The sequence below is a fragment of the Pinus tabuliformis genome, chromosome 3_1 (assembly GCF_031772625.1).
Source record: "Pinus tabuliformis cultivar Carrire ecotype Pingquan chromosome 3_1, CPIR1, whole genome shotgun sequence".
NCBI lineage: Eukaryota > Viridiplantae > Streptophyta > Pinopsida > Pinales > Pinaceae > Pinus > Pinus tabuliformis.
This window is the reverse complement of record NC_142301.1, coordinates 834,618,920-834,763,098: the sequence shown is the minus strand read 5'-3', so window position 1 is coordinate 834,763,098 and position 144,179 is coordinate 834,618,920. Positions and strand designations below refer to the sequence as shown.

Below are 144,179 nucleotides of genomic sequence, written 5' to 3'. Positions count from 1 at the left end.
AACTTTGAAAGAATAACCTAGATCTAAGTAAGCTTACCTACAAGCACATACTTCTGTAAAATATCCCAACTCTCAAACACATCCATCTTCTATTGAATACAGAAAGAAGTCAATACACAACAATAGCTCAAAACCAAAACTGAACTAAACTTAAAGCCTACACAACATATTTACTCCACAAAGATCATAAAGAGTTACAATTGGAACTACTGGACTCTTTGAAGTCATTTTCTTCATTTTTGAAGTAATTATTATTTAAATTTGTTGAAGAAAACCTGAAACACTGAGATAATAAGACACAGAGCTGCAAATAAATTCTCAACCATAAATAAGTAAATAAATCCAACAAATCTGATTTTAATATAATCAAATATGTAGTCATATATAGTTCTAAAATAATTGAGCTAAGTATTTTTCCAAGGAAACGAACAAAATGCATGTGATAGACAAAATTGAATGGCATAGGCAAACATGGGAGATAGTCTTTAGGAACCTAACCCAAACTACTGCAAGCACTATATCGGTATTCATCAGATTAGTCCCATGGAAGTGAGAAGCTAACACAATGCTTGAATAAGAGTACTCATTGTAATCAATTCAATGGGAATCAGAGCCATATGTGTGAAATAGTTATAGGTATAAATGTATTACAGCTTCTACTAATATGGAGTTTAAGCTTAGTCAATTATATATGGTACATCAATTGATCCCGTGTAAGTGATTAGACTATACGCTTCATATTCCATATCCTTACATTGAGCTTATATCAGTAATATGTAAGAGTTATGATATCACTGTAATCAAGCTATACTAATACAGGAACAAGAGCTTATCGTAATTAAGGCATGTAGATTATGTGAACACTGTCCATAAGGTTATGCATTGTGATTACTAGTAACCAATACAGAGAAACAAGCTATCATAATATATGAATAATACGTAAGCTGCTTACACCATAGGCTCTAGTATCCTTCAAGAAGCAAACCAACATTCCGAAGAAGGACAGAGACAATCTGAAGATGGTCTGAGACATTAGCTTAGAAGGACTGAGGAAGCTAGATCTTTGGAATGAAACACTAGACCTTGAATCCTTACAATACCTGCTTAGGAAGGAATCCGCATACCTTCTTATCTGTATAACTCCCTTCAAACCCTCAGAACAAGACTAGACGCAGTAGAACCCTAGAAACAGCTTAGCCACCTTAAGACAGTCTGACAAACTTCCTACAAGCAAACAACCTTACATCTCATAGAAAACATAAGGTGGAAAAACAAAAAGAAAACATCCTAGAGCATGCGTTAAGGTCCCAAAATATTGTGAAAAAAGAATATAAGAAAGTGAAACAATCTAGTAGTCATAAGTTAGACTACTCGTAAGCTCAACCACGCTTCAAGAAGATCCATGTAATGATAGTGTAACTTTACCCACTATTTATTACTTTATGGTTCCATATAAACATCAATTCAATTCTTGTATTGCGTTATGGCCTTGGGCAACTCCTCCAAAGTCTTTGATATTTCTGTAGACTTTATCCCTATTCAACTCCTAGTAGAGTAAATGTAAGAGAAACAATGTTAGAGCTACTTGTTGTTGGAGATACTTTCCATCTAGCGATACAAACAAAATACCACAACAATCTTTATTGGACAGAACTAGCGATAAGAATAAAATACAACAACAATCATTATTGGACAGAACTAGTGGGGTACTCAATTAACACTGTTCAAAGCTTAGGTATGATAGTGTTAACACATATAAGATGTATTCAAATTAGTAGCAGTAACCTTGTTCAAATCATGATATCAAAGAACTAGTGGTTCAATTCCAATACCTGCTTAGGAAGGAATCCGCATACCATCTTATCTGTATAACTCCCTTCAAACCCTCAGAACAAGACTAGACGCAGTAGAACCCTAGAAACAGCTTAGCCACCTTAAGACAGTCTGACAAACTTCCTACAAGCAAACAACTTAGAACACCACCGGCTTAGGAGTCTTACAATTCATGAAGTATGCCTAAATTATATGGAATGGTACAGAAGCTCGAAAGGCAGTTGAAACATTCTCTGTTCATGCTCCAATATTGAAAGGCAGCCTATAATATGGCAGGGACCTGAAGCCTCACAATCTCCTGGTGGATACGCGAAGAGGTGTAGTAAAAATAGCATATCTTGGCCTCGGAAGAGCATTTACAATTCCTATTAAGAAATATACACATGAGAATCCAAAACCCTAAACCCTTCAACAAAGCAGCTAATAAATTATACCTTCAACAAAACCAGAGGGCTACCATTATATCAGAAAACCATTATATCAGAAAAAAGCACAAGACCTTAACACCGAAAAGCTACAACATCATTTCCGTATGTTCCGAGTCTCACACTAGCTGCAAGCTTTGGAGATGGCAACCAAAACCAAGCTGCCATTAGAATCCAAAACCCTAAACCCTTCAACAAAGCAGCTAATAAATTATACATTCAACAAAACCAGAGGGCTACCATTATATCAGAAAAACCAAGCTGCCATTAGAATCCAAAACCCTAAACCCTTCAACAAAGCAGCTAATAAATTATACATTCAACAAAACCAGAGGGCTACCATTATATCAGAAAAAAGCACAAGACCTTAACACCGAAAAAAGCACAAGACCTTAACACCGAAAAGCTACAACAAAACTTCCAATAAGCGAGGTGAGGTGTTGAGAAACACACGGTGAGAGGTGTTGAAAAACACTTCAGAAAATGGCTGGTAGGATAAAAATCCTACCGGATAGAAACCATCAGTCCAGAGCTCGCCACACATTCGGCGGACCTTCTCCAGTGCTCGCCGGACCTGCCACACCTGCAACAATTGGAAAAAATTAACAAATGAGCAAATGCAGAAGAAAAAAACCCAAAAAACCAGTCAAATACCACCGAAATTTGCAGTTACCTGTAAATTGGTACTGGCTCCTCCCCAAACAGCAAATAGCACGAATTAAACCACCGACGGTCCTGGCTGAACAGCAATTGGCGGACATGAGCTCAACAATGGCGGACCACCCTAAACCACCGACGGTCCTGGCTGAACAGCGATTGGCGGACATGAGCTCAACAATGGCGGACCACCCTAAACCACCGGCGGTCCTGGCTGAACAGCAATGGGCGGACAGGAGCTCAACAATGGCGGACCTCATGCACAGGTAATGGAGCCCTCCCGCGCCATCATCGGCGGAGGGCTTCGAACAACCACCAGACCCGAACAGAAAACCCACAGTCGGAGCATACATCGCGCGGTAAAGGCGGAAATGAGCCCCTCCATGCTCGTTTAATAAACCCTAAACCCTTGACACGTTCGGCAACAGGTGGCGGATTGAGTTGGCGTGGTGTCGTACGAGGCCACGTGCCTGCAACGTGCCCGTCCGCCAGGTGGAGGGGAGGGCGCACAGGTAATGGCGTCCCTCCCCTACTTGTGAGGGAAACGCGCATCTGAAATGGGTATTATCATGAAGGGAAGCGTGTACGCGATGAAGGTGTTGATTATGAAGGTGGTTGTGTGGTTGGGATGGCTATCCTATGTTGCTGTGGGGCAGCTTGAGTTGAGTGAAGCTGTGACTGGTTTCGTTAATTTCCCAGAGGTGGGAATATCTTGCATCGGCAATTTAGCGGTGTTTATTACCAGTATCTCCAAAGGAAGGCTTGATCTCGAAATGGGTGCCAGGGATGTTCTCGCCTCCCTAAGAAGCCCCAAACTGCACGACATAAATAATTCCAAGAATAGTTCGGTTGGATTGACTACATGTGAGACTGAGAAATATGGAGAGGCTTCTGTTGTAATGCTGTCATGCAACAGGCCCGATTCTACAATGAAGCAATTCATGAAATACAACTCCAATGCCCATGATGTGCAGTCCATCCTTCTGTCAGGCCGGGCGCTGGGGATCACATGTAATCATGGCGGTGTTCAGACAATATGCAAATGCATTGTATTCGATGATGTGAAAGAGACCACGGTCCTGCTTGCTCGTCGGATGCCTGGAACACTCAAGCTATTGCCTGCTTCCCTTGAGTGCCTACTACCATGTGTGGGCTGCCTAACAAATGGCTGCCATGGATGCAACGAGGGTATGTTGTATGTGGAGCGTGACCCTGAGCAGCTTGATGCCACATATACAGAGCGTAAGCCCGAGGAAGGATTTATACCTCCTCTAGTCTGTGAAATGCTTGATATGCTTGATGATTGCGAAACCCAAAAAGAGGGTACTTGTATTTGCATTCCGTTGTGTCGACCAGAGAAAGATGAGTGGACAAAGCTGCTGACCACGTCTTTCAGGACTAAAGATAACGAAGACAGAAAAGTGAGTGCCATGGCTTCGGATGCCATGGAAAATTACACAGCTCAGGAACCTAAGGATACTCGCATGGCTTGGACTAGAGGACGAAAGAATCTGAGAGAAGGATTAAAAGTAGAATTTAGGACTCCCTCCTTATTATTGCCAAGGTTGACAGAGATATTAATCAACCTTCTTCTAATTGGATGGTTCCGGGTTGATGGTTTCTCTACCTCTATGGTGGCAAGAAAGGCGGTAAAATCTTATTTGGTGAGCAGTAAAGAAAGTGGATTTGCCGCCAATGTATTTCTAACCACAGCCCTGCTGAAGTATAAGGATACCGAGTCTGATGATATCAACTCTACTGGAAATCACAACCATATTTGCCAAGTGCTAACCTTTCGAGGTCCTCTTCTAAACCTCAGAACCTTGTCACTTATAGCAGGTACCGTTAACTTGCTTTGCTCCATTTTTTGGGCCGTGTTTATGGCATTTGAAGGAAGCCATGGTAAATGGTATGATATACATTCCATCAAACCCTCTATACCTAGAGTTGCACTCATAATTGTAGCCATTGTTGTTGCTTTAGGCATGGACTGTCTGCATCTTTATTTGTGCTGGACGAAGCGTGAAGAAAAAAGAAGGGTTCCTCGCATAATCCTAGTTTGTGCAGTCATGGCTATTGAGATAATGTGCATTGCGTCAGGCAGTGTAGCACTAGGAGTTCTTGGTATAAAGCCGTTTAAGAAATGGGTATATAGTGTTGTGCAAGCCCTGGTTTGGGTGAAGTGGGGAATTGGCAGCTATCTTCTTGGCGAATTACATTCAGAAACTAATTCAGAATATAATTGGAGGAGTGGAATTCTTGTGTATTCTTCTTCCTTCTTCCTCAATTTTATGTTGGCTGCAGTTCGGTGCGATTGGCACTACTCGCCACAGACATAGTAAGTCTGTGTGAGCTTTGTAGTTAGCGTTAAGCAGGCCGATAAGTCTTTGTGAGTTTAATTTCTTTTTAAAATTTAGCAGATCCTAATTATGTACCGTAGTGAATCTGAAAGCTTTCAATGGATTATAGGTGTCCATTAATCTGAAAGCTTTCAATGGATTATAGGTGTCCATTAATCTTGTGATATTAAAGTCCATATCACATTTACTTTTCAAAAGTTTCCATCTGAATCAAGATAATTAATGTATTTTATTATCTTTCATAATGAATCTGAAATCAATCTTGCTTTCTTAATGTTTTATATTATTTTTATGATGAGTTAAATGAATCAAATAACTTCCGTAAGGATAAAAAGTGTTTCAGAAGGTATTTTATGGAAACGAATTGAATTCTAATAAAAACAAGGAGGCTGCGCGGCAGCTAGTCCCTGCCCTAAGTTGCAGTAGTTGTTTATTTTGTAGACGAAGCAGTGTAGCAGTTATTTATTCTGTAGACTAAGCAGTGTAGGTGTTTTTTATTCTGTAGACTAAGCAGTGTAGCCTAAGCAGCGACTATTGAACCAACAACGTCACTAATTTCTGAGCTTGAACTAGTTGATCCATCAGTAGAATTATCAAAGGCATAGGCATAGGCACAAGTAGCATAGAAAGCAGAAGTGTACAATTTTCAGATTAGTAATAAGCATATGGAGGTGCGAAAGGTGCAAATATTACATGCTGAGTATCATGCCATCATGATTAACTTTTGTAGATTGGATAAGAAAAAGTCCAACTTACAATTGTGAAGAGATTCTGGTATCATGACATACTGAACTGCAAGATCCCACCTTGTTGCTTGGTCCCAGAGTTCAGATTGAGGACACAGACACCAAAAGTCTTGGTTTCTTCCCTGGATAACTGTAAGAACCAGAAATGAGATCATCTCTTGCTTCCGTCAAATTTGAATCCCCATAGACTTTGGAGAAGAGGAGGAATTGAACACACAGTCATTTAGATTTATATATGATAAAAGCAGAAACAGGGGCCCTGATTGTGGTTTAGATGTCATCTCAAAAGAACGAACTGTATGCCTGTGATGTAAATGAATGCAATTACTATGTATCCCTTATTTCAAGCACAGAGGTAGAAAATACAGTCTAAAGTTCAACTATGTATTCCTTATAAACCATGGTATCATGCAAATGAAATGAAAACAAGATGAGCGGAATTTTGATTGCCTCCATCATTAGCAGGTTGATTGGGATGGGTTCCCCCAACATTTTTCTTAAAGACAAGAATACACCCTTCCACTTCTGTCCCTTCTTTAGCATCTTCTATAGTCTTCAAATCCAAAACAACATGTGTCGTACAATGTTTGACACAAGAAATCTCTAGTTTCAACTGACATAGCTTTGGAAAAGGACTCTGCAGTTTATCTACAGAGGTAACACTTGAATTTTTCTCTGAACTGTATTTCAAAGGTAGTACTGACCTCCTCAAGTTGCTACCACTCATCCTAATTCTCAAATGTCATTAAGCTCTGGAGTCAACACTGCCGAGAATAAAGGCAGTTTATCTACAGAGGTAACACTTGAATTTTTCTCTGAACTGTATTTCAAAGGTAGTACTGACCTCCTCAAGTTGCTACCACTCATCCTAATTCTCAAATGTCATTAAGCTCTGGAGTCAACACTGCCGAGAATAAAGGCAGTTTATCTACAGAGGTAACACTTGAATTTTTCTCTGAACTGTATTTCAAAGGTAGTACTGACCTCCTCTAGTTGCTACCACTCATCCTAATTCTCAAATGTCATTAAGCTCTAGAGTCAACACTGCCGAGAATAAAGGTTCGATGCGCTGATCCTAAGTGACATTTTGCTGTTTAGTCAAACTGCAGTTTAAATGCTTCTTCTGCTATAGGGAATGAAGGCAATGACATGGATATTGTAGTTGTTGCTCTTTCCTTTCCAACTATTACACAGCATATGCCAGGCATACTTTTGTTCACCGCAATATATAATGATCTAGCAATCTGTTAATAAAAGCTAAAGATTTCATCATTTAATTGACTTCTTCTACGACCAAGCTCTTTTATTTTTGGTAGTTGAAATTTCAACAACCACCCAACAATCAGCATAAGCATTTCGAAACAATTTATATATTTGTTTATATGTGAATACTTGTAAGTGATGGGTAAAACACACAGGCTTAGAGACACTCAAATGTTGGTTGTAGGTGGTTTACACAGAACTCAAGCCAATGCGGTGTATAAGTGAAGAGGGCAAGAGCCAATTTGGCTGTTGATTCCACCAAAGGCTCGAACAAATTGGAATTAAGTTGTAAAATGTGGTTTGTGCAACAGGAATTCACACTAATGAACAGAGGAATCATTGCATTTGGAATTCAGGGAATTTGAAAAAAAAACCTGTGGTATCAAAGCTTGGTTGCCCTCATACCACAAAATGACATCAATTTAATAAGAGCCTCACCCGCAGGCAAGGTGAAGAAGAGAAAACTTAACAGAAAATAAGCATAGAAACAACATTCTTCCTCCAAGCACTTATTTCATCTCCTTGGCTATTGTCAAATTTAAAATAAATAGCACAGTAGTGAAATTTATAAGTTCAAAGATTTGAAATATTTTAGAGTCAAATTGTTGCCGAAGATTTCAATTTAATCTTTTTAATTTAATCTTTTTAAGTGTCAAGGCACATCAAAGTGCAGAAACTCTCAAATATATAAACTATAGTGACACCAAAACCCAACATTTATAGTCTTCTTTCATATTTGCTTCTCTTTTTTATTAATCTCTGCTGCAAAATTTCAGAATTGAACATCTCGAATCAAGTCTCAAGAAAATTAGTACATTCTTCCAAGTCTCAAGAAAATTAGTACATTCTTCCCTGTCGGGGGTTGTCTTTCAACAGTATAAAGATGGTATTTAAGCCTTATAGGCTATAGGATATTGTCATTCTTGTGGCTTTATGGGCCCAAAGACTATTCTCAAGTTTTATTTTTCTTTATCCTAGGTCGTTTGAGAAGTTCCTTACAGAGAAACTCAATCATCAATAAATAATTTCGTAAGTCATCCCTTGCTTTTGCTCCGAACTGTTATGACACTAGTTCTGATGAAAAGAAAGAAGAATGCCTAATTAATGAATATGAAGTGAGTGTGATATTAGAGGTGATTAATGACTGTTTAATTGAGGGGAAACAAGGTAAGGCGACAGCTCCCTTTAAGGGAAGCTGCTTCACATATGAGAAGAATTAGGGATTAGCCAGCTCAACATTAGGGGCAAAAATCAGTTTAGATGGCTCAACATTAACAGGAAAAAAAATGTATGGCTGACTAGACATTAGAGATTCAAACAAGGATGTCTTGGCCATAGTCTGCCCACCTAAAGCAGATTTTGGACACCCTGACTTATGGTGTAACCAAACAATTCGCTAGTAAAGATAAACCTCCAAATTCTTCATATTATTTCATTCTCTCGCCTATTGTGCAGTTATTTTGCATTTATTCATTAATATAGAATTCTCTACATCTAGAGTTATATTAACTTATTCTCCAAGAGTGGCCATTGCAAATCATGTGTGAATTTTTGCTGGCTTTAGGCCTAATCCTGCTAAGCGTTTTCTATGAAAGGGAACCGCCGTAATTTTGCTATTTATGATCACCTATCAAAGTTGATTGCAGAAATATTACAATGCATGCAATGGTATAAAGAACATAATTCCTAGTTTGAAAGCAGGAGAAAGCCATCGGATTTCTTTCTGATCAACTTAAACTTTAAACTTTGTTAACATTGAGAAAATGTCTAAACAGATCCAAATCCATATAGTTTTTATCTATTGGTAAAGGTTAATGGCCTGATAATATTTAGTCTTTTTACTATGGATGTTTTTCATATTTAGCATCCACAACACAAATTTAACATCAATTTTCTCGTCCGTGTTATAAGCTTATGTCTTTGCTAATTCAAGCACTCACTTGATTTATGTCTTTGCTAGTTCAAGCACTCACTTGATTTATAATAGAATTTACAAAAGGAAGGACCATGAACTACCTCTGAACCAGTCATATTATCATTCATTATAACAAAATGAATGTCTAAATTTTCAAGACCATTTCCAAACTTCATTGTAAAGTCATGGAAGTATAGGTTGAGTCACTTTTGTCAAATGTCTGACAAATGGTGGGCAGTGGCATTGGGATACCAATACAATTGTAACAGCTCACCCCATCAACTCCTGACTCCTTTGGCCCAAGTAAGAAGGGCAATGGCTGGACAGTCCTTCTATTTTTCTCTTCGGATGAGCCGTATTGCTTAATAAGTTATACTGCCTGCTGCTTTTCTACAATGCCATGGTTGCTTCCTTCTTACAACCTTTAATTATTCTCGATAATTGTATGAAGCCTAAACTAGCTTACCGTTATCATTTTTGCAGCCATGGCATGTCAACCAATTCAACCAGTGACAGGTGATAAAACAGAGTGTGAAATGGTATCTCACATCTTGTTGGGTGGTGGATACTCGACACTTAAGGGCAATATGGAAGCATCTTTGATAACTTCAGTTACCGTGTTGAACAAGAAACAATTAATACACATTCATATTCAGCAATATACTTATAACAAAGCCTAGATTAGAAGCTCTTATAGCATTTCCCACATGTAAGTGTGATTCATAAAAGGTTGAAATGCTTACTCAAAAGGATGTTTTGCAATTGCCCGAACATATTTTTTGTGATACGTAAGAGTAGACATTGTTTTTCCTGTGCAGAAGTGAAAAATTAGAAATTTATAAATTTTTGAGATTTTAATTTATCACAGCGAAGAAAGGTTTACATACTATTGAAGTAAAGACTCGCCTGCAGCAAGGTCCCATAACTTGATCTGGCTATCAAACTCAGTATTCCCAGGGTAATAGAAACCGAAATACTATAAGGAGTCTCATATAGACCCATGATAGCTGGTTAAGGTAAATAACTTCCTCAAAAACACCCAGAGACATTCAGAATGGTGGCCAAATGGCAAAACAACTGAATTTCCCTACTTGACATACCAATTCGGTCTGGCATAGTTAAAGTAAAATTACCTATATTCCTTTGCATAGACAATGAAAAACTATAAGCTTTGGATAATGGTTTTATTTGCAATTCACGAATTTGGGTAACGAAGGCACAGTTGACATGAAAATATTAACTAAAATAAAATTACAGTGGCTGTGTGAAGATGCCATTACCAAAATGCAGTGCAAATTCCAAGTGACAAATAATCGAATGAAATACTAATTTAATTTATTTCAAATTATCTGGCATTTTTTTTTGACTTCTTTTAATACAATGCAAATTAAAAAATGGTGTTGCGGCCATTGCGAGCATGAAATGAATCTGAAGAAGCCATTCACCAAAAATTAATATTTCCATACACTGAGTGGAAGAGATATATTACCATTGAAGGCTCTGGTAAGAGAACACAGCTTTCTAGAAATCCTGAGGTTGCTGCTCTTCTTCCAACTTAAGGAACCTCCCCCAACTCTCTCGAGACACCAACGACTTGTTCGGTTGAAAATGAGTCCTCCACGAAATTGGAAATCCATTCTAGCTCTCCCAGATCATCGCACTGTTACATAAAGAACAAAAACCCATCTCAGCGAACATATCATCATCCATGAAAATATATTTCGAAAACATAAAACCCTCTCATTTGGTGATTTATTAGCAATTAAATATAAAATGCACTCAAGCCCATGAACTATTCTTTGTCCAATTCGTGCCCAACCTATGAACATGGTTCACAATGTGTAACAGACCTTAAACAGAAGAAACCCATTCCAAATTCCTCAAAAAGAGAACTGAATTGACAAGTTGGAATAAACCTTAAACATAAAAAACCCATTCCAAATCCCATTCCAAATTTTTCAAGAAGAGGATTCCACTGAAAAGTTGAAATGCACATTAAACAGAAGAAAGTTAAAACCCATTCCAGATTCCTCAAGAAAAGGATTGGATTGAAATACACTTTAAACACAATAAACCCAGTCCAAATTTTTCAAAAAGAGTTTTGAGAGGAAAGCAAGGCTAACATCATGCATTACCCAGAGTTAAACTGAATACTATATGCAGAAATGAAGTTAGTAATTCGTACTTACCAGAAAACAGAGATGACCATTATTGTTTGCATCAGTTTTCAGAACATTGTACCCTTTGAAGCTCTTTCCGTTCATAGAGGAATTGCCGCTAACAGTCTCCGCAAAGGTTATGGTAGAGGAATCTGCTGCTACTGCAGCTGCACCTGCCATCCATGCACACCCGCTCTCACATCTCTCATTATTAAAGGCGCCACATCCATAAAGAAATACAAGAAAAGACCTCCGTTGGAACTTCCTAGAGCTGCATGGTGTCATCGTGCACATGGAATGTCATTTTTCTCATTTTAATATTTGAAATAAAAATTATATATTTTAATAATAAAAATAAAATAGTGTTAATAATAAATAAATCTGATATCAACACGTTAAAGTTTGCATGCAGCCCACTTGTTTCTCTAACACGATTTTAAATCTCAACTTTCAACTCAACTTTCAACGCTGGAGGCTTATTTGCTTCTCACACGATTTTAAATCTCAACTTTCAAGGCTGGAGGCTTATTTGCTTCATGATTATCTGCACATCCAGCAGAGAAGCTACGGCTCTGAAGTGCTTGAGCTCTGCCATCCACAGTTATGTACAATCCTAGAACAATGCCGAACACAGTTATGTACAATCTTGGAACAATGCCGAAATGAGAATTGGTTAGCACCAATGCCGAAATGAGAACTGGTTCGCACCTTACCAATTTTGTTCAGATTAACATATGCTGCTGGAAGCTTCAAGTGCTTGTGTACATATCCTGCATCAGTTGGGTCCACAAGTGGAGCACTCTACCTTGACAAGGTCCACTTTAACCCTAACCTAGCTATTCTGATCCTACCAGTGAGGAGACTAACTACAGAGTTGACTATTGATTGAAAGGGTAGGGCGTTTTAACAAGCCACTGAATCTCAAGCTACTGACTCTGGCTGGTAGGGAACGTCTCCGGAACAATCTTTCGATCCAGAAGGGATGCTACTGGCTATGCTTTCTATGTAATTGATACCGGGTCAACCATTAAGAGAGACGATTAGCAATGCTGCAAGACGCCCACAGCTCCAAGGTAGCAGGGCATTTCCGAGTACACAAGACATTGATTCATATACAAGTCATCTATTCTCTGGGCCTGCTGCTGGTCCTTCCCCGTTCTTACGCTATGCTCCGGTATAACCTTCCCAAGGGTTTATGCTTATCTCCCTCCTTCGTTAGATAACACAAAGCTTCACTTTACGAGAGAATGAGCCTTTCCCCTTCCTTACTGCTCCCTTTCATCCTTAAAGAGCGGATAGCAGGTGACTTCAAGGAGCGGTCAATAGAGAGAGGGTTCTTAGCAGGTGAGTAGAAACCTATAAAATAGCGGATAGCAGGTGACTTCAAGGAGCGGTCAATAGAGAGAGGGGAGGGTTCTTAGCAGGTGAGTAGAAACCTATAAAATAGCCATTTTAGTGCCCTGTCTCGCGGCGACTCTCGCCTGAAGATGGAGATGGAGCATGATTTCAGCTGTTTCTTCAAAGGATCTGCATGGCTAACATATAAATCAAGGGCCTGACAGAATTCAAAAAGGTAACAAGTTTCTCCATTGAGGTGTCTTTGTTGTGTCACAGTGCATACATCTCCTGATTTGAGTCTGCTGGTCGTGCTCTCTCTTTTGGTTTCCTTGGCTCATCTTGGCAGGTTTCTTTGCAGGGAAGTGGGTTTTGGTGGCTCATCTTGGTAGGTTTCTTGCAGGGAAGTAGGATTCTGCAAAGAATTCTGAATCTGAAGATAGCACATAAGAACCGAGTTCCGAAATACAGAAGAACCAAGTTCCGAAATGCAAAAAGGTTAAGAGGAGGTGACCTGAATATTGAAGGAGCCTGACCAGGTGTTGCCAGATGTAAAACAAGAAGACCAGGTAGACCAAGTGTTGCCAGGTGTAAAACAAAAAGACCAGGTGTAAAAGAAGGTGTAAAACAAGACGACCAGGCGACCAGGTGTAAAACAAGAAGACCAGATTGCTCTAAAATTCACAGGTGTAAAACAAGAAGACCAGATTGCTCTAAAATTCACAAGGCGGTGGAAAGTAAAACAAGAAGACCAAATTGCCCTAAAATTCACAGGGCGGTGGAAAGTTAAAATTCATAAGGCATAAATTGAAGTAGATGCCATGAAAAATGATCAATAATATGATTTGATATATTCCCAGTCTTCTGCCAGCATTAGTTTGATGCTTTTGAAAATGCCACGAAAATGTGAAAATGCTAAGGTTAAAAATCAAAATAACATATGATTTTGGCGGCCAAGTAAGACTATGAAATAAGAAAGCCATATATATTTAACCACAATAAACAACTGAAAATTAATGAACAGCTGAAAATTAATGTCTAACCGCCCCTTTTCTATTACTATAGCCCAATGCCATTGGCATAGGATTATGATTTTGGCGGCCAAATAAGACTATGAAATAAGAAAGCCATACCACAATAAACATCTGAAAATTAATATCTAACAGCCCCTTTTCGATTATTATATTGATATATAATAATATCTGTTATTCGATTGCTATAGCCCCATGTCATTGCCATAGTCCTATGCCATATAGCCCCATGCCATTGCCATTGCCATTGCCATAGTCCTATGCCATTGCCAGATGGCAGGGAAGGGCAGGGACGGACTAATTGCCATAGTCTAGGGAAGGGCAGGGACGGACTAATTGCCATAGTCTATGCCATTGCCAGATGGCAGGGAAGGACAGGAACGGACTAATTGCCATAGTCTATGCCATCTGCCAGATGGCAGGGAAAGACAGGAACGGACTAATTGCCATAGTCCTATGCCATGGCAGGGAAAGACAGGAACGGACTAATTGCCATAGTCCTATGCCATTGTCAGATGGCAGGGAAGGGCAGGAACGGACTAATTGCCAGATGGCAGGGAGTGGTAGGGACGGACTAATAATGTGTGTAATATTGGAATGGAATTGAATTGTTACCGTCAAGTTAATTATCAAATTATCAAATTTGTATATTTTGTTCATGAGGTAAGGATCGTATACCAAAACATATGTAAATTATCTCTTGGATTTGAACTTAGAACTTATGTAAATTATCTCTTCGATTTGAACTTAGAACTTAGGGAAAAAGACGTAAAGTCTCCCGAGTTGCATGAGGTGCATAAAATGTTAGCCTGAACTCCATACATTAAAAGGGATTATAACAAAAATGTTGATACATTGTAAAAAAACGATTACAAGCAACAATTTTTTACAAGCAACAATGAGAAATGGCACTTAGATCACATCGGAACAGTCTATATTCAACATGGAGGGCTTTCCACATCCATTTTAAACATTTCTCTGTATGCATCAATTTTTTTGAGAAGTTGATGTTTTTTGTTGTTTTTATTTGAAGATTCTTGCCTAGTCACTGGGCATAAGCAGTGTCTTCTACGAGGAGCTTTCTACAGCTTCCCGGCTATATGGTGATATAACAAAAGTGTGATCCATAGATATGCTGAATTTTGTATATGAAATTTTTTATTCTCTGCACAGGCACTTTAAATGCTATAGGTTGTACAATGTATTCATTTTGACTCCAGGGAGTGGACTATCATTGCTTTCAGTTATGCTGCTTTCAGTCAAATCGACTCAATACCGTAACTTGCTTTATATGTATTTTATGTTGATCAAAGTGCGTCTCTGGCTAACAAGTTGCTTTTGATATCTTGAGCGCTGTTCTTACTAACTCTGTAACATGTATAAATGCATTTGGAAGATGATCTATGTAATTTTCTACTCATATAATATATACATCTGCGTTATACATCTGCGTTTTTTCTTACTGTGAATCAAAATAAATAAATATATATATATATATATATATATTTTTTTTTTTCCTTCCTATTTAAAACGATAATGATTCTAAAATTACAAGTGATAATGATTCAGAAATCAAATTATTCACGTCGTAAACCTTATTGAATGTATTTGTAAGTTTTTGTAAACTTATTAATCGGCTCGAGGCTTCTTCCTGTGCGAGTTCAACTGCATCATAAGAGGAGAAAATATTTTCCGTTAAACAATATAAAAAGAAAAGCACGAACTGGGAATGATTTTCTTTTAAACGTCATCAAAATAGAAAAGCCAAAACTTTGGATGTACGGCTGTACATTAATCGTTATGCTTTAAATTATTGCTTGAAGGTGACCATCTACATAGTTAGTATACAAATGGTTTAAGATCACTAACTTGGTTTAATTTTTTTTAAATAATTATATGTAAAATAGTATAATTTTATTAACATAACATTTTTAAACTAATATAGAAAGAGTTGTTTCAAGGAATTTAGCTATTGAATCTTTATTGCTTATTAAACTAACTCTATACTAGTGAAAAGAGGAGGATTATTCTATTGATAGTTTTAATTTCAAAATGATTTTTTTACATTATTTTTTAAAAGTAAGTTTTTTAATCTTTTGAATGGGTTTATGTATAGATTTTCTATAATTTATTAAATATAAACATTAATTTAAAAATAAAATCTATATAACCTATGTTATATTAGTGTATGATTATTTTATGAGAGTATTGAACATATAATCATTAAAATTAATTTCCAAATTGAAAAGTTATGTTACTAATAATATTTTTAATTTTTTTAATAAAAGTTACAATTTTTTGTAACAATAGTTTTTAAAGCTCATAATATAGTGAGTGATAATTTTAAAATCAACTTTTGAATCAAAAAGTAGTGCTATTATTTACTAGAGGATAAAATTACAACTTATTAGAAACTATGTCCATAATAATTAATATCATCACAATAAAAAATTTAAACCAAGTCTTGAATTAAAAAGTGGTGTTATTAAATTTCTTTCAAGTTTAAAAATCCAATATTTTTAAACCATGGTGTGAAAACTATATATTATTGCAAACAAAATCATAAAATCAATTAAAAGTGTGTTGGAAAGTAAGAAAATATTGAGGGGAGGGAGGGGGATGAATCAATATTTTATAACTTTTAACAGTTTTTAGTCAATTTCTTTAACAATGAGCATATATCCATAAGTATTCAAAAATTAACCATGAAATTAATACAAAACAATATTATCAACATCACACACATAAGCACCACATAAAAACACTATATATACATGAAAACTCATAAAAGGAGAAAATCACAAACCTTTTTTTTCATGCAAGTGCCAAATTATCTTTACATTATATTCTATAGGCACCAGTCTGGATGAGGCTCCAACCTCTTTTTTCTTTGCAAGCACTGATTGGAAACAACAACTCCTACTCTTCACAAACACACATGCTAATTTTTTAAGCACCTATATGAAAGAGAATCCAATTCCCTAATAAATTATGTCAATTATTTGTTTTTATTAGCTTATTTGATCTTGTCTTTGTTGTATCCTTTTTGTTTTTATCCTCTGTACAAGTCTTTACAACAAGACTTCTATGAATTTCACAAAATTTTCCTTTTTTCTTATATCTCCTCTCTCACTTTTTGTCTCTTATGCTATTAATTTAATTAGAATTAAAGCCAGAATCATTAATTTCAATTCCAAGAACATTGTTTATATATAACTCTTTTATTATTTTATGTATTCTTACATTCTCAAACAACAAGAGTAAAAACCCTTCAAATTAACATAAAATTATAAAATTGATATAGAATGAGTTGTTTAAAGAAATTTAGTCATCAAAATTTTTATTAATTACTAAGCTAATTATATACTAGTAAAAACTATGATTCCATTAATAGTTTTAATTAAAAAAAACCTTTATTGAGTTGGCCTCACTATCTTCTTTTCTTATTGGCTCATTATATATATATATATATATATATATATATATATATATATATGAAAGAAAATAAATGAATTAGATATTATAGATTTTTGATAATTTATTAAAAATAAACATTAATTTAAAAATAAAATATTTTTAGTGATTTTATGATAATTCTAACTTACAAAACTCATATATTTGCATAAAGCATTTAAATCAATTTTTAAATTGAAAAGTTATGTTATTAATAATACCCTTATTTTTTGAGATTAAAGTTGCAACTTTTGGTAACAATGCCTTTTAAAGCTTTTAATATTGTGAGCAATAGCTTTAATTGTTGGACACATACTCCTCTACGGATAGGTGTGGACGTTGAACAGTCAAAGGGAGTCCAAGAGACCACTTGGAATATGAAACCAAGGGTAACTCTAATGTATTATAAATATGTATCATTGTGAATCATAAGGCATTCAAAGTTTATGTTTCATATCTTTGGTCTTTACCATAGTGATGTTTAACATTGTTTCAGAGCAGGTTCCTTCTGGCCTTGCTCAAATTTGAATCATTAATTTTTTGTGGTACAGTGATTTTGGGCATTTCTCTACCTTTGTGCAAAATTGTCCCTTTATCAACTACTTCCTTACCTGGTCTCTGTGTTGTTTACAGTCTTTGAAATAGAAAAAATAGCCTCCTGGTTAACACTTCATATAACGCTCCTCGTACTGCATTGAATGTCATTTCTTCTGTCATTATTCCATGTCCAACAGTGTTGTGGTGAGTGTGGAGACCAAGCGGTGAGCATGGAATAGTTTGAAAGTTGTGGAGGATTGAATGTTGGTGGGATCATGATTGATTATTGAAGGCTCAAAATAAGGTAATATCATTCCTCCTACCAGCACAAATTACACATTGTTGGCGTGACTGTGCTTTGGCAAATCTCGTGTCTAAGTCATACACCCCCCGTGGTACAACATCGTGTTGCTATCACGATTGTGTTGAAGTGATAGTGCTATTGTGACTGTGTTTGAAGTGATGTGTTGTATGGTGCTCTCCTCCATGATTGTTTCTCTTCCCATACCAATGCTATGAATCGTCTTTTTTCTGACATCGTGGCATAAAACCACCATACCACCCATCATGGCTCTGCTGAAAATTTTCTCCCATACTATAGTTTCTCTGCATACCACGAAACTTCCATACGAACTCATTGAATGGTATTATGTTAAATCATGTTATATATTATAACTATCGACTCTGCTAAAATTCCACTCAAGACAAGCCCTCCAAAGTGCCTCCTCCATACTCCGGTTATAATACATATCGCTATCACCATACATTGAATGTTTTCATTTGTTACCTCCTCCCACTCCTAGTTTTAATATGTAACTGTGGTTTTATATATATCTTTCATACGACCCACCAAACTATTGTGCTTCGTATCTACCATACCACGGTTGGTCCTCTTGCGCACCGGTTTCACCAATACTGCGTTGTCATTACCTCATTACCTCCTTTAATAAGTTTCATATAATGTTATGTTGAACACTGTCATTAACTCCCATACGTTACGTTGAACGTTGTTGACTTGACTATGTATACAACTGAATGGTGCATGCCATAATGACCTATATATGTCGGTGAATGTTGTACTGGAGCAACAGATAATTCTTTAGCAAGGTTATCCGATCTTTCAATTGTGGTTTGAAATCCACCATTCGAACCTGCGCCAAATGAAGCAGTTGGTACGATAATATTAGAAATTGCATTTGGAATGATTGTTCCATTTGGAATAATTTGTGGAATTGTAAATGTCGAGAAGAATTCATTGAGCAGATCAAATGGATGCTTGAGAATGATGTAAGTGACATCCATTATCTCACTTTCCGTAGAGATGCAGATGAGGAAAATCACATCCTGCATGAGAAGACTGAGGTAATTAACTAACCCTGGTGGAAGAAATATACGTGTAACATAAGAAAACAAGCACAAATACGTGGATCTTGTTGTGGAGCATACATTAACCACCAACCACATTTCCATCTTTCTTCCATCAAGCCAGTGTAGAAATTTACTACCATCGAAGTAAGCAGATCGAAAAAAAATAAAAAATAAAAAATAATAATAATAATAAAATAAAATAAATAAATAAATCTAGTGGACTTGGATAGGCTGACATAGTTATTGTTGTTAATTCTTTCTTGAGGCAAGTTGATTATAGCTAATGATTTTTCTGTCGTTTCTGAGAACACACCTACGTCATTTGGATTTGTGATCTTAAATCAAGGTTGTACAAACTAGGTATCAGCATGGTTGATTATTGAAAGTGTCTGATATGGTTTCAATCAATTATTTTGGCTATTTTAAGTTTCAAGTCTTCGATTGTTCCTTAGGTTTACTATCATTTTCGACTTCTTCACTGCCTGCCTTATCTGCACTAAGCTTCGTTGTAAATAATTTGGATATTTGTTTCAATGCATCATTGTCATTCCACATGATACACCCCTACCATGCAGGCTTTTCTCCAGCACCTAGCCTTATGTCAGCTATGCAAAAGAATTATTGGAGTAGCGGGTTCGTTTCCCTCCCACACTTCCTTTTGTCCATTTAAGAATCCCCAAAATCAAAGGAAGATCTAGATCGACACCCAATTGTTGTTTAGATAGAGATAGTTGCAGATTTATAAATCGTGCCTTGTGAAGGATATTTCCTTGTAAGGTCAAGTTTTATTAACATGAAATGTTGACTTTTGAATATTTAAAGTGAAGAAAAATCAAATTAGGAGGAACACTTCTACAAGCAGTTTTGTTAAGTCCTACACTCTTTGTTTGTTTGTTAAGAAATTGGCCAAAGTTTATGAAGTATTAGATTTATTGAAAACTTTGATACAATCTAATGTTTATGACACAGTGAAAAAAAGCAAAGACTCTCTTTCAGACATTCAAACTTGTCTACAAAATGCATAAGAGAAATTTGATATTTTGCAGCTTGAATCTCAGCTTCAGCAAGATGAGTTACATAAAAGGCAACATTCTGAACCTGTTTTCATTCATAAAATTGAAATAGACACCCATAAACAACCAGCAAGTGATGAAATCAGTAAAGTTGAGGTTCATTTACATTCAGTACCTAGTGCAAAAACAAAGTTTCATACAAAAGCAGAAATTCAGCCTGCACTTCCCAAGCCAATTATCATACCTTGGGAAGAGATTATCAATAACAAAAACAGATTCAGTCTTGGATATGAAAAGGATGTGTCCTTTCATATTCTGGACTATTCCAACCCCATTCAATTTCAAAGTGCTAAGTTTCTTCACGACATTTCACCTTTAGTTGTTCCAAATTCTGGTCCTCTTCCACAACAGGCTATTAAATGCCAACATTGTGACTAAGTTGGCCATATGAAAGATCATTATTTTTATCTTCACCCATGCAAGCATTGTGGTCATCATAATCATCATTGAAACAGATGCTTCAGAAACAAGCTTCTTGCAAGAACAAGATTCATCTTGGATGGATCACTTCTTGGAAATGGGCTTCAACAACCAAGAAGATGTTTCAGTCATATGTCTAAATTTCTTCTAGAGTATTGAAAAGTCTTGCAATTGAGTTTTCTTCGTCATCTCACCTTTTATCTAACAAGGGGGGAAGTGATGGTTATCTACAAACTTCAAAGCCACATTAAGCGAGCCTGAGCCACAACCTGCCATACTAGATTTAGAGTTGTATCTAGAGACAAATATGCACCTGAGAATGCCATTGGTTGGTGGTCAGCCTTAAACCATCTATGCAGGGTGAGACCTCCCTTTTTAGGCTGATATTCTTCCTCTTCAAAGAATTGGGACATTTCCTCCAGCAAAAAAGTTCAGCTTCTTGTGAGTTTCGGAAGAGTTCCAGGAATTGCATTAAGCATTACTGAGTTGGTGGTCATCCTTAAACCACAACAGGTTGTAGAAATCCATTTTATAGGTTGAAGGTCTCCCTCTCCAAAGCATTAGGGGCACTTCCTCTAGCAGAATACTTCAGCTTCATGCCAGACTTGGAAGAGTTTCGGGAACTGCCCTAAGAATTCCAATGTTGGTGGTTATCATTAAACCACCCTCTTATACCAACATTTCAGAGAGCACATTTAACCTAGTGCTACCATACATTTTTTCACATTTTGTATTACAACTCCCTTCCTAGAATCATACATACCTGTTTGGATTAAGGAGGGGAATGTTGGACACCTAATCCTCTAAGGGTTGGTGTGGAAGTTGAACAGTCAAAGGGAGTCCAGGAGACCACTTGGAATATGAAACCAAGGGTCACTCCAATGTATTATAAATATGTATCATTGTGAATAATAAGGCATTCAAGGTTTATCTTTCATATCTTTGTTCTTTGCCATAGTGATGTTCAACATTAACATCAACTCTTTAATAAAAAAAGTGGTGCTACCATGATAAAATTATAACTTGTTAAAAACCATGACCATAATAATTGATATCTTCACAATAAGTTTTTTAAAACTAACTCTTGAATAAAAATGTGGCATTATTAATAACACCATTTCTTTCAAGTTTAAAAATCCAATATTTTAAAACCATGGTGTGAAAAAATATACTATTGCAAACAAAATCATAAAATCAATTACAAGTGTGTTGCAAACTAGGAAAATACTAAGAGGGGGTTGGGGAAGGAGGCTGAAGGGTGAATCAATATTTTATAAGTTTTAACAAATTTTAACCAATTTATTTAACAGTGAGAAGAGCTATATAAGTATTCAACAATTAAACATGAAATCAATACAAATAAATATTATCAAAATAACACACATAAGCATCACATAGAGACACTATATATACATGGAAACTCATAAAGAGATAAAATCACAAACCTTTTTATTTTGATGCAAATGCAAGCACCAACTTCTCTCTACATCATATTTTGTAGGCACCAACCTGCAGGAGGCTTCAACCTCTCTTTTTCTTTGCAAGCATCTACTTGCTAGAAGCACCAACTTTAACTATTCACAGGCACCAACTTGCTAGTTTTTTAGGCACCTACCTGAAGAAGACTCCAATCCCTTGATAAATTATATCAATTATTTGTTCTTACTGGCTTATTTGATCTTCTCTTTGTTGCATCCTCTCCACTTCTAATCCTCTGAGCATGTCTTTACAATAGTTTCAGGCTTCTGGGAATTTTTAAAAATTTTCACTTCTTATATCTCCAGTCTCACTCTTTTCCTCTTATGGTATTAATTTAATTAGAATTAGAGAGAAAATCATTATTTGTATTTGAATTACATCCATGAGTCCCCATTTAACATCAATTACCACACATTTCTCAACAAAGTGTCTGCTCCTTTTATAAGTTAATTTATCACTCAAAAAACCAAGCAATATATAGTACTCTATGATAATACCACCATATAATTTAAAATTTTTATGTTACTTTCAAGTATTTTTTATTTATTTACTAATTAAAAAATCAATACAAATTGCATCAAAATAAACACAACCTTTTTTATTATAAAAATTGTCGCATTATCCATATTGAAATAAAATAACCTAAAAAATTATATTATTGATAATCAAATCATGTAAGACAATAAACATAGAAATAAATCATAGCTTCATGGATTCAAGAACATGTGTAAGTTTAATTACTTCTTTGGAGTTAACATACGAACATCATATTATTGGAAAATAACTAGCATTTGCACCTTATGTTGCAAAGGAAATGTCGTAAGGCATAGAGTGGGGAAGAATAGCATAGAGTGGGGAAGAATAGGGACATGTGAATGGACATTGTTGAAAGCAAGGGTGGATGATAATGAGTTACAATTGCAATAGTTAGTTATGTGTATTATGAAAATGGATATTTTGTAAATAATAATAGTTTGTGGAAGAATAGCGACATGTGAATGGAGATTGTTGAAAGAAAGGGTGGATGATAATGAGTTAGAGTTGAAAGTATTAGTTATGTGTATTTTGAATATGGATATTTTGTAAATAATAGTAGTGTGTGGAAAAATAGCAACATGTGAATGGACATTGTTGAAAGGTAGGGTGGATGATAATGAGTTATACTTGAAATGATTAGTTATGTGATACGACATTGTGAACAACATCATGGTCGTCGTTCCATATTTGAAAATGCATGAAAAATTGTTGGAGCCATCATGATAATAATAAAAATTCCAGCATGATTTTGAAAAAATTTAGCTAAATTTTTTGAAAATGTGGATTATAGTTGTCACGTTTTAGAATTTTGAGTGCCTTAATTTTTCACAGAAAATGATAGAAATTACAGCATGATTTTGAAAAAATCCAGCTAATTTTTTTGAAAATTTCAATTACAGTGGTCAAGCTTCAGTGTTTTGGGTACCCAGGCATTCATGACGGATGCTAAATCCATTTCCGCCATCCAAAAACAATTTAAACACTCCCACAGTCAAATTTCGGAATTTGTCGTCCAGACAAAACGAATGCGTACACGCATAGAGGATTATTATGGAAGATTCCTTCTTCAGGGAATAGTAATATAAGCCATGAGGATATTAAATGTCCTTAAAAACTACAACACAGAACTTGGGAGCTTCAAGACCCAGGAATGGAATTTGGTAACATTTTTAAATGGAGTTTCCAATACAAACTGACAGGAATCACCCACAAGCTTTCAAGTTCATGGCCCCTAAATTTTTGCATTCTTGATAATGTTTTCTCACTGTTTCAATGTCAATTTCATGATGCTTCCAAAAAAAATTACAAAACAATTTTATAAGTTTTAATTTCTATCTATAAAATAGCTACTCCATCATGAAGAACAGAGATTATTGCTACTCCATCATGAAGAATAGAGAACTTGCGAGCTTCGAGACCCAGGAATGGAATTTGGTAACATTTTAAATCGAGTTTCCAATACAAGCTTTCTCAATCTGACAGAATCACCTACAAGCTTTCAAGTTCGTGGGCCCTAAATTTTTGCATTCTTGATGATGTTTTCTCACTGTTTCAATGTCAATTTCATGATGCTTCCAAAAAACTATAAAACAGTTTTAAAGTGTTAGTTTTTATCTATAAATTAGCTACTTCATCATGGAGAATACACATTTGTTAGGTATTATTTGGCATTTCACATCATGTTGTATTATGAGTCATTGTGTAAGTAAAGCAACATTGTGAATCTAGTGTGAGGAGGACCAAGGTGTATTTAGTAGTCACAATTGATTGAGGGATGAGGCACATTGAAGAGTCATAGATAAGAGAGATGCATTGAAGAGCATTTTGGTAGTACATCATGAGAAACTGTGTGAGGCATTTTGCCACCATTTGGTCATCTCAACATATTTGTTACTTTTTGAAACTAGCATTTCCCAGGTATGCTTGTCCACTAAAGTTTGTTATGTGATTCACTGTAGTGTTGTAAGTTACACTGCATGGTTTCTTAAATTCTGCTGTGGTTTTACTAAATTCTACTGTGGTTTTACTTTACGTGTGAAGTTTACTTTCCAGGCTTTAGATATAGAAAATAGTAGCTGAGTTTTGTTACTTGTTAACTATTGAATAGTTGGGTATACTAACATGTGAAGTTTACTTTCCAGGCTTTAGTTATAGAAAACAGTAGCTGAGTTTTGTTACTTGTAACTTGTTGAATAGTTGAGTATACTAACATAGTAAAGTCTGATATACTATAGTATATACCATATTGCATTTCCAACAGATAGGAGGCATTTGATTGAAATAAAATTTAAATACTAAAATCTGAAGCATTCCTAGGAGACAAAATAGTTCAGAAATAGCCCACATTTTGATTGAAATAAATAGTAGAATATACGCATTTATAAGAAGCATAACATTCCAATATTGGCATTATATTTCAGTCAGTTTTGAATTTAACCAAATATACGTGGATTATATTCATCTATCATGAATGTATCTGAACATTGGTAAGTAATACCTTCAAACAACGTATGAATGTAATCTGAACATTGGTAAGTAATACCTTCAAACAGAGTATGAATGTAATCTGAACATTGGTAAGTAATACCTTCAAACATTGTATGAATGTAATCTGAACATTGGTAAGTAATACCTTCAAACATTTTATAAATTGAAATATGATATATATCAATGCACTACTCACTATAAGATGTATTGTGATTTAGAATATTTTTTCATAATTATTTAATTTATAGTATTGCCACTCCCAACCTGACGTTTCTTGTAAATTTGGAAGGAACTTCATTGTTCTAAACCCTCATATCCACATTCCCAATGTCCTGCATTCTAGATACTTGTGCAATGTGAAGAAACTTTGATGTTATAAACAATCATATCCACCTTCCCAATGTTCCGGCATTCTAGATGCTTGTGCAATGTAGCTATTATTTTATAACAACAATATTTCAAAGTACCATTTGGCACTACCAAGAGTGTCTAAGAGTACAAAAATAAAAAGGCCATCACATTCCCCTTGCAAGAATGTCTAAGGAGTACAAAAATTAAAAAGCTATCGCAGCCCATACAGTGCACAAAATATTAAGCAAACGTATGACAAATTTAGATGAATATATTACTGTAAGTGCTAGTATGTGGTTGGGCACATCATCATTTAGAAAGAAGAAACAAACGACACAGCAAAAAGAGTCAGCATCCATCTTAGTTCCCAAGGTTGAAGTTCAACAAATTAGATGGGAGTACTCTACCCAAGCGGAGGAATTGCCCGGTTTCCGTCGCCGCCTGGAAAAACCTTTGGCTCCGGCCGCCGGCAATTCCTCCACCCTCCACCACCCTCTGCGGCCTCCACCCAGCTCCGCCACCCTCCGCATTAATGTCGACGACTGACAGGTTCCTGACAGACATTCTGATTTCCATCGTGTCTTGCCGCCGGGAAGTTAATTCACCATGGAATTTGAATTCGGAAATAACCCGCGGGCTGCTCCCTCACCAATTCCTCCGCCTGGGTAGACTACTCCCTGCCATTCAACTTCACACAGAAGCCAATCCCATGAATCCAGTGAACACTCCTGCCATGGTCGACCACGCATACTCTTTTACTTATGTCTCTCTCTTGCAGGCCTGCATTCGGAAAAACGATTTGTGGAGAGAGCAACCATGCTGGTGTTTACCTCTGGTCTGAACCCCTCTAAGGTCGTCTGTGTCATGGATGCATCCAGTTATGTAGGTTTGTGGATTGTTCAGGGCCTTCTGCAACGAGGCTATTTAGTGCACGCCACTGTGCAAAGAGATGATAGTATGTTTATTTATTGAAAAGAGAACAAGATTTTGTAGTTTCTTGATAAATTTCACGTTAAGATGAGTCTATGAATTTAAGATTTTAACCCAATTTTGATGCATTACCTTTTTTTTCAAACCCCTAAGAATAAATATAGGAAAATTGCGCCATCCCATCCCTATTTTGAATTCCCAGTCACCTTGAAATTGAGATGAAGGTTTTCACATTTCTTTTTTATTGAACTTATAGTATGCTGGCATTCTTCATTGATGATTTTAAATGGTGGTAGGTGAAGTTGAGTCTCTCAGAAAATTGCATGGGGATCGATTGTAGATCTTCTATGCAGACGTCTTGGATTATCACAGCATTACTGATGCGCTCAAGGGCTGTTCTGGTCTGTTCTATAGCTTTGAACACCCTCAGAGTGCTGCAGGTTATGATGTAAGTTAGTGAACCTTTGAATTAAAGATGTGGGCATTTTGGTATATGTATTGGAAGGGTTGAATATTGATAGATGTGGACTTGTGTAATACAGGAAGTGATGGCAGAACTTGAAGTACAAGTAGCCCACAATGCACTGGAAGCGTGTGCTCAGACCTAGACCATTGAGAAAGTTGTGTTCACTTCTTCTGTGGCTGCAGCAATTTGGAGAGAAGATGGAGACTACAAGGTTAATGCCCTTGATGAGAGGCATTGGAGTGATGCAAATCTTTGCAGGAAATTGAAGGTCTGTATATATAATTTTTAAATGACAAAATGTTAAGTTTAGTATACAATCTAAGTAAATTGGACTGATTTATCACTTTTTCCTTTTAACTTGTTAACGATATCTAACTGAATGGTATGTTCGATAGCGTTGGTCTGATTAGTTGCTTAATCTAGTAAGTAACTCAGAAGTTTGCATCTAAAGCTGCTTTGATCAGATTAGTTAATCTAATAAATAACTTCAACGTTTGCATCTACAGTTTTTCAAGGCCAGCTACAATAGTAGTTTTCCAAGGCGATGGAATCCATGACAGTAGTATATTTAATATGAGCTAAACATGACATTTGTAACAATTGTATCTGGGTGGGGAAAAGCATAATTTCTCCTTCCAATCTAAAGAAATAAATCCAATTGACTCTTTCATATTTTAGTTTGTCCACCATCATTTTACTGAGCTATACAATGCATCTTGCTTCAGCGTTCTCTCAGTCCATGAATCCATATCCAATTAGATTTTGGCTTTTTGAAATTGCTCAAATGATAATACATGCTACATATTCATCTTGCTTCTTTCAGTCCATGAATCCATATCCAATTAGCTTTTGGCTTTTTAAAATTGCTCAAATGATAATACATGCTACATATTGCAGATAACCTTGCAATAATCCATATCCAATTGATCTTTTGCCTCTTAAGATTGCTGAAGTGATACCACATCATAGACAACAGAGTGCATATATCTTCTCTATATGCAACAATCCATATCCAATTCATTTTTGTCTTTGAAGTTGCCCAGGTTATAAATTCATCAAATAATGAGAAAGTCTAGATATGTAACCTTTGTCTAAATCTTTGGTGCATACTGAATCAGGGCTAAAATGGCTTTGAGATAAGTATATATATTTTTACAGAGAGAACCTAAATACATTGTGGTGCGGTATTCATCATTTTTTTGAAGGGGTATATGTATAAAATTTGGGTGTTTCTCAAAGATTGTGGAGTTCAAAGCTGTACAGTTTAATAACAGTATTCTGAACCTTGCAGTGATCTGTGGTATTATGTTCTAATTACACAATATTTCATGTTCACAATTGTGGTACGCATTAGCCAAGACACCATCAGAGAAGGCTGCATGGGCGATGGCCATGGACAGGGGCTGAATATGGTGACAATCAACTCATCTCTGATTGTGGGACCTGGTATCACATACAAAAGCTCAGGATCTACCATTGCATATCTTAAAGGTGAGGGTGAGAGATCTGCATATCAAATAGACTCTGCTCTAGAACGTACAAATATGGTATAGTAATCCCTTGGAGAGGATCTAATCTATGGAAGTGCAAAATATTAGCTAGTTTATTTACAGTGGCTAGTCTTTGTGATTGCAGGGGCTGCACAAATGTACAAGAAGGGAACTTTAGCTAGTGTAGACATAAGGTTTCTAGTGGATGCACATATATGTGCTTATGAAGATCCATCTGCCTATGGGAGATATATATGTTTCAATCAAATAGTCAGTAATGCAGAAGATGCTGTCAATTTAGCACATAGTTTGCAACACCTGATACCGTTCCCTGATAGGTACAGAGCAATTAATTATTCTTCAGATATTAAAATCACTGAAGATTCTGTATCTTCAAGATTTAAATTGGGTTGCTTACCTAATGATATTTTATCTTAGCTATTATGTCACAATGAATTTAATCATACATAGATACCGTCCAAAGATAGTCATGAATTCATTATTTATTTGATTTTTTTCATAATTTGGTAACAGATTTGAAGACTCGACGGTTTTCCAAGAGCGTCTGAGTAATAAGAAGCTGACTGGATTAATGGTTGGATATGGAAACCGTGCAACCCTAAGCAGCGAACTGTAAGGGAAGGGGGGAGCTTTTCCCCATGTTATAGCTTAACAGCAGCCATCAATGAGGGGCACAAGAAAACTTGGGGAGTTTACATGTTCAAACTATATCCATTTTTGTACATAATGTAATGTAATTTTCACTTCAAGGTTTGTTGGATAGTTGGCAATAAGTCGATTTTCTTCACTATGAGCACCAGCATTCATTTGATAGTTGGCAATAGCCCTAAGTCGATTTCCATAACGACCAACATTGAAGTTTAAGGATGTGACTAAGGCTCTCTACCATATGCATTTTTTTTGGTTAATTTCTGAAGTAAAATCAAATTCATGATTCCTTGCAAGGAAAAGTGAAAGCAAGCTTTGTTGATGGGCTGTTTTGTGTGTGAATAAAAAGTGGATACCTCACACTCTGGAATTGTTTTATCATTATGAAAGTTCTTCCTGTTTGTTTTACCATTATGGGAAGTTACACTTTTTAAGCATCAGCTGTGTTATGAATGGAATGGGAAGTTACACTTTTTCTGTTTTATGGAGTGTGTAATGTTCGCTTATATGTGGCAATTTTGTTACAGAAGGGATTTTTTTTTTGTCTGTCTCTATATTTTCTTATAAATTGATAGCATCTTTATATATTGGGATGGTAAATCCTTCAATTACAAGATAAAAAATAGAATACTGCTCTGCCTTGGAAGATCAAACTTTTATTTTTATTATTTAAAGTATGGAACGGATTCGGTTTTTGGAGCTAATGGAAGGTAAATTTCCATTTCTTTTTCTAATATATTTGGGTTTTGGTTCATTAATATATTTTATAACATGAAAGAAAAGCTTCTTAATTAAATAAAAAACAAACTATTTATATATCTTATGAATATTTTTTTGGGATTAAAACAAACTCTACAAACATTCTCACCTTTTTTTTTATAATTTTAAAGTTATTAATTTTTATTTTATATTTGTCAATATTTTAAATAATTTATTATTAATAAAAATATGTTTTTAAATATATAAATAAATTCACTTTTTTAAAAACTAATTGAGTTTACTTGCTTTTTGTAAGTAGTTTTTACTTTCAAATATTTCTCCATAAATTTGAACTTTTAAATTTCAAGAATATTAAATTTACATAAAGTAACTAATTCACATCTCAACTATATAAGAAAATATTGCTTTGTTAAATTTTTTTTATAGGATTGATTAATTTTTTCACATATATCTTGAAAATAAACTAAGGGAAAGATAAGCACTAGTTTTTATTTTTTAGAAGGGTCCCCATTTATTTAGCTTATTTTCTAAAACTAAATAAAAAGGGGGGTTGTTGCTGGCCACAACAGGGCCATAACTCTTACTTCCTTTTACTTGCATCAATTTCCATTCAAAGATAGAGATACCATTGATACAATTTCAACATTTTCCATTTATTAATAGAATTTTAATTTCACTATATCTCTATGTTTTGGTTATAAATATGTATCGTTCCCTTCATAAATTAGAATCATTACAATCAAGTGAAATCTCTTAATACTCAATGACTAATTTAATCTTTAACTCTTTCCTAACTTGACCATCGTGTGGACATCGTTAACCTTAATTACATGTGAAAACCCTTAAGACAAGATGTATTTCTTAGGATTCTAAATAGGGTGCAAGTGATGATGGTGAATGTGGTACAAGGGAAATGATGTTTCAAGAGCTAGAGATTATTTTTCTTTTTCTCTTTTTATATGCTTAGTTCTTTCTTTCCTTCTTTTTAATCTGAGAATGGGGCTGGGAGAACCTGGGTTTTATAGCAAGGCAGCATGTCTCATGTGCATGATGTGACTTTAGTTGCTTCTACCTCGAGCATTTTTTTTAGCTCTTTGATTTTTATTTAGACATTCTTATACCTAATAATTTTCCTTTTTATTTTGAACCTTGCTACAATACATATGATAACTCAAGCATGGAAGGAGAAGTGATGATAATGCATGAAAATGTTGATGAAGTGATGGGGTGTGCAAAATGAGTAGGGAAAATGATGTAAAACACCTACCTTGGTTTCTAGTAGTTCAACTTGATTCATAAGGTGATACATTATCTAGAGGTAAATTATGAACAAACCATGGTACAACATGGTAAAAGACAAGAATTTAAAGTGTTATGAGCCAGTATAGAATATACCAATGATTACCATATATCACAACCCACATCCAAAAAGCAACATCATCATGTGTGAGAGGACGAACATAGAGTGCATCACAGTTTGGTATAATCTCTCTCTCCCAAACACCTGACATCACAAGGGTCAGCTAAGTATGTTAAAAACATCTCTGGCAAATGTCCATGGAAATTCCATAGATCTCATTTATGGAACTGTTGGTTCTGATACAAAACACAAGTGAATTGATTCTCTAGCTACCCCGGCAAGTCAAAGGATAACAGGAACAAAGCAATAAAGAAAAAAAGATGACTTGGAGAACTTGGGAGTCAGACATGGACAACAATATTAGCAGGACGATACTTGGGAGTCAAACATGGACAACAATATTAGCAGGACGATAAACATCATTGATGATATTTCAAGATTTGCCAATTATATTCAACAATGCAACCAATCATTGAATCTGGTTATTGCTGAAATGGCAATTTCTTTGAAAGTTACATTTCATTCCTCACTCATCCAAATAGGGAGACTTCTAAGTCCACCAAATAGCATGTTAGCAAGACAGGACTATTGCCAAGATGTAATATCAAGGTCACTCCTTTTCTTGTCATTCTAATCTCATCAAAGACACTAACTTTCGAGGGCTCTCCAAACTGTTCAGAATAAACAATTTATTCTAGTATAATCAACAATGTATTTGGTTTAGCTCGTAATGCTAAATGTATCATTGAGATGGATCTGAAACTCCCCAGCTTGCATGCTGGGCAGTAAATGTATTCATGTAACTTTGCCACTTCCATGATTACCATGGACAATCTTTTAAAGACCAAGGGGAGAAAACGAGTGCTAGGAAACTTCTCCAAGGTTTAACATATGTTGATTGCAGGATTGATGAATTTCTTGTTGTAGTTACCCTAGAGGAGATTCAAAGCACACTCGTAGCAAGCACCATGTGATTAGATATTTTTGGATCTATATTTATTCCTTTGCCATGACAAGGAATAGACATTTTGTCCCTCATAAGTCGGCCACCTCAGAAGTTGCATGATACAGTTAGGGCATGTAATCTCAGTGATAAGTCTGAGGCGAATTAAATAAAAGAATGGTATCTGAGCCTGGTAGCAATTTAACAAGGTATCCATGACTCGACGTCTTGTAGAGTGAATGAGAAGGCTGTTGACTGGAGTTGAATTATTTGACAGTTACGATAAAAATTTCATTGGTTTGATTAAAACACGTTGAGTGAAAATGCTTGCTCCTTGTCTTAAGAATGAAGCTTATCTTTATGTTTTGAACAATGCAAGGTGGGTAGAGGGAATTCATATCTCTAGTTTTGCAGACCACTTGGGCTTTTGATTGAGGGAAGTATGGAAGTCGTTTGCTATATAAATTAAAGTCTGCTCCTCATTTTTGCATACAGCCTTGAAAACTAGATCAGAACATACCCTGTTCACTTCATCTCTGAAAACAATCTCTATAACCTCTTTGGTCATGTATGTCACCTCTCACCCAGAAGGAAGGCATGCACCTGTTTGTTGACCTCAATCCAACTGCATCCAGGAGTTTTTTTAACTCCTCTGACTTTCATTATTTTTCTAACCTTTTCAAAGTCACGCCATCTACCAGCCATAGCATATATGTTTGAGAGAAGCACATAAGGTGCAGCATCTCTCACATCCAACTCAAAAAGGTGTTTTGCCACGGATTCTCCTAACTCTATATTGTTATGTATTCTGCAGGCTCCAAGAAAACACATCCAAACAGATGCATCGGGTTTGATTGGCATTTTATTGATAAAGCCTTCTGCTTCATCTAGCTGCCCAGCACGGCTAATCAGGTCAACCATGCAGCAGTAGTGCTCCATCGCAGGTATGATGTGATAATAGTCCCTCATGCAATTGAAGTATTGAAGGCCCTCATAGACTAGGCCTGCATGACAGCAGGCAGACAAAACACAAACCATTGTGATATGGTTTGGTTTTACATCACAGGCTTTCATTTTTTCAAAGAGTGTGATGGCCTCACTTACATAGCCATGCATGGCATATCCTGCAATCATGGTCGTCCAACAGACAACATCTCGATGTCGCATCATGTCAAACAGGTGGCGTGCATTGTCTAAGCTACCACATTTTGCATACATGTCTAATAGGGCAGTGACCACAATGACATCCAGCTGAAAGCCATTTCTAATTTTTTGTTCATGGATTTCTACACCTTGCTCCAAAGTTGCCTAGTTGCCACATGCAGTAAGAAAGCTAGCAAAGATTTTTGTAGTCAGCTTCACACCCGCCAGTTGCATATCTTTGAAAAGCTTCAGGGATTTTTCTCCCGAACCATTTTGTGCATAACCTGCAATCATTACTGTCCAATATACATCATCTCTTAATGGCATTTTATCAAATAATCTGTGTCCCTCCTCTATACTCCCGCAACTTATATACATGTCTATCAAGGCACTCTCCACAAAGATATCAGACTGCAATCCACTACTAATTATTTCCTTGTGGATCTCCATACCATGATCCAATGCTGCCAACTTTGCACATGCTGAGAGAACACCAACAAATGTTTTTGCTATCGCCTTCACATCAGCCCATTGCATTTGCTGGAAAAGCTTCAGGGATTCCTTGGCACGCCCATTCTGGGAATACCCTGCAATCATCACAATCAAGGATATGATGTCTCGAAGATTCATTTGGTAAAATACTTCACGTACCTTGTCCATTTTCCCACATTTTGTATACATGTCTAGTAGGGAATTGCCCACAGATACCTCAGACTAGAATCCCCTTCTATTTATTTCTTCATGTACCTCCATACCCTATTCCAGTGCTCCCAAATTGGCACATGCCAGGAGAATACATTGGAATGTCTTCGAGTTTGGCTTCACACCTGCCAATTTAATTTCTTGGAAAAGCTTCAGGGCCTCCTCATCCCAGCCGTTCTGCCTCACAACTGCAATCATCACTGCCCACGACACAATATCCCGTTTACGCATTTTGGCAAACAAATGGCGTGCATCTTCTACACTCCCACATCTTGCATACATACCTACAAGGGCACTTTCAACCAAGACATGAGATTGGAAACCACTTCTGATTATTTCCCCATGAATTTCCATACCCTGTTCCAGATCGGCACATCCCGGCAAAACACTGGCATATGTTTTGGAGTTTGGCATCATACCCACAAGCCACATTTTCTTGAAAAGCTCCATGGCCTCCTCTTCCTGCCCATTCTGCACATACCCTGCAATCAACGCTGTCCAGAACATGATGTCTCGTTCACACATTTTGTCAAACAAATAGCTTGCATCCTCTATGCTGCCACATTTTGCATACATATCTATCAGGGCATTCGCCACAAATACATCACTCTACAATCCACTTCTTTTGATCTCTTCATGAATGTCCAGTCCTTCTCTGATGTCTGCAGAGTCAGCGCAAGCAGGGAGTACGCTGGCGAATGTGAACTTATTGGGTTGGACGAATTCTCGCTGCATGAGGAAGAACAACGCTAAAGCCTCATGGGCTACCTTCTGCCTGACATAACCCGCGATCATCACAGTCCACAAACATATATCACGTTTGGGTATTTGATCAAAAACTCTGCGAGCATCCTCCAGGCTCCCACATCTGACATAGACCGTTTCAGTTTCATGAACCGTTTCAATTTTGGATCAACGATCAAACTTTGTTCAATCATCTAACACCAGAAATCTACGGTGAACAATAGGACACGGCGATGGCTGGGGCAATTCCTTTCAAAGGGAAATGCCTTACGGCGTAATAAACATATGACATGATTATTAAAACTAGTAAGACACCTATAAGTGTACATTATCTTTAAACAAACAATTAGATGATGATAGATACCCCATATTTTTTCTATTATTAATGAGTGGACCAACTGATTCTTTATGTTTGTCCAACGTTTGAGTTGTCAAAATACTTTTGGATTTACAACTAAAAGAACATGAAAAATATGTAGAAATATATAGCCAAGATCTATCATATCTAAAAACCTTTAGAAAATAATAAATCAATAGAGTATCTAACAAATGAGAGGAGACAAAAAAATGAAGTGGTAAAACCCCAAGTTTAGGAAACATCTACATAAGCATCTATTATATTCTTCAGAACTCTCCTAATTACAATAGTTAGTGAATTCTCAAGTATGGAGTTCATATGGGACACATACAATTTTCAAGGGAAACAAAATGACACAACAATTGAGTCTCCTTCACCTCTATTATATATATTAAAGGGATGAGAGATATATCTCATGATGAGTATGGGGTAAACTACCTTTATAAATTAGGGAGTCAAAGATAAATAATATGCCCAATAGTCTGATAATATCACTTTGGATATACAAAATACCGTATGATTATAACATACATTACAATAGTAAATGCCTCTAGACAAACATTAAAACACATCCTTACATTCCCTCTTAGTGTTAGACTAAAGGGATATAACACATTTGGAGGAAAAGGTCATTATGATTAACATTCCTCATTGATGAAAACTTATTGCATCCCCAATAAGCTGTGAACATGAAGTTCAACTACACCTATATTATTATCTTCATAAAGATATTAGTAGCTTATTGTTTATGAGGAAATAATCCCAATTAATAGCATTATATGTAACTAGGTCTCGAATGTAAAGGGTATAAAGGTCAATGTGTTTAGTTTCGGAGTGATAGATTGGATGATCTGCACATTGAATAGAACTTTGATTGTCACATCTCAACTCAATATGTGCATTTTGTTGAGTTCACAAAGCACCATTTTGTTTTCAAATTTTTAAGTTTTTGGTTACCACTTTTCTTTAAAATACATGGATATTCTCATATAGCTCATCTTTTCATAGATTTCATATTTTCTCCCTTTAACTATTTGATCCATTATTTCATATTAGTATAAATCCACTAAAAATGAGTTATAAGATCAAGAAAACTTTAATTAACACTTATAAGATCAAGTTTACTTCCAAGTTTTGGAAGGAGTTATTTGTAGGTTTGGGCACAAAGTTAGCCTTCAATATAGCTTATCATCCACAAACAAATGGACAGACAGAGAGGGTCAATATGATATTGGAGGATATGTTGAAGATGTATGTGATGCATCAACAAAGTGGGAAGAGTATCTTCTACTGGTAGAGTTCGCTTACAACAATAGATATCAAGAATCTTTGAAGATGAGTCTGTTTGAGGTGTTGTATGGGTGGAGTTGCAATACTCCCATCAGTTGAAGTGATCCGGTTAACAAGCTGTTGATTGGACTAGACATGTTGGCAGACATGGAGTATGAAATGTAGGTAATCAAGAAGAATTTGAAAGCAACACAGGATAGGAAGAAGAGCTATGCAGATCAGAATTGGTTTTTCAAGGAGTTCCAAGTTGGGGAACATGTGTACTTGCACATCAAACCGAAGAAGAGCTCCTTGTGGATTGGATCATGTGCTAAGATGGCACCTCGATTTTGTGGACCTTTCAGGATTATTGAGAGGATTGGGCCAGTAGCCTATCAACTTGCACTGCCTCTGATAGTGAAAGTCCATGATGTTTTCTATGTGTAATTTCTAAAGAAGTATGTTAAAGATGTTGATCATGTGACTGATTGGTTTGTATTATAGGTGGAGCCAGAAGGATAAATCTAGCTGGAACCACAGTGTATTTTGCATAGAAAGATGCTCATGCTTCGGAACCAAGAAATCATGCAATGGAAGCACTTTGTGCTTAATGAAGCTACATGGGAGATGGCAGATTAGATATGAGCTATGTATCCTTCCTTATTCGCTAGTTGAGCAGATGTTTTGTTATATGTCTTTGGTATATGTTTTGGTACATGTTTTGGTGATGTTTTGTATATGTACATATGTATATGGATGTAAATACTGCCATGAGCTATGTTATAAAGCTCCAATAAGCTCTATGGGTGTCATTTCATTATGATGCTATAATTTTTATGTTGTCATGTTGGTTTGCTTCTTAGCAAGATGATCATTGTAAATACTGCATCAAGCTAAGTTTTAAAGATCCAAGGGTAGTATGTGTTGGCTACAACAATATTGTTGTTGTAGGTGTTTTTGAACATCGATGAAGGTGTTCCCCCAAGGGGGAGGGTTCTATAATATCCCTATATAAAAATCCATTTAAAAGCAAATAATGGAAAAATAATAACCACGATTTATGGGACACTTGTTCCAAGCTGAATGTTAGGCAAATGCATAGTGATGGGGATCACTGGTGATAGATTAATGGCTAAGGAAATTGACAAAGACTTTGGAAAGGTAAAATGGCATTTTGGCAAATTTATTTATGAATATAATGGAAATTAGGAAAAAAGGGAGGTCAAAGGTCATAGGCTGCATGTGAGGAGGAAAATGAAGGAAAATAATGGAAAATGAAGAAAAATAGAGGCTTCATTAATAACAAGGCTTCTGAGGATCATTTCACAAACTTTTTTCAGTTCAGTTTTGGAGCTCTCTCTCTACTCTCTCTCCCCCTCATAGTCCTGGTCACTTAGAGTTTTCTTGAAGCACTCTTGGAGAGTGTGGCATACTTGGAGTTTTGGAACAAAAAGGAAAAGGAAGAGCAAGAAAGCGCAAGAGGACATTGAGATCAACAACTACAATGGGTTTTGCTTGCAGGTACCGAGTTACATGTATATTTTTCTCACTAGTTTTGGCATGCATGGAATATGCATGTGGTTTATTGGTTATGGTTTGTCATTAGCATGGAAGATTGTCTGGATTGATATTGTATTTGCCTAGCCTTGCCATGGTGTTGTGGGTTCATATTTTTTTATTATTATTTGATTGGTTCTCATGTTTCCTTTATCTTGGGTTGAGTTACTATTTCTTGGAAGCCCTGGTTGGACAAATGCTCTAGAAGCCCTATAAAAACTTGGGTTGAGTTACTAGTCCTAGAAGCCTTGGTTGGAAAAATGCTATGGAAGCCCTTGGTGGGTTGAGTTATTAGTCCTGATAGCCTTGGTTGGACAAACACTATCGAAGCCTGGCGACAGTTGTGGGTTGAGTTACTATTCCTAGAAGCCTTGGTTGAAACAAATACTCTGAAAAACTAGAAGGCTTGGGTAGAGACCGATCTAATGACAATTTGTGATGTCCGACCATGAGGTGGAATCAATGTTTGATGGGTTGAGGTGGTTTGGTCTCTAGAAGCCCTAGATGGTTTTGTTTTATGTGTTTTATGAGATCCCACATTCATGCTTGGAATATGGCACAGGGGTAATTGGCTGAAGAGAGATTTGGATCAACCATGTCTATGGTTGGGTGGTTCATGGGAGTCCCACAATTGGTTGGCCTTTGCATCATTAATATGAGGCTATTTCTCCTTGTTATTTCATAATTATTATATTGTATTATATGTGGATTATATGGTTTTTATTTACATTGTATTTTTGTTGCTATTATGCTAGTTATGAACATGTGTATGACAGTGGCTCTGTATGGTTGTCATCATGTTTTTACTTGTAAATGAATGAAAAATGTATCTATGGCATAATGGATGCAACTGAAACTAATGTGTTGAGGCATCAATTATTGTTAACAATTCTCAGATGAGTATGAGACCCCTATGCTCATGTTGTTTAAACCTATAAGTTACATAATTGTGACATGTTTGATGAAATGTCTGTCATGGCTAGTAGGGTTCTAGTCAAGTCCTTATTCAATTAATTACATTTGTTTCCTTATTTTGTTGTTATCTTTCAATTCTAAAAGTTTCATTGAGTTCTGGATAGTGATCAGGGCTATGGGCCTAAAAAAGTGGCTCAAATCCCAGAGATGCAGGTATGACACTGAGGAAAAAAGTCCCTAGACGCATGCATACCAATGCTATGGGAGCATATGAAGCCTCCTAAATGCATGCTTATCCATATCAAGGGATTGTCTAGGGGTTTAATGGTATCAAACCTCATTAGATCCCAAGGGTTGGTTACCTAAGTGGTTGGGATAGTTCCTAGGAGTTTTCTTGCTGATGTGGAAGGTTTGTATGGTGTGTTTCCGTCGATTCCACTTCCTTGAGGTGAATTAGGAGGTTGAATCATATCATAATAACTTCTTGTCACATGTTTACCCAGGTTGTTTGGTTACTTGGGTAGATGTGGGAGGAGGGTGTTACATTGTCACAACAGATCTGATAAGATTATATTTAAAATACGAAATTATACACTATTACAATTTTATTATATTTTCGGGACCTATAGATTACTGTTAATAATGCATGCATGTGAGTTTAAAATTATACATAAAATATATAATAGTGAAATAAAATCTCACACACACATTTGACACAAAATATGACTTGGGAAAACGTTTCGGGAGAGAAACCCAGCTGGAAGGTGAGGTCACTCTGGCTTCTTTATATAAATGGAAATATGGTTATGAGTACAATGAAGTATGTCCTATGGACGATGGGATACTACAATGAACAAATATTCTTTGTGTTCTTTATTTCCTATTCCTCCTGGCTATTTTTTCTCATATATGGAACAAATGCACTCAAAAGAATGAAACCCCTTTTCCTCCTAGTGGCACGGTTATAAGACATCCGGATAGCCTACTAGTGGTGAGGTTTGACTCCCTCAACTCTTACATAGAGTTAATATAGTCTCTTCTAGATTCTTCTACATCATAATCATGTGGCTAGCCCCTTTTCCATGAATATAGTGGTTGACATGGCATCCTCTCGAATTACAGTAATGAAAACAAGAAGGTTAATTTATGAGTAGCATAAATTTCACATGCTACCTCTGATTAGCAAAATTCTTGTTCCATTGGAAAGGTATATATGTGTAGAATAAGAAAAAAAGTTGTAGCACTAATGTGGTGAAGATTTACCCACAAAAAACATCATGTAATGGCTCAAAATGTTCTTGGAAGGTTTCATACCCCAATTTTCCAAACTGGGTACCACAAGTAAAAACGGTCTTGAAAGTTGTTTCCTCCACATTTTCCACTCTAAAATAAATGAGATGGATAATAAATGATATAATGATCCAATCTAGATCACACCTCCCCATTTTGGGAGGATTTCAGTCCCCAAAAGCTTATATTGAATGGGGTGAGGATTTTTTTCCTCCACCTTCTCTCTGGTGTACCATTTAGCTTTGCTTGGAAGTTGTCCTTTCAACCCAGTCTGTGAAAGGTCATGTTTCCCCTGTCTTGTAGTTCTGAACCTCTTCTACAAAACTGTATCTTCTATCAATTCTTCCTGAGCATTTGGTGCCAAATCTTCCACAGAAGGTAGGACCTATTCCTCTTTCTGATCTAGCATGGAAGGATCATAGATTTTATAATTCTCTACATTCACAGTTAAGTAAATGTGCATATATGGTTGTAATATGAATCGATAGCCATTATCACCCACCTTTTCTAGTATCTCGAAGGGACCATACCTTAGAGCCTTTATTTTATTTCTAGGCCCTTGCAACCTCTCCTTATTCAATTGTAGCCATACTCTATCTCCCACCTTGAATGATTTCTCTATTCTACGCAGATCATGTCTGGCCTTATACTTCTCCTATGACTTTTGTAGTGTCTCTTGTACCTATAGATATATCTTCCTTATCTTCTCTAATTTTTTCAGCCCTCGAGGAATCTCTTGTAAGATCTTCCCTCACTTCTCCTTGCTTCCCATATGAAATGTTCAAAGGTGAAGGAAAAAAATATCCAAAACAAGTTCTAAATGGGCAATTTCTTGTAGAAGTGTAGACTACTTTGTTTTAAGAATGTTGTATATATACCATATTTTCATCACAGGTCTTTGAGTTCTTCTGGTTGTATCCCCTCTGAAGCTGCACCAAAGTCCTGTTAACTACTTATGTATGCCCATCTATCTATAGATGGAATGTTGTAGATCTCTTCAACTTTGTGTCCATCTTCTCCCACAATATAGTCCAAAATGCACTCAGAAATATTTTGACCCTGTTTGAAATGATATTCCTTGGTATCCTAATGTGAACCCGGACATGTCCAAAGAATGAGTTTGCTGCTTCATATCCACTGATGATCTTCTTACAAGGCATCAAAACACACATAATGTTGAACCTTTCAACTACCATGAACAAGTATTCACGTCCCTTCCTGGTTGTTGGTAAACCTCCCACAAAGTCCATGAGAGGCTTTCCCAAGGATGAATGGGTACATGTAAGGGGTGATATAGACCATGTTTCTTATTTCTAGGCTTGTTGGTACAACAAAGCATGCATCCTCTTATGAACCTAGCTACCTATTATTGCATCTTGGGCCAATACACATAGCTATGAAAGTTGGCCATAGTCTTCCTTAGACCAAAGTTCCCTACAACCTTGGAGGTGCGAGCCTCTATAATTAGCTACAATATCTCACCTTTAGGAACACATAACTTATCTAACCTGTAGAGTAACCCATATTGGAGATGGTAGTCAACGATGCGCTTGTCACCATCATGCACATGACTATGACTCTGCAATTGTTGAAACACCACTTTGAAGTCTTCATCCTTCAAATGTGCCTCTCCGTATGAATCATGGGTGAATGGATCCATGTGCATAACATTCCCCAAAGTTATGATCTTTGATGTGGATGGCCATGATGAGATGTTGGCCAAATTGTTTTTGTTTCCCTTCTTGTACTTGATCACCAAAATAGATTGTTGTAGAAACCCCATCCACTTGTCATGCCTAGTCTGTTGTAGCTTACTCTGGGTCTACAAGTACTATAGTGGCTAGTGATATGTGTGGATTATTGTCTCCTTTCCCATCAAATAGTGCTTCTACTTCTTCACAACTTGCACTAGGGCATAGAGCTTCTTATCATAGGTAGTGTAGTTAAGAACTACCCCGTGAAAAACTTCATAATTGTAGAATGCAGGCCTTCCTCCTTGCATCAGGACCGATCCCATAGCATACCCACTCACATCTATCTCCACTTCAAAGGATTTTTGTAAGTTTCATAATGCCAAAACTAGTTCTTGATTGATCTTCTTCTTTAGCTCCTCAAAAGCCCTATGTCGAAACTTTCCCCATTAGAAACTAATTCCACTTGCTATTATGGCATGGATTGGTGATACTACCTCTAAAAATGAGGCTATGAATTTCATTAGGTATTATGCTTCCCCAATGAAACTCCTAATCTTAGAAACATTAGTAGGCACTAGCAATTTCATGATGGCCTCCATCTTGGTAGGATTTATTTTCAGTTGTCCTCCACCTATCACATACACCAAAGGCTGTTGTGAAAACCCACCCTTATTAATATTTTCTAGCATATGTTTCCTATTTAATGTCTCTAACACCTACATAAAATTTCAGATGTGCTCCTCCCACGTAGCATTGTCTACCATTATATCATCCAAATAGATAATAACAAATGAATCTATAAAAGAGTGTGATACATCATTCATTAATCTCATAAACGTAGTTGGTGCATTGCATAGGCCAAATGGCACGACTGACCATTCATATAGACCTTACCTAGTGTTATCACTCAGAATTTTCCTTAGAAGTTAACAGAAGAAGGAAGCAACCGAGGTAACCAAAAACAAATCTTTTAGGCTTAGGCTCTAGCTAACCTAAGTCCAGAGAGGGCTCTCTCTTTATAATTTAGCTTTGTTTTTATGTGATTTTAGGCTAGTTCTTAATGTTCGTTGGGGTTTTGGTTTTGAATTGAAGGTCAGTGTTGAAAAGTGTGCAATAAGAAATGCTTGTTGAGAATGCAACAAGATGATGGAGCTTAGTGAAAAGAGTCGCCTTCACTAAGTGGGCCCGCAGGAAAATTATGGCGCAAGTTCTATTTTTGATCACAGTGTGGGTGATCACAGTGTGGATGATCACAGTATGAGTGATCACAGTGTGGGTGACCACAGTGTGAGTGACCATAGTGTGAGTGATCAAAGTCTATTTTTAGACTGGCTGTCAAAAATAGAAAAGTCAAATATTATTGTCTCATAATAATATTTGGACTATAAACTTGATCTTATTCTCTTGGAGCACTTCAGGATGAGCTACGAATGTGGTACATGCAGATCCCAGAGGGAAATACATGGTTACCTATGGGATGACTAATATTTTCATGCAGGACTTCAGTTAGAACTCAAGTGAGTTGAGTTTAGTGGACTGGAGGTGCAATTGATGGAGTTGTGTTCAGTTTAGCTTTGTTAAACTAGTTGTATTTAGTCTAACTGATCAATAGACTAGAGATGAGTTGGGTGAATTAGTTATTAATTAATTCAAAAGTTATTAACTCATAATGCAACTATAGAATACATCAGTTAACTTAGTTACATGTCAGTGCATGTTCAGTTCAGCAGGGACAGGTGTTAGAGGATCAGATTGCTATCAGTTGTGACTATAGCTGTGCATGATGATTTGCACAATCAGAGGGATTGAGTATGCCAATGAATTGGCCAATATCAAGAATTGTAGCTTGTGCTCACGTCCAACAGAGTGTGAGTGATTATTTGCAGGTCAAATACGAGTTTGGTAAGCCATTCTCATCAATTCTTGAGCAGGTATTGAGCTGTGGAGGCAGGCAAGCAGCGGGGGAGATTTGGAGATCAGATCTGAGTTGTATTGTGTGTAGCATGAGGAGATAGTACTGAGTACTTGGGATGAGTATTGTACTATGTATTGTTACATGATTCAATCACTATAATATACAGACAGTGTGGGGTTTTTAGCGAGATGCTTTCCCCGGGAAAACACTGTGTTGATATGTGTGATTGATGCTTCTATGTATGCCTCTGAATGTTTCTGCTTCTGTAAATTGACGATCAACATAGAGGAGGTTATGTATTATGCATGTTCCACTTATAAGTGTATAATCAGGATAATCTCTGTGAATATGTGTCATATTATTCAAAATTTCTACATGGTATCGGAACTAGATAATTGTAGAAAAAATTTCTACATGGTATCAGAGCTGCTTGATTTGTAGAAGAGATTTTTACAGGATATCAAAGCGAGGATTGATCATCAGATCTATTATTCAGGAAGTGTTTACATTTTATTTCTTCAAGTAGAGTTTGTAATTGGGCTAGGTAGCCTCTGGATTCATCCTTCTTTTGGAAGGTGAGATATCCAGTAAAAGCCCATACAATCAATCTCTGTACGAGAAATAATTTGTTCTCATGAATTTTAGATCGGAAGCGGTTGAGTTTTGAGCTGGTGGAATTCGAATTTAATTCCAAAGCAAGGGATAAACTCAGAAACATTCAGTGTGAGAATGGAGACAGTATGCCCTAGTATCTCACGAAGTTCACCCAATGTCGGGATGAGCTGGGAAGTGTGGGGGTGACTGTCAGATGAGGATGGTAAGTCTAGCACTCCTTGACCTTCCTAAGAGTTGGCATAGCTATCGGGACTCGGTGAATGGAAGGGAGAAACTGCCAGGATGGGAGAGACTTTGGTCGGATCTTGTGCATTAGGAGATTAGACGAAGCACCAGAGACAGTTCTTCATCCATGCAGGATGAGGAGAACTGTGCCTTAGCGAGTAAGGTGAAGAAGGGGAAGGAGAAGGGTTCTCTTTCTGAATCTTGTTCTTCCAGTGATGGGAAGAAGGTTGACAAGTCGAAGGTGAGATGCTTTCGTTGTCATGAGATTGGTTCACGGGTCAAGAACCTGTATGCTCTTGAGGTTCAAGATGCATGAAAAGCCTTGAGCAGCGAGGAAATTGATGGAGACTTAGTGGTTGAGAGGGAAGGTATGTTACCTTTCAACATGCAAAGACAGAAGAAGTCTCAGACGATTGTGGAGAAGCCACGATTGGTGCAGCAACTTCAGGAGGTTTTGGAGCAGCTACAACAAGGGAAGTTGAGAGGAGATTGAGTATAGACATCTACTCATGCAGAGACCTCTAGTAGGGGGAAACTCCGAGCCAGGTGGGCTGAGGATCGCATGCAGCCATACCTCCAGGTAGGAGGTGGGGTGATGTGGATTGATTTTCCCAAGGAGGAGGGGCAGGATCCTTGAGGTACCCAACCTCTTGGATGAGACCTTGCTACGGGAGCCCCAGATGTGTAGTAGCAGGAACTGACTGATTGGGTAAAGACAGATGCGGATGGAGAGGAAGAGAGAGCGACAGTGCAGGGAATCCCAGGACATCGCATAGCTAGCAGGCTGCAGCAATGCGAGAGGCACAAGTGTTTTGCACAGTGCTAGGTGGCACAGAGAGGTGTGCAATGGTGCGAGATGCATGGAGATGTTGCAGTAGAGCAGATGTCAGAGAGGGAGCACTTGTCAGCAGCAGGTAGAGCTTCAACATCAGAGGGTGTTTCTAGCCCAACAGGGAGGTCAGTTGGGAGGTGTAGTGCGGATGCAATGCTGGGAGATAGAACCAGCAGCAGCACGGATGTAGTCAGAGATCAAAGTGACAGAGGCTAGAGCAGTCAGATACTGAAGAGCACAGAGATGCAGAGTCTTCAGTCGACAGAGGCAATAGCAGTCAAAGACTTTGATGACAGAGCAAGTGGACCAGCCAGATGTGTTGAATGGAGAACATTCCAGAGTTTCAAGATCGGGTTTGAGAGGAAGCCTCTCTTGTTGAGAGGGAGTGTTGAAAAGTGTGCAACAAGAAATGCTTGTTGAGAATGCAACAAGATGATGGAGCTTAGTGAAAAGAGTCACCTTCACTAAGTGGGCCCGCAGGAACATTATGGCGCAAGTTCTATTTTTGATCACAGTGTGGGTGATCACAGTGTGGATGATCACAGTATGAGTGATCACAGTGTGGGTGACCACAGTGTGAGTGACCACAGTGTGAGTGATCAAAATCTATTTTTAGACTGGCTGTCAAAAATAGAAAAGTCAAATATTATTGTCTCATAATAATATTTGGACTATAAGCTTGATCTTATTCTCTTGGAGCACATTAGGATGAGCTACGGATGTGGTACATGCAGATCCCAGAGGGAAATACGTGGTTACCTATGGGATGACTAATATTTGCATGCAGGACTTCAGTTAGAACTCAAGTGAGTTGAGTTTAGTGGACTGGAGGTGCAGTTGATGGAGTTGTGTTCAGTTTAGCTTTGTTAAACTAATTGTATTTAGTCTAACTGATCAATAGACTAGAGATGAGTTGGGTGAATTAGTTATTAATTAATTTACAAGTTATTAACTCATAATGCAACTATAGAATACATCATTTAACTTAGTTGCATGTCAGTGCATGTTCAGTTCAGCAGGGACAAGTGTTAGAGGATCAGATTGCTATCAGTTGTGACTATAGTTGTGCATGATGATTTGCACAATCAGAGGGATTGAGTATGCCAATGAATTGGCCAATATCAAGAATTGTAGCTTGTGATCATGTCCAACAGAGTGTGAGTGATTATTTGCAGGTCAAATACAAGTTTGGTAAGCCATTCTCATCAATTCTTGAGCAGGTATTGAGTTGTGGAGGCAGGCAAGCAGCGGGGGAGATTTGGAGATCAGATCTTAGCTGTATTGTGTGTAGCATGAGGAGATAGTACTGAGTACTTGGGATGAGTATTGTACTATGTATTATTAGATGATTCAATCACTATAATATACAGATAGTGTGGGGTTTTTAGCGAGATTCTTTCCCCGGGAAAACACTGTGTTAATATGTGTGATTGATGCTTCTATGTATGCCTGTGAATGTTTCTGCTTCTGTAAATTGATGATCAACGTAGAGGAGGTTATGTATTATGCATATTCCGCTTATAAGTGTATAATCAGGATAATCTCTGTGAATATGTGTCATATTATTCAAAATTTCTACAGTCGGGTGGTGGAATTCTTAGAGAAGATGGATAGAGCTAGGTCTTCAAGTCATTGGGCTATGGAGTCAACAAATGGATAGCATAATTGGACCAGATCATGAAAGGTAATGTTCACAAGGCAGGCTAGCAAAGAAAAATGCAAATCTTTAGGTCTAATGGGTGAAGTAATTCTCACCAGGGTGAAAGAGCACTTAAGAATCCTTGGACCAGGATCAGAATGAAGAACAGAAGATGATCATGAACAAAGGGAAATTAATAATCCTTTGCTATAGACCAGAGGAGAGACTACGAAAGCTAAGAAGTAGTTAAGAATTCCCTAGCTAAGATAGTTTTTAAGAGAAAACATTAAGAACGTAAAATAGTCAAGACATAGTGCATCTAAGCAATTTCTAAAATATCATTCCTTGCTACATATTTAGATTTTAGAAATTTACACAAAAGATTATGGAAAAAACATAAGGAAAAACAACATTGAACATGGGAGAATATTTATTTGTATTTCACTTTACACAAGAATCCTGTAAAATATCTGATCTTTATTCCTTGATCCAACAAGCCAATCTAGTCATTGAAACAATAGAATTTTGATTCGAGAGAAAACCTCTATAGAAATGTCTTGGAATCCACCCTACATACTTCGAAATATGAAGTATATATACAAAATTGTTTACAAAATATCTCAAAACAACTTGAGATTTAATTTAGGAAGAACAAATATCTTCTTGCATAAAGATAGAGACAGATGTGGAACTGCTTCATGTTGTCCCTTTTATTGTGGCGTTGTTGGTTGTTTCAGTTGAGTTGGAGCCTCTTAAGCTGGTTGATATTTGTAGAATTTCTACGCTGGAATATTCTTTACTTTCATCTTTCAACTGATACTCTTTGACCCTGCTGCTCTGCTTTTACCTTTTTCACCTGGCTGCCTTCATTTTTACTGGGCAGTAACTGTCTACTGTAAATTTATCATAGTAAATCAGTTACATTCTCCCACAATTTTGCTTCTGGTAGTTTTATCTTCATCATCCTTCTATAGATCTCATCAGCTTCAGTATACTTGGCAAAATTGGGCTTGGTGAGAAATAAATGTTTGACCTCATGCTCTAGAAAAAACAAATTTTCAAATGTATCATATAACACTTTGCCTATTGGCAATGCTTTAATGCATGAAGAGCTAGTTTGTTCCTTGGCCAACTTCCTAAGTCTATCACTATAGTCCAACTATGTCATGAGTTGGTCATTGATAACCATAGGACTGGACAAGCCTTTCCCTCTCAAAATATGGAATTTAGCCATGAACCTATCAATGGCTACTTGCATATTGTGGCATTCTTCTTCTAAATTAAGCATAAGGTTCCTCTTGGAAAGGACCTTCCTTATCTCCAAAATGGTCTCAGTCCTATCTTCGATGTTTAGCTCATGAAGCTCATATTTATTTTTTTTGTTGAGGAAGTGGATGAGTCTATTGGCATCCTCTGGTTTATCTCCCAATTCTTCCTTCACTTTCTGGATAGCTTCAGTGGCTATCTTCACTAATTTTGTTTGCTCAAATATAACTTGAATTGATGGTCAAATATCATTGACAGAGTCAATGACATTGGACCAGAGCATTTCTTTGATTTGTCCCAGTGGTTCCTGTAGTGTTAAATCCTTTTCCAGGATTTCGATTCGCTCATCCATTCTGATTAGTTGGCATAGGCTTCAATTTCAGGTATGGGATGATGAATAAAAGGTCCTAGCTTGACCTTTTGTCTCTTCTTGGTAATGAATTCCAAAGGGTCATACCTCCAAACAAAACTTCTTTGGAATTTCATGCTCTGCAATAACAAATCTGCTTCATGGCCTGCTTCCCTAGAGTTACATATGAAGGGGCCTAGTTGGTCTTTTATTTTGAAGTTGGACTTCTTCTTGGCATTGACAAAGTTTGTTTCATCTGCACTTATAATATGCCTGTAGTACTCTAAAGCAAATAACCTCATTGAGAGGTATTTTGGGAGCTTGTATGGAGTCAGCATGCAACCATGAACCCCAATTTCGGTGTGGTTTTGGTATAAATACCAATCACCTACCTTGGACCATTTTGACAATTTGACCCTTTTTATGTCTGAACTGATCCTTGGAGGAGGGATTCCTATCAACATTGTCACAATTGGATGTACAAATAGGTCAATGAAGTCAGCATATGAATATGGGGACTAATATTTATGGATCAATGGAGTCCAGAAAACTGATCTAGGCTGACCTTTTGTATCAAGCTTCTACAGGGTGAATGGAAACTTGTCTTACTGGTAATATAGAAAAAGGTAGTACAACACAGAGGAGTATTTGAAGACTCTCTCATTGCTCATTCTAAGAAATTGGTCATGCATCCTATTAGCGATAAATTTGGCATAGTCATAGATAACAACAGGAGGCTGCCCTGGAGTGTAGATGGACATGAAAGCTGGGATAATTTCATCAATATATTCACTGGTGGTATAACCTAGGACACTAGATATCATGGCTACAATGTTCTTACCCAATGGGAAAAAAATGGCAGTTACATACGAAGGAGTATCCTTTGGGATATGTTTTTCTTCTCTGATGAATGTTTGGAACATCTCAACCAATTTTGCAGTGGTAAGCTTGGGGAACTGGTCTAATAAGCTTCCAATTGAAAGAGTCGGGTTTTTCCCTGGTTGGAGTTGTAGAATTTCATTTATAGACTCAGCAGTGATGATGAAAAGTATGGTTTGGCTTGGGGACATGAATGCTCTTTGACTAGTAATATAATTGGCATGACAGTAGTGGACAATTTCTGGGAAAATGTGGACTTCTGGGAACTGGTACTTGGGAAAATTGGACTCCCAAAGACCAATTTCATCAACATGGTTCAAGTATCTATCCCTACCTTGACAGCATACTTTGAGCGAGGATTCTTGGAAAAAGGTGTCCTTTATCTGGAAATCTTTATCGGCTAAGGGAAGGTGGTCCAGCTCTAAATGGGGAGTGGTGATAGGTCTTACATCCATGGAAATTTGGGCAACCATTCTCAGTTCTTGTAGATTTGATTATGGGGGTTAATTAGTATTTTTAGGGCATTGGTGTTCAACATAGAGTAGGTTTGAGTCCTTGAGCTTCTTTGATTAATTTTTTTGCTTAACTATAAAACTCAATAACTGGTTTCTTTGAATTAGATAGGGTAGTGAGTGAATTGCGGCTTAAATACCTAGAAATGGGACGAAATGGTTCTGAACAGGGCGGTTGGTGACTGCAAATTGTCGAAAGGGATCTGTGTTGGCTAGAAAGCTAACTGGGCGCTCTATGGCATCTTTGGAGTGAAATTGGACGTGGGTTTACGGCTTCGACATTCGCAGGTGGCGTGCATGCGTACATAGGTTTACAATTGAAATTCTAGTGAAAACAAATAATTTGGGGCTTTTTGGCCTTTATGCGCGAAAAGTCAGTTTTGGTGGGTACAGGATGAACAGTGGTCATTTTGTCGTGTAGCGGGCGGGTGGTAAACGGTTTCTATCACACCGCTTTTGGGCGCTCGATGGTATTTTGGAGGGGGAGCTCTATTCCATTCATCGTTGGACACGTAGCATCGGGGCCCGGGCGAAAAACCACCTTTTTGGGTGGGTATCGTTCGACAGATGGATTGGCCCGATATGGATAAGGGTTGTCAGATGTGGAGGGAAATGATCGCACGGTGATCGGGCGGGGAAGTTGCATGAAAGGTAGCGGGGGGCCCAGTGGGCACTTAGTTACAGCGGTTTTGGGGATTAATGATGGCTTAAGGCAAGATTAAGCCCTCAGGATAATTAACGGAGGATTTAATCGAGGATATATTATAGTTTATATCTAAACCAAGGTGTAGGGTTAATTAATATGTGGGAGCTATATACATATGGGGAAATGGGTTTTTCATTGGGATTTAATATAATAAAATTAGTAATTAATATGAAAAAATGAGTAGAAAAGGGAAAAATGACTAAGTAAATGCTCTTTTTGTGAATTTGATGTTTTTCACATATTAACATTAATACTTAGGGTAGTGTGTTTTGGTGGTTTCTTTTTGGGAAAAAGGGGTTTTACATGGGGGTGATTACTTTCCCTAGGCAAATAGTGCTAAACCTTAGGAAAAGGGCTTTTATTAGGGAAATGAATGAACTAAAGGGGAGGATGAATTTTCTTGAGGGGAATTTAGTACTTGATATCCATAAATCATTGAGCCGAGGGTTCGATCCCTCCAAAAGTCAGAGAAATACTCTAAGCCTCTTTGACGTAAAGGTTTTAAGTACTTTGAACTTTATTTATGAGAAATTGGTAAAGTAAAGGGGTGAAATGAATGGGGGAAGTTAATTAATTAACTTTTTAAACCTTATACATGCTTAATTGCCCATACACATTTGAAATACATGTTGAAAGATGATAAATGTGCTTTTGTCTAATCAATCATCATACTCTTGCAACCTTTCTTCTACTTACCCATCTACTCATCCTACCATTTTTTTCTTCACTTTATTAGGGTGCATTTGAGCTAGCGAACCCCTATCAAATATTTTTTCTTTTTCTTTAAATAGTAAACTAACTAAATCTAACCTTATTACATCCAAGGGCTCAGATTAAACAGTTGAGGTCCTTTTTTTACTCTACCTATCTAATTATCTGCCAAGGTTACACTGTTTGGCCATATTTTCATTCTCTATCTATAGACATGAAATTGAAAACATGAAATAGCCAAGTTTAAACATTTTAACTATCATGGATTGTGGCAAGGATCACAAGCTGAACACAATATTTTATTTTGCATAAAAATAAATAGGAGTGGCATTTTGGCTTGCTTACTTTCATGCTCTTTTTTCTTTTCTTGGGGTTCATATTTTTTTTTATCTTTTTCGACCTTTTTGTTCTTTTTGTCCTTTGATTATTCTCTTAGGACATACCCTCTTAACATTTTTTTAATTTTTCAATATGGAAAACATTTTTAGAAAGCAAAGGTGTGTACATATTACAAGGTTTAATCTCATTCATTCAAAATTATGACTCCTATTGGTATAGGAACCTATCAGTGGCTCCACTTGGGGATGACATTTCCTGGTGAAATGTCAAGAACTTTGTAGATCAATGGCCTTCTAAATTGTTGTGATATTACCCTGCAAAATTTCCCTTTTGTGCTTCTGCATTATTACTATTTATGACAGTAAAACTTTTAAAGCTCAGGGCCTTCTCTCCGGGCTTCAACTTCAAAAATCACCATCCAATTAACTCTATACTTTTGAAAGGAAAGTATGTACAAATGATAAGTGAAATTAGTAACTAGGTTCAATATAGTGTTTGAGCATTCGAACATTCATTGGTCCTCCTTCTGCTTCTATGCCATACATTTCTCATAGGAAGAAATCATTTTTACCTCTGAAAGCATAAATGATATATGGGTCTTTCCATAGGAAATCAAATTTCCCATGTTTACCTTTATCTTCTCTCCTTGAATCCCACTTTAGAACTTTGTCCCCTATGTAAAAATCTTCAACCTTGCTCCTTTTATCAAAATTCTTCTTGATCCTTTCCTGCACAACCTAAGATCGAATGTACACTTCTTCCCTAGTTTGCTGCAAATGAATTGTTTGGTTGATTCTTCTTTGGATGTCATTTGGTTCAACCTGCAATTCTTGGAGCAGCTTCATCACTGGTGTTCACAAGGAAGATGGGAAAACAACTTCCATTCCATAAACTAATTGATAGGTGGAAGTACCAATTGAGTTCTTTGTGGTTAGCCTGTCTTCCCATAAGGCATTTACTAGCTTTTTGTTCCATGTTTTCTTGTTATCCTCTAGCAACTTTTTGATGATATTTACCAAACTTTTGTTTGAGGATTCAGCTAGTCCATTTCCTTGAGGGTAATAACTATGGAATGGCCCAGGGTTATATGATACTTATTACAAAAATCTATCATTCTCCTGGATTTGAAAGTTGCTGCGTTATCAGTGATGATCTTGGTTGAGCATCCAAATCTTGATAGGATGTTGGCCTCAAGGAAGGTTATTATAATTGTGTCAATGGCTTGCATTGAAGGTATGGCCTCTATCCATTTCGTAAAATAATATGTGGCAATAAGGATCCATTTGTGTTGGGCAGAGGAAGGTGGATGGATTTCACCAATGAAGTCTAAACCCCGTTGTTGAAAAGGTGCTTCAACAAAGATTGGTTTTAGGGGTAAAGGTAAAAGATTTTTATTTCCTTAAAAAATTTGACACTTATGACAGGAGGTTACATATTTCTTTACATAGGAAAACAATGTAGGCCAATAGAAACCTGTTCTAAGAATCTTATCAACAATGGTTTTCTAGTAAATATGTTCTCCACAGTCACCTGCATGAAACTCTTGTAACACTTTGTCAGATTCTTCTTTCAATAAAAAGTTGAGAAGAATACCTTCATGATTCCTCCAAAACAAAGCATTATATACTATGAAAATTTTAAGGATTTCATTTTTAAAAACTTGCTTTTGGTCCTGGATAATTCAGGAGGAGCTTGTAGATTTAGTAAAACATATATGATATCAACATACCATGGTGATTCAATAAAGGCCTGGCTGATTGGTAGAGTCGCCATCTCCTCTTCATTATCCATTTTTGCAATAAAATTTATATCTAAGGCCTGACAGTTCGATTCAGCCATGAGCTTGGCTAAACCTTGGCCTTTGATTAATTTTGTTGGTTTGATTTCTAGGTCATATTCCAATATAGTAGCGATCCATTTCCCTCTCTTTCCATTTGGACCTTCCTGAGTTAGTATGTCCTTGACTACTAAATTGGGGACATAGGCTACTATATGAGAATATAAAATGTAAACTCTGAAATATTTGATAGCTTTGACCAAAGCAAAGGCTTGTTTTTCCATTATGTTGTATTTTAAAGGGGCATCCCTTAGAGCTTTGCTAAAAAAGGAAATAGGTTGTTCATAACCCTGATCATTTTTCTACAGAAGAACTGCAACAATTGTATGTTCTGAAGCGAACGAAAATAAAATGAAATCTCTATCAAATTTTGGACTGATCAAAACTGGTGTTTTAGTTAAGGCTAGCTTAATGTCTTCAAAGGATTTCTTAGCCTCAATTGTCCATTTTATGGTCAAATATTTTTTCAACATATTGTTCAATGATCTAATTAATTCTACTAGGTTAGAAATAAATCTCCTACGAAAGTTAATTTTCCCTAAAAAGGCTTGTAATTCCCTAATGTTCCTAGGATGTTGTATCTGTAAGATGGCTTCTATTCTTGCAGGATCTATTGGGATATCGTCTTCTGAATGACAATCTAGACTGGTTGATCTAGTCAAAATAAGGGTCCTTTGGTGAATACACCACAAAGCTAGGTAATAAAGCTTATTTTCATAATAATCTTGTACAAACTCAGAAATGGTGGTGGTGCTTCATTTGGAAACATTATTGTATGCTTAAATAAAAAGTGCCTATTTTCTTATCCTAGAGAAACAAATTACTCATGTGGGATAATCTTTTGAAACGAGGGTGGTTTGGTCCCAACTATTATTTTATGTGCGAAATTAAATCCAAAACTATCTCTCACATATTTAGATCTTTCCCATATGTAGAAAGAATATGGAGCTCACTAGCCCACGCATTTAATCCTTCTTCAACATGCTAGAATAATATATCCCTTGAAGATTATACCAAGGGATGGAAAGAGGATGATTCTATTCAAAGCTTCAAGGCACTCCCCACTATTTTTGTGCACAACATTTGGTGGGCTCATAATCAGGCTACCTTCCACAATAAACACATTCCTCCTGAGATCACAAATGGAGTCATAAAGAAGATGGTTAGAGAATTTTGGATAAAAAAAAAAAGAAAAATAAATCTCGTGTGTTAGTCATAACAAATATGGATAAATAGATTCCTTGGGGCTTCTTCAAAGGTGCCAGCCAAGGAGACCTCTCGAGATGTGGTGTAGGGGGTATTCTTTATATCAACCAACATCATCATTATCGTCTCTAGTATGCTCCTAGACATGGTTTGACTACTAGACATCTTGGTTTGAGCAAGCTTCAAGCTCTTAGGGATTTGAAGCTAGTCATTGACTAGGAAATAATAATGCAAATATTAATGTTCCAAACACAAATCATATTTTCAAGTAGATATCTATAGAAATGTGGTCATTTGAATGGACATCTTATACCCACATATATAGAGAATTGAACCAACAAGCCAAAAAAACTTTCTAAAGAGGCATTACAAAGTTTTTTTAGTTAATATGAATTATGAATGATCGATAAATAAATGGAATGAAATTCTATTTATAGTTTTTTGAAAAAATCAATTGTTTATGACAAAACTATAAACCTATATGAGGTGAAATGTTGTTGAACTTTGTTATTAGTTTTTGTAGCTTAATTGTTGATAAAGCTTTAGTTTTTTTTTTTGAAATAGTCCTTTGGCCCCACACAATGTATATTTTAATATGAAATATAAGTTTTCTTTTGAGTAAAAATAATAATAATAATAATAAGTATGAGTTAATAATAATAATAATAATATCTATTTTTAAGGTCACAGCCAAGCAAAGTCTCTGCACTTTAGAAAAACATAGAACATTGAAAATGAATTTACTTTATTTAGCAATCGAATTAAATGCTAGCATAAACTTTTAGGAACTTTAAAAGTATATATAACATACGAAAATAGTCTCATTAAAAAATGATATTCTCTCTTCATTTCTTTATCCGAAAAAATAGCAATCACATTGGTATATTTCACAAACTTTGAAAAGTGAACCTAAGCAATTGGTATGTTAGTCGAAACACATGGAAAGTCTTATGTTTAATTTTTTTTCATGCTACTTAATGTTTGGCCAAGAAATTGGAATGTTTTATGGATTAGCTTTTAATTTTTACAGAGAGAATCCGAGGAAAGCTATCAGAACATATATCAAAAGAACAACACGGTTTTCTATGTGGAAGGAACATCCTTGAAGCTGTAGCCATAACTCAGGAAGCTATGCACTCTATGCATTCAAAAAAAATTGATGCCGCCATTCTAAAAATCGATTTAAAAAGAGCGTACGACTGTCTGGATTGGAGATTTCTCAGATGTTTACTCATAAAAATCAGGCTAAATGACAAATGCACAAAATGGATCATGTCTTGCTTGGAAGGAGTCAACTACGCGATCATTTTCAATGGGTATCCCACAACTTTTTTCCTTGCTGAAAGAGGTCTCCGGCAGGGGTGCTCTTTGTCCCCTCTTTTATTCATCTTGGTTATGGGTACACTTAGTCTACACATCAAGAAAGCAGTAAACGATGGAATTATTGGCCCCCTTGTCATTTCCAGAGGTAATTATCTTACTCACAATCTCTTTGTGGATGATGTGCTGTTGTTTGCTACATGGCGTATTATGCATGAAATTATATATTTATTTCAAAGAGCCACTGGTCTTTATGTCAATGAAGACAAATCCTCTTTTCATTATGGTAAGGATGAAAATGAAGAAATGATTTCTATCTCACAGCTTTTTAATATTCGGGCGGTATCGATAAAAGAGGGATTAAAATATTTAGGATATCATCTCAAGGCCACAAGATATAATATTTTGGACTGGTCACGGATCATTAACAGATTTTATCAGAGGATTAAAGGATGGTAATTTAAATTCTTATCACTTGCTGGCAGAATGATCTTATCTCAGGCAATTCTGGCCCAAATCAGTGTATATTGGGCGCACTTTTTTTACATCCCATCGTCTATAATTAATAAATTAAACAGCTTAATGGCTACTTTCATCTGGGGTGGAAGTAAGGATAGGAGAAAATATCACCTCTCAAGTATGGAAAACATCACTCTCCCCAAAAGACTTGGGGGTTGGGGTATCATGAATCTACGCATCTTTGGCAAAGCTCTCCTATGCAAATCATTGTGGTGGGCGATTTTTTGGAAAGAGCTTATGGAGTCATACCATTAAACTGAAATGCCTTGGGAATGAAGACATTTTCTATTGGTTCAGAAATGGAATTTCTTGGCCTTCACAAGGCTCAGTGATTTGGAGGAGCTTCCAGAAAATTCTTCCTTATTTCCGCAGGAATTTCATATGGAAATTTCAGAATGGTAACCATATCCTTATAGGTTTGGATGCCATAAATGGTGTAGATTCAGATCTTAATATTGGCCCTCAGCTTCTCTCGCTACTTCACCAAAAGGGTATCTTTTTCTGGGAACAGGTTATAGTAGGTTGGAAGAATGCCATCCTGCTATGGAAAACGGATAGAGATCTGGGCATTGATGGTGTTTTGGTTGCCCAATGGAATAGGATTATTTGGAATATGAGGAATGCGGGTTCATATAAATCTAAGGACAGAGATTGTATAGAATGGAAGGCAAAGAAAGACAGATCCAATATTCTGGTAAGAGACATATAATTCTCATTGATAGATCAGCAAAGGGACCCCTCCCGAAAGATTTTTCCTTTCTCCCTATGGAAGACCAGCTATCCGATAAAAATCACTTTGTTTTCATGGCTTGTATATCATAATAAAAATCTCATCTGGAATAATTTACAAAAACGGAGTTGGCAAGGACCATCGATTTGCATGATCTGCCTTGCCAATTCAGAAGATAACCTACACATGCTTTTAAACTGCCCTCGAACACAGTTCTTATGGATGAAATTGGCTTCATACTTTGGCTTTCTTGTTGTTTCACATCCTTCAATTATGGAAGCCTACGAATGGTGGGGCTCTCAAAAATTTAACTGGCGTCCCATTCCATTGATTACTATTTGGTTCATATGGAAGTGGTGGAACAAAAGAATCTTTCAAAACAACAGTGAGCTATTTGGAAGAATTATATACAAGATTATTCCATATTATTTCACCTACCAACAAATCATGCCTCAGCAGAAAAACCTACAAATGGCTTCCTCTGTCCTACAGTCGCTCTTATTTCCAAGAGCACATTTTGATGGTGCAGCAAAGGATGGCACATGCGCTTGTGGTGTGTTCATAGCTCTTTCAAATGATGTCCAATTCTCCATTTTCTGGAATGGTGGTAAAGGGACAAATAATAAGGTAGAGGCCATGGCCCTGCATGGTCTGCTCATCTTCTGTTCTTTCATGGATATTGGACCTATAAATGTATATGGGGACTCAAAAATTATCATTGATCATGTGAATGGTAAGCAGAAAATATCAAATGACAACCTTTCAGGATGGCTGAACAGGATTGCATCTTTATGGAAGTCTGCTACATTTCCTATTGTGCATACAAAGCGAAATCAAAATGAACATGTGGATGCTTTGTCAAAGAAAGGGATGCATGCTCCAATTGGTATATGGCATCTGGTCATCACTACGGATACCTACTCATATGAGATTCAGTCGTTCTCTATGCCCGTCATATAATGCTTGCAGTTTTCTGTTTTGTTATAAGGCCTATATTTTTGGATATATCTATCTTCTACAATCCTCCGAACATCTGGATAGTCCTAAATTTTGCTATGTTTTTTGTTGCCCCAAGTGATGATGATGCTCTGTACATCTCCCTCTGATATCGAGGGCATAATCGGGATTTATGATCCACCAATATCTGTATATATCAGTATACTATATTTTATAATACATAATATAATCCATATACTGCTTTTTCTTCTCAAAAAAAAAAAAAAGGATTATAAAGATATGTTATTATAGTCTCAAAGGAATAGGCAAATAGAAAATTCAAGATAATGTAAGAATTTTTATGGAGAATTCAAAAGGTTTTTCCAAGTTTTTTAAGTACAAGAATAAAATCTTAAATCAAATTTGTTACGGTTAGGTTAATTATCAAATTTGTGTATTTTGTTCATGAGGTAAGGATCTTATATCAAAACATATATAAATTATATCTTGGATTTGAACTTAGAACTTAGGAAAAAAACCGTAAAATCTCTCGAGTTGCATAAAATGTTAGCCTAAACTCCACATTATATTCTTCCTATTTAAAACGACAATTATTCTAAAATTAGAAGTGATTAAAAGTCAAAATGTTAGCCTGAACTCCACATTATATTCTTCCTATTTAAAACGACAATGATTCTAAAATTAGAAGTGATTAAAAGTCAAATTATTCAGGTCGTAAAGCTTATTGAATTTATTCGCAAGTTTTTGTAAACTTATTAAAAGGTGGTACGAAGATCGAGGCTTTTTCCCCCAGCAAGAATTGGGAAAAAAATTTCTTTTAAAACTTCATCAACATAGAAAAAAAAATTTGGATGTGAAATTAGATTTGAAATTTTTATAGTCTATATTGTAAATCAATATATTTCAGAATAATCACATCATTAATTAATGATTAATTATTATGCTTTAAATTATTACCTGAAAGTAATCATCTACATAGTTTAAAAATGATTGAGATAATTTCAATCCATCTGATGAGCCCCAAAAATGGATAATTATTTGGGCTCATTCAACCTCCTAATTCGACTTAATCCACCATTCTCATTAGTTTATTGCATGTTTTTAATTATATTTATGCTAATAGAGTGAATTGGATTAGTCATTATGCCAACAAGTCTAATGGGTGCTTTGTGTAGCCTTTTTGGTCAATTTGGAGACGAAATTGAAGGGTTTAATGAGCACTTGGCAGCCAAATGCGTGGGAGAACAAGGGAGAGGATTTGTAGGAAGGTGTCCCCTTCATTTATGGGCCCTTACCTCGAATTCTCCACCATCAGCTCGGAGTTCAAGGTCCACCAAATCAATTAGCACAAGGGCAGCCAAGCAAGTCAAGTAGGACTGTTGTTAACTACAAGTTTTGGGCAGCCGAGCCCCTAAAGTTTAGGAGGACTGTTGGGGTCCTCAATTTGTATAAATAAGAAGGCTTAGGGCCTCATTTGGGTTAGCTGGTAGTTAGCCAATGGTTAGTCATTTTGTAGGAAGAAGTTAGCTAGTTTGTATTTCGATTTTGAGGCAATGGATTAGCTTTGCTTTCAACTCATTTTCAAGTTCTCCTTGTGGACAGTTTTGATGTAACTCTTCTTTTCTTGCTCAATAAAGATGAATCCAGCTTTGCACCAGCTCTAAATCTCTCTTAGGAGGCTGTAGCTCTTGGGGTTGGGCCCATCTCAAGTGCCCAGTACCTCCTTTGCTTATATTTATGTGTTTTTGCTGCATTCTTAGAATAAAATCTGCTATTTAGATTTAAATATTGTGTTGTTATTTAGGTTGCTTTCGATGATTAAAAAGGTTCTTCATGTTCAGATTTACTTGATAGGTCAATCACATGGAATATATTCAGAAAAAGGCTACCAAGTACTTTGGATCTCACCTCCCCTTCAGTGGAATCATGAGCTGGGACCAATGTAACCTTGCTGCCCACAAAAACACATTCTTTGCTTCACCATGCAATTATTAGTGTTCGAATCTCATTTGCAGAACTTGATATCAGTTTTGGATGCATGTTTAGGTTTATGATTGCTTATTTGCATAGTTGTTTCACATGGTTTCCTTGCAAATAAACTTCTGTTCATTTCCTTTTGCTGTTAGGTCAGATTATAGTGAAGTAACTAGGTCATAGGTTTTATAAGTGTTTGCTTGTTCAGTTTGAAAAATCGTTTGCAGAGTACCTTTTATCCTTCCTTACCTGCCCATACTCCATCCAACCTACCTGCTTCACCCTTCACTCAGAACCCTTACCTTACATTTTCCTCATTCGCTTACTTTGCCATGATTCTCATCTTCTTGTGCAACATCGTTTCATCCCTCCTTGAACAAATCTCACCATCTACGCCACTCCTCAACTCCATCCTCCAAGTCTTGAACTCCCCTACACCCCTATTTCACCTCCATACTCATTCCTCCACCTTTTTTCCTCCATCCATGCTTCAAAACCCCATTTCTAAACATCCTGTAGAAAAATTACAGAACATCCTGTAGAAATCCTAAACATCCTGTAGAACCCCTGCAGACTTCCTGTAGAAGCTCACGAATGAGGTTTCTTGATAGCCAAACTCTGTGAAACTCTCTGGAAGGGTGTTGGGGACTCCTTAGACCCTCTCTAAACCTTCCCGACCTCTTCCAAGCATTTCTCCTCCTTGATCCACCTCTGCACAGTCAAAAATAGTTAAAAGCACATGCATGATAATTCCAACAACTTAATCAAAAATACAAAAAGATGTTTTCTTCAGATAGAGGTAGTCTAGACACATGTATTTTACCTTCATAGAAGTAATGGCATCTCTTTCAGTAGTTTGCATGCTCTCCTTTGCGTCATTAGGACTAGCTGGTAGAATTAGGGTTTGCTAGGGTTTGCGTTTCTTTTTGGCTTTCAGTTTCTTTTTGCAATTAGATTAGCTTCCTTCGAGTTAGCTTTCATCCATCAATTAAAAAGCTTCTTCTAAGAGCTCATAGAAGTTGGCTTAAGCTCCTAGTGGACTTGTGCCAACTGACCAAGTGACAGCTGCGGCAAGAGCTAGTACTTGTGCATACAACACCGTCGCTTCCAAGTTTGTTACGAACTACCGGGTTGATAAAATTAAAGAAGGGAGTTCCAGGAGTTGTAGCATTATTGCTACAATACTGGAGCCCACCATCTTTTTGGCGCCGTTGCCGGGGAAGCGTCAGAGTATTGGTGATTGCCGCTTTTCTTCTATTTTCCACTACAATCTTCTGCTAAGTAGTTTATTTCATTTCCATTATGCAATTTCGTTTATGCAAAAGTAGATTAGCCTTTCCCGCTTTCATAGATTAGCATTTCAATTCCGCAATTTCATTTCTGCAAGCGTAGATTAGAATTTCAATTTCGCAAGTGTAGACTAGCATTTCATTCCTGCAATTTCATTTGAGCAAAATAGATTAGTCCTTTCCTGCTTTCATTTCAATTCCGCATTTTCATTTTAGCAAGATAGTTAGTTGCAGTTCAATCTATTTCAATTTTGCAGGTACAAGAAGAAAAATACAAAAATCAACCAAAAATATTTCATTTCATGCCTTGTAGGAGTAGAGATAAGTTAGAAAAATGATTGCACAACACCCCCACTGCTTCACACAGCCAACATTCTCTCTTCTTCGATGGATGTGGTTAAAGAACCCTTAGGTGGACAACAAGACATATTTGAAGAACCTCAAGGGAAGAAGAAGAAGAAACCATTCCTCTGGAGCAAATGGCTACAAGCAGAAATGCTGGGAGCAGCACCTTGTCCAAAGACGAATTTGAAAATCAGATCGAAGATTTCAAGAGTGATATGAGGCAGTTTCTTGCCATGCAACTGGATACCTTGTGGATCCAAAAGAAGCAAGAAGAAGCCAAGAGGGCTTTGGCCATTTTTTGTCCTAGGTGCACTAGAAAGCATCCTAGGAATGAATGTCCATTGTACTCCATAGAAGTGTGTTTTGTATGTGAAGAATACCATCCTACAAATCAGTGCCCTTCCTTACCTAGAATCAAAGCTGCATATCAGAGAGCCAAAGGATCCACTGAATCACTCTATTATATGAACCAAAGGAGGCCACATGAACCTAGATCTTATCAGCAGGAACTACAAGGGACATCCGAGATCTATTATGACCCCTATAAAGCCACTTTCATGCCTTCTTGGGGTCCCCCTGCTCATCCTTCCTGGTTCACACCTCCTCCTTGTTCCTTCACAGATCCATATTATGCCCAACCAGTTGCTCATTCGTTTCACTCTTATGCTCAGCCACAACCTCAGTGGAATGCACCTTATCAGGGGTGGAGGCCCCAATACAACACTCCTCCCGATTCTTTTCCTCCACCACCTGCTTGTCCACAACCATCGCCTCCTGCTCCACCAAGGAAACCCCAAATGCCTGCCCAACCACAATGCCATCCACCTCCATCTCAATTACACACCTCCACTCAACTACCCGTACCACCATTTCCAAAACCATACAATGGAGCAGCTCAACCCAATTGCAAAGCTGAGGCACAACATATCCAAATGACTCCTCTTGAGCTCAATGATCTTCACCATAGCTCAGGAAAAGCATTGCAAAAAAGAGATCATCTTGAAAGCATTGAAGGATCACATCCAGTAAAAGAAGATTCAAAAGAGGAGATCAAAGAACCATGGGTTGCACTTGATGAAGAGAAGAGATCAGAATCAGAGATCGAGAAAGCTTCCTCATGGTTACCATCAAATCTTCCATGTATTCAAGAGAAAGATCAGCAAAAAGAGAAAGATGAGAAAGTCATGTTAGAAGGTGACATGAAACATGATCCAAATCAGCAGAAGAACCAAGGATATCAGAGCTATATTGAGATATGGTTTAAGACGGTCACTAAGTTGTAGCGGTACTCTCTTCCTCAGCTATGTTTGATCCCTTCAAAGTCAGATCATTTGGTCTCTAAAATCCGGATAGCTATCCAAGCATGCATTTCGAGCCTCCACATCATTTTGTCTCTAATCTCGATGTGCACATGGCTCCATTGGAAGTATTCTTATACTTGAGAACGATTTTTTTTTTCAAGTAGGGTAGGGTAGAAAAAAAAAAAAAAAAAAAAGGAAAAAAGAGAAAAAAATGAAAATAAGAGAAAAATAAAAATCTAAGGTGAAAACCTCCTCGGAGGCGCCTTAGATTGGCTCATTGATTGAAAACCTCCATGAGGCGGTCAATGGGTTGGGAAAAAAGAGAAAAGAGAATAATATCTCTGGGTGAAAACCTCCCTTGGAGGCGCCCAGGGCAGGCAATTAGGGTGAAAACCTCCATGAGGCGCCCTAGTTGTTTTTCAAAAAAAAAGAGAAAAAGAAAAATAAAAATAAACCTAATTTGCATTGAATAATTGCAGGTTGCAGCAAGGAAGTTTCAGGTCAGGAGGATCACTCAAAACAAGGTCAAAGGAATTTTTGTGCCTTCTACAGGAAGTTCTGTATTTCTACAGGAAACATCCTGTAGAACCTTCAAGCGAGCCAGATTCGATTTTGGAAGGGAATCTAAGGCTTGGAATATATTGTTTAGGCCTGCAAGCACCTCTGTGTCCATCCCTCGCCTTTCTCCATCATTTTTCCACCTCATTGTGCTTCTACAGGAAGTTCCTGTAGAAATTGTAGGAAGCTAGAAATGGATTTCAAAAAGGTGGTTTGGCGAACATGGTAGCTTCCTCAAGGGTTCAGAAGTCCTCCTGCAATCTTCAAACTCCTCCTCCATCATCTCCATACCTGCATCACAGCCCAAGTTCATTTTTCATACCATGCAACAAAATTGCAAAATGCCTTGAAGCAAAAATACTTAGAACAGAATTTGTTTCTCCCATAACTTGAAAACCATGCATCCATTTGAAAAACCGTTTTATGGGGAAGTGTACAGGGGTGATGGCAACATGCCCAAGCAGTTTTAGCCAATTCTGATGCACGGTTTCCGAGAAATTGATCTTTGAAATATTTAGCCATTTTCCATTTTTCTCGAAATCTGTGCTCCATTGATCACGATTTTGCTATGGGAGGTGCATCATGATGATAGGAACATGCTCAACAAGTTTCAGATCGATCCGATTTACCGTTTGGAAGCAATGGCGAAAACAAGTTTCTCGTCCTGTGAAATTCAGCAGCAGCAGCTTGAAGTTGCAGATTTGAACGTGGAAACAAATGCTTGTAGCTTAGATCTGGTCAGAGGACACCTGCACAAGGAAAACAACCAAAAAATCAGCAGCCAAGCCACATGCAACCGCAAAAACCAGTGCATGCAGCAAATGACAGGCCACAACACCTCACAGCAGCCATTGGACTTCCAAGTACGTGACTGAAACTCATTCCTCTGATTGCAGGAATGTAATTTAGAAACTGCATGAGAAATGAGATGGTTGGGATTAAAAAAATCAGTGGCCAGCTAACTGACCACTGTCATCTAGTTCAATAACACTCGGTGGGTGAATGAGACACGTGCGCTCAACCATCTCAAGAGGGAATTAGAAAACAGGTAGTGATGGACAGTTAAACTTCAGCGTGATTGATGGACGAAATTACAGGCAGAGAAAAAATAGTTAAGCACTGTAGGGGACCAACAGTTTGCATGGGCCAATGCATGTCTCTGCCACCTCACCACAAATCACGCCACAATTAAAAATGCTCGGCTGACTCTCACCATCCGCTAATTAATTTGCACTTGCAACATTCTTAGCTAAAGTATGCGTCCTCTGCTCCCACAATTGGTTAACCTATCGTCCTCCACTGAGCTTTGCGGCCTGGTTCGAATTTCTCTAGTGTATCAGGCTCACTCAAAGGCAGAATAACATTCTACAGGAAACGGGAGGGGTCTTCTACAGGAAGTACGTTATATCCTTCTGAAGCAGAGGAGCCTGAGTTTTTCTTCATCAAGTTTTGAGCTTGAAGAAAGGTAGGCTCAAAAACACCATTCCCATGCATGATATTTCGAAAGGTGGTGAACTAGCTTGGTTGAAATGGGGAAAATTAAAACCAGTCTGCCTGTGGGTCAAGAATGGTGGGATACACGGAATTTCTTTCAAATAGCGCTGCATCACATTCTCTTCCAAGGTTCCTGTTAACAAATGCTCCATATGATAATGATAAACCACTGTAAGGCTTACTTGTGCATAAAAAAATTTGTGACTGTTATGTGGTTGGAATAAAAAAACAAGCTCTGCGCCTTGTCTAAGAGAGCCTAATTCCCTTTTGTCAGTCGAATTTGGGCAGCAACAGCATTCTAAATGGGGATTTGGTGCAAAGGAAAATACAAAAAAATTGAGGGGAACTCCCGAGGTGGTAGACCTGTTTACCCATGCCAATTGGATGACCTTCTGTGACAGAATCCAAGGCTATGATGATGAGGTAACCGAAGAATTCCTAATATCCCTGTAACCTAAATCCAAAATACTGGCCACTATAAATTTCAGAGGGTTGACCCTAAAACTGACCCCACAACTCATTAGTCGAGTCACTGAGTTGCCATTGGGGACATCATGGAGTAAAGAGGAGAGGTCATTGGGCCAAAAAGCCAAAAAGGAATTTTTTCTACCAGAAGAACAGTTTTCAGAGGATAAGAATGGGGTCCGGAGAGCCAGCCTTCAGCCATTATTGGAGCGAGGTCAGCCTTCAAGTTATGAAGTATATTACCTGTGAGGGGCGATTCAGCATCGTATATGGTTATCATTTCTGTTTACTAACAGAACTCAGGCATCAAATGGATCTGCCCTCAGAACAAAAATTGAGCATCCCCTACTTCCTCCTGCAATCCTTGATGGAATGTGCCACAAAGCTAAGGGAGGGGACACCAGACCAGCTGGCCCATCATGGGCTTATCAAGCTCCTCGTGGAAGATGCACTCCATACTTACATTATCCCTCTCTCCTGGGGAATTTTTCGGAATATGTCTAAGGATGATGACATCCGAATTTTGGCCGAGGAACTCACTTCCTCCAGCAGCGAGGAAAAGGAGCAAATTGAGACAGAGAAACTAGCTAAGGGCAAGGAAACGCAGGGCAGACCATCACCGGAAAGGCCGCCAGAAAAGAAAGAGGAAAAGCAGGAGAAAAAACAGGATGCTGAGGCCAAAACAGTGGGTGGTAAAATAACACAAACATCCAGGGAGAAAAGACTGCAGAGTAGGATAGAGAGGACTGAGAAAGCCCAGGTCAGTGAAGGCACCCCTAAGGCAGCATTAGCCAAGCTAAAGGAAAAAGCACCCTTAGCCAAGCAGGCTAAGACAGTGCCAACTGCTTCTACAGGAAGCCAGAAACCAGCCACTACAGGCATTTCTACAGGAAGTCTGAAGAAAGGGCAGCAGAAGGAGAAATTGGCCAGGATTTTAGCTAGGAAGGCAGCAGTTGTGCTGGCCACCCTAAGCACATCCCCCAAGCAGAAGGAGAAGCAAAAGAGGGAGCCCTCACTGTATTTTAAGGCAAGAAGAAGTGTAAGAATTAAAACCGGCAGACCTCAACCACCGTCCAAAGAACCAATCACCATTGTTGACACCCCTACCACACCAAAGGAGGAGTCTCCTTCAAGGATGTCCATCACCTATGAATGAGGAAGCAAAAAAACTTCACTTGGAGAGAGAGAATTCAGATAATGGACTCAAAGACAGTTCTACAGGATGCTGAGACAGTTCTACAGGAAGTTGAGAATTCTCTAGGAAAAGAAGCACAGGCAGTGGGAAGGAGCAGAGAGAAAAGCATGGTCATGACTGAGAAGAGGACATCACTTCAAAAGCTTGGGATGACAGGGAGGCCACCAGGGCCATCAAAGATGAGGAGATAGATTGGTTGCTCAGAGGATGAGCAACACTTTCAGTAGGGGGTGATGATGAGCCCCAAAAATGGATAATTATTTGGGCTCATTCAACCTCCTAATTCGACTTAATCCACCATTCTCATTAGTTTATTTCATGTTTTTAATTATATTTATGCTAATAGAGTGAATTGGGTTAGTCATTATGCCAACAAGTCTAATGGGTGCTTTGTGTAGCCTTTTTGGTCAATTTGGAGACAAAATTGAAGGGTTTAATGAGCACTTGGCAGCCAAATTCGTGGGAGAACAAGGGAGAGGATTTGTAGGAAGGTGTCCCCTTCATTTATGGGCCCTTACCTCGAATTCTCCACCATCAGCTTGGAGTTCAAGGGCCACCAAATCAATTAGCACAAGGGCAGCTAAGCAAGTCAAGTAGGACTACTGTTAACTACAAGTTTTGGGCAGTCGAGCCCCTAAAGTTTAGGAGGACTGTTGGGGTCCTCAATTTGTATAAATAAGAAGGCTTAGGGCCTCATTTGGGTTAGCTGGTAGTTAGCCAATGGTTAGTCATTTTGTAGGCAGAAGTTAGCTAGTTTGTATTTCGATTTTGAGGCAATAGATTAGCTTTGCTTTCAACTCATTTTCAAGTTCTCCTTGTGGACAGTTTTGATGTAACTCTTCTTTTCTTGCTCAATAAAGATGAATCCAGCTTTGCACCAGCTCTAAATCTCTCTTAGGAGGCTGTAGCTCTTGGGGTTGGGCCCATCTCAAGTGCCCAGTACCTCCTTTGTTTATATTTATGTGTTTTTGCTGCATTCTTAGAATAAAATCTGCTATTTAGATTTAAATATTGTGTTGTTATTTAGGTTGCTTTCGATGATTAAAAAGGTTCTTCATGTTCAGATTTACTTGATATGTCAATCGCATGGAATATATTCAGAAAAAGGCTACCAAGTACTTTGGATCTCACCTCCCCTTCAGTGGAATCATGAGCTGGGACCAATGTAACCTTGTTGCCCACAAAAACACATTCTTTGCTTCACCATGCAATTATTAGTGTTCAAATCTCATTTGCAGAACTTGATATCAGTTTTGGATGCATGTTTAGGTTTATGATTGCTTAGTTGCATAGTTGTTTCACATGGTTTCCTTGCAAATAAACTTCTGTTCATTTCCTTTTGCTGTTAGGTCAGATTAGAGTGAAGTAACTAGGTCATAGGTTTTATAAGTGTTTGCTTGTTCAGTTTGAAAAACCGCTTGCAGAGTACCTGTTATCCTTCCTTACCTGCCCATACTCCATCCAACCTACCTGCTTCACCCTTCACTCAGAACCCTTACCTTACATTTGCCTCATTCGCTTACTTTGCCATGATTCTCACCATCCCTTTGGTAAAATTTTAAAATAATTATGTGTCAATTAATATAACTTTATAAACATAAAATTATTAAACTTATATAAAATGAGTTATTTTATTAATATAAAATTATTAAACTCATATAGAATGATTTGTTTGAAGAAATTCAAACATTGATTTTTTTTAATTATTAAACTAACTTTATATTAGTAAAAAGGATGATTCCATTGATAGTTTTAATTTTAAATTTATTAATTTATTTATTTAATTCTAAATAGGTTTGGTAAGTTTTTTTTATTTTAAAAAGAGTATTATTTTTTTAAAATAAGTTTTTGTAAGCTTTTGAATGGGCTATTACGTTTTTTTTCTTCTGATTAGCTTATTATTAATTTTATATTTATATTTATATTTAGACTATCAACATCATAACATCAATCTTTCATCACAGGTTTAGACTCAAAGCAGCAAATAGAAGCATCATATCTCAAAGATTATGAACACATAAGCATTTTATGTCAAGTCACTCCATCAAGTTGTTGTATCCCGTTTAACCATATGTCATCAAGACAGGACCACAGGTAGTAAGATATGACTATCAGTCTTACACTTATACTTCTTATATCAAAGTTATTGTGCTATTCATGACCAATGAGATCAAATTAGGTCAAACAACAAGAGTGTCAAATCACTTTTTCCATATGTTTTCATCATGCTCATCGCAAGCATTACCAGTAGACTCATGTATAGGAGCCAATGAACTATCCTTCTATACCAAGTATCATTTTCTAGAGCCAAGGTGCTAACCTTCTTTAAGATCAAGATATCCATCAAATAAATCATAGATGTTAGCTGAACATCAAGTGTATCAATGTATCAACTATAGATAGCTTCATTGAATACAAGATCAAAGTATTCAATACCAGGTGCATCTTTTCATCATAGGAAACATAGATCCAAGTCACTTTCATATACATGTATGAGCTAATAAAGAAAGAGGAATTCTTATCCAACCTTAGGGCTTACCAAGTCAATAGCTGAAACACAACATACCATGCATACCTTGTAGTATTAAAATACTAGAGCATTTGTTCATTAGTCATAGGTTGCTTGAAGTACTTTGTCATCTTTTCATCAAGTACCTCTTTTCCTCTTTCCAGATATGTATCTCAAAAGGATCCTCAAGAAGGACCTACTCATCACATCTCATCATGGAGGTTAGAAACATCCATATGTAACAGTAAACATAATCATCACATCTATAACAAATAAACATCATAATTCAAGAAATACTTATCTTCAATGAGAGGTGATCCTCTCCCTCTTGAATCAATCTTCAAGAGCCATCAATGTCCATGGTCCATATACTAATGATGTCTTCAAGTATCCAACCAGATATGCTAAGGATTATCCCATCTAGAACTTCATCAAATCTTCCATGAGTGCTTGAGCATCTTCACATAGACCCTGTTGGTGTTTCATACATCAAATCTCAAGACTGTACCATAGACCACGATTTTCTCTCCAACCCTAACCTCAATAATAGATCAAGCCCTAATCATCAAAATTGTTATGGTTTTCATCAAACCCTACAATTCTTATAGGTCTCCACCATTCTCTTCATGCTTTCATCAATGGTATCAGCATCAGGGCGATCTCCATGAATTTTCTTCAACCTTCCTCTGATACCATGCTAATTTTCCTTAAGGAAACATTGTTCTTTACTATGATAGTTGCATTTCACCATTAATACTTTAAGTTCACCCCATATCATCATTTCATTATTGAGATCTACAATATTGTACATCAACACATGAAATAACATATAAATAAACAACATCACCATCATCATCAATGTAGTGGAATATAAAAGGAATAGTAGAAGAAAGCATGCATACATATAGAGACACTAGGATAGGATTGGTCCGCAACCAGGGAAAAACCCACTATGGGGAAAACCCTTGCAAATATTCGTCTTCTTATTAGATCATCATAAAATGTTCAAGAGTGAGTACAATGAGCTCAATACATATGATCAATAGTGGGTAACAATAAGCCAGTTCTACATATCTACAGATTTGTCATAACAGCAAAGAAACTCAAATCCACCTATTTGCAGCAGAGAAACCCAGATCCACAAATCATTGATGTTGAGATGCCAAAACCCGAAATCCGAACTGGGTCTCTCTCATCAGTACTGTCAGTGAGCAATTGAAAACCTCAAATTCACACTCACTAAGACATTATCCGAGTGACTGTAACAAAAAAGTCGCTCCGAGGAGGTCTTTGTGCCTGCAACTATGGCCCTGAACAGAGAAGAACCAAAGTCACTCTCTTATTGGGTTGTCTGAGTGACGAGCAAGTCAAAGTCGCACCCTCACAGTGCTATTTGAGTGACTGAACTGACAAAGTCGCTCCCTGGGCTACCTAAAGCCAACCACTGGGGATCAGAACCTTCCGATCTTTCTCTAAACCCAAAGTCACTCCCTTTTAATTGCCTCCCAACGACCAGAGGGCCAAAGTCACTCTCTTACCCACTCAATGCCTGTAATTCATGACGAAAAAACTCATATCTATGCTAACGACCGAGATCCATAAGACCCTAACCCAAAGCGAACCTTTCACCTGTAATCTCGGACCCTTGAGGAAACTCCTTTCATTGAACCTGTGCGAACCAAGACAAAAGAGAAGAGAAGATGTGTGTGTTTAAATGATCTTGAGGTCTATTATACTTATAGGATTTCCTGAGGGGACACTTGGGGTTAAGACTAACCCAAGTAGTTACTCTTGTGGTTAGGGCTGACCCATTCCATAATACATGTGTGAATAAAATAATTCATAACTTAACTTCTGCTTGACCAAATTGGGTGATCTTTAGGTTGATTTTGGTCCTCTGGAAAAAGGGAATCTAATGCAATCATTATCTCGGTCCTTTGAGGTGTCTAAGGTGAAATTTTACGGCAGTTGCCGCCAATGTATTTCTAACGACAACCCTACTTAAGTCTAAGGATACCGAGTCTGCTGATATCGACTCTACTAAAAATGACACCCATATTTGCCAACTGCTAACCTTTCGAGGTCCTTTTCTAAACCTTACAACCTTGTCATTTATAGCAAGTGCCGTAAACTTGGTTTACTCCATTTTTTGGGATGTGTTTATGGCATTTGAAGGAAGCCATGGTAAATGCTATGATATACATTCCATCAAACCCTCTATACCTAGAGTTGCACTCATAATTTTAGCCATTGGTGTTGCTTTAGGTATGGACTGCCTGCATTTTTATTTGTATTGGAGGGATAGAAAGGATAGAAAAAAGGGTATACCAGCAAATACTTCCAAGAAGCCAAGAAACGCTCCTCCCATAATGCCAGTTTGTGCAGTGATAGTTGTTGAGATAATGTGCATTGCATCAGGCAGCGTAGCACTAGGAGTTCTTGGTAAACAACCGTTTAAGAAATGGGTTTATAGTGTTGTGCAAGCCTTGGTTTGGGTGAAGTGGGGAATTGGCAGCTATCTTCTTGGCGAATTACATTCAAAACGTAATTTAGAATATAATTGGAGGAGTGGAATTCTTGTGTATTCTTCTTCCTTCTTCCTCAATTCTATGTTGGTTGCAGTTCGGTGTGATTGGCGCTACTCGCCACAGACATAGTAAGTCTGTGTGAGCTTTGTAATTAGTGTTAAGTAGGCCGATAAGTCTTTGTGAGTTTAATTTCTTTTTAACATTTAGTAGATCCTAATTATGTACGTAGTGAATTTGAAAGCTTTCAATGGATTATAGGTGTCCATTAATCTTGTGACATTAAAGTCCATATCACTTTTATTTTTCAAAATTTTCCATTTGAATCAAGATAATTAATGTATTTTATTATCTTTCATAATGAATCTGAAATCAATCCTGCTTTCTTAATGTTTTTTATTATTTTTATGATGAGTTAAATGAATCAAATAATTTTCATAAGGATAAAAAGTGTTTCACAAGGTATTTTATGGAAACTAATTAAATTCTAATAAAAATAAGGTGTGAAATATTGGAATGGAATTGAATTGTTACAATTAAGTTAATTATCAAATTTGTGTATTTTTTTCGTGAGGTAAGGATCTTATATCAAAACATATATAAATTATCTCTTGGATTTGAACTTAGAACTTATGGAAAAAGAACTTGGATTTGATTTTTCTTCTAAATTAAGCATAAGGTTCCTCTTGAAAGGACCTTCCTTATCTCCAAAATGGTCTCAGTCCTATCTTCGATGTTTAGCTCATGAAGCTCATATTTATTTTTTTTGTTGAGGAAGTGGATGAGTGTATTTTCATCCTCTGGTTTATCTCCCAATTCTTCCTTCACTTTCTGGATAGCTTCAGTGGCTATCTTCACTAATTTTGTCTGCTCAAATATAACTTGAATTGATGGCCAAATATCATTGACAGACTCAATGACATTGGACCAGAGCATTTCTTTGATTTGTCCCAGTGGTTCCTGTAGTGTTAAATCCTTTTCCAGGATTTTGATTCTCTCATCCATTCTGATTAGTTGGCATAGGCTTCAATTTCAGGTATGGGATGATGAATAAAAGGTGCTAGCTTGACCTTTTGTCTCTTCTTGGTAATGAATTCCAAAGGGTCATACCTCCAAACGAAACTTCTTTGGAATTTCATGCTCTGCAATAACAAATCTGCTTCACGGCCTGCTTCCCTAGAGTTACATATGAAGGGGCCTAGTTGGTCTTTTATTTTGAAGTTGGACTTCTTCTTGGCATTAACAGAGTTTGTTTCATCTGCACTTATAATATGCCTGTAGTACTCTAAAGCAAATAACCTCATTGAGAGGTATTTTGGGAGCTTGTATGGAGTCAGCATGCAACCATGAATCCTAATTTCGGTGTGGTTTTGGTATAAATACCAATCACCTACCTTGGACCGTTTTGACAATTTGACCCTTTTTATGTTTGAACTGATCCTTGGAGGAGGGATTCCTATCAACATTGTCACAATTGGATGTACAAATAGGTCAATGAAGTCAGCATATGTATATAGGGACTAATATTTATGGATCAATGGAGTCCAGAAAATGACTGATCTAGGCTGACCTTTTGTATCAAGCTTCTACAAGGTGAATGGAAACTTGTCTGGCTGGTAATATAGAAAAAGGTAGTACAACAAAGAGGAGTATTTGAAGACTCTCTCATTGCTCATTCTAAGAAATTGGTCATGCATCCTATCAGCTATAAATTTGGCATAGTCGTAGATAACAACAGGAGGCTGCCCTGGAGTGTAGATGGACATGAAAGCTGGGATAATTTCATCAATATATTCACTGGTGGTATAACCTAGGACACTAGATATCATGGCTACAATGTTCTGACCCAATGGGGAAAAATGGCAGCTACATATGGAGGAGTATCCTTTGGGATATGTTTTTCTTCTCTAATGAAGGTTTGGAACATCTCAACCAATTTTGCAGTGGTAAGCTTGGGGAACTGGTCTAATAATCTTTCAATTGAAAGAGGAGTCGGGTTTTTCCCTGGTTGGAGTTGTAGAATTTCATTTATAGACTCAACAGTGATGGTTAAAAGTATGGTTTGGCTTGGGGGCATGAATGCTCTTTGACTAGGAATATAATTGTCATGATAGTAGTGGACAATTTCTGGGAAAATGTGGACTTCTGGGAACTGGTACTTGGGAAAATTGGACTCCCAAAGACCAATTTCATCGGCATGGTTCAAGTATCTATCCCTACCTTGACAACATACTTTGAGCGAGGATTCTTGGACATAGGTGTCCTTTATCTGGAAATCTTTATCGGCTAAGGGAAGGTGGTCTAGGTCTAAATGGGGAGTGGTGACAGGTCTTACATCCATGGCAATTTGGGCAACCATTCTCAGTTCTTGTAGATTTGATTATGGGGGTTGATTAGTATTTTTAGGGCATTGGTGTTCAACATAGAGTAGTTTTGAGTCCTTGAGCTTCTTTGATTAATTTTTTTGCTTAACTATGAAAACTCAGTAACTGGTTTCTTTGAATTGGATAGGGTAGTGGGTGAATTGTGGCTTAAATGCCTGGAAATGGGATGAAATGGTTCTAAATAGGGTGGTTGGTGATTGCAAATGGTCGAAAGGGATCTGTGTTGGCTGGAAAGCTAACTGGGTGCTCTATGGCATCTTTGGAGTGAAATTGGATGTGGGTTGATAGCTTCAACATTCGCAGGTGGCATGCATGCGTACAGAGGTTTACAATTGAAATTCTAGTGAAAAAAAATGATTTGGGGTTTTTTGGCCTTTATGCGCGAAAAGTCAGTTTTGGTGGGTACGGGGTGAACAGTGGTCATTTTGTCGTGTAGCGGGCGAGTGGTAAACGGTTTCTATCACACTGCTTTTGGGCGCTCGATGGTATTTTGGAGGCGCAGGTCAATTCCATTCATCAGTGGACACGTAACATCGAGGCCCGGGCGGAAAACCACGTTTTTGGGTGGGTATCGTTCAACAGATGGATTGGCCTGATATGGATAAGGGTTGTCAGATGTGGAGGGAAACGATCGCACAACGATCAGGCGGGGAAGTTGCATGAAAGGTAGCAGGGGGCCCGGTGGGCATTTAATTACAACGATTTTGGGGATTAATGATGGCTTAAGGCAGGATTAAGCCCTCAGGATAATTAACGGAGGATTTACTCGAGGATATATTATAGTTTATATCTAAACTAAGGTGTAGGGTTAATTAATATGTGAGAGCTATATACATATGGGGAAATGGGTTTTTCATTAGGATTTAATATAATAAAATTCGCAATTAATATGAAAAAATGAGTAGAAAAGGGAAAAATGACTAAGTAAATGCTCTTTTTGTGAATTTGATGTTTTTCACATATTAACATTAATACTTAGGGTAATGTGTTTTGGTGGTTTTTTTTGGGAAAAAGGGGTTTTACATTGGGGTGATTATTTTCCCTAGGCAAATAGTGCTTTAACCTTAGGAAAAGGGCTTTTATTAGGGAAATGAATGAACTAAAGGGGAGGATGAATTTTCTTGAGGGGAATTTAGTACTTGATATCCATAAATCATTGAGCCGAGGGTTCGATCCCTCCAAAAGTCAGAGAAATACTCTGAGCCTCTTTGACTTAAAGGTTTTAAGTACTTTGAACTTTATTTATGAGAAACAGGTAAAGTAAAGGGGTGAAATGAATGGGGGAAGTTAATTAATTAACTTTTTAAACCTTATGCATGCTTAATTGCCCATTCACATTTGAAATACATGTTGAAAGATGTTAAATGCGCTTTTGTCTAATCAATCATCATACTTTTGCAACCTTTCTTCTACTTACCCATCTACTCATCCTACCATTTTTTTCTTCACTTTATTAGGGTGAATTTGAGCTAGTGAACCCCTATCAAATATTTTTTTCTTTTTCTTTAAATAGTAAACTAACTAAAACTAACCTTATTACATCCAAGGGCTCAGATTAAACAGTTGAGGTCCTTTTTTTTACTCTACATATCTAATTATCTGCCAAGTAACACTGTTTGGCCAGATTTTCATTCTCTATCTATAGACATGAAATTGAAAACATGAAATAGCCAAGTTTAAACATTTTGACTATCATGGATTGTGGCAAGGATCACAAGCTGGACACAATCTTTTATTATGCATAAAAATAAATAGGAGTGGCATTTTGGCTTGCTTACTTTCATGGTCTTTTTTCTTTTCTTGGGGTTCATAATTTTTTTTTTTTAATCTTTTTTTACCTTTTTGTTCTTTTTGTCCTTTGATTATTCTTTTAGGACATACCCTCTTAACATTTTTTTATTTTTTCAATATGGAAAACATTTGCAGAAAGCAAAGGTATGTACATATTACAAGGTTTAATCTCATTCATTCAAAATTATGACTCCTATCGGTATAGGAACCTATCAGTGGCTCCACTTGGGGATGACATTTCCTGGTGAAATGTCAAGAACTTTGTAGATCAATGGCCTTCTGAATTGTTGTGATATTACCCTGCAACATTTCCCTTTTATGCTTCTGCATTATTACTATTTATGACGGTAAAACTTTTAAAGCTTAGGGCCTTCTCTCCGGGCTTCAACTTCAAAAATCACCATCCAATTAACTCTAGACTTTTGAAAGTAAAGTATGTACAAATGATAAGTGAAATTAGTAACTAGGTTCAATATAGTGTTTGAGCATTCGACCATTCACTGGTCCTCCTTCTGCTTCTGTGCCATCCATTTCTCTTAGGAAGAAATCATTATTACCTCTGAAAGCATAAATGATATATGGGTCTTTCCATAGGAAATCAAATTTCCCATGTTTACCTTTATCTTCTCTCCTTGAATCCCACTTTAGAACTTTGTCCCCTATGTAAAAATCTTCAACCTTGATCCTTTTAACAAAATTCTTCTTGATCCTTTCCTGCACAACTTGAGATCGAATGTACACTTCTTCCCTAGTTTGTTGCAAATGAATTGTTTGGTTGATTCTTCTTTGGATGTCATTTGGTTCAACCTAAAATTCTTGGAGCAGCTTCATCACTGGTGTTCCCAAGGAAGATGGGAAAACAACTTCCATTCCATAAACTAATTGATAGGTGGAAGTACCAATTGATTTCTTTGTGGTTAGCCTGTCTGCCCACAAGGCATTTACTAGATTTTTGTTCCATGTTTTCTTGTTATCCTCTAGCAACTTTTTGATTATATTTACCAGAATTTTGTTTGAGGATTCAGCTAGTCCATTTCCTTGAGGGTAATAAGCTGTGGAATGGCCCAAGGTTATATGATACTTATTACAGAAATCTATCATTCTCCTGGATTTGAAAGCTGCTGCGTTATCAATGATGATCTTTTTGGGCATCCAAATCTTGATAGGATGTTGGCCTCAAGGAAGGTTATTATAATTGTGTCAATGGCTTGCCTGGAAGGTATGGCCTCTATCCATTTCGTAAAATAATATGTGGCAATAAGGATCCATTTGTGTTGGGCAGAGGAAGGTGGATGGATTTCACCAATGAAGTCTAAACCCCGTTGTTGAAAAGGTGCTTCAACAGAGATTGGTTTTAGGGGTAAAGGTAAAATATTTTTCTTTCCTTAAAAAATTTGACACTTATGATAGGAGGTTACATATTTCTTTACATAGGAAAACAATGTAGGCCAATAGAAACCTGCTCTAAGAATATTATCAGCAGTGGTTTTCTAGTAAAGATGTTCTCCACAGTCACCTGCATGAAACTCTTGTAACACTTTGTCAGATTCTTCTTTCAATAAAAAGTTGAGAAGAATACCTTCATGATTCCTCCAAAACAAAGCATTATATACTATGCAAAATTTTAAGGATTTCATTTTTAAAAACTTGCTTTTGGTCCTGGATAATTCAGGAGGAGCTTGTAGATTTAGTAAAACATATATGATATCAGCATACCATGGTGATTCAATAAAGGCCTGGCTTATTAGTGGAGTCGCCATCTCCTCTTCATTATCCATTTTTGCAATAAAATTTATATCTAAGGCCTGACAGTTCGATTCAGCCATGAGCTTGGCTAAACCTTGGCCTTTGATTAATTTTGTTGGTTTGATTTCTAGGTCATATTCCAATATAGTAGCGATCCATTTCCCTCTCTTTCCATCTGGACCTTCCTGAATTAGTATGTCCTTGACTACTGAATTGGGGACATGGGCTACTATATGAGAATATAAAATGTAAACTCTGAAATCTTTGATAGCTTTGACCAAAGCAAAGGCTTGTTTTTCCATTATGTTGTATTTTAAAGGGGCATTCCTTAAGGATTTGCTGAAAAAGGCAATAGGTTGTTCATAACCCTGATCATTTTTCTACAGAAGAACTGCAAAAATTGTATATTTTGAAGCAAACAAAAATAAAATGAAATCTCTATCAAATTTTGGACTGATCAAAACTGGTGTTTTAGTTAAGGCTAGCTTAATGTCTTCAAAGGATTTCTTAGCTTCAATGGTCCATTTCATGGTCAAAGATTTTTTCAACATATTGTTCAATGTTCTAATTAATTCTACTAGGTTAGAAATAAATCTCCTAAGAAAGTTAATTTTCCCTAAAGAGGCTTGTAATTCCCTAATGTTCCTAGGATGTTGTATCTATAAGATGGCTTCTATTCTTGCAGGATCTATTGGGATATCATCTTCTGAATGACAATCTAGACTGGTTGATCTAGTCAAAATAAGGGTCCTTTGGTGGATACACCACAAAGCTAGGTAATAAAGCTTATTTTCATAATAATCTTGTACAAACTCAGAAATGGTGGTGGTGCTTCATTTGGAAACATTATTGTATGCTTAAATGAAAATTGTCTATTTGCTTATCCTAGAGAAAAAAATTACTCATGTGGGATAATCTTTTGAAACGAGGGTGGTTTGGTCCCAACTATTATTCTATGTGCGAAATTAAATCCAAAACTATCTCTCACATATTTAGATCTTTCCCATATGTAGAAAGAATATGGAGCTCACTAGCCCAAGCATTTAATCCTTCTTCAACATGCTAGAATAATATATCCCTTGAAGATTATACCAAGGGATGGAAAGAGGATGATTCTATTCAAAGCTTCAAGGCACTCCCCACTATTTTTGTGCACAACATTTGGTGGGCTCATAATCAGGCTACCTTCCACAATAAACACATTCCTCCTGAGATCACAAATAGAGTCATAAAGAAGATGGTTAGAGAATTTTGGATTAAAAAAAATAAAAAATAAATCTCGTGTGTCAGTCATAACAAATATGGATAAATAGATTCCTTGGGGCTTCTTCAAAGGTGCCAGCCAAGGAGACCTCTCGAGATGTGGTGTAGGGGGTATTCTTTATATCAACCAACATCATCATTATCGTCTCTAGTATGCTCCTAGACATGGTTTGACTACTAAACATCTTGGTTTGAGCAAGCTTCAAGTTCTTAGGGATTTGAAGCTAGTCATTGACTAGGAAAATAATAATGCAAATATTAATGTTCCAAACACAAATCATATTTTCAAGGAGATCTATAGAAATGGGGTCGTTTGAATGGACATATTATACCCACATATATAGAGAATTGAACCAACAAGCCAAAAAACTTTCTAAAGAGGCCTTACAAAGTTTGTTTAGTTAATATTAATTATGAAATGATCAAGAAATAAATGGAATGAAATTCCATTTATAGTTTTTTGAAAAAATCAATTGTTTATGACAAAACTATAAACCTATATGAGGTGAAGTGTTGTTGAACTTTGTTATTAATTTTTGTAGCTTAATTGTTGATAAAGCTTTAGTTTTTTTTTTTTGAAATAGTCCTTTGGCCCCACACAATGTATATTTTGATATGAAATATAAGTTTTCTTTTGAGTAAAAATAATAATAATAATAATTATGAGTTAATAATAATAATAATAATAATAATATCTATTTTTAAGGTCACAGCCAAGCCAAACACCAAATTGGTGTATGAGACCCCCTTGTTTGTGGGACAAGAGACCCACCTCCGCACAACGATTTGACTGCTAAATCTAAGAAGGCATACATACTCTACCCTCTCTGGTTTTGAACTTGTGATCTCTTAGGAAAAAACACATGCTCTTAACCATTACACCCACTCAAGCTATATATATATATATATATATATATATATATATATATATATATATATATATATGTCTTTTGATTTTTTTATATATATGTCTTTTGATTTTTTTATATATATACTTACTTGTAAAACTTATTCATTAATAATAATGAAGTTAATTATTACTGGAAAAGACAAATCCGCTCATCAAAATTTAAAAAAAAAAAAATCATACTACAATATATTTATTATTAAAAAACTATATTACAATATTTATATTAATTTTATTAAAAAAAAAAACTATCATTTTAAAATAATATAAATTAAATAATGAAAAATATATATTTCTTCACTTTACAAAAAGTATATTAATATTTTTTTATTTAATAAAAAAATTAATTATAAAAAATATTATAAAATTTAAATAATTTCTTTTATAAGTTTTAAAAAAGCATATTAATATTTTTTATTTAATAAAATATAAAAACAAGTTAATTGTAAAAAAATATTATAAAATTTAAATAAATTATTTTATAATCCATAAACCTTATTAATAATATATTTTAATTTATACATTTAAATAAAAATACATTAATACAATTGAATTAAACAACTGCAAACACAGAAAATTTATAGTTGATAATAATATAATAATAATAAATGTCACATATCATATCTTGTCGTCCCTATAGAACAACAAATATATCAATTAATTTCCCAACTTCATAAAAAGTAGAGTAAGGATCTTATATCAAAACATATATAAATTATCTCTTGGATTTGAACTTAGAACTTAGGGAAAAGGACATAAAATCTCTCGAGTTGTATAAAATGTTAGCCTGAACTCCACATTATATTCTTCCTATTTAAAACGACAATGATTCTAAAATTAGAAGTGATTAAAAGTCAAATTATTTAGGTCGTAAATGATCCTCTATAAATATCCACAATATACCCAATGAAACCTTCTTTGATACTAATATGTTCCGTAAATTTTCATGGATATTCCACTTGATAGTTTGTCACGAGAGATCTAATAAGATTACATTTAAAATTGGAAATTATACACTATTACAATTTTATTATATTTTTGGATATGTTGATTTATCGTTAGTAGTGCATGCATGCAAATTTAAAATTATGCAGAAAATAGAGAAGAGTAAAACAAAATCTCACACACATTTGACACAAGATATGAACTGGGAAACCCTTTTGGGAGAAAAACCCCCCTGGAAGGTGAGGTCGCTCTGCTCTCTATCTCTAAATGGAAATATGGATGTAAGTACAAATAAGTATGACATGTGGACGTTGGGCTACAACAATGCAAAAACAATCTCTTTGCGCTCTATCTCCTATCCCTTTCGGTTATTTTTTCTCATTTATGGAACAAATGCACTCAAAATATGGAATCCGTTTTCCTCCCAGTGGCCGCTTATAACACAACTTGATAACCTACTAGTGGTTAGGTTTGGCTACCTCAAATCTTAATGAAAGTTACAATATATAATATTCTAGATTCTTCTACATCATAATCACATGGGTATCCCCTTTTCCATGAATATTGGGGGTTGACATGGCATCCTCTCCAATTATGGTGGTGAAACATAGGAAGGTCAAATTTTGAGTGGCATAACTTTCGGATACAAACTCTGATCGACGTGATTCTTGCACCGTTGGAAAGGTCTCTGTGTGTAGAATAGAAGAAAAATGAGTGGTTCTAAAAAAATAAATCTTTAAACCCATAAAACATCATTTTATTCCTTAAAATGCTCCTGGAAGGTTTCAAACCCTAATTTTCCAAATAGGGTCATGCCGGTAAAAATGTTCGAGAGAGATAATTCATCCATATTTTCCTCTCTAAAAGCATCAGTATGGATGAAAAAGAGGCATTACAAAGTTTGTTTAGTTAATATGAATTATGGAATGATCAATAAATAAATGGAATGAAATTCCGTTTATAGTTTTCTGAAAAAATCAAATGTTTATGACAAAACGATATATCTATATGAGGTGAAATGTTGTTGAACTTTGTTATTAGTTTTTGCAGCTCTTTAATTTTTCTTTTGAAATAGTCCTTTGGCCCCACACAATGTATATTTAAATATGAAATATAAGTTTTATTGGGTAAAAAAAATAAAATATTATGAGTTAATGTGAATTATATATATATATATATATATATGTTTTGGTATTTTGATTTTTTCGACATATATACTTACTTATAAAACTTATTCATTAATAATAATAAAACTAATTATTATTGGAAAAAACAAATCTGTTCATCAAAATTAAAAACAAAAAAATCATACTACAATATATTTATTATTAAAAAACCTATATTATAATATTTATATTAATTTTATTAAACAAATAAAATATCATTTTAAAATAATATAAATTAAATAATAGAAAATATATATTTCTTCACTTTATAAAAAGCATATTAATATTTTTTATTTAATAAAAAAAATTAAATATAAAAAATATTATGAAATTTAAATAAATTCTTTTATAATCATAAACCCTAATAATAGTATATTTTAATTTATGCATTTTAATAAAAATACATTAATACAATTGAATTAAACAACTGCAAACGCAGAAAAAATTTACTGGTGATAATAATAAAAAAAATGTCACATATCATACCTTGTAGTCCCTATAGAACAACAAATATATCAATTAATTTCCCAACTTCATAAAAAGTAAAATAGAGAAGAGCAAACTTCATTAAGGCTATAGTTTTATTCACTATTTGAATTCGATATCTATTTTAAAATAGAAAACGTATTATAACTTAGTGATGATGTTAGCAGTGAAATAATTATTAATTATTGAATACTAGTTTATTTTAAATTATTAAATAGATTTTTATTGTTTTTTAATATAATTATTATTAAAAAGTTTATTGGGTGATATGATATTTTTTTTAAATATTTTATGATGTTAAAATTATTGGTTTTAAATTATTTGGGTAAAAATCTAGTCATATTAAAGATAATTGTAGCATGAATTGAGTACTATTTTAAATAATTTTAAATACTTAAATACCCAAATCATCTGAAAACTCACCTAACCTAACAAACTAAATAAAATTATTATTAAAAACCCATATTATTACATAAATTATAAAAAAAAAAATCATTTTTTAATGTAATCCAATACTTTTAAATTAACCTTATTAAATAACTTTTAATTAAAAAACAATTTTAGTAATCCAAAAATTATTATAAACCAATATAACGTCGTTGCGTTTTACATGCCACATTCCTTGCTAAGGAATCACAAACACAGTACTGCGTTTTTAGGACTTTGGTAATAAGAACATTAAAAAATAATAATAAGTCTATGCAAGTCTCTGCACTGAAAATTTTACCAAGGCTCATTAGTAAAAGACCCAAAAACAGAAAAGATTCTATGAACCGGTCTTCTTCCACAAAAATATCTCAATATCGTATCCGGCTAAAAGAAAAACAGAGTTTACTTTATTTAGCAATCGAATTAAATGCTAACATAAACTTTTCGGAACTTTAAAAGTCTATATAACATACGAAAATAGTCTCATTAAAAAATGATATTCTCTCTTCATTTCTTTATCTGAAAAAATAGCAAATCACATTGGTATATTTCACAAACTTTGAAAAGTGAACCTAAGCAATTGGTATGTTAGGCGAAACATGTGGAAAGTCTTATGTTTAAGTTTTTTTCATGCTACTTAATGTTTGGCCAAGCAATTGGAATGTTTTATGGATTAGCTTTTAATTTTTGCAGAGAGAATATGAGGAAAGCTATCAGAACATATATCAAAAGAACAACACGGTTTTCTATGTGGAAGGAACATCCTTGAAGCTATAGCCATAACTCAGGAAGCTATGCACTCTATGCATTCAAAAAAAATTGACGCTGTCATTTTAAAAATCGATTTAAAAAGAGCGTACGACTGTCTGGATTGGAGCTTTCTCAGATGTTTACTCATCAAAATCAGGCTAAATGACAAATGCACAAAATGGATCATGTCTTGCGTGGAAGGAGTCAACTACGCGATCCTTATCAATGGGTATCCCACAACTTTTTTCCTTGTTGAAAGAGGTCTCCGGCAGGGGTGCTCTTTGTCCCCTCTTTTATTCATCTTGGTTATGGATACCCTTAGTCTACACATCAAGAAAGCGGTAACGATGGAATTATTGGCCCCCTTGTCATTTCCAGAGGTAATTATCTTACTCACAATCTCTTTGTGGATGATGTGCTGTTGTTCACTAGACATTGTAGATTCACATGGCGTATTATGCATGAAATTATATATTTATTTCAAAGAGCCACTAGTATTTATGTCAATGAAGACAAATCCTCTTTTCATTATGGTAAGGATGAAAATGAAGAAATGATTTATATCTCACAACTTTTTAATATTCGGGCAGTATCCATAAAAGAGGGGTTAAAATATTTAGGATATCATCTCAAGCCCACAGGATATAATATTTTGGATTGGTCATGGATCATTAACAGATTTTATCAGAGGATTAAAGGATGGGAATTTAAATTCTTATCACTTGCTGGAAGAATGATCTTATCTCAGGCGGTTCTAACCCAAATCAGTGTATATTGGGTGCACTTGTTTTACATCCCATCGTCTATAATTAATAAATTAAATAGCTTAATGGCTACTTTCATATGGGGTGGAAGTAAGGATAGGAGAAAATATCACCTCTCAAGTATGGAAAACATCACTCTCCCCAAAAGACTTGGGGGCTGGGGTATCATGAATCTGTGCATCTTTGGCAGAGCTCTCCTATGCAAATCATTGTGGCAGGCGATTTTTGGAAAGAGCTTATGGAGTCATACCATTAAACTGAAATACCTTGGGAATGAAGACATTTTCTATTGGTTCAGAAATGGACTTTCTTGGCCCTCACAAGGCTCAGTGATTTGGAGGAGCTTCCAGAAAATTCTTCCTTATTTCCGCAGGAATTTCATATGGAAATTTCAAAATGGTAACCATATCCTTATAGGTCTGGATGCCATAAAGGGTGTAGATTCGGATCTTAATATTGGCCCTCAGCTTCTCTCGCTACTTCACCAAAAGGGTATCTTTTTCTGGGAACAGGTTATAGTAGGTTGGAAGAATGCCATCCCGCTATGGAAAATGGATAGAGATCTGGGCATTGATGGTGTTTTGGCTTCCCAATGGAATAGGATTATTTGGAATATGATGAATGCGGGTTCATATAAAATGAGGACAGAGATTGTATAGAATGGTAGGCAAAGAAAGACAGATCCAATATTCTGGTAAGAGACATATACTTCTCATTGATAGGTTAGCAAAGGGACCCCTCCCGAAAGATTTTTCCTTTCTCCCTATGGAAGACCAGCTGTCCGATAAAAATCACTTTGTTTTCATGGCTTCTATATCATAATAAAAATCTCATCTGGAATAATTTACAAAAACGGAGTTGGCAGGGACCATCGATTTGCATGATCTGCCTTGCCAATTCAGAAGATAACCTGCACATGTTTTTAAACTGCCCTCAAACACAATTTTTATGGATGAAATTGGCTTCATACTTTGGCTTTCCTGTTGTTTTGCATCCTTCAATTATGGAAGCCTACGAATGGTGGGGCTCTCAAAAATTTAACTGGCGTCCCATTCCATTGATTACTATTTGGTTCATATGGAAGTGGCGGAACAAAAGAATCTTTCAAAACAACAGTGAGCTATTTGGAAGAATTATAGACAAGATTATTCCATATTATTTCACCTACCAACAAATCATGCCTCAGCAGAAAAACCTACAGATGGCTTCCTCTATCCTACAGCCGCTCTTATTTACAAGATCACATTTTGATGGTGCAACAAAGGATGGCACATGCGCTTGTGGTGTGTTCATAGCTCTTTCAAATGATCTCCAATTATCCATTTTTTGGAATGGTGGTAAAGGGACAAATAATAAGGCAGAGGCCATGGCCCTGCATGGTCTGCTCATCTTCTGTTCTTTCATGGATATTGGACCTATAAATGTATGTGGGGACTCGAAAATTATCATTGATCATGTGAATGGTAAGCAGAAAATATCAAATGACAGCCTTTTAGGATCGCTGAATAGGATTGCATCTTTATGGAAGTCTGCTACATTTCCTATTGTGCATACAAAGCGAAATCAAAATGAACATGCGGATGCTTTGTCAAAGAAAGGGATGCATGCTCCAATCAGTATATGGCATCTGGTCATCACTATGGATACCTATTCATATGTGATTCAGTCGTTCTCTATGCCCGACATATAATGCTTGTAGTTTTATGTTTTGCTATAAGGCCTATATTTTCGGATATATCTATCTCCTACAGTCCTCCGAACATCTAGATAGTCCTAAATTTTGCTATGTTTTTTGTTGCCCCAAGTGATGATGATGCTTTATACATCTCCCTCTGATATCGAGGGCATAATCGGGATTTATGATCCACCATTATCTGTATATATCAGTATACTGTATTTTCAAATACATAATATAATCCATATACTGCTTTTTCTTCTGAAAAAAAAGGATTATAAAGATATATTATTAGAGTATCTCAAAGGAATAGGCAAATAGCAAATTCAAGATAATGTAAGAATTTTTATGGAGAATTCAAAAGGTTTTTCCAAGTTTTTTAAGTATAAGAATAAAATATTAAATCAAATTTGGTATGGTTAGGTTAATTATCAAATTTGTGTATTTTGTTCGTGAGGTAAGGATCTTATATCAAAACATATATAAATTATCTCTTGGATTTGAACTTAGAACTTAGGAAAAAAACCGTAAAATCTTTCGAGTTGCATAAAATGTTAGCCTAAACTCCACATTATATTCTTCCTATTTAAAACGACAATGATTCTAAAATTAGAAGTGATTAAAATTCAAAATGTTACCCTGAACTCCACATTATATTCTTCCTATTTAAAACGACAATGATTCTAAAATTAGAAGTGATTAAAAGTCAAATTATTCAGGTCGTAAAGCTTATTGAATTTATTCGCAAGTTTTTGTAAACTTATTAAAAGGTGGTACGAAGATCGAGACTTTTTCCTCCCAACAGGAACTGGGAAATTATTTTCTTTTAAAACTTCATCAGAAGAGAAAAGAAAAATTTTTGAATGTGAGATTAGATTTGAAATTTTTATAGTCTATATTGTAAATCAATATCTTTTAGAATAATCACATCATTAATTAATAATTAATTATTATGCTTTAAATGATTACCTGAAAGTAATCATCTACATAGTTTACAAATAATTGAGATAATTTCAATCCATCCCTTTGGTAAAATTTTAAAATAATTATGTGTCAAATAATATAACTTTATTAACATAAAATTATTAAACGTATATAAAATGAGTTATTTTATTAATATAAAATTATTAAACTCATATAGAATGAGTTGTTTGAAGAAATTCAAACATTGATTTTTTTTAATTATTAAACTAACTTTATATTAGTAAAAAGGATAATTCCATTGATAGTTTTAATTAAAAAAAAAAAAAAAATGTTTTTTTTTTCCTAAATAGGTAGGATGATTCCATTGATAGTTTTAATTTTTTTTAAATGTTTTTTTTTTTTGTTTTTTTTGTTTTGGTTTTGTTTTTGTTTTTGTTTTTGTTTTGTTTTTGTTTTTTTTTTTTTTTTAATTCTAAATAGGTTTGGTAAATTTTTTATTTTAAAAAGAGTATTATTTTTTAAAAATAAGTTTTTGTAAGCTTTTGAATGGGCTATTACGTTTTTTCCTTCTTATTAGCTTATTATTAATTTTATATTCATATTTATATTTAGACTATCAACATCATAACATCAATCTTTCAACACAGGTTTAGACTCAAAGCAGCAAATAGAAGCATCACATCTCAAAGATTATGAACACATGAGCATTTTATGTCAAGTCACTCCATCAAGTTGTTGTATCCCATTTAACCATATGTCATCAAGACAGGACCACAGGTAGTAAGAGATGAATATCAATCTTACACTTATACTTCTTATATCAAAGTTATCGTGCTCTTCATGACCAATGAGATCAAATTAGGTCAAACAACAAGAGTGTCAAATCACTTTTTCCATATGTTTTCATCATGCTTATCGCAAGCATTACCAGTAGACTCATGTATAGGAGCCAATGAACTATCATTTTATGCCAAGTATCATTTTCTAGAGCCATGGTGCTAACCTTCTTTAGCATAATCAAATAAATTATAGATGTTAGCTGAACATCAAGTGTATCAATGTATCAACATTAGATAGCTTCATTGAATGCAATAAGATCAAAGTATTCAATACCAGGTGCATCTTTTCATCATAGGAAACATAGATCCAAGTCACTTTCATATACATGTATGAGCCAATAAAGAAAGAGGAATTATTATCCAACCTTAGGGCTTACCAAGTCAATAGATGAAACACAACATACCATGCATACCTTGTAGTATTAAAATACTAGAGCATTTGTTCATTAGTCATAGGTTGCTTGAAGTGCTTTGTCATCTTTTCATCAAGTACCTCTTTTTCCTCTTTCCAGATATGCATCTCAAAAGGATCCTCAAGAAGGACCTACTCATCACATCTCATCATGGAGGTTAGAAACATCCATATCTAACAATAAACATAATCATCATATCTATAAGAAATAAACATCATAATTCAAGAAATACTTATCTTCAATGAGAGGTGATCCTCTCCCTCTTGAATAAATCTTCAAGAGCCATCAATGTCCATGGTCCATATACTAATGATGTCTTCAAGTATCCAACCAGACATGCTAAGGATTATCCCATCTAGAAATTCATCAAATCTTCCATGAGTGCTTGAGCATCTTCACATAGACCCTGTTGGTGTTTCATACATCAAATATCAAGACTTTGCCATAGACCACAATTTTCTCTCCAACCCTAACCTCAATAATACATCAAGCGCTAATCATCAAGATTCCTATGGTTTTCTTCAAACCCTACAATTCTTACAGGTCTCCACCATTCTCTTCATGCTTTCAACAATGGTATCATCATCAGGGTGATCTCCATGGCTTTTCTTCAACCTTGCTTTGATACCATGCTAATTTTCCTTAAGGAAACATTGTTCTTTACTATGATAGTTGCATTTCACCATTAATACTTTAAGTTCACCCCATATCATCATTTCATTATTGAGATCTACAATATTGTACATCAACACGGGAAATAACATATAAATAAACAACATCACCATCATCATCAATGCAGTGGAATATAAAAGGAACAGTAGAAGAAATCATGCATACATATAGAGACACTAGGATAGGATTGGTCCACAACCAGGGAAAAACCCACTATGGGGAAAACCCTTGCAAATCTTCGTCTTCTTCTTAGATCATCATAAAATGTTACAGGAGTGAGTACAACAAGCTCAATACATATGATCAATAGTAGGTAACAATAAGCCAGTTCTACATATCTACAGATTTGTCATAACAACAAAGAAACTCAAATCCACCGATTTGCAGCAGAGAAACCCAGATCCACAGATCATTGATGTTGAGATGCCAAAACCCCGAATCCAAACTAGGTCTCTCTCATCAGTACTGTCAGTGAGCGACTGAAAACCTCAAAGTCACACTCACTAAGACGTTATCCAAGTGACTATAACAAAAAAGTCGCTCTGAGGAGGTCTTTGTGCCTATGACTATGGCCCTGAACAGAGAAGAACTAAAGTCACTCTCTTGTTGGGTTGTCTGAGTGACGAGCAAGTCAAAGTCGCACCCTCGCAGTGCTATTTGAGTGATTGAACTGAAAAAGTCGCTCCCTGGGCTACCTAGAGCCAACCACTGGGGATCAGAACCTTCCAATCTTTCTCTAAACCCAAAGTCGCTCCCTCTGAACTACCTCCCAACGACTAGAGGGCCAAAGTCACTCTCTTACCCACTCAATGCCTACAACTCATGATGAAAAAACTCATATATATGGCAACGACCAAGATCCATAAGACCCTAACCTAAAGCGAACCTTTCACCTGTAATCTCGGACCCTTGAGCAAACTCCTTTCGTTGAACTTGTGCGAACCAAGACAAAAGAGAAGAGAAGATGTGTGTGTTTAAATGATCTTGAGGTCTATTCTATTTATAGGATTTCCTGAGGGGACACTTGGGGTTAAGACTAACCCAAGCAGTTACTCTTGTGGTTAGGGCTGACCCATTCCATAATACATGTGTGAATAAAATAATTCATAACTTAACTTCTGCTTGACCAAATTGGGTGATCTTTAGGTTGATTTTGGTCCTCTGGAAAAAGGGAATCTAATGCAATCATTATCTCGGTCATTTGAGTTGTCTAAGGTGAAATTTTACAGCAGTTACCGCCAATATATTTCTAACGATAGCCCTACTGAAGTCTAAGGATACCGAGTCTGCTGATATCGACTCTACTAAAAATGACACCCATATTTGCCAACTGCTAACCTTTCGAGGTTCTTTTCCAAACCTTACAACCTTGTCATTTATAGCAAGTGCTGTAAACTTGGTTTACTCCATTTTTTGGGTTGTGTTTATGGCATTTGAAGGAAGCCATGGTAAATGCTATGATATACAATCCATCAAATCCTCTATACCTAGAGTTGCACTCATAATTGTAGCCATTGGTGTTGCTTTAGGTATGGACTACCTATATTTTTATTTGTATTGGAGGGATAGAAAGGATAGAAAAAAGGGTATAACAGCAAATACTTCCAAGAAGCCAAGAAACGCTCCTCCCATAATGCCAGTTTGTGCAGTGATAGTTGTTGAGATAATGTGCATTGCATCAGGCAGTGTAGCACTAGGAGTTCTTGGTAAAAAATTGTTTAAGAAATGGGTATATAGTGTTGTGCAAGCCCTAGTTTGGGTGAAGTGGGGAATTGGCAGCTAACTTCTTGGCAAATTACATTCAAAACCTAATTTGGAATATAATTGGAGGAGTGGAATTCTTGTGTATTATTTTTCCTTCTTCCTCAATTTTATGTTGGCTGCAGTTCGGTGTGATTGGCGCTACTCGCCACAGACATAGTAAGTTTGTGTGAGCTTTGTAATTAGTATTAAGCAGGCCGATAAGTCTTTGTGAGTTTAATTTCTTTTTAACATTTAGTAGATCCTAATTATGTACCGTAGTGAATCTGAAAGCTTTCAATGGATTATAGGTGTCCATTAATCTTGTGATATTAAAGTCCATATCACTTTTATTTTTCAAAAGTTTCCATTTGAATCAAGATAATTAATGTATTTTATTATCTTTCATAATGAATCTGAAATCAATCCAGCTTTCTTAATGTTTTTTATTATTTTTATGATGAGTTAAATGAATCAAATAATTTCTATAAGGATAAAAGGTGTTTCACAAGGTATTTTATGGTAACTATTTAAATTCTAATAAAAATAATGTGTGTGAAATATTGGAATGGAATTGAATTGTTACGGTTAAGTTAATTATCAGATTTGTGTATTTTGTTCGTGAGGTAAAGATCTTATATCAAAACATATATAAATTATCTCTTGGATTTGAGATTTGAACTTAGAACTTATGGAAAAAGACTTAAAATCTCTAGAGTTGCATAAAATGTTAGTCTAAACCCCACATGATATTCTTCCTTTTCAAAACAATAATGATTCTAATATTAGAAGTCATAAAAAGTCAAATTATTCAGGTCGTAAAACTTATTGAATTTATGCCTAAGTTTTTGTAAACTTATTTTCCGTTAAACAATATCAAAAAGAAAAGCACGAACTGGGAATGATTTTCTTTTAAACGTCGTCAAAAGATAAAAGCGAGAACTTTGGATGTACGGCTTTACATTAATCGTTATGCTTTAAATTATTGCTCGAAGGTTTTTGTAATCTTTTGAATTGGCTTATGTTTTTTTTTCCTTATTGGTGTATATATATGAACGAAAATAAATTAATTAGATAATATAGATTTTTTATAATTTATTAAATATAAACATTAATTTAAAAATAAAATCTATATAACATACTACTTTATGATTATTTTATGAGAATGCTAAACATATAAACATTAAAATTAATTTCCAAATTGAAAAGTCAGGTTATTAATAATACTTTTAATTTTTTTTAATTAAAATTACAATTTTTTGTAACAATAGTTTTTAAGCTCATAATATTGTATTTTTTTTTCTCGGTAAAACTATGCTAATATATTATGTACAAAAGATAAAATTTACATCGTATCAAAACAAAGAGAATCAAGCTCTGGGAATATCATCCTGGAGTAGCTGAGGCCAATCAAAAGAGCTAGCCCACGTAGGGGCGCCAAGCAGAGAATCTAAACCATTCAAAAGAGCTAGCCCACGCAGGGGCGCCGACCAGAAATCTAAATTATCCCACGCAGGGGAGACTGACATTATCCAGCCCATTAACGAAGTTTCTAGGACACAAACAAAAAGCACAGATGCCAAAACTAAGCTAATACAAACAACATTAGAGACCAGAAGACCAGACAGAAGAGCCATGTAAACCTTGAGCTCGGGCATCGCTATTCTTCCATTTGCACCTCCTCTACCCGGCACCAACCGTAAGCCTCCCTTTCCGCAGCAGTGGGGGCAGTGTCTTCTGCTTCGCTGGTCCTCGCCCTCTGATCCAGCATGCTTTTCGAGACATTCTCCAGGTCTGAGGCAAGATCCTTTACTTCTTTCTCCGGGCCAGTATCAGGATCCTTTGTTTCTTGCACCTTGCTGTCAGCTTTCCCCTGCCCATGTTCATCCAGAGAGTCATTGTCTTCCTGGGAATTTTCAATGAACAGGACCGAAACGTGCGCACTGATCTGGGGGCTGTTCATGGAACTGCTAAAGTTAAAAATAGCAGAGCCAAAGGCGGGCAAGGAAGCCGAGCTCGATGCACCAGCATCCATGAATTGACTTGAATGAAGGGGATTAGCTCCAGTGGAGCGAATGTTATGGCAATGACAACAGTGGGCAGAAGTATCAGCAACGTGAGTGCGAGAGGTTCCTCCCCTGGAGGTGCCTCGACGGCTAAGCATACGTTGTCGAGGTCTCACCATCCTTACAGGGGTCGAGGAGAGGAGATTCAAACAGACCACAGAATAACCCAAACAGACAGCGTGAGGAACAGACTGTGGAATAACCCAAACAGATAGCGAGACGATCCCAGCGAAGACGGAGAGGCAGGGCATCTGAGATTGCAGAGACCTGCCAGAAGGAAGAACCAGCAACATACCCTGACCTGACGCAGTGACATGGTTTATAGCCTCAGCTACCTCACCATGGACCGCGCCCGCCATAACTGCAACATCCACTTGAGCCGAATAGTCGTGTAGGGCATTTACTCTGCTCTGCTGCATAGACTTATACCAGCTACCAATTACGCCTGTGCCAGCATTAGCTCCGACGTCTGCCACGTGATGGCATATGGCCGGCATGTGGCCTGCGGCACACTCCCGTCCCATCCTAACTAACACCCGCATCCGGGGAGCTGCATCTTTTTGGACCAGATGTGTGCATTCTTGAGCTTTGTCATGGGTCAAAATAGTATCCAGTTGCCCTGTGAGTAGAGAGTTGTCATTTTCCACCCCCATATTGGCCATGAAGTCAGCAACCTTGTTACCTTCCCTTTTTATGTGAGTGAAGGTGATAGCTCTGTTTCTGTGGAGCTCAAGTTCTATGGCCTCCAGTCTTGCTTCGAGCCTCCAGCTGGTGGCTATTTTCCTGGCATGAGATCCATTTAGGAGATGTTTAGCCATATTTATGAGGATCTGAGAGTCTCCTTCCACCTCCAGAGGATGGAAGTTATGACTCCATGCAAGAAGGAGTCCCTGCCATAGCCCCTCTAACTCAGCTGAGTTATTGGTGTCCCATCCAATGTTTCCGTAGTACAGCATCAGGGGTTCACCTTCATGATTCCTTATTATTCCGCCAAAGCCTGCAAGTCCGGGATTCCCTTTGGAGGCGCCATCAAAGTTGAGCTTGAACGTATGCTTTGGTGGGGGAGTCCATGTGACTTTTTTTTGAATGTTGCTTTCAGAATGGCCTTGCTTGTGAGATCCTTGAGGAAGATGTATTTGCCAGTTTTCCAGAATGGCTTTCTCATTATCTAGAGTAGGCCAGTCCTCCTCCTTCCAAGATCTTAGCATAAGAGTCTCTTGAAGATTTCTACAAAGCAGGTTCCAAATATTGTCTATCGAAGAGCGCTGATTTTTGAATATGCGTTTATTTCGTTCCTTCCATATGCTCCATAGGACTAGCCCGGGAATTAGTTTCCATAGGTGATTGAGGATTTCACTCTTGTAAGGGTCTCGTTGCCACTGACGTATTGAGTTAGTGATTTCATTCTCGAGTCTGCATCTTCTTTGACATCTGAAGCTTGCCTTTTCCCATAGCTGATTGGCCAAGGGACAGGAGTCCAGAAGATGTTGGAGAGTTTCCTCATGGGCGTTGCAATTGAAACAAATGGAGGGGCCGTGAAAATTTTTGCTCCTGAGTTTGTCCCACGTTAGAATTCTCTGATGTCCTACCAACCAGAGAAAATGGGAGATTTTGGGCCAGGAGCCAAAACTCCAGATTTTGCTCCAGATTGGGTCCTGGGGAGCGGAATTATTGCAAATGATTTTGTAGGCCTTGGTTGTGGTGAAGGCTCCTTTCGGCTGGTAACCCCATCTTAGTATGTCTCTGCTTTCATCGTACCTGATTCTTCTTTTTCTCAGTTCCCTATCCAATTCCTCGATAATTTGGTGATCTTCATTTGTGTTTACTTAGTTGCCCTGTTTCCAAATCCTGAAGCCCTTCTCAGTTTCCTGGGTCCAGTACTACCAAATCTTTTCTTGCTGCTGCTCCTCCCTAATGAGGTCCGGTGGTAGGTTAAGTACTCGGCTGAGATGAGGCATTTGATTCCAGGCATCTGTCCAGAATCTTGTGGTGTTACCATTTCTTACCTCCCAAAAACTGTGCTTCTGGATCATTTGGAAGTGTTCTCTGGCTGCATTCCAAATTAGCGATCCTTTATCATTGGGCGTGAACCTGATGAGCTCTTCCTGGGGTCGGTGATTGGCATACTTGGCCGTCCAAATTGTGACCCAAGGTTTTCCTGGGCTGGTGAGCCATTGCCACCATATTTTAGCTCCCATGATGGCGTTGCTATGCTCGGGATCTCTAAGGCCAATGCCTCCTTTTTCTTTGGGCTTGCAAACAGTGCTCCATTTTACCAGGGCCCATTTGCGATTAGTTGCAGTGTTTCCCCAGAGGAATCCTCGCTGAAGATTCCTTATTCTTTTTAGGACCCACTTTGGCGCAGCAAGGATGGAGAATAAGTACAACGACATTGCTTGAAGGACAGACTTTATGAGCACTGCGCGACTGGCTAAGTTCAGAGCTCTGTGCGACCATAGGTTGAGACGGGATTCGAGCTTCTCAATTAGATTACGCCAAGAGGAATGCTTGATGGCAGAGACTGTTAGGGGGGCTCCAAGGTATTTGGAGGGAAGGGTGGCAATAGGGAATCCCAAGATTCGGACGATTGCAGTCTTGACAACAGGAGGGGTATTAAAGAAAAAGATCTGCGATTTTGAGCTGTTTATGCTGGTTCCAGAGGCTTCGGCAAAGTCATTGAGCACGGCTTTAAATCTGGAGGCCTCCTGGACAGAGGGGTAGCCGAAGAGCATAGTGTCATCTACAAACTGCTGATGGGAAATGGCAGACGAGTGATGAATGGAGAGGCCTTTGAGCTGATGAGAGTGTAGGGCTTTTTTAATGTGACGTCCCAAGCCTTCAGCCATTAAAACAAAGAGGAAGGGGGAGAGGGGATCACCTTGCCTTATACCACGGGAGGGAGAGAAGGGGCGAGAGGGGATCCCATTCACGAGAATGGAGAAGAAGGTGGAGGAGATTAGACTCATAATCCAACGGATCCATGTGGGACTGAATCCGAAAGCAATTAGCATTTGTTGTATGTAAGTCCAACTGAGCTTATCAAATGCTTTAGAAAGATCAAGTTTTAGGAGCATACCTGCCTGTTTTGAGTGCTTGAGAGTGTGTATGATCTCATGCGAGAGGATAATGTCGTCCATAATCTGTCTCCCTTCCACATATCTAGACTGTTCCTGAGAAATGAGCAGTGGCAAGAGGGGCTTTAACCTGTTTGCAATGACTTTAGAGATGACTTTGTATATTACGTTGCAGAGAGCAATCAGCCTGAATTTGTTCGGGGTGATTGAGTCCTCCTCTTTAGGGATTAGGGCAATGAAAGTAGAGTTAAGAGAGGGAAGCAGCCAATGATGTGCTCGCAGTTCCTCTACCACTTGCCAGACTTCCAATTTTATCAGCTCCCAGAAATTGATGAAGAAAGTAGTGGTGAAGCCGTTTGGGCCAGGAGCTTTTCCATCTTTGAGCTGGGCCATAGCAATATCCACTTCCTCAGTTAGAATTGGATGGAGGAGAAGTTCATTGTGCTCCTCCGTGATTAGTTTTGGCACATTGTGTGTGATTCTATCAATTGCAGGATGTCTGTTAATTTCAGGCTCTTGATGGACTTGCTTGAAGTGATTGAGGAATTCCTTCTCAATTTCCTCATGCTGTTCGACCCTTTCCCCTCCTTGTTTTTGTATGAAAGGGATGTTATTATGGATTCTTTGTTGAACAGTGGTTCTGTGGAAGAACTTAGTGTTTCGTTCGCCCTCTTTCAACCATCTGATCCTAGACTTTTGCTTCCAATATATCTCCTCCTGCTTTCTTCTCTCCTCCAGTTGATTGTGGATGTGCTGCTCCTGCTCAAGGGTTCTTTCTGTGTGGCCTCCTATGCTTATTTCTTGCTGTAGTTCCACCAGTTCTTTTTGAAGATCATGTTGCGCCTTGAAGATGTTTCCGAAGGTCTCGCTATTCCATCGCTTAAGGTTGAATTTTAGATGTTTGAGTTTTTGTTGGAACTGGTACATCTTGGAGCCTTCTGGCAGGATGAAGGTTGTCCATGTTGTGTTAACAAAGTCTTTGAAGGAGGGATGGGTAAGTCAGAATTCCTCGAAGTGAAAAGGTCTTCTTGTGGCGTTGCCACGATGTTGCCATTGAAGAGCAATAGGCCAGTGATCAGATCCTGAGTGTGGAAGAATGGCCGCTGATATGTCTCCCCCTAGATGAATCAAGTTGTCTGAAATTAGAAACCGATCCAGTTTGGAGGCTATTTGATGCCTGCCTGCTCTTCGATTGCTCCACGTAAAATTGCCATTACAGTAATGCAGATCTATTAGAGAGGCATTCTGGATGAAGTCTTTGAAATGGGTGTTTTCCTGTTCCAATCTGTTTCTGCCCCCAATCTTTTCCTCCAATTTGGTAATCATGTTAAAATCCCCCCCTATAATCCATAGCGGGTACCTTCTATTGAAGTTTAAAGCTTCTATGGTGTTGAGGAGAGCAATTTTTTCCCCTGCTTCCTATGGGAAGTAGACATTCGAGAGATTCCCATGAATATTAGTGCCAATAATGTGGAATGCAGCCTGGATTAGATTATGAGAAGCGTGAAAGTCCGAGAGAGTAAGTGCTTGAGAGTTCCACGCAATGGCTAGCCCCCCAGATGCGCCGGATGCATCCACAGCCACCGATTGACATCCTGGCCAAGCCTTAGAGAGGATAGTACCTAGAGTTGAGCTGTTACATTTTGTCTCCTGGAGAAAGCATATTTGCGGCTTTTCCATTTTTATCATATTTTTTAACATTCTGAGTTTTCCTGGGCTATTGAGCCCCCTTAGGTTCCATGAAATGAGCTTCATGATTCACTATTGGTAGAGGGCTTGTTGTACTTCGTAAGCTTAGCATACCTGCCTAAGTCCACCAGGATTTTCCCTATCGCTATTGTCCGTTGGAGATTAGTTCCTCTTCCCCTTTTTTTGGAATCTTTTGGGGTAGGGCCTAAATCCCATTGACTTCCTGATTGGATGCCGAGCTGATACTGATGGTAGGCCCGAGAAATGACCACTTCCAGTTTGTTGAGCTGAAGCTCTGGGATAATTTCATAGGCCTTCTTTTTACATGCTGCTTCTAGTTCTAAAATATCTAGTCCATTCAGATCTATGCTTTCTAGTTCTCCCTCCATCTGTTGCACCTGGTTATTTCCTTCTGTGAGAATATCTGAGCTTTGGAGGGGATCTGAAGATACGTCTACTTCCATTTCATTGTCTTTTTCTACCTGATTCTCTTTACCTTCCATGGGGTTTGCTAGAGTGACTTTGGGGGGTGGGGGTTCAGAGGAAGGGGCTGAAGGAGGTGGCTGGGTGGAGGAGGAGGGGAGAGCAGAGTTGGGTTTAGAGGATGGGTTTTTCTCTTCCGTAGATTGAGCTAGGATTTCAAAGCTATTTCTGACCGTTGGATCAGAGGTATTGTTTAGCTGGGGCTTCTTCCCTGTTGTTGGTTTTTTATGCGCTCGTTTGCGGTTAGGGGCTTTGGTGAAGCCATCATGGGCCAGAGAGTCAGAGGGGGCAGGAGCATTAGCTTTGGCATTTAGGGGATAGTCTCTGAAAAGATTCCCTATGGCATGGAATTTACGGCATCGAAACGGGACATGTTCATAGTCTAAGGGTTGAATCCATTCATAGTCACAGTGAGAGAGACTTACCGATTCTGGCAGAGCTTTGTCCAGGCGCATGAAGACGCAGATGCAGGCGTATGATGTGTATCTTCACATTTTTGTTTCTTCTGCTGCCTTTATATATTCCCCTAGACCATTTCCTATATCTTTCAGGATTTCTTCATGCCAGTACTCATCTGGAAGTGAGTACATTCTTATCCAGACTGGTGCCCAAGTGAGGTCCTCCTTATCCGGATTAAATCTGGCTGTCCATTCCCTTAAGTATAGGCCAGCTGAGTTGAAGAAGTAGGGTCCTTCAACCAAGATTCTGTATTTGTCTTCCAGGCAAAAGAAAATCGCAGTGAAGAATCCTTTTGGGCCTAGCTGCAGAGTCACATCTCCTTTAGGCTTCCACTTCGCTGCTATCCAGCCGTATAGGGCTTTTTCCGTCGGCCAGAACCCTATAAATTTCCCAATGAGAGCATGATCTGTCATATATTGGATTCGTTCTTCTATTTTCTCTCCCGGCAGTTCGATTCTGGGTCGATCTGTTGCTATTGGTTTGCAGGTAGTCGAGGAGACCTTCGGGGCTCCTTCTGGTCGATTAATCCGTCCTGGTACTTCTTCTGTCTTGTCTCCCTGGTTGTCTTTTTCAGTGCGCTCATTCTGTCGTGGGATCTCCTGGTTTATCACTTCCTCATTGACCGAGCCAAATAGTATCGTCCTTTCAGGTTTGTGCTGCAGGTTACTTGCTTTGGGGGAGGGCATTGAAGCCCCCCCCTGGGGATTGTCCATTCGCCCTTCGATCCATCATTGAGCAGTTAGGTAGCAACAGAGCAAGAGGTCAGGTCCGTGATGGCTATCTGATCAGAACAGACTACGCCGTCTGAGATGAGTACAGAACCCTAGCAGTCGAGTTCCAGCGCTCCCGTCTAGCTTCCCCAACAAAAACAACATTAGGTGAATTTTTCCTAAGCTCATATATTGTAAGTGATAATTTTAGAATCAATTTTTGAATCAAAAAGTAGTTCTATTATTTACTAGAGTATAAAATTACAATTTATTAGAAACAATGACCATAATAATTAATATCATCACAATAAAAAATTTAAACCAACTCTTGAATTAAAAAGTGGTGTTATTAAATTTCTTTCAAGTTTAAAAATCAATATTTTTAAACCGTGGCGTGAAAACTATATATTATTGCAAACAAAATTATAAAATCAATTAAAAGTGTGTTGGAAAGTAGGAAAATATTGGGGGGAAGGGGAGGGATGAATCAATATTTTATAACTTTTAACATTTTTTAGTCAATTTCTTTAATAATGAGCACATATCCCTAAGTATTCAAAAATTAACCATGAAATTAATACAAAACAATATTATCAACATCACACACATAAGCACCACATAAAAACACTATATATACATGAAAACTCATAAAAGGAGAAAATCACAAACCTTTTTTTTCTTCATGCAAGTGTCAAATTATTTTTACATTATATTTTGTAGGCACCAATCCGGAGGAGGCTCCAACCTCTCTTTTTCTTTGCAAGCACTAATTGGAAACAACAACTTCTACTCTTCACAAACACACATGCTAATTTTTTAAGCACCTATGTGAAAGAGACTCCAATTCCCTAATAAATTATGTCAATTATTTGTTTTATTAACTTATTTGATCTTGTCTTGGTTGTATCATCTCTGTTTTTATCCTCTGTACAAGTCTTTACAACAGGACTTCTATGAATTTCACAAAATTTTGACTTTTTTCTTATATCTCCTCTCTCACTCTTTGTCTCTTATGCTATTAATTTAATTAGAATTAAAACCAAAATCATTAATTTCAATTCCAAGAACATTGTTTATATATAACTCTTTTCTTATGTTATGTATTTTTACATTCTCAAACAACAAGAGTAAAAACCCTTCAAATTAACATAAAATTATAAAATTGATATAGAATGAGTTGTTTAAAGAAATTTAGCCATCAAAATTTTTATTAATTACTAAACTAATTATATACTAGTAAAGACGATGATTCCATTAATAGTTTTAATTAAAAAAAACCTTTATTGAGTTGGCCTCTATATCTTCTTTTCTTATTGGCTAATTATATATATATAGAAATGAAAATAAATGAATTAGATATTATATATTTTTGATAATTTATTAAAAATAAACATTAATTTAAAAATAAAATATTTTTAGTGATTTTATGATAATTCTAACTTACAAAACTCATATATTTGCATAAAAGAATTTAAATCAAGTTTTAAATTGAAAATTTATGTTATTAATAATACTCTTAGCTTTTGAGATTAAAGTTACAACCTTTGGTAACAATGCCTTTTAAAGCTCTTAATATTGTGAGCAATAACTTTAACTGTTGGGCACATAATCCTCTATGGGTTGGTGTGGAAGCTGAATAGTCAAAGGGAGTCCAAGAGACCACTTGGAATATGAAATCAAGGGTCACTCCAATGTATTATAAATATGTATCATTGTGAATAGTAAGGCATTCAAGGTTTATGTTTCATATCCTTGGTCTTTACCATAGTGATGCTTAACATTGTATCAGAGCAGGTTCCCTCTGGGCTTGCTCAAATTTGAATCATTAATTTTTTGTGGTACAGTGATTTTGGGCATTTCTCTACCTTTGTGCAAAATTGTCCCTTTGTCAGCTACTTCCTTACCTACTTCCTTACCTGGTCTCTGTGTTGTTTATAATCTTTGAAATAGAAAAAATAGCCTCCTAGTTAACACTTCATATAACGCTCCTCGTAGTGCATTGAATGTCATTTCTTCTGTCATTATTCCATGTCCAACGCTGCTGTGGTGAACGTGGAGACCAAGCGGTGAGCATGGAATAGTTTGAAAGTTGTGGAGGATTGAACGCTGGTGCGCTCATGATTGACTATCGAAGGCTCAAAATAAGGTAATATCGTTCCTCCTACAAGCATAGATTACACATTGTTGGCATGACTGTGTTTTGGCAAATCTCGTGTCTAAGTCATACACCCCCCGTGCTACAACATCGTGTTGCTATCACAATTGTGTTGAAGTGATAGTGATATTGTGACTATGTTTGAAGTGATGTGTTGTATGGCGCTCTTGTCCGTGATTGTTTCTCTTCCCATACCAATGCTATGGATCGTTGTTTTTCTGGCATCGTAGCATCAAACCACCATACGACCCATCGTGGCTCCGCTGAAAATTTTCTCCCATGCTACAATTTCTCTGCACACCAAGAAACTTCCATACGAACTTGTTGAATGGTATTATGTTAAATTGTGTTATATATTATAACTATTGACTCTACGAAAATTCCACTCAAGGGAGGCCCTCCAAAGTGCCTCCTCCATACTCCGATTATAATATATATCATCGTCACCATACATTGAACGCTGTCATTTGTTACCTCCTCCTCCCACTCCCAGTTTTAATATGTAATTATGGTTTTATATATATCTTTCATACAACCCACCAAGCTACTGGTTTTCCTTTGGCATACGACCCACCAAACTATTGTGGTTCGTATCTACCATACCACGGTTGGTCCTCTTGCACACCAATTTCACTAATATCGCGCTATCATTACCTCATTACCTCCTTTAATAAGTTTCATATAATGTTACGCTGAACACTGTCATTAAATCCCGTACGTTATGTTGAACGTTGTTGACTTGACTATGTATACAACTGAATGGTGCATGCCGTAATGACTTATATATGTCGGTGGATGTTGTACTGGATCAACAGATAATTCTTTAGCAAGGTTATCCAATCTTTCAATTGTGGTTCGAAATCCACCATTCGAACCTGCACCAAATGAAGCAGTTGGTACGATAATATTAGAAATTGCATTTGGAACGATTGTTCCATTTGGAATAATTTGTGGAATTGTAAATCTCGAGAAGAATTCATTGAGTGGAACAAATGGATGCTTGAGAATGATGTAAGTGACATACTTTATCTCACTTTCTGTAGAGACGTAGATGAGGAAAATCAAATCCTGCATGAGAAGACTAAGGTAGCTGACTAACCCTGCTGGAAGAAATATCCGTGTCACGTAAGAAAACAAGCACGAATACGTAGATCTTGTTGTGGAGCATACATTAACCACCAACCACCAACCACATTTCCATCTTTCTTCCATCAAGCCATGTAGAAATTTACTACCATCGAAGCAAGCAGATCGAAAAAAAAAAAAAAAATCTAGTGGACTTAGACAGGCTGACATAGTTATTGTTGTTAATACTTTCTTGAGGCAAGTTGATTATAGCTAATGATTTTTCTGTCGTTTCTGAGAACACACCTATGTTGTTTGGATCTGTGATCTTAAATCAAGGTTGTGCAACTAGGTATTAGCATGGCTAATTACTGAAAGTGTATGATCTGGTTTCAATCAATTATTTTGGCTATTTTAAGTTTCAAGTCTTCGATTGTTCCTTAAGTTGTAAATAATTTGGATCTTTGTTTCAATGCATCATTGTCGTTCCACATGACACACCCCTCCCATGTAGGCTTTTCTCCAACGCTTAGCCTTACGTTGAGTATGCAAAAGAAATATTGGAGCAGCGGGTCCGTTGCCCTCCCACACTTCCTTTTGTCCATTTAAGAATCCCCAACATCAGAGGAAGATCTAGATCAAGACCCAATTGTTGTTTAGATAGAGATAGTTGCAGATTATAAATCGTGCTTTTTGAAGGATATTTCCTTCTTAAGGTCAAGTTTTATTAACATGAAATTTTGACTTTTGAATATTTAAAGTGAAGAAAGATCAAATTAGGAGGAACACTTCTACAAGTAGTTTTGTTAAATCCTACACTCGTTGTTTGTTTGTTAAGAAAATGGCCAAAGTTTATGAAGTTGTTAGATTTATTGAAAACTTTGATACAATCTAATCTTGATGATACAGTGAAAAAAAGCAAAGACTCTCTTTCAGACATTCAAACTTGTCTACAAAATGCATAAGAGAAATTTGACATTTTGCAGCTTGAATCTCAACTTCAGCAAGATGAGTTACAGAAAAGACAACATTTTGAACCTGTTTTCATTCATAAAATTGAGATAGACACCCATAAACAACCAGCAAGTGATGAAATCAATAAATTTGAGGTTCATTTGCATTCGGTCCCTAGTGCAAAAACAAAGTTTCATACAAAAGCATAAATTCAGCCTACACTTCCCAAGCCAATTATCAGACCTTGGGAAGAGATTATCAATAACAAAAACAGACTCAGTCTTGGATATGAAAAGGATGTGTCCTTTCATATTCTGGACTATTCGAACCCCATTCAATTTCAAAGTGCTAGGTTCTTCATGACATTTCACCTTCAGTTGTTCCAATTTGGTCCTCTTCCACAACAGCCACAACTGGCTATTAAATGCCAACATCGTGACTGAGTTGGCCATATGAAAGATCATTATTTTTATCTTCACCCATGCAAGCATTGTGGTCGTCATAATCATCATTCAAACAGATGCTTCAGAAACAAGCTTCTTGCAAGAACAAAGATTCATATTGGATGGATCACTTCTTGGAAATGGGCTTCAACACCCAAGAAGATGTTTCAGTCATATGTTTGAATTTCTTCTAGAGTATTGAAAAGTCTTGCAATTGAGATTTCTCCATCATCTCACTTTTTATCTAACAAGGGGGGAAGTGATGGTTATCTACAAGCTTCAAAGCCACATTAAGTGAGCATGAGCCACAACCTGCCATATAAGATTCAGAGTTGTATCTAGAGATAAATATGCACCTGAGAATGTCATTGGTTGGTGGTTAGCTTTAAACCATCTATGCGGGGTGGGACCTCCATTTTTAGGCTGAGATTCTTCCTCTTCAAAGAATTGGGGACATTTCCTCTAGCAAAAAACTTCAGCTTCTTGCTCGTTTCGAAAGAGTTCCAGGAATTGCATTAAGCATTCTTGAGTTGGTGGTCATCCTTAAACCACAACAGGTTGTAGAAATCCCTTTTCTAGGTTGAAGGTCTCCCTCTCCAAAGCATTAGGAGCACTTCCTCTATCAGAATGCTTCAGCTTCATGCCAGACTTGGAAGAGTTTCGGGAACTGCACTAACCATTCTAGTGTTGGTGGTTATCCTTAAACCACTCTCTTATACCAACATTTCAGAGAGCATATTCAACCTAGTGCTACCATACATTTTTGCACATTTTGTATTACAACCCTCTTCGTAGAATCATACATACCCATTTGGATTAAGGAGGGGAATGTTGGACACCTAATCCTCTAAGGGTTGGTGTGGAAGTTGAACAGTCAAAGGGAGTCTAGGAGACCACTTGGAATATGAAAGCAAGGGTCACTCCAATGTATTATAAATATGTATCGTTGTGAATAAAAAGGCATTCAAGGCTTATCTTTCATATCTTTGTTCTTTGCCATAGTGATGTTTAACATTAACATCAACTCTTCAATAAAACAAGTGGTGCTACCATGATAAAATTATAACTTGTTAAAAACCATGACCATAATAATTGATATCTTCACAATAAGTTTTTTAAAACTAACTCTTAAATAAAAATGTGGCATTATTAATAACACCATTTCTTTCAAGTTTAAAAATCCAATATTTTAAAACGATGGTGTGAAAAAATATACTATTGCAAAAAAAATCATAAAATCAATTACAAGTGTGTTGCAAACTAGGAAAATACTAAGAGGGGGTTGGGGAAGGGGGTTGAAGGGTGAATCAATGTTTTATAAGTTTTAACAAATTTTAACCAATTTATTTAACAGTGAGAAGAGCTATATAAGTATTCAACAATTAAACATGAAATCAGTACAAATAAATATTATCAAAATATACACATAAGCATCAGATAGAGACACTCTATATACATGGAAACTCATAAAGAGATAAAATCACAAACCTTTTTGTTTTGATGCAAATGCAAGCACCAACTTCTCTCTACATCATATTTTGTAGGCACCAACTTCTCTCTACATAATATTTTGTAGGCACCAACCTGGAGGAGACTTCAACCTCTCTTTTTCTTTGCAAGCATCTACTTTCTCGAAGCACCAACTTTAACTGTTCACAGGCACCAACCTGCTAGTTTTTTAGGCACCTACCTAAAGAAGGCTCTAATACCCTGATAAATTATGTCAATTATTTGTTCTTACTAGCTTATTTGATCTTCTCTTTGTTGCATCCTCTCCACTTCTAATCCTCTGAGCATGTCTTTACAACAGTTTCAGGCTTCTGGGAATTTTTAAAAAATTTCATTTCTGTAAGGGCCCCCATCCTAGGGTCTTCTAACAGACCTATATTCTCTAGGAATTAAATACAATAAGAGGCAATAATTTATTTTCTTACAAGACATTTAAACAATGATAGTTTACCATCAAGGAAAATTTTAAGGATGGAAAATTTTCTTGAAGTTTAAAACATTGGCGAATCTCACTAATCCCTAATATGCAAATTATAAATGTTTATTGATATATTTTTAAAATTAATCAAATTTATAATTATTTTATATATAGTCTCTATATAATGTTGGCGATTTTTAAGGTAAAATAATTTTATATTCTAAAATTTGGGCGAATCATCTTTTATAAAATTGGAAATTGGCGAATCTTTTTTGTGGAAAAATCATGGAAAATTAGCCCACTGGGCGAACATTAGCCCCTAAAATTTTCCATGTTTACCATTCACATTCTAATCCCTACAACTTTAATAGTGAACATTTCATTTAAATAACTTACATGAGTAATCTATGCATAGAGAAATGCTTATACCAATGGACCGGTGGAGGTGCTCTTGAGCTGCTACTCCTGCTGAAACGCTCCTCTTGACTACTGACTAGATTTACCTCCCAGCCAACTAGGAAATAATGTCTAGCCCAGGAAACCTCGATAGGTTCCCTAGCCCTCCGAGCCCAAGTCCAACCAGATGTAGTGTGTCCAAGATGAATAATCCAGACCAAGATAAACAATACTTCCTTCTTCCTTCCCCAAACAATTTCTCCAAAATCACAACCAACCAAAAAACAATAGCAAGACCAAGCATCCCCCCTTTTCTCCCTTCCTCCTTCTCCTTTTATGCCCCTCCTCTCTTCTCCACCTCAACCACCTCTCATTAATGTCATTAACTTCTCCCTCATCCTTACAGTTGACTTCTCTTCTCCCAAGTAAATCTGAGAGTACATTTGGGAATGTGATATGAATATAAAATTGGGTAATTAATGGGAGAGGACCATGTCTTCTCCCAAGTAAATGTGAGAGTACATTTGGGAATGTGAGATGAATATATATATTGGTAATTAGTTGGAGAGGACCATGTCTTCTCCCAAGTAAATGTGAGAGTACATTTGGGAATGTGAGATGAATATATAATTTGGAATAATGAAAGGAGACCATGTCCTATCCAAGAGATTGAAATGACCATGTAAAATGATTGAGATAATTTCAATCCATCCCTTTGGTAAAATTTTAAAATAATTATGTGTCAAATAATATAACTTTATTAACATAAAAATATTAAACTTATATAAAATGAGTTATTTTATTAATATAAAATTATTAAACTCATATAAAATGAGTTGTTTGAAGAAATTCAAACATTGATTTTTTTTAAATTATTAAACTAACTTTAGAGTAGTAAAAATGATGATTCCATTGATAGTTTTTTTTTGTTTTTCTTCTAAATAGGTGGAATAAAAAGGTGGTGTTATTAATAACACTATTTCTTTGAAGTTTACAAATCCAATATGTTAAAACCATGCTGTGAAAAATATATACTATTGCAAACAAAATCATAAAATCAATTACAAAGTGTGTTCGAAAGTAGGAAAATACTTAGGGCGGCTAGGGGGAAGGAAAGTGTGAATCAATATTTTATAAGTTTTAACCATTTTTAGCCATTTTCTTTAACAATGAGCAAAGATACATAAGTATTCAAAAATTAACCATGAAATTAATACAAAATTATATATATATATATATATATATATATATATATATATATATTTGGTTAACATCCACTGAGACCAAATTGGTCTATCGGACCTATAATTTTCTTAGTTCTTAATTGTTTGGCTTCTCGTCATTCTTGGCGAGATTGGTGCTGTAACTTTCTTTTTTTTCTCTACGGTCTTCCAACTTCCTTGATCTTGCATCTCCTTCATCTCTTCTGGTTCTTAGGACATTAATGTCTTAGCTTCGCGATCTGTTGTGTTCTTCCTTTTGAAGATAGTCAAAGAAGAAGTTTGGTCTGGGAGATCTACTTTTCTCTTAAATGAAGATTTATTTTGTGCAGTATTCGAATCCTGATAATTGTTGATGCTTGGGGGGTTGTCGAGTTCACTTTTTTGCTGTTGGGTGGGGCTTTCCCTGTGCTTGTCTTGAGAGTTGTTTATTTTTTGCCCGATTTCCTGCGATTTAGAGTTTTTTGAAGAGTGTTCTTCCTTGATGATAGTGTAATGTTCTTTTTGATCTCCTTCCTACCATGTAGATTTGTGGTGATTCTTTCTAGCATAATTTTTCTAGGAGGCTTTTGGGCAATTTTTGGCTAGATGGCCTATCTCAAAGCAGGATCGACATCTGAAGAGGACACTTTCATAATTGAGTTTCTGATTCCACACATAGTCTTTACTTAGGTTTATTTCAGTTGGGAATCCGATGCTGAAGTCCATTTCCACATAGGTGGTTCTGGCATATTCCTTTCTTTCCTAGCACTTGCAGTAAAATTTCCCAATTGCATTTCCAATGGCTTTTAGCGAGGAGAAAATCTAGAGATGCAAGGGTAGGTTTGGCAATCTCACCCAAACTGGTGCTGAGGTTATGACCGCTGTTGAGGGATCGAATGATGGGTTCCATGGCTTCATGAATAGGCCTGAGTTTTCCCAAAACCAAGGGCTGGAATCTACAATACATTGTCTGCTTTTATGTTTATCAAAATCCACTATAAAGAAACCCCTAGCACAGGGGTAGATATTAATTTCATCAGAAATTATAGGCTTCCATACCTTTGAGATCCAACTGTGGAGAGCTATCAGTCGCGGCCAAAAACCATTGAACCGACAGATTAGGGCACTTTCAGAAAACTTCAAAGCCTCATCGAGTGAGGCTTAGACCACTTAGACAGTGGGAGTTGGGGCTTCACTGACGATATGGAAAGGAGCTTGCCCCCCAGAGGCGAATAGAGCTGAGCCAGTAGCTATCTTCGCGAAGCTAGGAGCCATCTGGAATTAGAGTCAAAGTGTTTCTTACAATGTTGTCCCTCTATCGTTTAATAAAGTCTAGATCGTCAAACAAAGAGCTCAGGAGATCGTGGTGAGACTCGTTAACAGTGCCAAAAATAATATCGATGCCAAGCATTTGAGGGTGGAAGACTTCGCTGAAGATAATCACACTCACAATGGTTCAAATCACCATCATGCTCAAGCAGTCAGATCTGAAGACAAAGCCCCGGATCTAGCAGTAGATCTCCTAGCAGCAACGCTTCCTCTCATAAGCAACACATAAAAACACTATATATACATGAAAACTCATAAAGGGATAAAATCACAAACCTTTTTGTTTTGATGCAAATGCAAGTGCCAACTTCTCTCTATATTATATTTTGTAAACACCAACCTAGAGGAGGCTTCAACCTTTTTTTTTTCTTTGCAAACTTCGACTTGCTAGAAGTAGCAACTTCCACTCTTCACTGAGCACCAACCTGCTAACTTCTTGAGCACCTACCTAAAGGAGACTCCAATTATATATATGTATATGGTATTATTAATAACACCACATTTTGATTCAAGGGTTAGTTTTAAATTTTTTATTGTTAAATTGTTTATTACAAAGATATCAATTATTATGATCATGTTTTTTAACAAGTTGTAATTTTATCATGGTAGCACCACTTTTTGATTGAAGAGCTATGTTAAAGTTATTACTAGCAATATTATGAACTTTAAAAGGCATTGTTACAAAAGGTTGTAACTCTAATCTCAAAAAAATAAGAGCATTATTAATAACATAACTTTTCAATTTGAAAGTTGATTTTAATGCTTTTATGCAAATATATGAGTTTTGTGAGTGTTTTCTCGTAAAATTACTACTCTTATAAAAGTATTAAATATGTTAGGTAGATTTTAGTTTTAAATTATTGTTTATTTTTAATAAATTATATAAAAAAACTACAATATCTAATTCATCTATTTTCCCAAAGATAAATCACAACAAAGTGCACAATTAGCTAAAACAATGATTGATTTTATAAATGCTAAGTCTTCTCAGGAGTTGAGAGCAATGGAGATTGACGACATAACATCCATTTTTCTAAAATAAACAAAATGGTGCAAAAGAATATTTACAGAAAAAATGCAGAGACTAAACTAGGGGAAATCAAAGAATCTGTATTGGCGTTGACTTCAAATTTTGATAAAAGAATCAGAGCATGATTTCCCTTTTGCTGGGATCAACAACGTAATGTTCTCCCATTTGAGACATAAGAAACCTTATTAGTTGAAGCAAAGAGTAAAATCAATGCCTCTCATGAAAAGGCCACAATTCTAAAAGGGTCCACCATTGTTAATCCTTTGCACAAGGATTTTCAATTATTATGGTTGGTCAGAACCCTCTTCAAAGAGAAGCCAACCTACAACTGAATAGAAAATTTCAGAATAGTTTATGATAGATTAATCAAGTGCTCGAATCTTGATTTGGTAATGTGGAAAAAGTGCAGAGAATTATTGTCACCAACCAAAGTAATGGAACCTAGAGCTTCTTCAAGTGAGTATGCACAAAGATCCTAAGTGATAGAATGAGAGTGAACTGCATGTTATATTTTCTAAAAATATATTGTAATTTGTAATTTCAAAAGAAAGTATTTTAAGTTTTTAAGTTTAGTTTGAGTCCTCATAAGGACCGAATAGAGTTTAGAGTAGTTTTACAAAGTAGTTTAAGTTAGTTGATGGTAGTTAACAATTTTTTATAATTGTCTTCATTGTAATCTTTCTACAAGAAAGACATGGAGGAACCATTTTGGGGTTCCAAATTCTTGACTTCGGAGATAAATTCCTGTGTAATGTGTCCACTTTTTCTTGGAGATATAATAAATCTTTCTCGATGATTCTAACTATCTTCTGAATATGATATGTGTTCCTTTGTTACTGTAATTCATTAATTGTTGTTCTCTTGGAAATGTGTAAGGAAGTTGTTGGTTATTTTTAGTAATACATATTTACTTTGCTTGGGAAGAGCTCACACTACCTATAAACTTTAATTAAATAGCCTTAAATTGTGTTGCATATTTCCATATTTTCATTTTCTAAGTCTTTCATGCATTCTACTAAGATTTATAATAAAATATTCTGCAATTGCAACCTTCTATTCTAAATCTTCCAATATTTCATTCTATCACCTCACTACAACTCTAAAATTATTTTCACAAACAACGTAGCCATCTAGAAATATATCTTTTATCCAAGGAGTTTTCTTTGCATTACGTGTATAATATATATCTGAGTAATCATAATGAGACATAAAACAAAGTTTTTTTCCTTTTTTTACAGATATCCTACGCACTGACCTCTTCTCATCAAGAGGTTGCCTCTAGGGTTACAACAAACTCTTATATTCAAACTAGAACATGAGAAATTGGGATCAAGACCTATATGGGTGAGGTTGTCGGGCCTTCCTTTGCATCTGTGGACCGAATACATCTTTCAATGCATTAGGGATGACAGAGGGAAATGTTTGGACTATAATAGAGGGTATATGGAGTCTAGAAGTAAGGCTTATGCTAGAATATTGGTACACCGAGACACGAGGGAGGGTTTGGCAGCTAGTTTGGAACTACATTATCAAGGGATTGTACATCTTCAGAAATTATATTATGAAGGTGTTCCATTTTGATGTAATCATTGTCATGAGGTTGGCCATGTGTATAGGGACTGCCCTGTTAATTTTCCTTAAGGCAACATTGTTCCTTACTACGATAGTTGCATTTCACCACTAATACTTTAAGTTCACCCCATATCATCATTTCATTTAGACCTACACTATTATACATCAACATGTGCAATAACATAGAAAGAAACAACATCACCATCATCATCAATGCAACAAAATATAAAAGGAATAGTAGAAGAAAGCATGCACACATATAGAGACACTAGGATTGGTCCGTTATAAGGGAAAAACCCACTATGGAGAAAACCATTGCAAATCTTCTTCTTCTTCTTAGATCGTCATAAAAATTTACAACAGTGAGTATAGTGAGCTCAATACATATGATCAACAATAGGTAACAATAAGCCAGATCTACAGATCTATCATAACGACAGAGAAAATCAGATCCACTGATCTGTAACATAGAAACCTAGATCCATAGATCATTGATTCTGATATGCCAAAACCCTAAATCTAAACTGGGTCACTCTCATTAGTACTATCAGTGAGAGACTGAAAACCTCAAATTCACACTCACGAAGACATTATCCGAGTGACTGTAACAGCAAAGTCGCTCTGAGGAGGTCTCTATGCCTGTGACCATGGCCTTGAACATAGAAGAACCAAAGTCGCTCTATTTCTGGGCTGTCTAATTGACCAAAAAGTCAAATTCACACCCTCGCAGTGCTAGGCTCCCTGAAGCTAGCGAACAGGGACCAGAACCTTCTGATCTGTCTCTAAACCCAAAGTCGCTCCCTCTAAACGAACTCCTAGTGACCAAATGGCCAAAGTCACTCTCTTACCCACTCTGTGCCTATGACTAAGGATGAAAAACCTCAGATCTTTTATAGCAACCGAGATCCAGAAGACCCTAACCCAGAGCGAACCTTTCGCCTGTTATCTCAGACCCTTGAGTGAACTCTTTCCGTCGAACCTGTATGAACCAAGACAAAAGAGAAGGGAAGATGTGTGTGTCTAAATGATCTTATGGTATCTTCTATTTATTGGATTTCCTTAGGGGTCACTTGGGGTTAAGACTAACCCAAGTAGTTAGTCATGTGGTTAGGGCCGACTCATTCCATAATACATGTGTGAATAAAATAATTCACAACTTAACTTCCGCTTAACCAAATTGGGTGATATTTAGGTTGATTTTGGTCCTCTCGAAAAGGGGGAATATAATGAAATAATTATCTCAGTCATTTTAGCTATCCAAGGTGGAATTTTACTGCAGTTGAAAAAAATTAACACTCCTTCTCAACCAGGAAGAATTCCACCTGCCAATGTCTATCCATCGAACAATATGGCATTCTGGAATCTTCGAGTGTCATCATGTATCATACAGATCATCTCTGTGATGTAGTCATCGTTCCATGTCCTTGTCAATAAATCATCATTGTACATCTCGATCTATCCTTTTCTTATTCCTATTTATCTCTTGATTGTTCTTGCTTGTCCATATCTTTACGTCTTGCCAAGTTGTTGTAATGCTTGAATATTTCTGCTCAACTCTAACTGCTGAAACTTTCTATGATCTAAAAGAAGAAGAATTTGTTACCGGAGGGGAGCTCAATCTACCAACCTCTATCCATCAGGCTACTATATGGAATCTCTGCTAGCGGAATACTACCCGAAATCACGAGCGGGGAGTTAGATCTGTGACCCACATCACCATCGGAGAGCATATCATCAACGAGCACGTCTCAACCTAGAACCATATCGAGGAGCTACTACTCAACCCAGAATCCAATGACAATGAGGAAGGTCTTATGTGACACTCTCACCTCATGTCTATGATAGTGGGGAAGGTCCTATGGGACACTCTTACCCCAAGTCATCTCGTATAGAGGAGCATATAGCTATCACCTTATATTGAGCAATAGGATAACTCTCCTCACAGGGGAGCACGTCCTCAACCCTGAAATCTCATTGGGGAACACATCTCGACCCAAAATATCATGGGGGAGCTATACATATACAACCCCATAACTTAGCAATAAGATATCCAAACATATAGGGGAGCACATCTCGACCCTGGGATCTCATCAAGGAGCTCAATATCAACTTGGAATCGCATAGGGTTATCTCAACCCATCCTATTCCCTACTGATCTTCCCATCGATGGTAGAACACCTGCATCATAATTGACTTAGGTTGTACACCCCAAGTACACTCTCAACTCGTTGGCCAAAATGAGGAGCGGTATTCCCATCAAGATGGCCTGCTTGCGGGTATGATGCCAACTGGGGTATACTCCGCAAAGAATAAGAGGGGAGAAACATTCTCCGACCCTATGAAGATAGGGGAGAAATATTTTTCAAACCTGGGTAACATATACGGTAATGCCCTATTGTCTAGAGTTCCCTAAACCCTAGGAGCCCTCTATCTCAATTCCTCACCTTAGAGCTCAAGTGGAGCGGGAAGAGTATGATCAGTGTCCTCGATCAGCACTGCCCCTTCTACAGAGCGGCATCATCCATCAGTCCAAGTTGTTCTCATCATTAGCTTGCCTCAATAGCATTTGTTTCTTGTCCATACAAAACATCAAATAAAATATCATGTTAGATCATATATATCATATGAATCACAAAAGGATACCATAATCATGCTCCCTCTCATGGAGGGGTCAACTGCAAACCTAAGTTTGTTTCGAACAACTACACTATCTCAATATATGAGAGTACCTCAGTCCCAACCATAGATACGGGACTTACTGCTAATTGGATCATCACAATGTATCCATGGTATCCATGTCATATCCAAATCATGCTAAAAAAACTCTTCTAAGGAGCTTTTGTATCTTGCCTCACAGCTAGCTATGCTAGTAACATCATGATCAACCTTGGTCATGCTATGGACCTCTCATCCAAGATCTCATGGTAAAGCAGCATCCGAATGTGCATATCAACAATAATCTCAAGTATCAGCGATACATCTATGCAGATACATATCATAGGAGAAATATCACATTCTCAAAATAGAACACCTCATGCATATATTTCAAAACATGCTTGGTGGAAACTCTATGTAAGTGAATAAACTCACTCATGAATTCATTATGAACATCACACATATATAAATGGGTGTTCAAAATGGAAAATCAATGCTCCAACTGTCGGATGCCATGTCAAGTTCAACAACATCTTGAACTTCAAATCAAAGTATCAAAGGATTTTCATTTTCATGATATTTTCCAATAGATTTGCAATATGGAATTTATTTCCAAATTCCATAAATCAATTCATCATGCCATGATACATTATTTCGGGCTTCATAAGCCTTCTCCCTTTGATTAGATCATCAGAGGCTCATCACTTGTCACAAGTAGATCATCAGGATATAAAACCAAAACCATAATCAATATCAAAGCCATACCTTGGAAATCATCATCCTGAATTCATCAGATAACTGTCAAATCTAGACATATCTAGATTGCAATTCTCTAAGCATAATGACAACATTATCATCCTTACATAACTCAGTGTTGTACCATCAACAAAAAAGTCAACACATCAAAGTTTAGAAGTGAGATCATGAGCATTATCAAAGTCATCATTATCATAATATTAATACTTTCAACCAAGAGACATGTGTAGCTCATATCAAATAATGACTTCATCATGCCAACAAGTCATGCATTATCAATCCGAACTTTATCAATTCATTCTCATAAGCATAATATAAGTCATCCTATCACTACGTGTAAATGCATACGTCAAGGATGAGTCATGCAAGTTACATTTTTCATGCTAAATTACAACTATCATTATTTCAATTGTTGTGCTAAGAATGAGGAGGCCAATAAATCATCATGCCCACATAGTATCAATATCAGGGAAAGTCAACAATCACCAAATCAGATCACTAGACATCAGGTCAAGTCCAAATACTACCAAAGAGAGATCTATAGTCAACACACATCTCAGTATTCAATCCAACGTTATTTTTAAACATCATGACAAGACACTTTTCATATATACCAGTAATTCCAAATCATGCCAACCTCTTGTAGCTCAGATATAGTGACATATATATTTGTATGTCCCGGTCACCTGCAAACACAAATTCAGTTTGCATGTTCATGTTATGGAAAACATTCAACCTTTTCCTATTAGCAGACGTTTCTATTATCTTCAATACATATTTGGTCTTGATATCTTTCAGGTGATCATCTGATTTCAAGCATAATACTTCATTATATGATCGACAATTTAACTCAATAGCTTCAGAAATCAGTTAACAATGGCAGAATATGTCAGGGACATCATCATTCAAGGTTCAAAAAGCTTCAAAAAACTTCATATGATGCTAAAAAATTGTCAAACCTCTAGTCGCTCTCTTATAGTTCGCATGAGAGAGACTTTATCTTCTTGGTTGTTGTTTAGGCCTTAGCATGAGTGTGACCAGGTACAAGATCTCCTAGATGTGTGACTACGACTGGAACAGAACCCCTAATTTCTGTATGGGCTTCAGATCTAAGGTCATTTTTCATATCAATACTGTCAGATGCACTTAAATCATGCTTCAGCAGCATATAATACAAATAGTGATAAGGGTAAGAATCTTGAGAAGCGATTCTCCCTCTGACTGAGGATCTGCATCATTCATCTTTGTTCATGTAGGCAACCTGTCTTGCTTGAGTCATGCAACAATAGATCTTTTAGATCATAAACATATGGCTATCAGCATCATGATATCAATATTTCATCAAAGGTTTAGACTCAATGCAGCAAATAGAAGCATCATATCTCAAAGATTATGAACACACGGGCATTTTTTGTCAAGTCACTCCATCAAGTTACTGTATCTCGTTTAACCATATGCCATCAAGACAAGACCATAGGTAGTAAGAGATATGGAATATCAATCTTACAATCATACTTCTTATATCAAAGTTACTGTGCTCTTCATGACCAATGAGATCAAATTAGGTTAAACAATAAGAGTGTCAATCACTTTTTCCATATGCTTTCATCATGCTTATCACAAGCATTACCAACAAACTCATGTATAGGAGTCAATGAACTATCCTTCTATGCCAAGTATCATTTTCTAGAGTCAAGGTTGTAACCTTCTTTAGGATCAAGATATCCATCAAATAGATCATAGATGTTAGTCGAACATCAAGCGTATCAATTTATCAACATTAGATAGCCTCATTGAATTCAATAAGATCAAAGTGTTCAATACCAGGTGCATCTTTTTATCATAGGAAACATAGATCCAAGTCACTTTCATATACATGTATGATCCAATAAAGAAACAAGATTTCTCATCCAACCTTAGGGCTTACCAAGTCAATAGATGAAACACAACATACCATGCATACCTTGTAGTATTAAAATACCAGAGCATCTACTCATTAGGCATAGGTTGCTTGAAGTACTTTGTCATCTTTTCATAAAGTACCTCTTTACCTCTTTCTAGATATGAATCTCAAAAGGATCCTCAAGAAGGACCTACTCATCACATCTCATCATGGAGGTTAGAAACATCCATATGTAACAATAAACATAATCATCAAATCTATAAGAAAGAAGCATCATAGTTCAAGAAATACTTATCTTCAATGAGAGGTGATCCTATCCCTCTTGAATAAACCTTCAAGGGCCATCAATGTCCATGGTCCATATACCAATGATGTCTTCAAGTATCCAAATAGATCTGCTAAGGATTATCCCATCTGGAACTTCATTAAATCTTCCACAAATGCTTGAGCATCTTCAAATAGACCTTGCTGGATTTTCATACATCAAATCTCAAGACTTTGCCATAGACCAAGATTTTCTCTCCAACCCTAACCTCATATAATACATCAAACCATGATCATAAATATGCCTAGGGTTTTATTGAAACCCTACAATTCTTATAGGTCTCCACCATCCTCTTCTTTCTTCCATTAATGGTATCATAATTGAGGTGATCTCCATGGATTTTCTTCAGCCTCGCTCTGATACCATGTTAAGTAAGGAAACATTGTTCTTTACTATGATAGTTTCATTTCACCATTAATACTTTAAGTTCACCCCATATAATCATTTCATTATTCAGATCTACACTATTATACATCAACATGTGCAATAACATATAAAGAAAAAACATCACCATCATGATCAATGCAACGGAATATAAAAGGAACAGTAGAAGAAATCATGCACACATATAGAGACACCAAGATTGTTTCGTGACCAGAGAAAAAGCCACTATGGGGAAAACCATTGTAAATCTTCTTCTTCTTCTTAGATCGCCATAAAAAGTTACATGAGTGAGTACAACAAGTTCAATACATAATATCAGCAGCAGGTAACAATAAGCCATATCTACATATCTACAGATCTGTCATAACAGTAGAGAAACTTAGATCCACCGATCTGCAACAGAGAAATCAAGATCCATAGATCATTGATGCCGAGATGCCAAAAACCTAGATCTGAACTGGGTATCTCTCATCAGTACTGTCAGTGAGTGATTGAAAACCTCAAAGTTGCACTCACTAAGACATTATCCGAGTGACTGTAACAACAAAGTCGCTCCTAGGAGGTCTTTGTGCCTGCGACTATGGCACTGAACAAAGAAGAACCAGAAAGTCCGAGTGACCAGAAAGTCAAAGTTGCACCCTCGCAGTGCTATCGAAGTGACTGAATTAACAAATTCGTTCCCTGGGCTACTTGAAGCCAATGACCGGGGACCGAAACCTTCTGATCTCTCTCTAAACCCAAAGTCACTCCCTCTAAACTGCCTCCCAACAACCAGAGGGACAAAGTCACTCTCTTACCCACTTAGTGCATACAATTGAGGATGAAAAACCTCAAATCTATGTCAGCAACCGAGATCCATAAGACCCTAACACAAAGTGAACCTTTAGCCTATTATCACAGACCCTTGAGCGAACTCCCTCCGTCAAAACTGTGCGAACCAGGAAAAAAGAGAAGAGATTATGTGTGTGCCTAAATGATCTTGAGGCCTATTCTATTTATATGATTTCCTGAGTGGACACTTGGGGTTAATATTGACGCAAGCAGTTACTCTTGTGGTTGGGGCCGAACCATTCCATAATACATGTGAATAAAATAATTCATAACTTAACTTATGCTTGACCAAATTGGGTGATCTTTAGGTCGATTTTGGTCCTCTCGAAATGGGAAATCTAATGAAATCATTATCTCGGTCATTTGAGCTGTCCAAGGTGGAATTTTACTGCAATTTAAAAAATTAACATGCCCTCTACTGCAGATAAAACCTATTGATGCTAGACAAAATGACAACTTACCAGAAGGGATTAATGTTGGTCGTCTAACGAGGACACCCTCCTCTGTAACTTTGAGTGCACCATCAGCTACGGTGAATAATAAGAGTTCCCTGTGGATATGTTGGTCCACATGGGCTCTGCCAGCAACAAGGATTCTTGCCACATACCAATGGTGACCTCCTCATCGATGGGTACTTTTCCTTTCTCCTCCTCTCTCTTTTTTTTTTTTTGGCGTGGTTCACGGACACCTTTAGTCAATGGGTGACGCTACATCCATGGGAAAAATCTGGGCTGACACCCCTCAGCCTACTGCAAGACCTGACCCCAAGAGATTTCGAGAATTGACCCCATGACCTCCCATTTGGCGAGGCCCCAACTTGACCGATTGAGCTAACCCTTGGCGCTAGCCTCCTCTCTTATTCATTCTTATGATTTTTTACCTTATTATGCTCCCTTTGTGTTGAATGATTATTTTATTTCTCAAGCATTGGGGGTTGCATCTTGTCATATTGAAAATTCTCTTATATTTTGTTCAATACCCATTCACTCCTTCCCTCCTTCCCTCCTTCCCTCCTTTTGTGGATGGTTTCTCTGAGAATAGGTCTCATCCCCATTATAACTTGCATGCATTATCCCACCCTCCACTTATCATTGATAGTCATGCAGATCCTGGTCAAAGGTTTGGTGCCCTTTCTACCTCTAAAATTCCTAACATTTCGTGAGGGCGCCAATCGCATATCTCAAAGGCCATTCATAGGGCCAGCCAAGACGTTGCAACATATTGTAAACTATCTCTTGATGGGTTTCTTAGAGTAAATTAAACCCCGACCTATAGACCCACATCAAGTGACTCTCCTTCAATTATCAGGGTTTAGCTACTGATCCCAAAAAACTAGAAATGAAGTGTATGATCATGACAGAGAGACTAGATATCATATTTCTTTAGGAATCCCTGGGGCGTGAGTCAAATATCATTAAATCATTGGAAGGTATGCTTAATATTGTGTATTTGTTTCCATTGATGCTCACAGTCACTCTAGGGGTTTGATACTTGGAGAAATTGGAATTCCATTAATGTCATGAACTCGTGGGGTGGGGAGGGTTATATTGCAGCAGATAACTTCTCAGTTGAATTCAGGATGGACCTTTGTATCATTAATATATATGTTCCATTCTCGGGAATATTTGAATTCTAGAATAATTTGATGAACCAATCCTTTGTGAGAGTGGAAAATTTGATTTTGGGGAATTTTTCCATGGGGATTTCAGAGATCTGGGGTGAACATGCCCATATCGACTCATCCTGATTTTTTCACTCAATTGATTGAGAATCACAACTTTGTAGACATTGACATGGAAAAGATATTACCCACTTGGAGGAATATGCGTGTAGGGGAAGCTATGATTTCCCAGAGACTTGATCAATTTCTAGTTAAGGAATCTCTGACCCAAACTATTCCTCTCTTCCAACAATGGGTAGGGTTGGGTGACCTCACCGACCATTACCCCATGTTTTTGGAAATATCAGGGAATTTCAGCAAGTCAAAGGTGCCATTTAAGTGTAATGCCTGCTTGCTAAAGGAGACAGAGTTTTGTGGCTTGATTAGGGATACTTGGAGCCCATGTTCATCTGATGGAGTTCTCTCTACAACTAAGAAATTAGATGATAACCTTTGAAGGCTTGAAAGAGAGACCATGGTATGGGCTTGGAATAAAAAGAAACAAGATGAGGAAGCCTTGGAACAAATTGATAATGAATTAATGCTATTAGAACATCTTGATGGTGGTGGTTATATCTTTGTTGATTCTAAAATGCAAGTGATCCAGATGGAAGTTGATAAACGTAGAATATTACAACCCAGAGAGGAAGCTTGGAGACTCATAAGTCGAGCTATTTGGTTATAGGTGGGCCATGACAATATGAAATTCTTTCAACAATTCCCCAAAGGATAGGAAGGCCATTAACATTATCTGGTCATTGGAAGATGATAATGGAAAGAAGAAATCAAACTTTTGGGATCTTTCTTATATGGAATCTCATCATTTCATATCCTTGCTTTCCATCCCTAGACACACTACCCTAGCTGAAATCATACAGATTGTTAGACTCTTTCACTACAACAAAAATCTATGATTAGCATCCCTTTTTGCTTCCTTTTTTACATCTAGAGCCCATTTTTGGTGTTGTTTTCATCCATTTATCAAATATGGTGCAAAAATTGATGCAAAAATTTCACCAGTTTTTGCACCAAGTCTTGCACCAATTTTAGCACCAAGTTTTGCACCAATTTTTGTGCCAAGTCTTGCACGATCCTCTGAACCAGGTTTTGCATCATGTTTGGCACTTAATTTTTGTTTTTCCTACTTTTTCATCCTCTATTGCATCCACTTTTTGCACCTACACATGCATCAACTTTTGCATCCTCTTTTACATGATTTTTTGCATCCATTTTTTCATCCCCTTTTGCACCAAGTTTTGTGTCTAGTTTTGAATCTACTTTTTTTGCATCTTGTTTTGCATATTATTTTTCATCCACATTTTCATCATCTTTTGCATCCATTATTGTGTCCACTATTGCATCCACTTTTGTTGTATCACAATTTGCACCTAGTTTGGCACCTATCTTTGCACCCATTTTTTCTTCTAATTTTGCATCCACGTTTGCATCCTCATTTGCATCAAAATTTTGCATTTATTCCTACATACCTTTTTTAATCCACTTTTGCGTCAAGTTTTGCATTGGGTTTTAAGTCTCATTTTGCATCAACTTCTATTACATCCACTATTGCACCCATATTTACATCCACTTTTGTATCCCTTTTTGCATTTTATTTTGCATCAAAGTTTGCTTCTTTTTTTTGCATCTATCATTGCATCCACTTTTGTTGTGCCGCAATTTGTGCCATTTTTTGTATCTACTGTTGAACCCATGTTTGCTTCCACTTTTTCATCCATGTTTGCATCCTATTTTTCATCCAAATTTTCATCAAATATTGCATCTTTATTTGCATCCACTTTTGTTTCGAGTTTATGCGTCAGTTTTTGTATCTTGTTTTCTATCCACTTTTGCATATACTTCTGTTGCATCAATTTTTACGTCCAATTTTGCGTGCACTGTTGCGGCCACGTTTGCGTCCACTTTTTCATCTTGTTTTGCATCCAAGTTTTCATCTTATTTTGTTTCTTTTGTTGTATCCACTTTTGCATCCACATTTGTTGAGCCACAATTTCTTCCATGTTTTGCATCTACCATTGCACCCACATTTTCTTCCTCTTTTTCATCCACATTTGAATCCTCTTTTGTGTCCAATTTTTCATCGAATACTATTATGCTTTTGTGTCCCCTTTTGCATCAATGTTTACGTCAGGTTTTGCATCATGTTTTGCATCTCATTTTGCACCTACTTTTGCATCTACTTCTATTCCATCCACTTTTGCATCTAATTTTGTGTCCATTATTTCACCCATGTTTTTGTCCATATTTACATTCCTTTTTACATCTTATTATGCATCCAAGTTTGCATCATTTTTTCTTCCAAGTTTGTGTCCATTGTTGCATCCACTTTTGTTTCACCACAATTTGTGCCAAGTTTTGCACCTCTTATTGCACCCATATTTACTTCCACTTTGAATTATCATTTTCATCCAAGTTTGCATGACTATTGCATCTATTTTTCATCTCATGGTCAAGTTTACCATTTCTTCACATAGAATATTGGTCCTAGGTGCATCCCTACTAGGAGGATGACCTACATTGCCCCTTTGTGGAGGTGCAATATTTGCAACAATTATGATTTGGCGTTGTTGTTTAGGTGGGAAAGAATTGTTCAACACAATAGGTTGTGTGGCAGGATTTCACTAAGTATTGTTCTCATTTACCTTGTCCAAATGTAGACAATGATGTGTCATATGGCCCCTATCAAAAATATTACATGGGAACTTTAGCTTTCACTCTTTCTTGCGCCCAACATTAGCATTTGGAGCTTGTGGTTATTTCTGCTCATTTGAAATAGTTTTCTTGTTCTTCTTCTTTTTAGCACATGGTTATTGTGGTATACCTAGTTTTGTGGACTAAACCATGTTAATGATGGTTGTTTGGGCATAATTTTTAGTTGTCTTGGTTGTATTTGTAGTCAGCACAAGAATATGAAAAATAACCAACTAGTTTAACCTCCCAACCAACTAAATATAACCAATTATTCAAACTTAGAAGATTTTGGTGCTTCCACTATGATTAGCTCTTTGCTACTGCCTAGTCCATAGCCTAGATATGGAAGAAGGCCCAAACTATCTTCAATTCAATTCAAGTGTTTCTCTAGGTTCTTCATGGAAAGTTGTAACTCATCCAACACAAGGAAGACTTCCTCCTTGGCCTCATTGGGATCTAGAAATACAATACCCATTAGAATTTTCAAATGCTAGAAGATATCAATAATATACATGTATTAGTTGTATCTTCCTCTAGTGTGTGTTGTGTTAAGCACTCAATATGATACCTCTCTAGCCACTTCGATATCTATCAAACATTTATGCTTTCCTACAGTGTCATGTTTCACTACCATTATTTTGTCATGAATTATCAATGAGTGTGGATGATATACAAAGGTGTTGAAGTTTAAACTTTCTATTGGGCTCAAAACCCTCCTTGTTTTATGTAGTGGGACACTTCTCGTCCACTTTGAGTGCATTGACGATGCATTGTAAGCTTGAATAAATGATAACACACACTTCCTAAAATATGAACATTTGCTAAAGAGATGAAAGTGAAGGGTAGTGGAAGCCAAGGAGGAGAGGAACTCCGGATATTAGGGATTTTCTCAAGGATGGATTCAAAGAAGAAATTAAAGGAGAAGGATTGTTCCTAAATTAAAAAATATATCCAAAGCAAAGGAGAAACCCACCTAAACCCAACTATAATAATCTAAGTGAGGGGTTGAGAGTTGAAACATTAAAAATGAAAAGAGAAAATAATGTAACCAATGCTCAGGGGATGCACTGGGAAAGAACACCAAAATTAAAGGAAGCAACAAAGGGTAGCAAATTATCCACTATACAGAGTTAAAGTAGTCTTGGGATGGGGTCCCCCAAGTCTAATTTTTGAATCAATTTTGATGTAATATTGTAAAGTCTCTGCATTTTGAGGAGCAGAGCGCGAATAGCGTAGAACATTAAGAGTCAAAGGGGATTTTAGGTAGGTCAAAGCCCCTTATTTTGTAAAGGGATGGGCTGTTTTGATTAAGTAATGAGCTCCTCCCATGGTTTGCGGACCATGGTAATGTAATGTAAAAGCTATAAAAGGAAGTCATCTAGGAGTCATTAGGCAGTTCATGAATGGGATTTTGAGTCTATTTTGTTTGTAATTATATATTATGGTGAAGGGGAAGGCTCTTGCAGCTGAGTGTGTGGATACCTTGGCAAGTGCGCAACTGAGCGCGCGGACCCCTGCAGTAGTGTGGGCAGGGTCAGAAGAAGTGTATTCTTTGAATATCTGAAGTATTAAAACCTATTTGAAGAAATTTTGAGTGTTCTCTATATATTTATATGTTTTTGTGTTTATGCTTAGTTATGATTTGATTCTTTGTAATATTGTTTTTATTTCATCATGAAGGTCCAAATCTAATTTTATATGATAACTTATGCATGTTAGAAAAATTAGGCAAAGCTCATAGGTCTAATTAAGTAGAAATCACTTTAAGTCTGTGATTTTGAAGATAAGGGTTCGCAAAGGCCAGATTAGGCCCTAGATTAAAGAAATGCCTTGCTGCTACATCACATAGCCTTTTGGATGTAGAAACCTGGTTCTAGCATCCCCCAATACTGCCTCGGGTGAGACTGTGATTTGTGCTAAGCATACTATTCCTGAAAGGGCTGGTAGTGTAGGGTTTTGTTGGTTACTATAGCTAATTATTAATCTGGGTCCAAGCCCCCTCAAACCAACAATTGGTTCCATTTTTGGGACCAGGATCTATCTGACGGTAGTGTGATGTGGCAATCGTGGAGACCAACTAAGAAAGAACTCCCGAATTGGTTATATTAGAAGTCGCACGATTTTGCAGCTCAGGAAAATCAGAATCCATGCTGGTCAAAAAGATAGGTGGTTACAGAGATATATCTACACAAACGAGCACAAATTTTTCTTTGCATCATTCTCTTGTGAATTACACGAGTGGTTGTTTAAATTAGCATCAAGCCAACCTACTTGGAAACATAACGAACATCCGGTGTGGACTCCTGAACTGATCAAGCATCTTGGAGAGTTTGATCATAAGGTTGCAAGGGTTGTTGACTATTGGATCGATAATATTTTGGGCAATTTCATCACTGAATTTTCAATTGACACGTCTATATCTTATAGTGAATATGAACATCGATTATTTAAGGGTCTGAGAGGTAAGTACCTGAAATCTTTAAAAAATTGGATTAAAATGATGTTGTGCAAAAAGGGTGTTATGCCTATGGATTGATGTTTAAAGGAGGTCAGACCAAATCAACGCGAAGTGGAAAAAGATTCAGAGCTGATCGATACAAATATATTGCAGGCGAGTATAGTCCATTATTGGGTAAATCAGACATCGAAGAAGAAAGGACCAACCCTAACACACCTGGAAGTGCACCACAGGCAGAAGATCAGGGCACTTATGGGATACCACATCCATCCACTCCACCTCCACCTCCCCCGCCACCTCATACACCTACACCTATGCCTCTACCTCCACTTCCACCTTCATTATTCAATATGGCGAATACAGTGAAAATGTTACTATTCAAAGGTCAGCGATCACAGGATCCTAATCAATTTTGGTTCGTAGAAGAAGATGTGTGGAAGGCACAGCAGTTCAATAGTGATGGCATGAATAAAGAGAAACTGGTTACAACACTACAAGATAGAGTGCTTATATGGTATATCAAATATAGTACAACCAATCTGAATGCTACCTTGGCTGAGGCAAAGACTACGCTAAACGTAGAATTTAGAAAGTCGAAATCACAAGCTCAATGTGTTACTGAAATAAAGGAGATCAAGCAGACATTTAATGAGTCTATGTGGGATATAGATCAAAGGTTGAAGTGCTTACTGAGATAAGCTAATCTTCAGATTTCAGACGAACAACATAAGTTAGTGACGTGGTGCATAGGTGGTGCTAACTAAACTAGTGTGATGTCGTGTCACTCTCTACGAGTGACATGTGGCAGGCATATTTATAAATTTTCAATGATAAGTGGGAAAAATCCATTTGACACATGGAACCACTCAAAGTTTTCCATGTGGAATGATGGTTTCATCATGCTACAAGAGTGGCATCATTTTATGATGTGACACAACATATGGATTCATGCTAGACGGTTTCATTTGTAACCAATTTAAGAATTTTTGAAATTCTATTGAAAGTCAAGGCAATGGGCCCAAAGCACGAGTTGGTTGTCATACCAAGAAATCCACGGTATTCAAGATCTGGGCCTCATAGTAGGAGTGAACAGGTTGAATACTCCTAGAAACCAGAATGGGATGAGGACCACATGGTGCGACAATTGTAATATGACATGGAACCAATGTGATGAAAATAGCAACAAGAAATGATAAAAATAGAATCCAGAATATTCCAATTTTAATTTGTCCTAGAATTACAATTGTGAATTAAATTCAAATTTAGTCTCACCAGCTGCTTGAAAAATAATTAATTAATTCATCTTGAGTTAATTAGTTGGATAAATTCAAGCTAGAAGTCTTTGTGAAGTCATGCAATAGTTATCCCTTACATTAAGGAGATTATCCCTTAATTAAGGAGATAAGATTGAGTTATATTTGAGTTGTAATTAGTTAGTTCAGTTTACTAAGTTAAGTCCAATTAAATTAGTTCCAAACTATTTGAGGAACTAATTGTGAGTTCAGTTAGTTAATGCATGCATGCATCAAACTAGTGTACTCCAGATAACTGAAGATTCTCTCATCAGTAACTCATGCATGTCTATTCTGAGAAAGACCCAGTTGAGATTAAAGATAGGGACATTGTACTCTTAGTTGCATGTTTTCTCCTATAAAGGAAACTCACGCATGCATAAGGAACAAGGTTCCTTGAGGATTTCGCAGTTTTACAGGGCATGAGATCAGTGTGAGTGATCAGTGTTACACTTGGTAACAGTTGGATCACCCAGGAGAAACTACGCAAGGAAATAGGAGGCTTGGAGGGCATAGGAGAAGGTTTGTGAGAAGCCTTGTTTTCCTATGAGCATCCAAGAGGATTGTACTGAGAGCTGGCTAGCTATGAGAGCTAAGGCTTTGTGTAATTCTGAAATATTTCCACCTTATATGATAATATAGATAGTGTGGTTTTTAGCTGAGGCTTTCCCCTGAGTATTCTTCTGTGTTTCATGTGCATTGATTCTTCTTCTAGTTATATGTGTTCAACTTGATCTTGATCAAATCCTTTAAGCTTCCACAAAATTGATTGTAGGAGTAGATTAAAGTATTTTGCTTTAGTTATATTGCATTATCAGGTTAATCTACAGTCAGAATTTCTACATGGTATCAGAGCTAAGTTTATCGGAGTATTGAACAGCTAATGAAGAAGAGAATTTGAAGTTTGAAGTTCGGGGTTGCAGGTGCAAATTGAATTCATCTCATACTTCAAGGTTGGTCAATGGCGTTCTATGTCTTGAGACTCGAGTATGCCTTGGGTGGCAGCTCGAATTACACATCATGGAAAGATCACATGGAAGTTGTATTAGAAGACAACGGCTTGAAGAATTTCATTGATCAAGAAATCCCAAAGCCAGGTTTAACTAATGCACAAGAGTTGGCTAAATGGAAGAAGTGTGTGGCGAGGGCGAGATGGATCATGCTTGAGGGAGTTTGAGACCATATTGTCTCGAGTCTCCATGGGAAGGATAATCCATATTAAATGTGGAAGACATTGAAGGACCTCTACCAAAACAGTAGCGACCAGATGAAATTGGCGCTCAAGGACAAGCTTTGAAGAATCAAGATGGAGAACGATGATACTATTTCCACATATCTGAACAAGCTCACCACTTGCAGAGATGAGCTTAGCAGTGTGGGAATAACTAATGCCATTGATGATATGGTGAGCCTCACTCTCCTTAGCCTTCCAAAGAGCTGGAATAGATACCAGGACTCTGTGAATGCAAGGGAGAAACTGCTGGATTGGGAACGATTGTGGTCGGATCTCATGTAGGAGGAGATCAGGAGGAGCACACGAGATGGTTCTTCATCCAAGGATGATGATGAAGAAAATATGGCCTTAGCAAGTAAGGCAAGGAAAGGGAAGGAGAAGGATTCTCATTCTAAATCGAATTCTTCTCATGGAGGGAAGAAGGTTGACAAGTCTAAAGTGAGATGCTTTAATTGTCACGAGATGGGCCATTATGCAACTAATTTCCCATCAAAGAGGTCCAAGAAGGGATCCTCGGAAGGATCGGAAGGTGAGGCATTAGCCTCTCAGTTCGAAATGGACTTTACCCTCATCTCATGCATGGTGTCATCGATGATGGGTTGTGGTTGGTATCTTGACAGTGGAGCCTCATTCCACATGGCCGGCGATAAACGTTTAATGAATACCTTGGAGGAGAAAGACCTCAAGATGCGCATATAGATGGGTGACGACGAAAGGTTCAGTGTTTCAGGAGTGAGCACCGTTGCTTTTTAGAGGGAGCATGGAGCTTCTATCACCCTGACTGATGTGAAGTATGTGCCTGGACTGAAGAAGAACTTGGTATCGGTCACGATGTTGGACTGAAGAAGAACTTGGTATCGGTCCGCTCTAGTGAATGCAACTCCCTTTCCACTTCAACTTTATTTCCAAAAATGTTGTTGATAGCTTTGAAATCACTCAACTCCCTTTCCACTTCAACTTTATTTCCAAAAATGTTGTTGCCTTCCTGCTAAGGAAGCTACGTGTAGCCCCCGTGTCAACCAATGCAACAAAATTATTTCCATGTATAGTCACCTGCACAAAACTAAACCGCAAGGAATCTCCATCCACCATAGGCTTTGTCTTACATCTTAGCTCAACAACCTTCTTCAACAATTCCACCTCAGAGTTGTCTTTCTAATTGTGCCTCGACCTAAAAATCCTCTTAAGGTATGAAATCTCCCCTTTCAGTTCATTCGAGCAATCTGATCCTGGTCTAGCTTGAGTTCCATCAAGCTTCTCCTTCTTCGCATGCTACTCAAGTGCACCTACTTGGAACACATTGACCTCCTCCACTTGAAGTGACCCAACCATTCGCACATCATCCTGCATGGCTTGGTAGTAAACTCCATGTCTGTCAATGTATTTAAGCTCAACTTCTTCTATAACAATGAGTTTACGATCAAGAAAGTCCCTCTTGATCTCATCCTCAAGTCCCTTGACTTTATCCTGCAACATGGTACTTCTCTCCCTTAAGCAAACTCATTCATCCATGAGTTCTTGGAGTCTTTGGTCACTTTTTTGTATCTTCTTGTCAAGTTCTTCAAGTTTTGCAGATCTTCCATGAAGATTTTTCAAGGCCTTCCACACATCCACTATCCCATCTCCAATGTTCCCAAATAGTTCCCACTCTTGCACAAGAGCCTCATAGTGTTGTTGTTTATTGTCCTTCCAATACCCTGTCATGTCTTCAAGCTTTTGAAAAGATCTCTCTACCATCTTCCTTTGTTCATCTTAACCCAAGCTCAATGCTTTGCCCCTTCTCAACTATGTCGCACTGTGAAAAAATCCTATATACCCAACCTTCAATACCAATTGCATCCACTACCATAGTATTCTTGCTTTTTCTTCAACCAAAGCCCACTTTCTGCAAAACGGGCTTTTATACCATCTGTCACGCCCCTATCCTAGTGGTAGTCTTTCAACCACACATAGATGGGTGCAACACCGTCGTACTTTTTCTTTTCATGAGTACTCAAGCACACATACTACATCTACTTCAACACTTAACCAATTTCTTGTTTAAGTGTTATCACAATGTAGCAGAAATAACATTATCATTCATCACCTTCAATTATACATATGTAGCGAATAAACAACACAAGTATACACATATACCTGGGAGGGGAAAACCCTAGTTAAGTCCACCCATTCAATATATCAAATCTTCAATATTATATAAATACAATATTTTACAAGTCTTTTCCAAGTCCGTGCAGCCACATGCACACCTTGCAAAGTTCACCCGACAGTCATGCCCAGGTTGTGAAACACTACCACCTGTTCGCATTATCTCGACTGGAAATCCCAAAATAGTGTTGCCCAAAATAGTTGTGCAACATCCTTGCATTCAGACCTTCCCAACTCGTCCATTCAGTTGTGCCCAACTCGTCGTGCAGCCTCACCTAGGCGTTATCGTTCATCCCTCCCGTGCCTCTATTCAATCGCACCCAAGGTCCATATTTAGCCTTCGTTCAGTCACACCCAAGTCTGCTTGTTCACCATCATGTCAGCCCGTTCAAGACTCTATGCAGCCTTGCCCATTGGGCGGGCGCATTTCCGAGGTCAGTGTCGGTGACACTGCCTACCCGTGCCTTGCCTGCACCTTGCCTGCCTACAGAACCCAACCTCCTCTGCCCGACCTATGGCTCGACTTGAGTCTTCACTCTTCACCCTTCCTTCTTCACTATCCTTTGCTTTTCACTCTTTTTCAGATGTAGATCAAGTTTCTTGGATGATGCTTAAACACTCACATGCAACTATTATTTATACGCATCCCATCCAACACAATGCATCCAAAAGTCATGCCATTTGGGCTGCCAATGGGTCGGCCCATGGATCGTCCTACCCAACTTCATGTCAGCCAACCTGTCCACCCATCGCAACACCTCATCACACAATGAACTACCACGTGCCTTTTCCGCGTCCATGGGTCGGCTCCACCATATAACTATTCGACTGACTATACACACCTCTGCACTTCGCCAAAATGACTACTCGAGTTTCCTTGCTTGCTCGCTCACTCTTGCCCGACTCGGCCAACTTGTCGCACATGGTCACCTCACCCACTAGGGCGCCCAACACGCCCTCACCCACTGAATCGCCCATCATGAATGCACCAAGGGGTGGGCACTCGACCAACATGATGCGCCCACTATGCGTGCACCCATCACCATCGCACATAACCGAATTTCATACCAAGTCGTCGCATCCGCGCTTTCCACCTGAGTTGGTCCAAAAAAGGCACCCTTCGCATATGAGCACGCCTGCTATGATTTGGTCGCACGTTCGCCCAACTCGGAGGCCTGACACCCTATGTGCCTGGTGCAATGCAATGCACGAAATTAATAATGCAAATAGAGTAGTATAAAACCTAGTCTCCAACTAGTGCATCATATGTAATTCTAGAAAGATCCAAATTGTGTGTAACTAGTTGTATTGAATAATAAATGAATCATATTATCTTAGATTTAAAATATATAAGCATATTTGAGAATTTTGACACATGCTAGTACGAACACGTTTTTTCTCCTAAAAAGGGTAAAATTAGCAAGTTTTGGGAAAGTTACCATAACATTTACTTGGCACATCAAAATTTATTTAAACTTTTGATTTTGAAATATCTAAATTTTTTATCTCAAATAGTTTGTCATTTTATCTATTGCTCTAAAAAAAATTATTATTTGAAGCTACATAGAAAAAAGTATTGCAAAAATTTCAAGGTACCTCATTGAACGATAGAAGGATTGTATGCTCAGATAATAAATGTTATTCACCAAGCACCAAAATAGCATAAAATTGGAAAGAAAAATATTTCTAATCCTTGGGAATGGTTTAAAAGAATGCATGAAAAGCCTATTTTAGGGGGAAACATTCTTTTACCATATAAAAATAATACACAAGGCTAATCTATAAAATTAGGTCTACTTCGAATATACTAGAGACAAAAGGTACAATTAAAATTAGAGTTTAGCCAACTATTAACAAGCCTAGTTAACCCATAAGGAAAACATTAATATAACAATAGAAATGTAATAACTCAATATCTAGAATTAACAATACTATTAATATATTTGGAGAAGAGCGATGATAATAAATTCCTTATAGAATTACATGATGGAGTTGTTGGAGAATATTTTGTTAGTGAGAAAATAGGTGAGATAATAGCCCAAAGTAATATTGGGAAACGTTATTTAGACATGCACATTTATATTTCTACAGATGAATATTTCAAATGAGCGATGGACATGAGAAGACATTGACTATTTTAGTTCAACCCATAACAACCAATGAACCTTTTGAGCAATGGGGGTTAGGCATTATAGGAGAGATAAATATAAATCATTAAAGAAACATATGTATATTATAAATGCCCCATACTATTTCATAAAATATATAGACGCAATGCATCTAGTCAAGGTAAATGAAACAGTAATCATCCAATATCTAGAGTAGTAATTGTTTACTGGGATTGGTTTTCCTTTGATAATTTTCCATATTTTTCTTCCTAGACATTAACATATTTTTATTTAGAAAAAGGAAATTGTTGTGGTATTTAGCTAAGTACTACACACAAAGTAACGACATACATGAATACATTAATAATAATATAATATGGATTCTAAAGAAAATAGCCAATGACCATCAAAGGAATTGACATAGTACATTATGTAACACCCTATGGGATAATAGACTAAATCCAAAACATGTTTTAGGATCCTCTCCTTACTTCTTAGTGTATGTAAATGATGTAATATTTATAACATTCATTTTATTACCCTCTCCATAAGGGTTTCCACGTTAAAAACAGTATGTACAAATATTAGTTGAAGAAGAACTTGGTATGTGGTTTTTCTCGCATAAGGGTTTCCACGTTAAAAACAGTATGTACAAATATTAGTTGAATTCTTTCTTGTTCTATATAAATTTCAAATGATTGAATGTTTGTTTAAATAAGTTAAAATTTAAAATTACTAATTCACTCCCCCACTCTCAGTAATTACTAATTCCTAATAGACACTTGGATCCTTTCATCTCCCACTCTCACTATATTGATATAACACATTTCAACCATCAGTTTCTCTTATGAACCCATGCATTAGGGGACATCTATTATAGCTCAAATGACACGTTTTTTATTCCATTAGAGAAGAAACACATAAAAATCATGGAATGTAGCATCTACATCATGGACATCCAAAAATAAGTCACATTTTCATCCTTTAATTTTCTAATGGAATTGGTAAAAGGTGTTGTAATACCCTAAGTAGCCTGATGGGAAGAGCTCAATGCTCCAAAATTTTAAACATAGAGCACTAAAGTGGATAAGGTGGCTAAAGTGCCTAGATAAACTTTTGATGGAGTCAAAAGGTGATCAAATTAAGGATAAGTACGAAAGGACCAAATCAAACTAGGTCAAAAATATATTTGGGTTCTCAAGGTTTTAACCATGTACAGGTAATACCTACAACCAAATTATTAAAAAAAGAAAAAAATATACAATGCAGAGAACAAAAATATGCACACTAAGGTTTTCTTTTAAAACCTAAAACCACAAAAACTAGATTCATTTTTCATTATATTCCTTTCAATGTTACAATACAATATATACATGTCAAAGTATTCATAAATCCATAATCCATTAACCTTGGATTAGAATATAACAATAGCTCCTTTGACTAGATCTACAAAACCATGAGAAAACCCATCGTGTGTAAAGCCATGCACAAAATCATGTGCAAAACCATACCACCCTAGTATAAGCCCCCACTGTGCCCAACGCAATGTAATTGCATGTCGCAATAGTCATCCAAAGACTATAACACATACCCAACAGGTTCATCTAATCATTTTCCAACTCATCCATAAAGGTAAATATATTACATGAGGAAAAGGGAGGAATTTGAACATAGGTACATGATATTGGATTAAGTATTAAGATCTATCTTGAGATAAGCCAAAATTTGTAGTCAGGTTGACTATGAGTATTGGTGAGAGGAGGATCTTGGGTCAAATAATTTAAATATACATCTATTGTAAATGCTTTTATATAATGAGAAGCACTATTCCCACCCACCCCCCCCCCCCCCATTTATTCATTGTTTACTTCATGTTAATGTGTGTGTACTTTGGTATAATGATTTTATAATGCTAATCTTGATGTAGGTTATAGAGTTTGGTGTGTTTCTTGGTATTCTATTTGTATGTTACATGTGTAACAAGAAAACGGATGGATTTGGAGATTCCATTTAGAAAGGATAAGCAAGGACCAACTTTCATAGATAATATACGTTCCATATCCATCTTCCTATTCATTTTTCTTTATTTATACATAATTTAATAAGGGTTAAGTAAGTGATACGAACTACTATTTGTCATAGATTTGGGTAGGACTATGGGATGAGTAGTCTGGCAATAGAAGAAAGTTGAGATAAAAAATTAGGAGAGGAGGTGAATAAATAGGGAAGGTGTGATGCACGAGCATTCAACCCAAGAGAAAATCATTGTAATTAAGTAGACATAGGGGGTCATGTATTTTAGGAAGTTGGATTCCTAAGTGATAAATTAATGTAATATTAGGCTTTTGAGTGCATAGAGTAGAAATTAATTAGATAATGAGAGGAAGTTATAAATTCTCTCAAATAAATGAGAACATGAGTGGGCAATAATGACAAAAGGGTCTAAAGTCAATTAGGACTCTTTAAGCAGTTCCATGATTCGAGGAACTAAGGAGAGCACTTAGGAATTAAATAGAGATTAGAAGTGGACATAGAGGATAGAGGATTTAGGAGTCAGTTAAGTAGATTTAGGAGTCAAACCAGGATTAGTTCAATAGAACTTTTTGGCATAAATGTAAGCCTACAGGCAAAGCTCAAGAAAGGAGGCCACGATATTGAAGAACAGACTTGTACGAGACACAGAGTTTCGAATATGTAATTGACTGCTTATATTTATATATATAGGTGTTTATTCCTAACTGTGTCAGTGTGTGAAAGAGCATTTCATGAATGAATTACTTGTGAATTCGTAGGCTCTGTAACAGGGTTGGAGGCATAATTCTAAAGGATTCTTTGGGATGAAATAGCGAAGTGAGATTTCGCAGAAGAGTAAAGCTCAGAGGTAGCTGAGCAACGGAAACAGAAGGTAGAGTTTGAAGGAATACGCAAAGGAGAGAACAATTCAGAGGATCATAATGGATTATTGAATCCATTAGAGGGATCAACACCAAAGCTCAGGAGGAAGAGTGCACAACAAAATAACAGTAGGCCGAGACCTTTGAAGAAGAGAAAAACCACAGAAGAATTGAAGACTTAGCGTAAAAATTAAGTAAAAAGGAAGAGTGAGAAGTAAAGTATCGACGACCAGGATTAAATCGCAGCGGCGAAGCATTATCGCATCGCATCGCTTCAGTGGAGAGGAACCAGACTTTTTGAACTGCCGAATTCTGAAATGGCGATATAACCGGACCTGAAGTTTTATAACGACAGATTTAAAATCCTATCGGGTCCAAGAATATGATCACATCAGAGGTTTATGTGTTATAGCATCGACCCTTTAATACTCCGACTTGTGATATTGCGATGAAGCAATGCGCTAATAGTCGATAATCGGCGATCAGAGCTCAAAGGGGTCGGAGGATGGAAATCGGCGCAGTGGAAAGGCAATGGACTAAGAGGCGGACTCGACGATAATTATAGATGTGAGCTTATGATATTTGAAGTTCGGCTTTGTGTTCCGGCGGGGTTTTCCTTTGTTTTGGGTATGTTTCCTTTGTAAACGGGATAGTAAAGAATTAAGAACCGATAGTGTATTCCAGGAAGTAATATTATCGCATATTGGTGAAGCGGAAGTATGGGTATTAAGGTAAACCGTGGAGGAGCCGATTGCAATCAACGATAAAGGTGGAACCTCGGGAAGCGTGATAAAACCGTACTAAAGGTGGAAAGGTATGTTTTGGGAGTTTTCCCTTTGTAAATGGGTTTTTCCTTTGTAATGGTTTATAAAGTGAAAGAGTGCTAATAGAAGGTTTTATACGTTAAAACGTATGTAAACAATGTATTAAAGGGAAAGGTTATCCTGATAAGAAAGATTTGAATGAAAATTCAGGATTAAAGGTTAATGAGGGTTGAGCGGGGTGATTAATTTCCGAGAGAAAGGAAAAGCTGATTAATGTTTAGAGTTGTTAAGTCTATGAATCATTCCACATGAGACTAAAAGAGGGCCTTAACCATTAGAGGTTGTAGATTTGACTCCTTTAAGGGTTAAATACCTGGGACAGATGTGTTTATGCATTTACATGCATATTGTGGGTATAAGCAGGGGTTACCCTGCATCAAGGTGGATGAGTATGGGTGGAAAAGGGGGAGAGGTGAAAAAAGGGGGATATATGTGAGATAAGAAGAGGTTGGAATGAGAGTGAGGGATGTGTGGTACAAAGGGGAGGAGGTGAAAAGAAGTAGATAATTTATAGGGTCTTGAAACACATAGCCTTTTCTCAAAACCAACTTATGACATTGACATCTACAATAATAGGCTGATGATACTTTCAAGAAGAAATGTGTGTTTCTCCAAGGCATCCTTCTTGGCCCCAGATGGCTAGAAGCTTGCTTCAGGGCTTAACATTCATGTTCCTTCCCTTGGGCATGTCCAAGGCCCCAAGGCCCAATACCATGTTCAATATCCCCATTAGGAGACCAAGCATACCCTTGAAAGGTTCTTTGTGGTGGTTTAACATGTTGTTGATGGCCCCAAATGCCTACAAGATTTCTATGGCACGTTCTTATCAAACCTATGATGTGAATACTTAGTGAGAAAAGTGCATGTGTATTCCTAGAATGAGACCGTGTTCTTAGAACATGCACACACTCTAAATGTGCACATGTTCTAAAATGTGCATGCACTCTAGAATGCATGAACATTTTTTCCTTTTCAAATTTTTCCCAAGGGAGTGACAACCTTGAAATACATGTTTGCTAATTTGGTTTCAGTTTAGGTTCAGAGTGATAAAACTTGGTGGTTTGGGTTGCAAATAGCTTAGATTGTTCCATTTTTCATAATATTTCTTGATATATCCATTTTTTACATTTTTTTACTGCAACACACAAATATGTTGATGAAACTACAAAAACATAGACCCAACTATGTATATTTTTGTATATAGATAGATAGATATTAAGTTAATAATACTCTCTCTCTCAATCATACTACTCTGAAACAACTAAAATTTCACATAGATATAGAAAACTCTATAAACAATAATTATATTTTGTTTAGAAAGCTAATTCTATTTTCTATATTTCATATTTTACACTATATTCAAATTTGTTGTAAAAGTACCTTGAACCATCCCTTCAAGTTAACACATTACTTTTTCATGTTTGTACTTCCACTGCCATGCCACTGAAACTTCATGTAAGATCATTAGCTTACATCCACCTATATGGTTTATCATAATTTTTTTATTTTTCTTTTAGAAAATAAAAACTAATTGGAAATCAATCTCTCTTAAAAAAATCGATATAATTGTAAAAAAATATATTTTATAAAATAAAAAATTAAATTAATTAAAGTATATTCAAATAAAATGGAATTAAAATTTTATAAATTAGATATATCTACTACATCTACACCTATATATAAAATTAATATTAAATATAATATATATTTTGACTATGGTTAAGAATATGTGTCTTTTCTTAAACAAATTCAAATAGTAAGTATACCTCTATAAAATTTTAACATAAATTAAATTAAATTCATTGTGAAATAAATTCTAATCAAATATAAATGTAACTATTACATTAACATAAATTTATGCATTACATTAAATGTATTAATTTATTATTTACTTATTAGTAAATTTATTTATTTATCCATATATATTTATTTATATATATATATATGAAATTGTTGGTTTTGTTTTAAATTAATTTTCTTTTATTAGATCATAAAACATAGATACAAAACATAGTAAGCAGTTTTCTCAATGTCATGGCCTGCTACATGGGAAACAAGACCAATGATAGTAAAGGTGTTTTATTAGTCTTCTTCTACTCAAAATGAGCAAAAATAATTTTATTGTCTGTGCATCACTACTCTAAGAGAGATGTCTCAATTTTTTTTCAAAAACATTGCATACAATCTGTTGAGTCCCAAACTTGCATCTTCCTTATACACCTTTCTAGCCTTTTTCCATTTACCTGGACCTCCTAAGATGTCAAATCATTGCATATTAGTTTAAAAAGAGCATATAAAATGGTTTCCTAACTATGTTTTGTGTTTGTTGTTTGATCTAGTTTTTTGTTCATTCAGCTGCGGAATCTTGTCACTTTCCGCAGCCAGTTCAACTTTCCACAGCCTTTTTGTTGAAATCTATGTTACAAGCGTCCTCAAGCGAATCCAGCCACATGGGCAAGTTGCAAATGATGTGGACATGGACCGTGTCCTATTGGTTCAGCCGAATCCCTCACAGAAGGCCGTGGTCAACGATAGTCAAGCGGTGGTCAACCTAAGAGTCCTACGGTGGCAGAACTCTATTTTTCACCACGTCAGGACTTGCGTGGCCGTTCCGAAATCTCAGGAGACGTGTTAACACTTGTGGACTGCTCCATGAACCGAATCTAACATCCACCCTCCTTGGATTTAATCTGCACGGCTACCATAATGCTAGATTTCTAGACGTGGTTATTCACGTGTCTTTTTATCAGTGCAGATTTTAGGAAAGTGGTTATGTCATCCTCTGTTATAAATAAATTGTTCTCATATGCATATTAGCTAGCTTTTTGAATGTAATTTTTGACTGTTTATGAGCCCACTGTGCCGCAACTTTATTTCTGTGTTATGACTGCATTTTAATACATGAGAAGACACTATTTATAAGCTCAATTCGTGGTTGATTGCTGATTGGCCGAGGTTGTGCAGAGGGCCCCTGTATACACCAAGGTTTTGATAACTGCTGTATAGTTTTATGCTTTATTTCTTTACGTTCCTGATGCCATAATTGTTTATTTGTATATATTGCACTGCTTATGGTATTCATGTTGATTGCTGTCCATAGTTTTTATGCTTTCTAATGCTGTTAACTGATCAATGTCTTTGTTTCAGATTCTAATAGGCAGCCTGGGCATTTGCACATAGCTTTATAATGACTAATGACATGGGTTTATTCTTGTCTTTCTGTTGATTTATTTTCCTAGTTCTAATTCCAGCACTAGTTTATTTCTTTCAGTTTTGTTCATTTACTTTTCTGCAAGATAGATATTATATTACTCATGTCATTTTCAGTTACCTCCTAAAGCCAGAGCGAGTCAAATGGTGAGGGATTGAAGTATGAATGCGTAGTTTGATATTAGTTTATTTTTCTGCAAGTTAGTTATTGAATTGCTCATGTCATTTTCAGTTACCTCCTAAAGCCAGAGCGAGACAAATGGTGAGGGATTGGAGTATGAGTGTGTAGTTTAATGTTAGTTTCATTTTCTGCAAATTAGATATCAGATTGCTCAATTTGTTTATGATCACCTCCTAAAACTAGAGCGAGACAAATGGTGAGGGGTCAGAATATGAGTTGATGTAGTTTGATCTTAGCTTTGCTTTGCTTGCAACTTTTGGATTTCTTTGAGTTCAGTTTCTTTTATATTTACACAGCAGCAAAGATACTAGGTTTCATGGTCACTAGCTCACTGTTTGTTTAATTAGAATAGTGGTACATTTTCATTCTCTTTTAGGAATTGATTTCATCATTGCAAGTTTTAATACCTTTTTGAAATTTTGAAGTTTGGAAATCATTTTAAAGGACACCATTGTCTTGGACACTTATATCCATACTTGACTTTTAGAATTTCCATCTCACATTAGGGAATCAACGAAGATAACCCAAAAACAAACTAAAAATCAAAAACGACAAAAAGAAAGAAATCAGTTATCTTGCATATATAGTGCACCTCACTTCAGCAGTTTACAACTCCCGGATTGAAAATTAAATATATCAATTTAGGACACTCTAAATTGACCAAACATTTTGGCGGCGTTGCCGGGGAAGTGAAACTAGGTAGCCAATTTCTTAAAAAAAAAAAAAAAACAAGAAAATTTCAAGGAAGGTAAAAATTGATAACTTCTCAAAGTATGCTCTCCTCTTGCACCTAGAGTGATCTGGAGGATCAGAAAAGAGAGTTATTGGTTCAATAATTTCTTGAGTATGCCCTCTTCTTGCACCTAGAGTGATCTGGAAGATCAGAAAGAGAATTATTAGCCCGACTTGAAGAAAAATAAAAATGACATGCATACAGCAAGAGATTCTAGGGGAAGCTTTATAGCTAGGGCCAAGAGTTCGATTTTTACAACTCCATCTACTTCAAGGTATAGACAAGATACACCTCCATCATCTCCAACTCACACTCCTAGCCTTAGGATTCCTAGAATTCAAGGGGCAGCAGCTGAATTAGGAGACTCTCCCACACTATCCACCGAATCTGAGTTAGGAAAAGACCCTTTCTTTACTTCTACAGGAAAACAAATTGTAATCGAGGAAGTAGAATCACCTGAAGAAGAAGAGGGAGAAATTCCTCCTTATTCGCCATTAGTAGAAGAACCAGAGGACTCTGAAATCTCTGAGGAAACTATCATGACAGAGGAAGTAGTAAACGGATTTGGAGGAGGAGGTAGAGGTAGAGGTAGAGGAGGAGGAAACAATGGAGGAGGTAGAGGTAACAACGGGGGAAATAGGGATGGAGATAACTCATTTGGATTTCCTATAGTTGATGAGGAATCTCGTACAACAATGAAAAACATTTCACCATCTGTCCTCCCAAACTTTTATGGGTTGCGAAGTGAGGATCCTGAAACATTTCTATTTGAGTTTGAAGTCGTGTGCCGAACTTATGATTATATGGAAGACTCTCAAAAACTCAAATTGTTTCCTTCAACATTGAAGGGAGCTGCTCTAAAATGGTTCATGGGATTAGTCACTCAATCTATTAGGACTTGGAATGATATGAAACAAACATTTTTGGATAGATACCTGGACTATTGTATGCCCACCAATCATAAGGATGAGGTATTCAAAATGGTGCAAAAAGAAGATGAAAACTTGGAGGATTTACTTGAAAGATTTCAATACAACCTGAAAAAAGCAAAAATGAATAACCTAGATGAGGAAACCTTGAAAGCCCTTCTATTAAAAGCCATTAGAGATGAATGGATAAATATTTTGAACATGATGGGAAAAGGAGATATATCTCAACTTCCACTTCATGATATAGCAGAACTATGTGTCCATCTCTCAAGGGGAAAATCTAAAACTGGAAAAGGGCCTAGAGATCCTTCTCTCATTAGAGAAAACAAATCTGCAACTGGATCAGTAAGTAGGGCTAAGATTGGCAACATGCTTGAAGAGTTCAAAACTGATATTTTAGGGAGCCTTAGTGAGCAACTAGACACCCTTAAAATACAAAACAAGCAGAAAGCATAAATCTTTTGTCCAAAATGTAGGAAGAAACATGCTCTAAGGGAATGCCCCTTGGATGCAAAAGTTGTAGAAACATGTATGATTTGTTCAGAAATCCATGAGACCAAGGATTGTCCTTCAATTCCTGGGCTCAAATCTGTCTTTCAAGAAGATCCAAATTCAATTGAGTCTCTTTGCTTTGTTTCAAGGAGACCTTGGCAGGTGCAACAAAATCAAGGGTCTAACAACCCCACGAACTTTCAACCCCCACCAAATTGGAATCCTTGGCAACAACCTTGGTCCCAACCTCAAAATCCATTTCAATCATGGGTACAAGGTATGAAAAATCCTTATGGGAGATTTGCTCAATTTTATCAATATCCTCCATCTTTTAAAAATCAATAAGCTCCACAACTTCCAAATCAAAATCCACAACTTTCATTGCCATTTCCACAACAACAACAACCTTCTCAACAAAATCCAAATTCCCAACTCTTGCTTCCATTCCAACAAAAGACAAATCAACTACCTTCCCAGCCATTGCCAAATCCAAATAATAAAAATCCTCAAAATGCTTACATGGTAGAAGGACAACAATTTCCTACCTATATGATTGTTCCTCTCAATGATGTACAACTCAGATCTGATAGAGTTTTAGAAAAGCCTTCTATAGATGCTCAAAAGCAAAGCATTTCTGAGGAAGATTCTCTTGAAGCCAATAAAGGTTCTGAAGCATCTCTTAAAAAACCAAACACTCAAAAAGAAAAAGAAAAAGAGTCAACCCCCACAACTCCTATAGTTGAGCAACCTGCATCTTCATCCACACCTCCTTGTCCTGAAAGATTACAACTTGACAAAGGAGTGGAAAAACAAATCTTGTTGCCTGACTATGATTTTCTAGATGAATTAAAGAATGTTTGTATCAAGATTCCCTTGCTACAAGCCATTAGAGAGATTCCTATTCTAGCAAAAACAATAAAGGAGTTGAGTCTCAAAAGACCAGGAAGGAAACCAAGAGATACAAGAAGAATCCACCTGGTAGGAAAAATTGCAGATATCATGATGGGAAAAATTACCATGCAGAAGTATGTAGATCCCGGTAGTCCAATTGTCAAAACACATATCAATGGGGTAGAAATTCCAAATACTTTGATTGATTTAGGGGTTGTTATCAACATTATGAGTAAATAGACTATGGAACAGCTAAAACTTCCTAATATTCTTTTTACACCTACTCTACTGCAACTTGCAGATCGATCAATTATCAAACCAGATGGTGTATTAGAAGACATTTCGGTCTCCTTAGATTCTTGGGAATATCCAGTAGATTTCATGATTTTAACTCCCAAGAGTAATCTAGGAGGGCACCCACTCATCTTAGGAAGACCTTGGCTAGCAACAACTGATGCTTTTATCAGTTGTAGATCTGGGGATATGTATATTTCTAATGGTAATACGATAAAGAAATTCAATTTGTATCCTCCAGCAAAAGCAATTACAGAAGTAGGAGATAATGAATGGGTCGATGATGAGGACACTATACAACCTGTCTTTACCATTTCTGAAATAAGTGAAGATAGTCAAATTCTGAACACATTAGAAAATTTTGAAACATCTTCAAAATATGACCACACACAATTTCAGTTAGATTCTGACATTGAGTATCTATCATCTAGACAAATGTCTCTTTACTCTATGGAAGAGTTTGGAAGTTCCACCATTGAGATGTTTCCAGGTAAAACATTGAATATCAACAAAAACTTGGAAAAATCACAACAGGAAGAGCTAACCAAAATCTTGCAAAAACATTCTAGTGCATTTGCATGGGAGTATACTGATATGAAAGGTATTGACCCTAAAACTTTCATTCATCATATCTACATTGAGGAAAACAGTAGACCAATCAGACAACCTCAGAGAAGGATGAATCCAAACCTTAGGGAGATAGTGAAAGAGGAGCTCCAAAAACTACTCAATGTAAACTTCATTTATCCAATTTCAGATAGCCGATGGGTTTCTCCTTTGGTTATAGTACCTAAAAAGAATGGTAAATGGAGAGTATGCATTGATTACAGGGAATTGAATAAAGAAACTTTGAAGGATCACTTTCCTTTGCCCTTTATCGATCAGGTATTAGATACTCTAGCAGGAAAAAAGTACTTTTCATTTTTGGATGGTTTTAGTGGCTATAATCAAATTCAGGTAGCACCTGAAGATCAAGATAAGACCACATTTACCTGTCCATGGGGAACTTTTGCTTACCGAGTGCTTCCTTTTGGATTATGTAATGCACCCGCAACATTTCAAAGAGCAGTACTAGGAATCTTTTCTGATCTAATCCATGATTGTGTAGAGGTTTATATGGATGATTTTACAGTTTATGGTAATTCATTTGAAGAGGAATTAGAGAATTTGGGAAAATTCCTTATAATATGTAAAGAAACAAACCTTTCATTGAGTCATGAAAAATGCTTTATGCTGTTTACTAAAGGTATTGTTTTGGGACATCACATTTCAGGGGATGGGATTAAAGTTGAAGTCATCTCCAAGTTGCCTATTCCAAATTGTCAAAACGATGTTAGAAGTTTTATGGGATTTACTGAGTACTATAGAAGATTTATAGAAAAATTCACCAAAATAGCATCTCCACCCTTCAAATTACTTACAAAAGACTATGAATTCAAATGGGATCCTGATTGTCAATCAGCATTTGAAACTTTGAAAACAAGAATATCTGAAGCACCCATCTTGAGAGGGCCAAATTGGAAACTTCCTTTCCATATTTCTACAGATGCTTCAGATACAGCTCTAGGAGCTGTGTTGGGTCAAAAGGATTTAGTTCCTTATGCCATTTACTATACCAGTAAAATTTGACTCCCACTGAGTTGAACTATACCATGACTGAAAAAGAGTTCTTAGTTGTTGTTCATGCAATCAATAAGTTTAGACATTATATAACAGGCTATGAAACTTTTGTCCATACTGATCATTCTGCAATTAGATATCTAATGAACAAACCTGTTACTAATGGCAGAGTTACAAGATGGCTCTTACTTTTACAGGAATTCAATATTACTATGTTGGATAGACCAGGGAAACAAAATACAGTAGCTGATTTCTTGTCTAGGATCCAAAATACTAAAGAAGATTCTCCTGTAGAGGATAAGTTTCCAG

The 144,179-nt window shown here is 36.7% G+C and overlaps 1 protein-coding gene and 2 pseudogenes across 4 annotated transcripts; 1 reads left to right on the top strand and 2 right to left on the bottom strand.

Annotated features, from left to right (window-relative positions):
* Window positions 1-5,924: 5,924 nt before the first annotated feature.
* LOC149190085 (uncharacterized) lies at window positions 5,925-12,821 on the bottom strand. Of its 4 annotated transcripts, XR_016255956.1 has the most exons (5): window positions 12,072-12,821; window positions 11,850-11,971; window positions 11,389-11,629; window positions 10,689-10,859; window positions 5,925-6,151 (listed from the first exon to the last, which is right to left on the bottom strand). XR_016255956.1 is itself a non-coding variant. In XM_089412024.1 (4 exons), exons 3-4 carry the CDS (start codon window positions 11,461-11,463, stop codon window positions 10,755-10,757), a joined length of 180 nt encoding a protein of 59 aa, XP_089268150.1. In that variant the 5' UTR covers window positions 11,464-11,531; window positions 11,850-11,971; window positions 12,072-12,821; the 3' UTR covers window positions 10,699-10,754. The 4 variants fall into 4 exon arrangements, 3 of the variants coding, with proteins under 3 accessions (XP_089268148.1, XP_089268150.1, XP_089268149.1); XM_089412024.1 differs by lacking the exon at window positions 5,925-6,151 and having other exon boundaries at window positions 10,699-10,859; window positions 11,389-11,531; XM_089412022.1 differs by lacking the exon at window positions 5,925-6,151 and having other exon boundaries at window positions 10,655-10,859; window positions 11,389-11,971.
* Window positions 12,822-26,245: 13,424 nt separating this feature from the next.
* Window positions 26,246-28,952, top strand: LOC149190084 (cinnamoyl-CoA reductase-like SNL6; annotated as a pseudogene).
* Window positions 28,953-32,325: 3,373 nt separating this feature from the next.
* Window positions 32,326-92,443, bottom strand: LOC149190083 (pentatricopeptide repeat-containing protein At4g13650 pseudogene; annotated as a pseudogene).
* Between the last annotated feature and the right edge of the window lie 51,736 nt (window positions 92,444-144,179).

Excerpts from the sequence above, each read along its gene's own strand:
- LOC149190085 (XM_089412022.1), bottom strand. The coding sequence starts at position 11,652 with ATGTGCACGATGACACCATGCAGCTCTAGGAAGTTCCAACGGAGGTCT. Across the intron at positions 10,860-11,388 it reads ATGGTCATCTCTGTTTTCTG|TGCGATGATCTGGGAGAGCT; the intron begins GTAAGTACGAAT and ends TTTATGTAACAG.